This window comes from Rana temporaria, chromosome 6, assembly GCF_905171775.1.
Source record: "Rana temporaria chromosome 6, aRanTem1.1, whole genome shotgun sequence".
Taxonomy (NCBI): domain Eukaryota; kingdom Metazoa; phylum Chordata; class Amphibia; order Anura; family Ranidae; genus Rana; species Rana temporaria.
Window position 1 is genome coordinate 12957089 of NC_053494.1, and position 105561 is coordinate 13062649.

At 45.0% G+C, this 105561-nt stretch overlaps 1 protein-coding gene across 1 annotated transcript; it reads left to right on the top strand.

The window, feature by feature from the left end:
• Positions 1-29333: 29333 nt before the first annotated feature.
• On the top strand, positions 29334-105223 carry LOC120944351. Its single transcript, XM_040358402.1, has 15 exons — positions 29334-29651; positions 32004-32303; positions 34347-34631; positions 40333-40440; positions 42284-42601; positions 66019-66363; positions 74678-74986; positions 76519-76863; positions 79467-79763; positions 81741-82094; positions 90462-90809; positions 94429-94725; positions 100787-101128; positions 102666-102735; positions 104909-105223. The coding sequence occupies exons 1-15, from the start codon at positions 29363-29365 to the stop codon at positions 104943-104945; spliced, it is 4044 nt and encodes a 1347-aa protein (XP_040214336.1). The 5' UTR covers positions 29334-29362; the 3' UTR covers positions 104946-105223.
• Positions 105224-105561: the final 338 nt, after the last annotated feature.

Below are 105561 nucleotides of genomic sequence, written 5' to 3' on the forward strand. Positions count from 1 at the left end.
GACAAAAAGATTTTTTCAATTTTAAAGAAGACAAAATGTATTCTGCACAATTTGATATAATGCTAATGTTGATCAATACATGATATAATACACTGAATTAGATTGTACAACAAGTTCTCCCAACATGTTTCACCAAAGCAAAGGCTTCTTCAGTATTAGTATACATTCTTTATAGTATTAAAGTCTATAAAGAAAGACAAAAAATTAGGTATAATACAAAAATCTATTTTAACATTACAGAGCACAATAAAAATAGGCAAAACTACAAGTTTGGAAATGTCAGAGTGCCAGAAGTCCAAACAATGTCCTGCTATCGAGATAGGCTCTGTTAACAAAAACCTGGTGTATAATACAGCCGTACCTACCCCAATATCCACAGAGTTCAGGTCAGCAAGGATGTCCAGGGGCGGCAAACCAAGACACAAACCCTAACGTGGCTTCAGGGGACTATTGGGTCAAAACTGCAAAAGAACCAATGAGAGGCTGTTATCAAAGGGATAAACAGCTCCATGGCTAATTTTTTTTTACCTAAATGGGGCTAACATAGCCTCCATACATACCATATTAAGCAAAAATTAAACATAAAAATGGGGGGGTTGACTAAACTGCCAGTGCCCAAAAAAGGATCAAAAGCAGATATGATCAAACTGGAGAAGAAACAAGAAAAAGAAACAGAAATTAACATATATTTTTAGAGATCCAAATGCCACAATATAATAAAGCCTAACGCAACAAAAATTGCATTAGGTTGGCTTACCTATGTACAATCCATGTGTATTAAGGGTTAACAGGGCTGGGTATTTAGCACAGACAGAGCCCCGACATAGTATCCAGGTATGCAGCAATGGATCGGATGAAAAACAGCCTAGTAGTCAAAGGATTAGGAAGACATGAATCAGATACAGTCTATTGATTAAAAGATGGCACAGAAGTTGAGCCAAAAGAAAAATGTATTACCTTGGATCATCAAAGACAGAAAATTCAGCGCCCCCACGACAAGCCAGCACACAATGGCTGGCAATGTCTGTTTAAATAACCCCCCAGCCGATCAGCGTCTAACGTCGCTGACCGGGAGCGGACATACAGATAGCCAGTGCGCCTGCGCGGCTCTAAGGCTAGGGCTACCCATGATGCTATGCGAGTGTTCGCCAGGGTGAAAAAATGACGCGGCCAAAGGTGGACGGAACTAAACCACGCCAGCCAGGGGAAGCAAAACAGAGAGGGCAGATGAAATGAAGCAATGGAGACGGGGCGTGGCTAAAGGCGGGCAGCGATGTCAAGGAGACAAACAGCCCTTGAGTGTCCATGCAGCCACCGGCTGTGACCAGAGCATCGCACAGGGGGCATCAGAGCAGACCAAACACCTGGGACAGAGGCGGACAGAGTGCAGAACACACCGAGAAATGCACAGGATCGGACCAAAGAGCACAAGTGTAAAAATAGGCATGGACCTATAGCATTCCGACACCAAACCGATCAGCTTGCCCTGCAATGAATAATTGAATAATAGTATATAACACAAGTTGAGCAATAACACTGATACATATTAAGAGACATAAGAAAGAATAATTTGTTGTAAACAATAATCAACAAATTAAAGAAATTTACTCTAATTAGAGGAAACTTCATTATCAAAGGTCCCATGTTATAGCAGCAGTTTATGGCCCTAAATATAATCTGAGTGGATCCCCAGAGCGTAAAGTGAAGCCCGGAGTGGAAAGGAACATAGAGGAAATAACGTAGGGCTGGGCATGACCATGTGTGTGGGAGACCTAGGAAGGGTTAATAATGTGGTTGATCAAGGGGTGGTGACAAAAAGGAAAGTTTGCTTTAAGGGGGTGGGGCGGTATAAAAGGGGGAGGCGGGGACTTCCCTGTCACAGTCAGTAAGATAACAGAAGAAGGAGGCAGTTTATCCCCCCACCCTCCCTGTGTTTTGTCTTTGCGATTTTCTTTCTTTGTTTCAGGATCATGGATTCGGGTCGTCATAGCAGTGGTAATGGCGATGTCCTTGGTCTTTGATGGTGGAAGATAACAGATATGATGGAAGTGGTGGGGGGGTCCATCGCTGATATGGGCCCCTCTGAGGTATTCCAGTGGAACGGTGTCTGCTGGAATACGGTTATTGGCTGCACTGAGGGAAAGGGGGAGGGAGTCCCCGAGCTGTTTACGGCTGGAGGCCTGGTATGGAAAAAGGTCCTGCAGTGTAGTGGCGGTAATGTTAAGTGTTGGGGGTACCGTCAAAGACCAACAGGCTGTGTGTGTGGGTGTGTTTAAAATGTTGCCGTTAAGAAATGTTATTTGAAATTATTTAAATAATTAATTAATTAGTTAATTATTTTGGTTAATAAAAAGGCTGCTATGGCCAGTTTTTACTCCAAACTCAGGTGTCGTCTCTTTACTGGGGGTTTTTAATCATGGGCTTGTGAGTATGTATAAAAGGTGTAAAGGGGTTGAGAGGGGGTTTATCCAGACTACATGGGTCAATGGATCTAAAGTAATGGTGGACGGGGAAAACTAGTGAGGGAGGCCTATAGTGTGGGGGGGACAGAAATGAATACAGTTCTGGATACCATATCTAAACAACAAGAATAGAGTATGGCAGGAAGGATACATCGTTCGGAGGAAGGTTCATATGAATACTATTTTTACAAGTAGAAAACAAAAAAGCACGTTACATAGTCTACAAAAAAGACTTAAAGCTAATATACTCATTGAGCCCAGGATATTTGGTGGCATCCAAACTATATATCCACCTAGTTTCAAGTTGTGGAAGGGTCACATCGCTTCCTCCACCACGAACATGTAGGGGTACATGCTCGAGAGCGGAAAACCGTACTACATTTGAATCGTAATTGTGTTGACATCCAATATGTCGATTCAGGGCAGTATTTCTTAAATAGGGGCAATATATGATCTCTAATTCTCTTGAAAAAACGCTTAGTCTTGCCGACATAAAAACACTTGCACTGACATAGCGCCAAGTAGACAACACAGACAGTATTAGGCCTCGTACACACGACCGAACATGTCCGCTGAAACTGGTCCGCCGACCAGTGTCAGCGGACAGATCCGATTGTGTGTACAGGCTAGCGGACAGATTTCCAGCGGACAAATGTTTCTTAGCATGCTATGAAACATGTCCGCTGGGAAGCTGTCCGGTGGACATGTCCGCTGGTTAGTACGTCTAACCAGCGGACAGAAATCCCGCGCATGCGTCGAAGTGATTCGACGCATGCGTGGAAGCATTGAACTCACGCGATAGGGACTGTCGGTGTCGTCTACGTCACCGCGTTCTCTGTCTGCGCGGATTTCTGTTTGATGGTGTGTACAGCCATCAGACCGAAATCTCCCAGCGGACATGTCCGATGAAAACGGTCCGGCGGACTGTTTTCATCAGACTGTCCGCTCGTCTGTACGGGGCCTAACATGTCACTCGATGTTTAATAGTGTGAACAAAGCCATTTGGAAGAAGTACATCTCTCGAATTGGAGAGAAAAGAACAGATGTCGCATCTTCCACAAGGGAAGGTGCCCATCTGTATCGAAACAGGTTGTGTTCTTGGACAAAAATGATTAGATACCAGTCGGTCCTTCATCGATGGGGCACGTCGATATGTTATTTCAGGGTGCGGTTTAATACATTTTTTGATGGTATTATCTCCCAACAAGATAGGCCAACATTTTTTCAGAATGTTTCTCATTTTGTGTTGTTTGGAAAATTGTGCGATTACGCGAACAGATTCATTGGGCTTGGGTAGTCTAGTTCAGTGATGGCGAACCTTGGCACCCATGGGCGTCCGCTCATAGGGTTAAGGGGGGGCGAGTGACCCCCCCTGGAATCGACAAGGGTCTGCCATGCTTGCATCTGTAGCTGCATCTGACTCTCCCTGTGTTTGTGTGAGTCGGCTCCACAGTGTCACAGAGCTTACAGAGCTCTTTACTGACACCTCTGGCCGTTTCCTGTATGTGCGCCCTCGTGTTTGCTTTGCTGCCTGTAATGTATTTTCAAATGGACATGTGGAAACAGGACTTGGGAGAAGGAAGACCACCGTGACCTTACAAGTGGGGGCTGTGAGTACAAGTGAAGGGAGGAGGCTGTTTGTGTACAGGGGGGGACTGACATATATACAGATGAGGGGGGGCAGCTGAGTGCATACAGGTATGATCAGTGAAGGGGGGGGGGGTGCCAGATATAGGAAAGATCATATCATATGCCCTGTATACAGCTATATACACCCATCTTTCTTCCTGTATTCCTCCATCATCACTAAATGCAGATATACATCTGTCCTGTATATAGAGTTGTATATACCCACCTTCCTTTATATACCAATACCATCCACCCCTTCTATATACATATACTGTACACCCTCTGTACTGTACATTTGATCAGCACAGTGAGGCTGCATATCATGGGCACATGCCTGCGCTTTATAGGATAATGACTAAGCCCCTCCCCTCCCCTTCATGACATTGTCAAAGAAGCGGAGCATAGGTGATCACAAAATGATGCCCCCCCCCCTGGAAAAATTTCAGCAGACGCCCATGTTGGCACCCCAGATGTTTTGGAACTACATTTCCCATGATGCTCATGCACTCTGCAGTGTAGTTGAGCATCATGGGAAATGTAGTTCCAAAACATCTGGAGTGCCAAGGTTCTCCATCACTGGTCTAGTTAAATGGATAAGATCTTTCCTATTAAGCTTAACAACCTTTTAAGCAAAGATCGACTATAACCCCTTACGATATGCTTATATATAAACTGTGATTTTAGAAAAAAGCTTACCTTTAATTCAAGTCTTCCATTCAGGCATCATCGGCTGTTGCTGTCCCAGGCAGAGTGCATTTGGATTCACTCCGCCTATGACAGGAGCCGGCGCTATACAGGAAGCATTGACTTATGCAGCTCTGCTCTGCAGCCGCTTGCTTCCTCTACCACTGGATTCGTTCACAAAACTGATGCTCTGGGATGGGGGGTCAGCGATCAGCAATCTGGGATGGAATCCGCCATCCCAGAGCAGTAGGCCGCGGGCCACATCAGAGGGCTCCGCGGGCCACATGTGGCCCCCGGGCCACTGGTTGGGCACCCCTGTTCTAGTCCATCACTGTGGCGGCGTCATCGATCATGTGTTCCCTTTTATAGGGGGACACAATCGATGACATCACACCTACAGCCACACCCCCCTACAGTTGTAAACACACTTGAGGTCACACATAACCCCATCAGCGCCCCCGTTGTGGATAACTCCCAAACTGCAATTGTCATTTTCACAATAAACAATGCATTTTTTGCTGTGAAAATGACAATGGTCCCAAAAATGTGTCAAAATTGTCCGAAGTGTCCGCCATAATGTCGCAGTCACTAAATAAATCGCTGATCGCCGCCATTAGTAGTAAAAAAAAAAAAATTATAAAAATGCAATAAAACTATCCCCTATTTTGTAAACACTATAAATTTAGCGCAAACCAACCGATAAACGCTTATTGTGATTTTTTTTACCAAAAATAGGTAGAAGAATACGCATCGGCCTAAACTGAGGAAAAAAAATAATTTTTTATATATTTTTGGGGGATATTTATTATAGCAAAAAGTAAAAAAATATTGCATTTTTTTCAAAATTGTCGCTCTATTTTTGTTTATAGCGCAAAAAATAAAAACCGCAGAGGTGATCAAATACCACCAAAAGAAAGCTCTATTTGTGGGGAAAAAAGGACGTCAATTTTGTTTGGGAGCCACGTCGCACGACCGCGCAATTGTCAGTTAAAGCGACGCAGTGCCGAATCGCAAAAAGGGGCAAGGTCCTTTAGCTGCATTTTGGTCCGGGTCTTAAGTGGGTAAAAGAATACACTGTAGCTGAACATTTCCTATTGCTTTTAAATGAGGATTTCCTTTAAATACATATAAACTTCACTGTCATTTCAACAGATTTTTTTTTCATTGACGGGGAAATTATGCTGCAGGAATGCTAAACAGAAAGTGAAAGGAATTTATATGGCTGGATGTACTCAAGGAACGTTATACCCCCCACACAAAGTCCAGATTTCTTTAAGCAAATGTTCCGTCCTCAAGCTTCCCTTAAACTAGCAGGGACACGGGGGTCACATCTTTACCAAAGACAGAAAGAAGCAACATAATGAATGGGAGAATTGTTTGGCTTTTCTATCTTCTGTGCTCCTCAGGTCAGTTACTTTCAGGTCCTTTTTATTTTTTAATGCAAAATCAGCAGGAAAACAGCTGGCAGAGCTTTCTTGCCGAGTAAACCGTGCGTATGTAAGAGGCTTTCAGGTTTCACATCTGTAAATCTGCCCAGAATCTCGATGAGATCCTGCTCTCTATTTTCTCGTCGAGATTTTTGTCCGCCTGTATCCCGACGAAAAACCCGAGGTGCCTGTATACTTTGAAGCGTCTGGCTGTCAGGAAATTTTTGGTTCATATCGGTTTTGTTGGGACTTTCAATATTCCAATCATCCATTGCCTATATAGTGATTGAGACTAACCCTTTTTTACTTTTTTGTTTTTGATTCAGTTGACACAGAGTGTACATTGTTATATTCTATTTAGTGTCACTATTTATGGTTTATGCACCATTGTGTTTGCACAGATAATAGTTGGGGTTGAGCGCCTGTTTTTTTGTATGCCTGTCGCCGTGGAAACCCGCGCATGCTCAAAATGACTTTGACGCATGCGCGGTAGCTTCCACGGCATAGGTAGGGTGAAGCAAGACGGCAGCGACGGTATCAAATGTGACAAGCGCATGCTCGTCGTACGCGATGACGTCACCTCGTTCTTGCCATTCAAAAGAACGGCGGTTCTTTTGAAAGGAGTGTGTGTACACTCGGGCGGCAAGAGATTCTTGCCAACAATGTTTTTTTCCTGACGAGATTCTGGCCCATGTGTACGAGGCTTCAAAGAGGTTGTAAAGGTTGTTTTTTTATTTTCTAAATTGGTTCCTTTAACCCAGGGGTGGCAAACTCAAATTCATCGGGGGCCGCATTAGCAGTATGGTTGCCCTCAAAGGGCCGGTTGTATCTGTAAGACTACGTGTCCACTATTATCATAAATAATTGTCACTGCATTTGTTTAATACTGGTTTTATGGAGCGCAGGATTCAGGAGTTTGCTGCGTACGAAATGCAGGATACAGGAGTATGCTATGGACCGTGTGCAATATCTGACCTCTGCACACTCTCCTTCCATCCACCCTGGGATGGGATGGGGTGGGGTAGGATGAGATGGGATGGAGTGGGATGAGATGGGATGGGGTGGGGGCCGTAGGACGGGATAGGGTGGTGTAGGATGGCATGGGGTGGGGGTGGAGTGGGATGAGATGGGGTAGGATGGGATGGGGGTAGGATGAGATGGGATGGGGTATGGTGGGGTGGGATAGGATGGGATGGGCTACCTGACATACATGGACCTACCTGACATACACTGACCTCACCTACCTGACATACATGGACCTACCTGACATACATGGACCTACCTGACATACACTGACCTCACCTACCTGACATACATGGACCTACCTGACATACATGGACCTACCTAACATACACTGACTTCACCTACCTGACATACACTGGCCTCACCTACCTGACATACATGGACCTACCTGACATACACAATGACTTCACCTACCTGACATACATGTAACATGGACCTACCTGACATCATGTGTCACAGCATCCATCCAGCCAGCCAGAAAGGAGGGGAGGAGAGGAGAGGAGAGCCGCCTGCCCACGCACTAGTGTTGTCATATTCTGCTCCCTAGTGCATGGTGTCGAGGAGGCTTGTAATTGCCACCTTCTGGAGTCTGCGGCGCCTATGATGGAGGCCACACGTCCCGCGGTCCTGTGATTGGATCTCCAGGACGTCCATCATAGGAGCCGGGTGTACCAAGATGGCCGACCGCTCCGGAGCTAGGCCGAAGCCGCGGCCTTTCCTGAAGCCGAGGCAGCGGTGCGCTCCACGGATCGGTCACGATCCGTTGCATCACTAGTGGCAACAGACGGCCCGTTGCGCGGGCCACATGGCAAGGTCTCGTGGGCCGGATTCGGCCCGCGGCCTTGTGTTTGCCACCCCTGCTTTAACCACCTAAGACCCGGACCAAAATGCAGCTAAAGGACCTGGCCCCTTTTTGCGATTCGGCACTGCGTCGCTTTAACTGACAATTGCGCGGTCGTGCGACGTGGCTCCCAAACAAAATTGGCATCCTTTTTTTCCCACAAATAGAGCTTTCTTTTGGTGGTATTTGATCACTTCTGCGGTTTTTATTTTTTGCGCTATAAACAAAAATAGAGCGACAATTTTGAAAAAAAATCTATATTTTTTACTTTTTGCTATAATAAATATCCCCCAAAAATCTATAAAAAAATAAAAAATTCAGTTTAGGCCGATACGTATTCTTCTACCTATTTTTGGTAAAGAAAATCGCAATAAGCGTTTATCAGTTGGTTTGCGCAAAATTTATAGCGTTTACAAAAAAGGGGATAGTTTTTTTGCATTTTTATAAAAAACATGTTTTTTACTACTAATGGCGGCTATCAGCGATTTTTTTCATGACTGCGACATTATGGCGGACACTTCGGACAATTTTGACACATTTTTGGGACCATTGTCATTTTCACAGCAAAAAATGCATTTAAATTGCATTGCTTATTGTGGAAATGACAGTTGCAGTTTGGGAGATAACCGCAGGGGGCGCTGTTGGGGTTATGTGTTTCCTGAAGTGTGTTTACAACTGTAGGGGGGTGTGGCTGTAGGTGTGACGTCATCGATTGTGTCTCCCTATAAAAGGGATGACATGATCGATGCTGCCGCCACAGTGAAGAACGGGGAAGCCGTGCCATCTTGCTTTACCCTACCTATGCCGTGGAAGCTACCGCGCATGCGTCAAAGTCATTTCGAGCATGTGCGGGTTTCCACGGAGCTTCGGACCGGGTCGCGGGAGCACGCAGCGGGCGCGCGCCAGCGACCCACGGCTGGGTACTAGTACAGGACGTACCTGTACGTACATGTGCCCAGCCGTGCCATTCCTCACTTCCTGTTCCTCCTCCGTAAGCTAGCCCCATCACAGCGTCTCCCCGCAGGGATGTAGTCCCAAGGGAGGGGGCAATAACGCTGACTAACCCCCAGCCAGAATGGCTCGGGTGATGGGGGCAAGCTTACTGAGGAGAAACAGGAAGTTAGAAATTCAGACAGGAAATGGAAGGGAAAGGTAAGTGAACCAACAATGCACGAGCGTAAAGGAACCTATTTAGAAAATAAAAAACAAACCTTTACAACCCCTTTAACCCCTGAAAGGGCTGCTGATTTGTGCCCCCCGGTTCTTTCCCCACTAGTGTAGCGGCAGCCAGGCAAAAGGCAACATTTACTCCTCTGGATTCTCTCTAAATTGGCCCTAGTATGTGTATATATGTGAGTTAGGAGTCTTAGATTGTAAGTTCCTTGAGGGCAGGGATTGATGTTAATGTACAATATATATGTACATTGTTGGCTCTATATAAGTAGCTGTAATAAATAAATCATCTGACATTAGGCTCTATTTACAATACTAGGATAAGGATCTTTATTTTTATGTTACTTTACATTTTTATATTTCATTGGAATCTGAAACTAACATATCTTATCTTATCTATGATAATCCTCAGGGTTAGGATGTCACCTGTGGACTGATGGCTGTTGACCTATTACCTGACTAATTAAAAACAAATCACAAGCCTGATGGCAAAGTGACAAGCCCACATGGCACTCCTATACACATTAACCCCCCCATGCCTGCTCTTTGAGCTTTAGCTACAATAAAGTGAATAGGGAGTGCTGTTCTGCAACTGACCAGCTGCAAAGATTATTTTTTTTTGGAGCTAAAGCACAGGCGCCACTATAAGTGCAGTATGTTAATATTTTTTTAATTCCACACATAGACACACAAAGGTAAGGCATGTAGCCAGGGGCGTCGTTAGGCCCGGGCTTAGGAGGCTGGAGCCCCGAATGGGTCCCCGTAAAGCCCCGAGTCACAGGCATTTACCTGTCCATTGTTTACCTGTCGAGTGTATAGCCACCGTTCTGATCCCGAGTGCCGCCGCGCCGAGTGTGGCCAAGACCGAATCCTGCCGAATGTGACCGAGTGCCGCCGCTCCGACTGTGGCCGAGTCCTGCCGAGTGTGATAGCAGGTCCCGCTTTTTGGAGCCAGCAAAGCCTATGATGGACGTCCCACTGATCCAATGCCGGGACCGCGGGACGTGTGACGTCCATCATAGGCGCTGAAAGCTCCAGAAGGCGGGAATTACAATACCGCCGCCACGCCACATCACTGAGATGATCCCCACTCGGAGCTCGGGAAGGCGGCTCTCTGATAGAGCGGGAGAGATCAGGCCAGCGGAGGAGCGATCGGGTGATAGCAAGGTAAAAAGGCAACTAGGTCCAACAGGCAGCAAAGTAAATGTAAATGCAAAGTCAGGTAGGTGTATGTATGTCAGGTAGGTGAGTGTATGTAGGTCAGGTAGGTGAGTGTATGTAGGTCAGGTAGGTGAGTGTATGTAGGTCAGGTAGGTGAGGTCAGTGTATGTCAGGTAGGTGTACGTAGGTCAGGTAGGTGTACGTAGGTCAGGTAGGTGTACGTAGGTCAGGTAGGTGTATGTAGGTTAGGTAGGTGTATGTATGTCAGTGTATGTATGTCAGGTAGGTGTATGTATGTCCGTGTATGTCAGGTAGGTGTATGTATGTCAGGTAGTCAGTGTAATAGTCAGTGTGTCAGGTAGGTGAGTTTAGTGTTCAAAATTGATGGGCAATGGGCAGCAACCAGCACGTGAGCTTACGCCCCACCACCCAGCCAAAAAACCTGTGCCATGTCCATCCCGGATCCAAAACCGCCCTGCAACTTCTGTCACTGAGCAACTCCCCGTTTTACTCACCTGAGCACGTTTTGTTCATTCAGCGGAAACGCGCACGCCCTCTCTGGACAGTGTCTCTGCTCTTGATTGGATAGCTTGATAGCAGCACAGCCATTGGCTCCCACTGCTGTCAATTAAATCCAATGACGTGGGCACTGGGGGGCAGGACCCAGACGTGCATAGCGCGAAATTACGTTACGTCGGGCTTTGTGGATCGCGACGGGACAATAAAGTTGCGTCGGGTAAAAAAAAAAATTAAAGGCGCCAAAAAATTTTTTTTAAATAAAAAAAAAATCGCGTCGCTAGCAAGAAAGGTCTGTTTTTACAAGGTGTAAACAGTTTACACCTTGTAAAAGCAGCCCTAAGTTTGCGTTTGCAAAATAAAACTTACGGAGAAAAAACGAAGCTGAAAAGCTTTGTGGATCTCCGTAAGTCCTAATTTGCATACCCGAGGCGGCATTTCGACGCGAAATGCCCCCAGCGGCGGATGCGGTACTGCATCCTAAGATCCGACAGTGTAATTCAATTACACATGTCGGATCTTCGTCCTAACTATGGGAAACTGATTCTGTGGATCAGTTCCATAGTTAGGACCAGGGATACGACGGAGTAACAGCAGGACTCTGGTTTAAAGGTGAACTCTGATGTAAGGGGTGCTCTGAGAACCCTGATTTACCCTAGTGTACTCAGAGGCCGGAGAGAAAAGGGGAGAGGGTCTAGACTTCAGTCACAGACAGGGATGGATGGTGAGCTCACTCACCCCTTGGCAGTCAGTACCTCCTCATCCAGACTGCTGGACTTCAAATTTCTGGCCCCCACTTTCCTTTTCTGAGGTTCAGCGTCGGGGATTGGAGTGTGGGCAGACACAGAGGGGTGGGGGGAGGAAGAGGAGCAGATCGAGCCCTCTCTCCTCTCCTGTCTGTGAGTGGGGGGGGGGGGGGTATTAGTGTTGGCTTTGGGCAGTGTGAAATAGAGTGTACCAGACACACTCGGCTTAGACAACTGCAGCCAGCAATCCTTCTGGGAAGCCATAGTCCGATCTGAATTATGTGTCCGGGTTTCAGGCAGTCTGAAAACCAGATGCATGATTCCAAACCCGAACTGTCTGGGTGAATCCCAGACAGGTGGCAGCCCTACATGTACACAGGGTCATTTATAGTTGTTTCCAGGCAGTTGAGTTTAGAAGCATTTTTTAGAGAACAAAAAAATGCGTTCAGGGCGGATGTTCAGAGGCATTTGAAAGGCAAATGCCTGTAACAGCTTGTAAACGCTGCCAAACGTAGGAAAAAACGCTAACGCAGCTAAACAGACGTTTTTAAGCGTCAGATTCTAGCTGTCGCTCAGGAGAGGTTAAAACAACGTCCTGTGTACATGAAGCCTAACGCGCCAGGTTTTATTACAAAACATTCATAGGACAGATAGCTCAAGCTGATATAGAATGTAAACATTCAAATTCGCTAAACAAGACTTTGGAACTTGAGAATGAGGGATAACTAGGGTTTGAAAAGACGCGTGGAGCGCTCAGTGGTGAAAATGCGCTGAATATTGAGGTGGCTTGAACGAGCATAGTTAACTGGAGTTTAAGCCTACACATAATAACCACTTAGCCTCTGGAAGATTTTACCCCCTTCATGACCAGGCCAATTTCTTTCCTATTCAGCACTGCACTATTTTAACTGACAATTGCTCGGTCATGCAACACTGTACACAAATGGAATTTACATTTTTTTTTTTCACACAAATTAGGTTTTCTTTTGGTGGTTTTTGATCGTGTTTTTTTAACCACTTAAGGACCGTGTCACGTCGATATACGTTGGCAGAATGGCACGGCTGGGCATACCATCATACGGGTACGTCACCTTTACGACGCGGCATTGTGGGCGCGCGTGCCACCGCGGGACTCGATGTCCTCTGGGAGTCCCGTGATCGTCTCACGGAGAGGAAGAATGGGGAAATGCTGATGTAAACAAGCATTTCCCTGTTCTGCCTAGTGACAGGAAACTGATCACAGCTCTCTGTGATCGGGAGTAGTAATTAGTGTCATGTCACACGTAGCCCATCCCCCCTACAGTTAGACAACATCCCTAGGACACACTTAACATCTTTCAGTGCCCCCTACTGGTAAACCCCTTAGCTGCCAGTGTCATTGTTACAGTAATCAGTGCATTTTTATAGCACTGATAGCTGCGACTTCAGAAAAGGTTCCTGGACTACTTCAATCCGACTTGTAGGCGACCTGTACCCATTGATTTCAATGGAAGTCGCCTCCAAGTCAGATCCCCTGGGGATTGGCCGAGGACCCATAAATATTCAAGGCAACTTTACCTAACCCCAACCCTCTAGTTCTAGAAGGTTCTCCAACCTTCCAGGCCAAGGGGAGGCACCGGATATCTGCCAGGATGAGTCACCCAGCCCTGAACGCTAATGAACCCTGACCCAATTAGGACTCACAAATTTACAATGGGAGTCAGTGTATGGTTTGCCTGCTCTAATTCTAGCACACATACCAGAGGGTGCTACACCAAGTATCTATTCATGCAAGGAACTAGATCTATTTCTCTGAGATGTAATTTGATGTTTTACGGGATTAAAGGGGTTGTAAATGTAGCACTGTGCTCCCATTGAGTAGGCGCTATGTGTTAAATTATAGTTGTCTGAGCAGTAGTTTGGCTCAGAAGGATTATGCTAAATTGTTGGTTCTGTTTCAGTTCAGAAGGGTTGCACAGTTTTCCCCTTGACGGTGGGTGTCACTGTTACCACAGGCCAAAGTTTGAAAGGCAGCCGGCTGGATGCATTGGGTATCACTTTCCCAGAAGTAGTTCGGAGGGCGTGGTCAGCCCGCTGTGCATTCTGGGAAAGGATATTTAAGGGACAGACACCGTTTTGATGGGGTCATCTTCCGATCCTGCCCTGATGACCCTCCTGGCCTCAGGGGTGTGTGAGCTGTTTTGTAGCCTCTGGGCCGGCTGGCCCCCTTACAACTGAGAGTAGGCCCGGAAGTTGCTAGGGCCTACTAGTCCAGGAATGGTCCTTCACTCTCTTGCCTACGCCAAGGAAGCTGAACCACTGGGATTCAATTGAAGGACTTATCCTGTCAGATTTACCTCACCGTGCTGCCGGGTTGTCTGAAAGATTCTTGGCACCGTGAGTTGTATACTTTATTGGGATTTTTGCAAACTTTGTGAGTGGTTACACGATCTTGTGGCAGAAGATCGTGGGACAGCCCGGCGACACTTTTCAAATCTGTGGCAGAGACTTTAGCGAGCTTCACACCAGCTGCTAGGTCGGTAAGAGTAGGCCTATCTGGTGGTTGCTAGAATCCAGTGTGGAACCAAATTAATCCTCTGGATATAAGTTTGTACCCTTGATCCGCAAAGCAAAGGTACCTGAGTCTCCCCATCCCTCTACCCCTCTGTTTGAGAGCTTTGTTCAATAAAAACCTTGAAAGAGACTTTGGGGCTGATTTACCAAGCCTTTACTCCATGACTCATGGAGTAAAAGCAGGAGTAGCAGCCGTTTGGCCATTTACTAAAGAAATACGCTGCTAGTGCAGTGTATTTCCCTAGTTACTAATGTGCTCCGTGCGCCCAGGAGAGGGTGCATTGTGCACCAGTACAGACCTGGCGCACGGCACATTAAACTGTAAATTGCAGGGGTTTGGGCGGGAGTTTATTAGGGGGGGAGGTGGGGGGATGCAGGGGAAGTGAAGTGACATGTGTTTTGAAGTGTTTGGCGGGCCGAATTGAAAGGGAAAGTGTTTTTTGAAAACAGATCCCCGTACGCTTGCACAGTGCGCCTGAACCTCGGGAGGTTCATTTGCATACTGGGCATGCGCAGAGAGAAAAGTCAGGGATTCCCGTGCGCCTTGTCAGTACGCCGTGAAAATCTTGGTAAATACCAAGCGGCGTACCCGTGAATGCGCTGCGTGACGCGGCGCACGGGAATCTCCGAGCTGTTTTCAGCCCTGAAGGGGAACTCCGCGCCAAATTTCAAACTTGAAATCGGCGCGGGTCCCCCTTCAGGGCTACATTAGGCTCTTAGGCTTGGTCCGGAACGTGAGGGGTTAAACCCGCGCCGATTCGGCGCGGGGGTCCCCCCCAGATCCAAACCAAGCCCTCATCCCAAGCATGCAGTCTGGCCCGGACAGGAATGGGGGTGGGGACGAGCGAGCGCCCCCCCCCCTCCTGAGCCGTACCAGACCGCATGCCCTCAACATGGGGGAGTGTGTGCTGTGGGGGAGGGGGGCACTGCCCCCCCACCCCACAGCACTCTTGCCCCCATGTCGATAGGGACAAGAGCCTCTTCCCGACAACCCTTGCCATTGGTTGTCGGGGTATGCGGGCGGGGCTAATCGGAATCTGCGAGCTCCCTTTAATAAGGGGGCCCCCAGATGCCGGCCCCCCACCCTATGTGAATGAGTATGGGGTACATCGTACCTCTACCCATTCACATGGGGAAAAGTGTAAAGTAAAATAAAAACACAACACAGAATAAAATATTTTATTAATCTGCTCCGGAGCCCCCCCTTTCTTCTTTAGCTCTCTTACAAGGGGGGGTTTCTTCTCTCCCGATCTTCCGCCGGGACCCTGGGCTTCGGTGATTTCTGCCGGGGGAGGGCGCCATCCCTCGGTCCTCTCCGGAGCCTTCCGCCGGATGCCCCCACCCCATTTAAGCTCTTTTTCATTAGGGAGGGGCATCCGGACTTCGGGGTCTTCTGCCGGGGGATGGCGCCTATCCCCCGGTCTTTCCGGTGCCTTCCGCCAGGGTTCCGGTCTTCCTGGTCTTCTGCCGGGGGTGCGCCAACTCCCCGGTCTTTTCTCTGCTCCCTCTTCTGCCTGGCTCCCCCGCGGATCCAGGGCTTTCTTCCATCTTCTTTCTTCTCCCTTCCTTCTTCTGCCTGTCTCCTCCGGGAGCACAGGGCTTGTCTCCGCTGTCTTCTTCCTTCTCTTCCATTGGATGTTGACACGACGAGGTTCCGCTCTGACATGCCGTGTCAGCGGCGGGCATGGACTTATGTAGGGTAATGCCACCATGTGACCTCAACCCATGTGACATCACATTCCCTGGGCATGATGGGAATGTGATGTCACATGGGTTGAGGTCACATGGTGGCATTGCCCTATATAAGTCCATGCCCACTGCTCAGACGGCATTCCAGCGCCGGACCTCGTCGTGTCAACATCGAATGGAAGAGAAGGGAGAAGACAGCGGAGACAAGCCCTGTGCTCCGCGGAGGAGACAGGCAGAATCGAAAGGCATCGCAGAAGCCCACGGGTGTCGCCCCCCGGCGGAAGACACCGTACAAGCCCGGGACCCTCCCCCAAAGGCAGGAGCCTCCCTGGTGAAGGGGGTCCCGGTGAATTACGTCGCTGAAGACGGGGGTGGGGTGCCAGTGCACCCCCCCCCCCCCCCCGCAGAAACCGTCGTGGAAGCCCGGGACCCTCCCCCAAAGGCAGGAGCCTCCCTGGTGAAGGGGGTCCCGGTGAATTACGTCGCTGAAGATGGGGGTGGGGTGCCAGTGCACCCCCCCCCCCCCCGCAGAAACCGTCGTGGAAGCCCGGGACCCTCCCCCAAAGGCAGGAGCCTCACTGGTGAAGGGGGTTCCGGCATAAGATGGCGAAGCCCGGGGCCTAATGGGGTGGTGGTGGGGGGCCCCGGCAGAAGACCCCCGGCTGACTAATAAATTAATTTTTAAATGTGTGGTGTATTATTTTTTTCCCCAGGTGAATGGGTAGGGGTACAATGTACCCCATACTCATTCACATAGGGTGGGGGGCCGGAATCTGGGGACCCCTTTATTAAAGGGGTCTCTCAGATTCTGATAAGCCCTCCGCCCGCATACCCCGACAACCAACGGCCAGGGTTGTCGGGAAGAGGCTCTTGTCCCTATCGACATGGGGACAAGAGTGCTTTGGGGTGGGGGGGCAGTGCCCCCCTCCCCCACAGCACACACTCCCCCATGTTGAGGGCATGTGGTCTGGTATGGCTCAGGAGGGAGGGGGGCGCTCGCTCGTCCCCACCCCCATTCCTGTCTGACCAGACTGCGTGCCTGGGATAAGGGCTTGGTTTGGATCTTGGGGGGGACCCCACGCTATTTTTTTTTGCGCGGGTTTAACCCCTTATGTTCCAGACCAAGCCTAAGAGCCTGGTATGCACCTGGAGGGAACCCACCTTATTTTTTTTTTGGGGGTCTGGAGTTCCCCTTCATGAACAGCGATCTGTCATTTACACATGTCAGTCCCACCCCCCCCCCTACAGTTAGAACACACCCAGGGAACATATTTAACCCCTCCCTCGCACCTAGTGTTAACCCCTTCCCTGCCAGTGGCATTTTTAGAGTAAGCAATGCATTTTTACAGCACTGATCGCTAGAAAAATGCCAATGGTTCCAAAAAAGTGTTCGATGTGTCCGCCATAATGTCGCAGTCCTGATAAAAATCGCTGATCGCCGCAATAACTAGTTAAAACAAAAAATATATATATTTTGTAGACGCTATAACTTTTGCCAAAACCAAACACTAAACGCTATTTGCGATTTTTTGGAACCAAAAAGATGTAGAATACGTATCGGCCTAAACTGAGGGTTTTTTTATTTTTTAGAATATATATTTTTGGGGATATTTATTATAGCAAAAAGTAAAAATAATTTTTACATATGTGGGCGGGACTTACGCAAGTCCCGCCCACATATATAAACATCGTTCAAACCACACATGTGAGGTATTGACGCGTGCGTTAGAGCGAGAGCAATACTTTTACCACTAGACCTTCTTTGTAACTATAAACTGATAACCTGGAAAAAAAAGAAAAAGGTCGCCTATGGGGATATTCACGGAATTCATTTTGGCCCCATTGCAGGAGTGTTTCCAATAGTAAAGCGTGACATGTAAGGTATCTATTTACTCAGTGTAACATCATCTTTCACATTATCCCCAAAAATTGGGCTCACTTTTGTGTTTTGTTAATTTTTAACCACTTGAGCCCGGACCATATTTCTGGTCAATGACCGGGCAAGTTTTTGAGATTCGGCACGGCGTCGCTTTAACTGACAATTGCGCAGTCGTGCGACGTGGCTCCCAAACAAAATTGGCAACCTTTTTTTTCCCACAAATAGATTATTAAATGTGCGTGTTTACTTCTGTCTTTAACACCTCCCCTTCAGGCTGGAAAGCATCAGATCAGGGGAAACAAAAAAAAAAAAAGCTCTCATTCCATTGCAGCTTGGTTCCTACATGTGTGATGAACTGAGTATGCTCAAACACTTAGAAAAAAATTTACTTTCTTTTTAAAAGGTGAAAAACACTCCTTGGATGCTCATAGAGCGTGGTTTGGGTTAATTGCAGGTGTGCCCAATTACAAGCTCACCCAAACTAGAGACTGCAATTTGTTCATGTGATTTCGATTGCTTCATTACTAGCACTGTTATAAAAAGCTTGGATCGATCAGTCCTCAGCTGCCCTCAGAAGGGGCAGGCTAGCAGAAATGCTGTTGCTAAACACAAATGTGGTTTGTTGCATGGGTTTTGTTTTATTTTGCCAATGGTTTTGGTTTATTTTTAAATGATGTTCACTTTGATGTATTTGTCTATGTGGCCTTATTTTATGAAAAATGTGTGAAGCTATGGTTATTTTGAATTTTGAAATGTATTTTTGTTTGTGTTTGTTTGTCTTTTTTTGCTTTCCTTGTTTTGTTGACCAATAAAAATTACTTTAAAATTGTTAAGTTTGTCTTTTGTTACTTTTTCATGCTACATATGTTGACAGCTGCAGCTGAAATCGGTTTGGGCCTAACAAATTAGGTGTGATTTTTGTCTAAGCTTCTTTCCTGGTGTGTAATCATGAAATGTTTGCCATGTTTATTCCCCATGACTTTAAAGACAAAAACTGGTAAGTATTTTCTTTTTTCTGCAGTGGTCCTCAGCCCTCAAGTACCCCCGACAGGACATGTTTTGTGGATTTCTCTTATCAAGAATTGCTGTCCAGACTGTATTTTAAAGCACATGTGCAAGATGAAGGAAAACCTGCAAACATGGCCTGTGTGGGGGGGGGGGGGGAGTTTGCTATTGGTGGACAGGCTTGACGTGCTGATTTACAGCACTGTGCTTAAATCTAGCGCAAGGCAATCCTATTCAAATTGTGGGTGTTTGAGGGAAGCCAAGTAAGTGTTAGAACCCCTGCTTTGTGTTTTTTTATTTTTGTGTTGAGCTTTGTGTCCCTTTTCTTAAAATTGGCTTCACTTCCTGTCACACAGCTGAACAGGAAGTGAGGTTAAAACCCTACCAGTGTAATTTCTTGGGGACACAGGTCAATCTAACTAGTGTCCCCATTAAGCAAATTGCACTCCAGCACTGCTGTGTACACCCCAAATCATGGGTCTTCAAACTACGGCCCTCCAGTTGTTCAGGAACTACAATTCCCATCATGCCTAGTCATGTCTGTGAATGTCAGTGCATTACAAGGCCTCATGGGATGTGTAGTTCTACAACAGCTGGAGGGCCGTAGTTTAAGGATCCCTGCCCCAAATGATTATTTAGTTTGGGGTTTAGTAAAGGCAAAGCCACTCTGCAGTACAAGCATAGTTGCTGAAAATCAGAGAGGATGCACTGATGGTTTTAACATCCAATCCTGTAGAAGCAAAGTTGTTTTGTTTTCTTTCTTCCTTGCTTTGCACCTGTAGTGCAAAGTGGATTTGCCTTTAATAAATGGACTCCAAAGTCCAAGATCCCTAATAATTTGGGGTGTACACAGCAAAATGCTAGAGTGCAATTTACATAATGGGAAACTATTTAGATTGATCTCTGTGTCCCCAATAAAAGATATTAGTAAGGTTTTACCCTCACTTCCGGTTTGGCTATGTGACAGGAAGTGAATGAATTTGAATTAGAAAGGGTGAAGACACCTCACAAATGTTCTCACTATCAGGGGTCCAGACATCCCCAAAAATGAGCAGATAATACTTATTTGCAAATTAATAATTTTTTTAGTTAACATTGGGTGGGGTGCTCTAACACACACATTCCTACATATTAGCAACGCTGTATCCTGGCCTATTGGCATGGTTATATTTTCTTAGGCCTCTCAATAAAACTCTATGAAATTTGTGCTTAAACTAGAACCAGGGGTGGACTGACAACTCATGGGGCCCCCGGGCAATAGAAGAGGATGGGGCCCCTCTGGCTTACAGATGGCCACCACGCCAGGAGGTAGTGCAGAGGCGGGCAGCTAAAATCTTGGGATATTCACATTAAAAGCATGTCATTTTCGGACATATCGGGGACAGATCTAAAAAAAAACACAGATTTTTACATACTGCCCCTGGTTTTACTGAGCCTGGCAACCCGGATGGGGCCCCCTAGTGGCATGGGGCCCTCGGGCAGTGCCCGAGTGACTCAATGGTCAGTCCGCCCCTGACTAGAACTATAATCAACACTTTTTATTTTCTTTAATTTTGGATAGAGTGAGGGAGGGTTATAGGCCCTGTCAGTTTATTTTGTATTATCTGTGTCCAATTGGGGAGATTTGCCTTCACTTCCTGCCCCATAGCCAAACAGGAAGTGAGAGAAAAACTATGCAAATTAACCACTTCCCGCCCAGCCTATGGCCGATTTACGTCCGGGAAGTGGTTACACAATCCTGACAGGACGTCCTGCAGGATTTCATGCCGCGTGCGCCTGTGGGGGCACGCAGCGCGGCGATCGGTGATGCGGGGTGTCAGTCTGACACCCTGCATCTCCGATCTCGGTAAAGAGTCTCTCACGGAGACGGAGACTCTTTACCACGTGATCAGCCGTGTCCAATCACGGCTGATCACGATGTAAACAGGAAGAGCCATCGATGGCTCTTCCTCACTCGCGTCTGACAGACGCGAGTATAGGAGAGCCGATCGGCGGCTCTCCTGACAGGGGGCGTTCGCGCTGATTGTTTATCAGCGCAGCCCCCCCTCGGATGACCACACTGGACCACCAGGGATGCCCACCCTGGACCACCAGGGTGGGCAAAAAAACAAAAAAAATATGGAAAAAAAACAACAAAAAGCATTAAAAAAAAAGAAAAAAGATGCCAATCAGTGCCCACAAATGGGCACTGACTGGCAACCTGGGAAAATCAGTGCCACCCCACAGTGTCCATCAGTGCCACCCCACAGTGCCCATCCATGCACAGTGCCCACCTATCAGTGCCCACCTGTGCCACCCATAAGTATCCATCAGTGCCACCCATAAGTGCCGCCCATGAGTGCCCATCTGTGCCGCCCATGAGTGCCCATCAGTGCCGCATACCAGCGCCGCCAATCAATGCCACCTCATCTGTGCCCGTCGGTACTACCTCATCGATGTCCATCAGTGCCATCTCATCGGTGCCCATCAGTGCCGCCATATCAGTGCCCGTAATTGAAAGAGAAAAACTTATTTACAAAAAAATTAACAGACAAAAAAAAAAACGTTTTTTTTTTTCAAAATTTGCTGTCTTTTTTTAGGTGATTGCGCAAAAAAAAAATCGCAGAGGTGATCAAATACCAACAAAAGAAAGCTCTATTTGTGGGGGAAAAAGGACGCCAATTTTGTTTGGGTACAGTGTTGTATGACCGCGCAATTGCCATTCAAAGTGCGACAGTGCTGAAAGCTGAAAATTGGCTTGGGCGGGAAGGTGCGTAAGTGCCTGGTATGGAAGTGGTTAAGGGAATCCAGTGCCCCCCCAGAACTAGTGTGTGGGTCCCCTGAAAATTACTGGGCGGGTCATACAAAAACAGGGTGTGACCTTGACAGGAATGGGTGGGTCATTTTTCTATTAGGAGGTGCAGATATGTAGTCAGGTCTAGGGCAGAACAAAACCTAAATATACTACTGCATATTAGGGCTTATTTAGACCGGATCCGATTTACAGCGTGTTTTTATATTGTGGGAGGAAACCCACGCAGGCACAGGGAGAACATGCAAACTCCATGCAGATGGTGTCACGGGCTGGATTCGAACCAGCGACCGCAAATACCGTTGGAAATCAAATACAAAATGACCGCCACTTTATTCCCTAGGGTGTCTGCTAAAAATTAGATATAATGTTTGGGGGTCCTGATTAATTTCCCAGGAACAAAATATAATTTTTACATGAAGGAGAGAAGTGCCAGAATAGGCGCGGTATGGAAGTGGTTAAAGTGAAATAATAAAAGTGAAATATTCCTTTAAATTTCAGACAGGGGGGGGAGGGGGGGTACACGCATGTTTCCCGTGCTTAGAACTGTCCCTGTACAAGATGTCATTTCTGAAGTGAAACAAAAAAAAGGAAGTTTAAAGTACTCATGGCTATAAAGAATACAGTCATTGCTCATTAAAAATAATAAAAAAAAAATAAAAAAAAATGGGGGTCCCTCCAAATTAAATTACCAGGCCCTTCAGGTCTGGAATGGATATTAAGGGGAACCCCGCCGTAAAAAAACCCCAAAAAAATGGCGTGGGGTCCCCCCAAATATCCATACCAGACCCTTCAGGTCTGGTGTGGATTTTAAGGGGAACTCCACCCCAAATTGAAAAAAAAATGGCGTGGAGTCCCCCTAAAAATCCACACCAGACCCTTATCCGAGCACGTTGACCTGGCCGGCCGCAGAAAAGAGGGGGGGACAGAGTGCGGCCCCCCCCCTCTCCTGAACCGCACCAGGCCACATGCCCTCAACATGGGGAGGATGTCCCCATGTTGATGGGGACAAGGGCCTCATCCCCACAACCCTTGCCCGGTGGTTGTGGGGGTCTGCGGGCGGGGGGCTTATCAGAATCTGGAAGACCCCTTTAACAAAGGGGACCCCCAGATCCTGGCCCCCCCCCTATGTGAAATGGTAATGGGGTACATTGTACCTCTACCATTTCACCCCAAAAAAAATGTCAAAAGTGTTAAAAATGACAGTAGCCGGTTTTTGACAAATCTTTTAATAAAATCTTCTTTTCTTCTTTCCTTCGGGTTTCTTCCGCTGCTTCTCGTCCACATCTTGCCCGACGTGTTCTTCTATCTTCTCCGTCCGTCCTTCAGCCTTCTGGTCCCGCATCTTGCCCGGTGTCTTCTCCTGTTTTCTTCTCGGTCCGCCAGCCTCCTCGTCCGCATCTTGTGTCTTCTCCGGACCCAGCGTTTGAATTTGATTTGGCTGCCGTGTTCCCGCTCCTGGGACCCGCCCCCCTCTGATGCCACAAGTAAACTCCTTAGAAGGTCATGTGCGTCAGAGGGGGGCGGGTCCCAGGAGCGGGAACACGGCGGGAACTTCAATTGGAAGCGGCGGCATCTTCTTCTCCGGGCGGCGCGATTGAAATTGAATTCCCCCGCTGTGTGACGCTCTGTGACCCCGCCCCCCTCTGACGCACATGACCTTCTAAGGAGTTTACTTGTGGCGTCAGAGGGGGGCGGGTCCCAGGAGCGGGAACACGGCGGCCAAATCAAATTCAAACGCTGGGTCCGGAGAAGACACAAGATGCGGACGAGGAGGCTGGCGGACCGAGAAGAAAACAGGAGAAGACACCGGGCAAGATGCGGGACCAGAAGGCTGAAGGACGGACGGAGAAGATAGAAGAACACGTCGGGCAAGATGTGGACGAGAAGACCCAAGAAAGAAGCAGCGGAAGAAACCCGAAGGAAAGAAGAAAAGAAGATTTTATTAAAAGATTTGTCAAAAACCGGCTACTGTCATTTTTAACATTTTTGACATTTTTTTTGGGGTGAAATGGTAGAGGTACAATGTACCCCATTACCATTTCACATAGGGGGGGGGGCCAGGATCTGGGGGTCCCCTTTGTTAAAGGGGTCTTCCAGATTCTGATAAGCCCCCCGCCCGCAGACCCCCACAACCACCGGGCAAGGGTTGTGGGGATGAGGCCCTTGTCCCCATCAACATGGGGACATCCTCCCCATGTTGAGGGCATGTGGCCTGGTGCGGTTCAGGAGAGGGGGGGACGCACTCTGTCCCCCACCTCTTTTCTGCGGCCGGCCAGGTCAACGTGCTCGGATAAGGGTCTGGTGTGGATTTTTAGGGGGACTCCACGCCAATTTTTTTTTCAATTTGGGGTGGAGTTCCCCTTAAAATCCACACCAGACCTGAAGGGCCTGGAATGGATATTTGCCGGGAACCGCACGTCTTTTTTTTTTTGGTTTTTACGGCGGGGTTCCCCTTAATATCCATTCCAGACCTGAAGGGCCTGGTAATTTAATTTGGGGGAACCCCTACACATTTTTTATTTTTGTTTTATGAATGAATCCCTTTAGAATTGTCAGAGCCGACAATTCATTATAGCCGCGTGTGAATTTTTAAATGACTTTTTTCCTTCTGAATGTCATGTTGTGCAGGGGGAGTTCTAAGTGCGGGAAAAATGCGCTATTTCATATGCTGACATTACACCCCCCCCCCTAGGTACGAAATTTAAAGGAATATTTCACTTTTATTGTTTCACTTTAAGAATTATTAATTTCACTGCTCCCGAAAAAACGGCCGTTTTAAAAAATAAAAAAATCATTGATACATGTTCCCTGGGACAGGACTGAGGTCCCCAAACACTTTTTAGGACAAAACTAGCAGATTAGCCTTTAAAATGAACACTTTTGATTTCTCCCATAGACTTCTATAGGGAGTTCGGCGCGGCTTTACATATTACTTTCAATGCGCCGGCTGCTACGCTGGTTCATGCGCCCAATTAAGCCTCCACCCGGAGTACTAATTAACGCATGAACCAGCGCAGCGCACAGAGCATAGTAAATCAGGCCCTATGTATTATTTCTGCACATAGAGAACAATAAGGGGAAGGCGGGCTCTGTATATATTACAGGACAATCGATCTGGTAATGTGAGACCGCAAGGCTGACCATCCATCTCCTGGCTTAGTTGGTATTTCTGCAGGGTGGGACAATGACATCATACATCAGCATCATGGCAACAGGAGGAGGAGGAGGAGGAGGACTGGGAGATATCAGATGTCTTCTCCAGTCATTTCACAGAAATCTTCCTGCATCTTCCTGGAATCACACCGCAACGCCCTTATCTGATCGATGTGTGATTCTATTAAAACAGCTGCATCAGCAAACAATCGAATAACCATAACTTCCTCTCTGATCCAATCAGATTTGATCAAACTGAGCCGATCGGCCAGGATGAAATATTCTTAGACGCCCATACACTCTATTAGATTTTCTGCAGATTTTTGTCCTCAGATTTACCAAAACCATATACAGTGGAACCTTGGATCACGAGCATAATCCGTTCCAGGAAAATGTTTGTAATCAAAAGCACTCGCGTATCAAAGCGAGTTTCCCCATAGAAGTCAATGGAAACACATAGCTAGATTCACGTAGGGTTACGCTGGCGTATCAGTAGATACGCCGTCGTAACTGTAAGCGTATTCTGGAAACCAGATACGCGTAAATTAGGCTAAGATACGAGCGGCGTAAGTCTCCTACGCCGTCGTATCTTAGGGTGCAATATTTACGCTGGCCGCTAGGTGGCGCTTCCGTTGAGTTCGGCGTAGAATATGCAAATGACTAGATACGCCGATTCACGAATGTACATGAGCCAGTCGCAGTAAAGATACGCCGTTTCCGTAAGAGGTACGCCGGCGTAAAGATAAAGCTGCCCCCTAGGTGGCCTAGCCAATGTTAAGTATGGCCGTCGTTCCCGCGTCGAAATTTTACGTTGTTTGCGTAAGTCATCCGTGAATCAAGCTGGACGTAATTTACGTTCACGTCGAAACCAATACGTCCTTGCGGCGTACTTTGGAGCAATGCACACTGGGATATGTACACGGATGGCGCATGCGCCGTTCGTAAAAAACGTCAATCACGTCGGGTCACCAATCATTTACATAAAACACGCCCCCATCATCCTCATTTGAATTAGGCGCGCTTACGCCGGCCCCATTTACGCTACGCCGCCGTAACTTAGGAGGCAAGTGCTTTGTGAATACAGCACTTGCCTCTCTGACTTACGGCGGCGTAGCGTAAAGAAGCAAGTTATGAAGCGAGCTTCAATGGAACAGAGTGCCGCCGTACGTGCTAAACATAACCGCGCTTTGCTAGAGCATTTTGAAAAAACAATGGTGTGTATGCTACGTCGTTTTTGAAAATGAAGTTTGAAAAACTTTGTTTTGTTTCATGAATTAAAACGTTGTTTTTATTTATTTTCTACTACTAATGGTAGCAATCAGCAACTTAAAGCAGGACAGTGACATTGCGGCGGACAAATTAGACACCAGTGACACTAATACGGTGATAAGTGCTAAAAATATGCACTGTCACTGTACTAATGACAATAGCTGGAAAGGGGTTAACCTCCGGGGCGATACAAGGGTTAAGTGTGTGCCTAACTGGTGTTTTACCACTTTGTGGGAGGTGCAATTACTACAGGATCAACGCCTTCCTTACCGACAGAGCAGCGATCTGCCTTATTTACATAGGCAGATCGCCGCTCTGCCTGTGTACAGAATGATCGGCGGGTTCCGGTGGACATCGGATTCACAGGGTCCCCTGATCAGCTCCCACTGTGTAGGAATCACAGCCGGAGCGAGCTGCCGGCTTCACACACTCACGCCCCAGACCAGAATTTTAGGATCACGTATACACTATATTGTCAAAAGTATTGGGACACCTGCCTTTACACACACGCAAACTTTAATTGCAATTGGGATTAGAACAAAGGTCAGGTTCTTATTACTCTCTGTTCCCATTTAGGGAGATTCACCCTCTATCACTGAAAATGAAAGTGAAAGAAATTTTGGGTTGTTCCCAGAATAGTAATAGATAAAAATGTTGCAATGGCGATATTAGTTCTGGTGACAGTCAGGGGTCCCCTCAATTGGGAGGGATTTCCTCACACTTCCTGTTTTGTCTATAGGACAGCAAGTGAAGGGAAATGTCAATAGGACACAAGATGGAAAAAAAAGACAGGGGTTATAGCCCTCTTTTTTTGCTGTTTTTACTAAAGTGGAGGTCCACACAGAAATGGAACTTCCGCTATTCGGAACACCCCCCCCCCCCCCACCAGTGTCAAATTTGGCACGTTTCAGGGGAGGGGGGTGCAGATTCCTGTATAATACAGGTATTTGCACCCACTTCCGGGGATAGACCCCAGAGGGAGTCACGCCCCCCCCCCGCTGTCTTCTGGCAAACACACAGGTCCCAGAAGACAGCGGGAACCAGTTAGGACGCGCAGCGCGACTCACGCATGCGCAGTAGGGAACTGGAAAGTGAAGCCACAACGCTTCACTTCCTGATTCCCTCACCAAGGATGGCGACGGGGGCAGCCGAGAGCCGAGCGATTGATCGGCTTCGGCTGCCGACATCACGGGCACCATGGACAGTTAAGTGTCCATTTTTTAAAAGTCAGCAGCTGCTGTATTTGTAGCTGTTGGCTTTTAATAATTTTTTTTAGGCGGACCTCCGCTTTAATGTCTGTTCCCCTGTTAGTGATATTCTCCCTCTCTATATGTCCTGTTTATTGCTATCACCAAGAGAGAAAGTGAAAGAAGATCCAAATTTCAAGTTGTCATCAGAATGGGAATAGAGGGGAAATCCTCCAACGGAAACAATAGTTCTGAAGACAATCAAGGGATTTTGTCATATCACCTCCTCATCTCTTTTCAAATACCTCTGAAAAGTGCTCCAACTGTGAATTGTTTTTCAGAAGCACGGCAGTCCATGCTGCGTGTATAAATGAGCTTTAAAGTGGTTGTATAGTTAAAATTTGGACTTTTACCTACAGGTAAGCCTGGCTTACCTCAGGTCCTAATTGGATAGATTGAAAGAAGCGCAGCCATTGGCTCCCGCTGCTGTCAATCAACTCCAATGACGTGGGGGGCGGGCCGAGTCCTGCTGTCTGTGTTTACCTACAGGTAAGCCTGGCTTACCTGTAGGTAAAAAAAAATATCTCTCAAACCTTTACGGTTAAGGAGATATTCCCCTCGCATTGAGTCGCTGACTGCAGCGGCGCATGCGCACGGAGGTTTCTCGGCAAAAGGCCCGGCAGATGTCGGACCTTGCCGGAAAGAAGTCTCCCACGTGCATGAGCGGGAGTGACAACATCGCGGCTCCAGCCACTCATAGCGCTGGAGCCGCGATACCCAGAAGGCACGTCGAGGCAAGATGTCATCTAGCTCGGCGTGGACCAAGTGAGTTACCGATGCCTCGTTCTAAGGTAAGTATTTCATAACGAGCTAGTATGCAGTGCATACTAGCTCATTATGTCTTTTGCCTTACAGGGGTTAAAAAAATAAAATTTCAGAGGCTATACAACCCCTTTAAAGGGGTTGTAAAGTCTAATTTTTCTTTTAACAAACTTATACTTACCTCTTCTGTGCAGTTGGTTTTGCACAGAGTGTTTCCGAACCTCCTCTACTGGGGTCCCCCAGCGGCGCCCCAGAGAAGCGCTCTCCCTGGGGGCACTCGTGCGGGCGCGCTCCCGTATCATGCTGCTGCTTCCATTGACACAGACAGCAGGACTCGTCCCTCCCCCCACGTCATTGGAGTCGATTGACAGCAGCGGGAGCCAATGGCTGCGCTTCTATCAATCTATCCAATCAGGACCTGAGACACCGGCTGGAGCTGCTGTGCTTGTCCCCGTCGCTGGAAAGACCAGTTTCAGGTAAGTATAATGGGGGCTCTCGGGGCTGCTGCATCACAGGAGGTTTTTCACCTTAATGCATAGAATGCATTAAGGTGAAAAACCTTGAGGGTTTACAACCCCTTCAAGTGTTTTTGCTGCTGGAACTTATTTAGATGTTAACCTCCCCGCGTTGCACTTTGATGTCCCCGGTCTGGTAAGGGCCCTAGATATTCTCCTGATGAAGCGGTTCAACCGCGAAACTAGTAGAGAAGCCCTCCGCGACCCATGTCCCATTGGGATACCTCCACCATGTGGGGACTCCTCTTATGGTGATCCACGTGGTCTGCCATTAAACATTTTTACTTAAGCATGAATGTCATTGTCTGTATTGATTTTTTATGAATAAAAATGTTTTTTTTTTTTTTTATATTAGTGTCTTATACTATATCTTCTTCATCTACCTGTCCAATTGCCCGCTTTTTCCCTTGCTTTTCGGAGCTTTTGATTTGGGGACAAATCTTCCGATCCCTCTCCTCTATTCATGTTCTGTCAGCGTGAGAAGAGGAATGCCGATAACTGGCACTTCCTAACCACACTTTGATCAGCTGTGATTAGACACAGCTGATCACATGGTAAAGAGCCTCAGTTATAGGCTCTTTACCGTGATCGAAGATGCGGTGTGTTGGAGCGTCACAACGCACTACTGATTTCTTGCGCTGTGTGCCCCTAGAGGAGCGCGCACGAGCGGTTTGTTCTGAAGGACGCCATATGACGTCCAGTCAGAGCGGGAAAGCCACCGCCCGGCTATCATTTTGCTATAGGCCGGGCGGAACGGGTTTAAGAAAATTGCTGCTTATATTATATATTTTATTATCCACAGGTTGGGCATTGAAGCTGTCTGCCCGGCAAGCCATGATGGGGAAAGATGTGAAGATTCCTTGCCTCATCACAGTCAAGAACCCTCCTATTGATCGCAAAGATCTCTCAATAATTTGGTACTTCCAGGGAAAGGAAATATTAAGGTTTCAGAATACAGCAGTGAAATCTACAGATTCTCGTATGTCCTATACAAGCCGGGCAGAGGATGGAATCGCTGATCTTTCTATATCGAACATCAATATAACAGACGAAGGGATCTATAGGTGCTCCATACTGTACAGGTCAGAGACGGAAGAGAAGGAGATCCGACTAGATGTACAAGGTACGCAGTCTTATATAGTCTACAAACTGTAACTTTTTTGGCCGATACATCCTAAAGTTTTATTAAACTAATATTGTCCAGCCCAAACGTTTCTATATTATGTATAGCAGAGGGTAAGGATAGAACTTCCATTACGGTTTTATTTTGGTTCTCTATTAGGAGGATCAAACTACGGTACTCTTCCTGTCTTAATGACAGAAGGACGATGTTCAATTTTGGCCTGGGCACCTGGGCTTCAATGACCTCTGGTCCGGAAAGGGTTATTTCTCATGTTCAACAGATAATACTGCTGTCTCACTTGTAAGTCAGGCACACCACTTTTCATATGTATAAACTGAAGAATCCACTTCCTGTCTTTAAAGCAGAACTAAAGGCAAAACTTTTTTCTCCATTAGGGAGATTTCCCTTTACTTCCTGTCCCATAGGCAAAACAGTATGTTAGAAGAAGTCCTTCCAAAGTGAGGGAATTTCTGAATTGTCACCAGGGTCACAAGCAATAGGCCGCGTACACACGATCGGTCCATCCGATGAGGACCGTTGTCATCGGTTAACCGATGAACCTGACTGATGGTCCGTCGCGCCTACACACCATTGGTTAAAAAAACGATCGTGTCAGAACGCGGTGACGTAAAACACAACAACGTGCTTAAAAAAATGAAGTTCAATGCTTCCAAGCATGCGTCGACTTGATTCTGAGCATGCGCGGGTTTTTAACCGATGCTTTTGCATACTAACGATCGGTTTTGACCTAGAGGTTAGGCGTCCATCAGTTCAATTTTAAAGCAAGTTCTCATTTTTTTGACCGAAGGTTAAAGAACCTATGGGGACTACACACGATCGGTTTGGACTGATGAAAAGGCCCTCGGGCTTTCACACTGGGACTGCAGATGAGGCATTTTTCAGGCGCTTTACAGGTGCTATTTTTTAGCACTAAAGCGCCTGAAAAACGCCTCCACTATGAAAGGGGTCTAAAGGAACCATGTCAGGACCAGCTCCAGGGTTTTCAGGGGACTCCACCCAAACAACGATCCTAATAAAACATAAAACACTAGATAGTATAAAACCTCTGCATTTAATATAAAGTATTGCACTTACACGTATATATAGTAAAAACAGAATCCAAACATGTAAAAATGCGTGATAGCAGGAACAAACAGCTCAGCCCGACCGGTTTCCTCAACAAAGGGACTTCTTCCGAGGCAGCTCTATACTTACCTTCCTGGTGGCCTATGTTTCGAGTACCACTCTACTGCGTTGCTGATGCCAAGACTGTATTGGGTGGGTGGAATATCTGTTACTCGGCAATACACCACCACTTCTCCCCACCTTTAGCTATGTAGGAGCCACCAAGAGAAATTAAAGCACATGAGTTGAGTTGAGTGGCATCTTGATATAGTGCGGTCATTTACCCTGACACGCTTGGCGGGATCTTCCAACCTAAGGTCCCTAACACACATTCATACACATACTAGGGACAATTTAGACATTATCTGATTAAAGTGGAGGTTCACCCCAAAAATGACATTTTTAACCTTAGATTGATGCTCATTTTGTCAAGGGGAATCGGGTAGTTTTTTTAAAATCGAAGCTGTACTTACCGTTTTAGAGAGCGATCTTCTCCGCCGCTTCCGGGTATGGGTCTTCGGGACTGGGCGTTCCTATTTGATTGACAGTCTTCCGACAGGCTTCCGACGGTCCCATACATCGCGTCACGATTTTCCGAAAGTAGCCGAACGTCGGTGCGCAGGCGCCGTATAGAGCCGCACCGACGTTCGGCTTCTTTCGGCTACTCGTGACACGATGTATGCGACCGTCGGAAGCCTGTCGGAAGACTGTTTATCAAATAGGCCCAGTCCCGAAGACCATACTCGGAAGCGGCGGAGAAGATCGCTCTCTAAAACGGTAAGTACTGCTTCGATTTTAAAAAAACTACCCGATTCCCCTTGACAAAATGAGCATCAATCTAAGGTGAAATTTGTTTTTTCGGGTGAACTCCCGCTTTAACCTACCAGCATGTCTTTGGAGTGTGGAAGGAAACCCTCGCAGGCACAGGGAAAACATGGAAACTCCAGGCAGATGGTGTTGTGGTCAGGATTCGAACCAGCGACCCTTTTTGCTGCTAGGTGAAAGTGCACCACATGATGGGTGAGTTGGTTTTACTCTCTCTCGGAAGTGTCAGGTACTTGTAGCAACCAGGGTGTCATTACTTTTGTTTAGACTCCATAGTAAAAGGTTGACCTTAACCTGCATATACACAGGTAATTCTGCATATATGAAGAAATAATACTGTCTATAGAAAGATTTTGGTAATTTTATTACAATTTATAGGATAACATGATATGTATTTTCCAGCTACTCCACAGATCAACATTACAGACAATGTCGTCGTAAAAAATAAAGAGAGTTCCCTACGTAGTGTCATCTCTGGATTCTATCCGGTGGACATCGACATTAAATGGCTCCGAGATGGAGAGATACTGGACAAGGTTATCGTGGAGAAACCTCAGAGAGACCCGGATGGGACGTACAGTGTGAGGAGCTCAGTAACAATAACACCCACTGAGGACGACGGAAAGCGGACCTTGTCCTGTAGAGTCCAACATGAGTCTCTTACTACACCTCTCCAGGAGGACTTCCAGCTGGTGTTTGGAGGTAATATACTCTAATATTTACAAAGTGCACATAAAAGGACAGGACTGAGCAAAGGTTTGAAAGCCCCTCTAGCACAACACTAACCACGTACCGCCCCCCCAAAGTACATCTACTGTGGATGGACGGCACAGCCAGGCTATGCGACATACCCATACATCACAGCCTTTCTTCTGGGTTTTGGATACGCTTGCGTGACCCCTGCTGTAGTTGGACACAGCGGCAGTTTGTCAGAAGATTTCAGCCAATGACTTTGGCTGAAAGCTGCTGATTGGCTGTAGCCAATCACAGCACAGAGTTCTGTGTTTACAAACACACAGAACATAGGCAGTTAGAAGGTTATCTGGCTGTTTCTTCTCCTTGAAATCAAATCTGACTACAGGGAGAAAAAGCACCCAGATCTGTGAGTAAAAGCAACAATCATTACACTTGTTAGGCACATAGTTTACCCCTTCATTTTCCCTTGATGTTAACCCCTTCCCAGACAGTGTCATTAGTACAGTGAGTGTGCAGTATTAGCACTGATCACTGCATTAGTGTCTTAGCACCGTCAGTGTCAGTTAGTGACCCTCCTAGCCAGTGTCTGTTAGTGCCAGATTGCCCACCATCCTATCATAGTCCAACTATAAATCGCTGATCACCACTATTATAAGTGTCTGCTCTATAGCTGTGCAAATATGCGCGGTCTAGTATATATATATATATATATACCGTAGTTTGTAGATACTATAACTATCACACAAACCAATTAATATACACTTATTAGGATTTTTATTTTTACCAGACATTTTTGCCCTAAATTTATGAAGAAGTTAGATGTTATTGGATATGTTTCATAACACAAAGTAGAACATAAATGTTTGGTCTTTTTTTGTTTATATCAGTGTTTCTCAACTCCAGTCCTCAAGGCCCCCTAACAGGTCATGTTTTTAGGCTCTCCATTATTTTGCACAGGTGATTTGATCAGTTACACTGCCATAGTAATTACCACAGCAGTTCCATCTGAGGGAAATGGTATCAACTATGGCTTGTTACCTGCTATACCAATAACCCCACACTTTCACCAAATGACCACACCACACCGAATTGGAGTAAATTGGCCATAGCAGACGTTTTATTAACCAAATATAAATATCCAATAATTAACATAATAACTTTTCAAAACATAACTTACAGTTTATTCAAGAAACTGGAGCACAAGGTCCCAAAGGCATAAAAAACAGAACTGTACCTGCTAGTCACTTCTAAGGCCTCCAGTCGCGAAACCACCGACTCGGAGACAACTTGCAGGTACCCATATACCAACTTGGAGCCGTACCTCAGACGGGTCTCTCCCTACCCCATACCTTTTTATGTGCCCATATGACCTATGATTACCATGCAACCCGCCAAGTGCCACAACCAGCCCCTGGGGACACTCAAGTCCCCCAAAACAAACACACAATGCCCACCAAAAATGTAGGGCAGGCAGATGGGAAGTTGTTACACCCTCTCCACCTTGCAACTGCAGACCACCCCTTCTCCGTCCACAGCTCACTTTCTCCCACAGCTCCACCCCATTCCCCATAACCCACTGTACATCCCTAAACTTCCCTGAACACTCCCCTCTTGCCATTAACTCCCTGTAACCTAAGCCCTGTTTACCCCTGTCATGCCAGCCCTCCGTTTATTGCCTTTGGGGAATGCTACGGGCCTCTTTCAGACAAGCAGTACCGCTTACTGCCCTCGGAAAAGGGATCGTTTTTCATGCCAGCCAGCCACAGTAGTGTCTGGCAGGTATCCAGGAGGTGCTACTGCCAACTCCGTTTTATTCAGTTTTTTCCTCTGCCTCCTTTGTCCACAATGTTTGTGGAATAATTGATTAAAACAAAAAGGAAAGTGATATTCTAGACTACAGTTTATGTTAGACTGCACTGGATTATTTTTTTAGCAGATAGCTGTACTAATGTTTTTGGCTTTTAATTTGGTAGATAGGCAATAGTATATAAAGTACACAAGAAGAAAGCATTGGAATGACATACATGTCCTTTTTTTTTTTTTTTGCAGATATCCCATCCGTTCACATTACTTCCCAAGCGTTTAAGTTGAATATTCAGCAGAACTTGGGGTGCAGAGTTTCTGGGTTTTACCCAGAATCCATCAAAGTGAACTGGTACTTGAATGGCACCCTGGTGGAGAAAGATAAGACTCAGAGGATCAGTAGCTCAGATGTGGAATCCGTCTACCCCTTCACCCCGACACAACAGAACTGGGACATGGAGCTGACATGTGTGGTGGAACATGGAACCCTCACCACCCCACATATGGTGAGACTGCTGGTACAAGCCACAGGTGAGAGACACCCAATTTAACAGAGGTATTTTAAAATAAACATTAAAATATTTAATTCACAAAGAAAGGCTTCTCTAGACCCCTGGGGCCCAACCTGTAGTCCTTTGGCACATTTCTGCAAACCTCAGGACCCCTGCAGGCACTGATCTGTGTCTCCCTATTGCCCTGTTATAACAGTGATTCCCACTAGTCTTATTCAGTATGTCTCCAGTCTAGGACTGTCTCCTGAAGCTTTTCCCCAGTCTCCAACAACTCCTATAGCACATTCACAGTCTCTGACAGTCTCCTGCAGCATTTCCACAGTCTCTGGCCATCTCTTGTATTAGGTCTGCCATCTCTAAACATGTTCTGTACTATGACCGCAATCTCTGACTATCTCTGATAGATGCCACTGACGGGCAGTAATAGGCACTGGTAGGTGACACTAATAGGCAGCAGTGATAGGTGACACTAATGATGAGGCACTGATGGGCACTGGTAGGCACTGCTTAGCAGCAGTCTTTTGGCTATAGCGCGGGTGGGAAGATGTTAATATGACATTCCGTGACCCATTAACTTGAATACCGGGTATTTTGGATGAGGAATTATAAACACCTCAAGCCCGGACATGCATATCCAGATTGTTATTTCTTTGCCCACAAGTCCATTATGTTAGAATGGCGTTCCCTTCTTTTTCCTGTACTGCCTTGCTTAACCACTTCCAATAAGACCGTACAGCCTCTTGAACTGATGGGGCCTGGGCCTAGTACAGGAGGGCTGGCTGTACTGCCTTATTAGTGGCCCTGGATGTAGCAGTGGTGATGTTGCTTTGTCTTTTATCCTGGTTTGACCTTTATTAAAACCTTTTTTGCTCTCAATCGCACATCTGTGCATAGAGGGAACTGAGTTTCAATGAGTATGTTCTATAAAGATTGATCCTTACCCATACCTCCCAACATTTTGAGATGGGACTAGCAAACGTACATAGGCATAGGACACACACCCCTGTCACAACCCCTTAAAGGAGAATTTACCAAAAAAAGGTTAATTAAATCCACAAGGGCTTTTTTTTAATCACTACTATTCCTTGATGTCGGCTTTTAAAATTTACAAATGCAGCAATTTAGAAATTGGATGAAAGATTTAGCATTGGGAAACACTTTTTTGAAAGATAAAAAGTGCATTTTTATATACAACTATAAAGATCAGACCAAAATGAGGGACAAATGAAGAGGAAAGAGGGACAGAGGGACATTGCTCCAAATCAGGGACAGTCCCTCGAAATCTGGGACAGTTGGGAGCTTTGCCTTACCTACTGGTTTATAGGTCTGTCGGTTCTGTTATTTTCACAGGTATATTTGCTTGTATTATGGATGCTGTAAAACGCAAAATAAAAAATATTTGAGATAAGAATAAAGAAAAAGCCAAAGAAAAACAGGTACTTGGAGGCAGCTTTTGTGTACTAACCATCGGTTTGGACCTATCGGTCAGCGGTCCATCGGTTCGATTTTAAAGCAAGTTCTCTAACTTTTGTCCGAAGGACAAAAGACTGATGGGGCGTACACACGGACGGTTTGGACCAATGAAACTAAACTTTGGTCTGTTTTCATCGGTTTGGACTGATGGTGTGTACGCGGCCTCATAGGCGTGTGCATATGGTGTGCCTGGGCACACCCTAATCACCCCATGTACATTAGCATTATACAGGAGCAGCACCAGGTGGGTGGTTGGGGGTGCCAGTGGCCAGTGTAAATGCCCCCATTATATTAAAGTCTAGGTTCAACCTTAGGAACATGTTACACCCGTATTTAGGGTGTACTGTAACATGCGCCCAATCAACCGTCTCCCACCACCAGAGCCCCCTTCTTGTGACAGCAGGTGGCATTCATGTGTGTTTGAACTTTGGGGTGCACACCCTAATGCAATAGGCTGCACACACCTATGGAAAGCCTACAAAACTCCTTTCATCCTCATCTGAAAAGGAGGGTGGTAGTAAACATTATCACTGGTGTGGAAGGAGCCCAGCCATGATGTCTTTGTCTTTTACCTATGTGATGTATTAAATGTCACGTAATTGCGTTCTGTTTTATCAAGTTACTCCTTCTGTTTTAACAAGCCCAAAGACAGATTGTACGTTAGCTTTCATGCTTTCAGAAGTTATAAGCTCAGGGGGGGGATTGAGGCGGTGGCCTGTAGTATCTATATATATATATATATATATATACAATGGAGCATTTACGGGAAGTCAGCTGTTCTCAGGAATCCATCTATTAAGTTTAACCCTCTCTGGTTCTGAGAAGCTCCTGAAACGTTTACACGTCTATTTACACTTTCAATAACTTTTTCTTCATAAAAGCCAACTTGTGTTTAAAAATGTTTGTTTTCATTTTGCATATGCATAACATACAGGGGTACAAAAATATACATTGTATGGCATCAGTTTCAGCGCTGTCATACCGTATGAGTACTCATAGGTCAGATCACCACTTACTAAAGCCTCGTACACACGCTTAGATTTTCGGACGACCGAACGTCCGTTTTTTTGTTGCATGCTAGTCTCATGTGGAAAGGGAAGAGAGGTTACTCACAATCCGAACATTTTCGTACAATGGAATACAACTTCAGAAGTGATGTCATGTTTTGAATAGTTGTGTCTGTATTCTTTAATTTCTGTAGTCTCGCGCTTACGATTTTTTTTTCGTACTAAAACCGTACTAATGAAACGAAAATCGGAGTTTGAGATTACATCGGAAAGTTATGCCGCATACAGACGGACGTTTTTTGTGATGAAAAAAATACGTAGTTTTTGAAAACGTCATTTAAAATTACCGTGTGTGGGGAAAACGTCGTTTTATGTATTCTGAAAAACAACAAAAAAAAAATTCGAACATGCTTGAATTTTTTGTGTCGTTTTTCAAAACGTTGTTTTTTGTGTCAATTAAAATGAGTGTGTGGGCAAAACGACGTTTAAAACAACGTTTTTAAACCCGTGCATGCTCAGAAGCTTCAACTTCAATGGAAAAGAGTGCTGAACGTAACCGCGCTTTGCTAGAGCATTTTGAAAAAACGATGGTGTGTAGGCAACGTCGTTTTTAAAAATGAAGTTTCAAAAACGTTGTTTTATTTCATGATTTAAAACGTTTATTTTTCATCACAAAAAACGACCGTCTGTACACGGCATTATAGTCTGTTATAGTCTGCAAAAAGCGAAATCGGCTGTCGAAAGCACCGTACTAATGATCCAAAAATCGTCAGACAGCTCGTCAAATTTTTCCATCCGACATTTGTATGGTGTGTACGGGCCTTTACAGTCATATTGAGATATGATAATTGTATGTCTGTAGAACACCCCTGACATCTTCAGACACACCCAGGCCAGCCGATCTCAGACTGATCATGGGGAAAGGATTTCCATTGACGATCGCTACTCTTTTCCTCAGTTACTGGTAGCTTTGGCAATCCACTTTCCCCTATACCTTAGTATATTTTTTACTTTGGCCCAACAATTCCTGAAAGGAGTATGGATGCTGCCGTTGCTGGCCTACTTTTCAAAACTTTAGCTGCCTAGCTGTCTCTGGGCTTGGTACATTCGGAGTCACTTGGATCAGGATAATGGCAAGGCACACTATATTACCAAAAGTATTGGGACGCCTGCCTTTACATGCATATGAACTTTAATGGCATCCCAGTCTAAAGCCTCGTACACACGGCCAGTTTTCTCTGCGAGAAAACTGCTGGCAGAGATTTTTGCAGAGAAAACCGGTCGTGTGTATGTTTTCTCTTAGAGAAAACTGCCATGAATCTTGACGAGAAAAATAGAGAACCTGCTCTCTATTTTCTTGTTGGGATTCTCGTTGGCCTGTTTCCCGACAAGAAAAGTGTGTGTATGCGGCTACAAGCTTACCTGTCCTCCTGTAAGCCCGCGCATGCTCGATGAGACTTTGACGCATGCGCGGTAGCTTACAAGGGTAGTGTAGGGTGAAGCAAAATGGCAGCGACGTCATCGAATGTGACGAGCGCATGCTCGTATTGCCGATGACGTCACAGCGTTCTTGCCATTCAAAAGAATGGCGGTTCTTTTGAATGGGCCGTGTGTACACTCGGCTTTGCAAGAAAAGCTTGCCGGGAATCTCGTCGGGGAAAACAACATTTTTTTCCCCGACGAGATTCCCTGCCGTGTGTACGCGGCTTTAGTCCGTGGGGTTCGATATTGAGTTGGCTCCACCCTTTGCAGCTATAACAGCTTCACCTCTTCCGGGAAGGCTGTCCAAAAGGTTTAGGAGGGGGTCTATGGGAATGTTTGACCATTATCTTCCTGAAGCGCATTTGTGAGGTCAGGTACTGATGTTGGACGAGAAGGCCTGGCTCACAGTCTCCGCTCTAATTTATGCCAAAGGTGTTTTTTTTTTTGGGTTGAGGTCAGGACTCTGTGTGTGGTTGAGAATGTCCGACTAGTGACGAAACGCGTCTGGTAGGCTACGTCAGTGACGTCACCACGCCAAGGAGGAGGGCTCCTTCATGCCGGCCGGCATTTACAGTTTTTACCATACACGCTGTTTTAAACTACTTAAAGCTTCAGGCGCCGCCGGGGGATCTTAAAGAGCCGACGTACAGCTACGACGGCTCGCGCAGGGGAGCCAGCCTGCCGCAGTATAACTGCGGCTGGTCCGGAAGCGGTTAGATTTAGAAGAAAAAATTTAAAATAGAACAGCTTCTTAGCATATCACAGGAAAAAATATCTAAATTCACTTCTACGTGGTATAACTATAACTGGATACAATTTAAATTCTCTTTGGCCTACAAAGCTTCTATTGAATAATCACAGAAAACAATACTCAACAATAGAATATAGACTAGACATTATAGGAAGAGAGAAAAGGGAAAACTCTGATGCAAACTGAACCCCTTAACCCAATCCCCTACTTAACCCCCCCCCCTTAATTTTTTATTGTATTATTATTGAAAGATAGTCATAAACTAACATTTTCATATGTAAAAACATTTTAAATCCCACATCTACAAGTTAGAATACAGAATCAATAAATAACCGAATAATACAGTATGTTTATCTCTGTAAAGGAATAATTGACTCTGAAGCCTCGTACACACGATAGGTTAACCAGAGGACAACGCTCTGAAGGACCGTTGTCATAGGTTAACCGATGAAGCTGACTGATGGTCCGTCACGCCTACACACCATAGGTTAAAAACCCGATCGTGTTAGAACGTGGTGACGTAAAACACAACGACGTGCTGAAAAAAACAAGGTTCAATGCTCCCAAGCATGCGTCAATTTGATTCTGAGCATGCGTGGATTTTTAACCGATGGTTGTGCCTACTAACGATCGGTTTTGACCTAATTTTAAATTTTAAATTTTAAAGCAAGTTCCTATTTTTTTAACCGAAGGTTAAATAACCTATGGGGTCCACACACGATCGGTTTTGACCGATGAAAACGCTATCCTATCGTGTGTACGAGGCCTTAATAATTACTAGAACCCATTTTGCAGAAAAATTATGTTTTTCTTTCTTACTGTACCTTAATGCATTCAAATGTTACAATGGAATGTTGTACGATTTTCGTATGTTCACTCAATAAAAATTTAAGAAACAAAAAAAATAATTTGCTTTACCTTCCATCATGGAGGATTTAATATCAGTGTAAATGTAATGAGTATAAAGTGTAAAAATAAATAGTATTGTACTTTCCTTTTGTTTTCAGATCTAGAGGCACGGTATAAATGCCATGTTGTATTCGCCAGTGTAGCGCTGATCTTAATTACTGGAGCTTTAATCATTGTTCTGTTATTCATCAAGCAAAGAAGAAAGCGTAAGTGACTTAAAATATTGTATTACATTGATGAAGTAAAGGTTTGTGTCCTGTCTGTTACACTAATAAGTATCGTATCTTATCACCAGGCAAGTGTAGCACCATCCTATAAGAATGTATCAGCATGTCTGTAACAAAACATTGAGACACACTATAACCCGCATGTGAATCGCACAGGAACCACATAGCATTCCTGTGCAATTCATTTTTTGGAACCGTACTGGTCTTTTTGTACCATGTGATCTGGTGTGGGCAAACTGCGTTTACAATCCTTTTTGAGTGTCGTTACCTTTGTATCAACACTCAAAGCGAATTGCAAATACACTGTGATTGCAATGCTGTGTGGGAAACCCGCAGGGATTGCGGTTTCCCGCACTGCATATGTGTGAACCTAGGCCTAATATCTTCTACAACTCCTTCTAGGATTATTATAGGGACCAATTACACTTGTGTGTTGCAGTAATGCATGCTAAAATGCACGCAATAAAGTATTTTGCCACAATGCATGACAACGTGCATGCTCTATGTGCAGTGCATTGCGCTGTCATTCTTAGTGCATGGACCAAAACGCACTGTACAGTAGAGTGCATCTCCAGTTACAGAGCTGCCCCAGGGGCATTGCTAGGTGGCAAAAAGACCAGGGGCCTGAAGGGGGGGGGGGGGCTGTGGCGCAGGTTTTTTTTTGGCTGGGCACTGGGGTTGCGTGACCTACCTGACATACATACACTGACCTACCTGACATATATACACTGACCTACCTGAAAAACACTGACCTATCTGACATACACTGACGTGTATACGTACACCTACCTGACATACACTGACCTACCTGACATATATACAATAACCTAATTGACATACACTGACCATTCGGTGGCACTAGGGATCAGAGCGATCCCCACTCAGCGGCAACGCTTGGGGATAACTATGCAACGTTTGTTGCCTGTGACCTGGGGCTTTTCAGGGGCCCATTAGGGGCTCCAGTGCCCTCCCGGCACCCCTGAGCAGCCCCATAAATATTGTACATTGTGGAACGTGTTTTGAAAAAAAAAGTCATGCAAATATTTTTATCCGTTGTGGTATATTGGCATCCAATTCATAATGAAATTGGCTTCCTTAACAAAATTTAACACGTGCTATGTGTGAATGTATCCTTTTAAAAAAAAAAGACACCGTTACCTTCTCGTGCAGGGCAAAGTGACAGTGTCTATGCAAAAGCCAACTTCTTTCCCAGCAGCCAATGATATGATTTTGCCGGTTATTTGACAGTGCTCAGGCCTAATGTTTGTCTGCTAGACCTTGGAACTGGCCCAGGGTAGGCCAGGTATTGTGGATGGCTGTGGAGGAGAAAGAAGGAGCCCAGGGGGATTACTGGTAAGGTAGGTATAAGGGGTTTGGAGTGGAGGCTTCATTCCTTTCCCCTCCGTCTTTGGCCTCAAGGGGTTTGGGGTAGGAGGCTTCATGCCTTTCCACTCCATCTTTGGCCTCAAGGGGTTTGGGGAGGAGGCTTCATGCCTTTCCACTCCGTCTTTGGTCTCAAGGGGTTTGGGGAGGAGGATTCATGGCTTTCCCCTCCATCTTTGGCCTCAAGGGGTTTGGGGAGGAGGCCATATGCACAGGTAAGATGATAGTTCTTAGAGATGGGGCAAGGCTTATCGATATATAGGACAAGCTAACTGTGAAACGCCACAGTGTAAGATTTTATGTGGCTGGAATGAGCGTTTTATTCGTTTTATTGGGGTATAATTAGCTTCCCCAGTGTCTACATACTATTTTCTGAGTCTGTGCTACTTCTGTGCCTCTGTAAAGATAATATTTAAATGTATATTTTTTGGTTTTACAGGCTTTCCAAAGGTGAGGAATATCACTCGCTCTTCGGGTGGTACTTTCAGCTTAGATGTGCATCATTTTTACCCCAAAAATATTACTGTATCGTGGGAGGTGATCCAGCTACCATCAAACACACAGCCTCATCCCATAGAATCTACCATTATAATAACTCAAAACCAAGATGGAACCTTCAATGCCACCAGCACTTGTGAAAGCCTCAGAGGGGTGGTCCATGAAAATGAGGTATATGTTGTGCGAGCCGTGGTGGATCACAGCAAACTGAAAGACGTAAAACGAAAAGAATGGAGAAGCGATGATAAAGATAACAAAGGTATGATCAAAATTTTGTTAAAGACAACATTGTCATAAATCTGACATGGTTGAAGCCCAAAATTCAAAATAGCAACCATCATTTCACTAAAATGACTGATTATTCAATCAGACACATAAACACAGCTCCAGTTCAAGGTTTTCTTAATTAAAAAAATGTGGTTACCTTTCTTAAAATGTTGTATCTTCTGATATAAAAGCTTGAACTGTGGAAAGATTAGAGATGGGGAAGATTAGTTCATTTTTTAGATATTCGGACGTTTACTTTAAAGAGGAATTCCAGGTAACGTGGGGGAGGGAGGATAGACCTCAGTCCTATGTTATCTCCATGCCATGACCTGGAGCCTAACAAACCAAGGAGAGAGTGAAAGGAAGCTGTTGGTGGAACCATTATTAAAATGAACCTATTGTGGCCATTAAAATGTCAATTCTACATATTTAGAGCACTCCCAATCAGATTAAATAAGATGTTGATAACTAAATTCCAGTCAGATGTTAACAAGTTTATATGGTCAGATTCCCACCCGCGGATATCCAAAGCAGTTTTATATGAATCCCAAAAAAGTGGCGGTATGGGACTCCCAGGCTTTAGGGCATACTATTTAGCTGCAAGATGGTCACGGATAGGTTTTGAGAATCCATGGGTCAGAGTCGAAAAAGTTTCAATACTACCTTATTCTACAACTGGATTATTATGGGGCAATAAATATATAACCATACCTTAGAAAAGCTTAACCAATTGGTTCTTTATTCATATTAATTATGGAAACTACACAGTAAGAAATTTACTCTGATTTCCCGTGACGTCATAACATTGCACCCGGCCTCCGACAATCTTAGAGACTCCGGCGACCTTTCGGTCCACCTGAAATCTCTATGATCAGCATCCGGGGCCGGCGTATCCTGTCACCGACTCACCGATCGCACAGGTGAGTCGGTAGAAGCACCGGAGGGCGGTGGGAGGGGGGGTGTCCCCTTTCGCCACCCGTAGGAATATTCAAGCTTCGGAACAGCCGCTATGATCATTCCTATGGTGTAGGGAATCGCTGGCTGAAAATGCTGATATTTGAATGATAAAATGAGGAAAAAAAGTTGCGCTAACTGTAAATATTGTAAACCAGTAGCAGCTAGCACCAACAAAAGACAATATTGTGTACAAAGAATAAAAAAGAAAAAGTGCAGCGCTGAGTATTCAGTGAAATGAATCAAAAAATATGGTAAATAATCAAAATTCAGTGAAAAATCAAAGAAATTTAAAAAGAAAAAAGAGGGGGACACACCCCCAAGTAATGTGACAGGTAAATAACCTGAAAGACAGCTAGAAAGTGAGATCTAGCTGGATAATGTGTAATATAAACACACCGTGATAGGTGAGAGGACACAAAAATAAATGATAATGAGAACCTCAAATGAAGTCCATATAATTTATACGTGTAACTCCAAAATGTAAATGTGATAGTCCAAGGTCAAAATGGCCTATACAGTCCAAAGAAATATATATATGCAATGTATTTCCTTTATTGGAGTTGGTCAAAAGTTCTTTGTGGAAAAGACCAGATGACTGTAGAGGAATGGAAGATGTTGTGATCTTCTCAGGTATGGAACTCAGATGTTCTTAATAAGCAGTTGGAACCTCGTCAGCAATCCACAATGGTATCCAAATAAACAAGTATAAAGATGGGTACTCTTACCGGAAAGTGTGGACATACACGTCAGCGACGGTATGTCAAACACGCATGTACGAGCTCCTAGGCAGCCGTGATGTCAATGGGGAAGCTGTTTGATGTGCCAGCCTTTAATCCGCCAGGACGGGTCCAATCCAATGAGAGGAGACAGCTCGTGCAGGTGTGGTTCTCAGATGAAAGAGTGTAGTATGCAGGCCAAACGTAGAAACCATGTAAGGGAAAACGTACTCACATAGTGCGGTTAATCCCAAAACAAGCCTTTATTAGGCATAGAAAATAAAAGCCAAAATAAACAAAAAACTGGATAAAAATATATAAAATAGATAAAAAAGTACAAGCCCAGTGAAAGACGAGTACAAGTGATCACAAGTAAAATATGGCGTAATGAGCAAGTAGCGTATGAGCTATGTACCCGACATGTTTCGAGCGGCAGAGCTCTTCAACTGGGGCATAACCCATACAAGTGCCCAACGCCATCTATTTATAACATAAGAATAAGCAATGATGACAGCGTGCCTGCAAACAGCTGAGGGAAGCCAGAGGAATTAACCAATCACAATCACTGACTTCAGGTGCCGCCCACTACTGTCAGCAAAGGACGTAGGATAAGCAATGATGACAGCGTGCCTGCAAACAGCTGAGAGAAGCCAGGGGAATTAGCCAATCACAATCACTGCCTTCAGGTGTCGCCCACTACTGTCAGCAAAGGACGTAGGATAAGCAATGATGACAGCATGCCTGCAAACAGCTGAGAGAAGCCAGGGGGATTAACCAATCACAATCACTGACTTCAGGTGCCGCCCACTACTGTCAGCAAAGGACGTAGTAAGTGAACAGCCACCTGTTAACTGTGGACCATCCGAGTGTCCATTGGTCCCCAGAGCGTGTCCAGGCGGGGCATAAGCAACGTCATAGCCGTCCTCAATGCTGCAGCCGGTGCGTCGATCTACGGCACCTACAACTGCTGCCAATCTGGGGGCGGGGGGCGGTCAGGCTCTTGACATGTGCGCAAGCGCAGCCACGGTGGACACGAAGGTCCCTACGGCAACCGCAGGGATGCTGACGTGTGATGTACGTGGCGCGCGTGCGTCCCACCCTGGAACGCAAAAGGGCCAATCACAGGGAAGAGTCAATGTATTATGAAACCAGGTCAGCGTCGTGATGTCATCACGCTGCGCCCTCACAATGCGTTCCAAGTATTCCAATGACTCGCACATACGAATCAGTGAGGAATATGGACACTGACCTGGAATACAAGGGGAGTGACATTTAGGAATACCCAATGGTGGTGTAGGCAGTGTATACAAGGCTGTGTGGCATCATTGCTATTGTAAACAAAAAATATACATTAATACATATACAATCAATAAACAAAGTACCTGAAAAATAATAATGAATATGCCTGTATATAAAAATAACAATGCTATATTTTGAATACATGTGAGAAATGGAGAAAATGGCCATAATGATATGCTTATAAGAATGCCTAACAAAAATCCCAAATTAAGGAAAGCACAATAAGAGAAGGACATAAACGTCATACAATCACTAGGATTTGTTAATAAAGGCGTTAATATCCCACTCTATATTGAGTCCATGAGGGAAAAAACAGCGAAGCTGGTATATCCAGAACATCTCAAGTTGGGACACGCCTCTGATCTTGGACTCACCCCTCCAATGGGGGGTAAATTTGCCAATGATCTGGAAACTTGTCCCCTCTGGATTTTTATGATGATGTTCCAGGTAGTGTTTGGGCACACTGTGATTAGTTTTACCCAATCTAATCCGAGCTATGTGTTCATTTACCCTGATTGAGAACGTACGTATGGTCCTGCCAACGTATTGTTTTTTGCACGGACAAGTAAGCAAATAGACAACATAACGGGTGTCACAGGTTACAAAATCCCTCACATGGTAAATACTGGATGTCACTGTAGATGTAAAACTGGTAATCTTTCTGTTGGTAAGCGCGTTTAAAAGACAGACATTGCATCTCCTGCATGCATGGAATCCCTTCATCTCAGGAAAGAAAGACGGTTTGGTAGGAGGGTCTGATACGTTAGGGGCAAGCTTATTCCTGAGTGCCATGGCCCCCCTAAATACAACTCCAGGTCTATCAGGGAGTACCGGACCCAAAAGGGAGTCGCTTTTCAAAACGTTCCAATGCTGATTGAGTATGCTTTTGATACGTTTATGCTGGACAGAATACTGAGTAGTAAATGCCCATTTAAATTTTGTATCAGGGGGACGTTTTGGCTTCTCTACAGTAAGGGAATCTCTATCGATCTTGCGAACACGCTCAATATCCTCATCCACTTTCCCCGGTGAGTACCCCTTCTCAACAAATTTGGCCTTGAGGGATTCCGCTTGTATGACAAAATCAGAGGCGTTTGTACAATTCCTTCTAATGCGGAGCAACTGGCTGAAAGGTATAGATTTCAGCCAAGAACTGTAATGACAGCTGTCCGTGGGAATGTACCCGTTTCTGTCTGTTGGCTTAAAAAATGTTCTAGTAACCAACTGATTATTGTCCACTGAAATCTCAAGGTCAAGAAAATGTATAAGGGTGTGGCTAAGATCATAAGTGAGGATAATGCCCATCTCGTTGTCATTTAGAGTGACCATAAAGTCATGGAGAGATTCTTCATCACCATGCCACAGGAGGAGGATGTCGTCTATGTACCTGGCCCACAGCAAGATCTCTGGACGATGGAGGGCATAGACGACATCCTCCTCCCAATGGGCCATGTAAAGGTTCGCCAGGCTGGGGGCAAACTTGGCCCCCATCGCGACACCCTTTGTTTGAAGAAAGAAACGTTGGTCGTACCAAAAATAATTGCCCTGTGTGGCAAATTTGAGCAAGTCCATGATGAATCTCTGTTGTGCAATGGGGAGTGTGCCGTCCCTGGAAAGGGACAGTTCTACAGATTTGAACCCCAATTTGTGTGGTATGCACGTATACAGAGATGTAACATCGGCAGTTACCAAAAGACATCCCTCAGGAAGATCCACTGCTTGTAATTTGCGTATCGTGTCTCCTGTGTCTTTTAAAAAAGACGGAACAGCCCGCACCAGGGGTTGTAGGAAGAAATCGATGTACCTCCCAATACGAGAGGTCACCGAGTCTATCCCGCTAACGATGGGTCTGCCCGGGGGATTGGTGACACTTTTATGGATCTTAGGGAGGAAGTACATGACTGGAATGCGAGGGACGGTAGGTATAAGGTAATCTTTTTCTTTTTTATCCAGAATTCCATCAGAAAAACCCCTATTGATCAAACCCAAAAGAGACTTCTTTAGCGTCTTTGTTGGATCAGACGTCAATGGGGCATAGGTGCTTGTGTCATCAAGGATGCGGCACATTTCTAAATGATAATCCGCCTTATCCATGATGACCAAACCACCTCCCTTATCGGCTGGCCGAATTATTAGGTCTTTTCTCTCACACAAAGATTTAAGACCCAATTTGATGTCGGGATGGTCATAGGTACGTTTTTTGGGTATGGCTTCAAGGTCTTTGAGTACCAAGTCTCGAAAGACCTTAATGGATGATGCTGTGGTAGTAGGAGGATTGAACAATGATGGATTGGACATCCCTGAATGGATTACATCTCCTAAGGAGGCATAAGAAGTTTTGGACTGATAGGGGTTAGACAAAAAATATCTCTGAATATTTAATTTTCGGGTAAACTTATGAATATCGACAAAAGTGTCGAATTTGTTCAATTGTTTCGATGGAACGAATTTTAAACCCTTGTCTAAGGTGGTAATCTCAGCCTTGGAAAATTCAACCTTGCTCAGATTGAAAATGCCACTACCTTTTACAGTCTGCCTCTTTTTCCTTGCCCTCCTCCCCCCTCGGGTGCCCCGTTTTGTTCTATGCCCCTTTTGGAACCCGTGCGAGCCCTGGGAAAATCCCCTTCATGGGGGGGCTCATGATGTGAGCGATTATAAGAATAAGGAGACCTATTGTAAGAATCCTGATCACCCTCCGTATAGGGATAGTAACCCCTAGTGTCCCTCAATGGAAGGAACCTATTGTGGGTATGTACCGGGGTATGATCTCCACGAGGTCGATCATAGTGACCACCTCCTCGACTGTCATAGAATTCATGAGGAGATCTATCTCTACCATGGGAGTAGTGGGGTGATCTATCCCTGGTGTGTGAATCCCGGGGGGATCTATCCCGACTATGGTAATAGGCAGTACTATGGTCATTGGAAACCTGGTGGTTACCCCTTCCTTTACCTCGTCCACCCCTCCCCCTGGGTTGCCCCTTGATGTGATTATTGGGGATGGGGAATTTACTTGGAGGGTCTGTTGTTTTCATTGAAGGAACTTGGGGGGTGGTCGCGGGAACCAAAATTCTCGAGACATTGGCCAAGGGAGCCGTGGTATCCATCTGTGTGGGAATTACCTCACCGGATGGTATAAGTGACTCTTTTTTTTGCCATTTATAAACCAGACCAGCTTGATAGTCATTAGTGTCTCGGATATATTTTTTTTGTTTTTTAAAACGTTGGTCTCTTTCTTCCTTTTCCAGTATACCCTGGAGATTAGAGGAAAGGGAGATGTATTCTGGAGATGTTTTATGTGGAAGAAGTTGTTCTCGAAGGGTTTTAATCTCTGAGTCAATGGCCTTTAATTTAGACTTTTTTCTCCCTGTAAGGAATTCGAGAAGATTTAAGCCTGCTTCGTTAAAGTAACGAGACCAAGCCTGTAAATCATCATCACCTTGTTGTGGGTGAATATCCCACCTTAATCCTCTCGGGACCAATTTTTCCTTCTGGTATTGTTCCAGAAAGGCTATGTCCCATTGTAGATGGATTTCTGTGGTCATGAGATTTTTCAATCTCATGAAAACACCACTGATTTCCACGCTGGTACCAGTGACCGTGAAAATACCTTCAGTGTTTAAAGAGCGAGAGGACCTATAATCAAATACATCCATAATTGATGATGTGTAGTAAATGATAAAGGACTGTTTAGTGAGCTGCAACAATGGTGTCACGTGGAAAAAGATAAAATGAGGAAAAAAAGTTGCGCTAACTGTAAATATTGTAAACCAGTAGCAGCTAGCACCAACAAAAGACAATATTGTGTACAAAGAATAAAAAAGAAAAAGTGCAGCGCTGAGTATTCAGTGAAATGAATCAAAAAATATGGTAAATAATCAAAATTCAGTGAAAAATCAAAGAAATTTAAAAAGAAAAAAGAGGGGGACACACCCCCAAGTAATGTGACAGGTAAATAACCTGAAAGACAGCTAGAAAGTGAGATCTAGCTGGATAATGTGTAATATAAACACACCGTGATAGGTGAGAGGACACAAAAATAAATGATAATGAGAACCTCAAATGAAGTCCATATAATTTATACGTGTAACTCCAAAATGTAAATGTGATAGTCCAAGGTCAAAATGGCCTATACAGTCCAAAGAAATATATATATGCAATGTATTTCCTTTATTGGAGTTGGTCAAAAGTTCTTTGTGGAAAAGACCAGATGACTGTAGAGGAATGGAAGATGTTGTGATCTTCTCAGGTATGGAACTCAGATGTTCTTAATAAGCAGTTGGAACCTCGTCAGCAATCCACAATGGTATCCAAATAAACAAGTATAAAGATGGGTACTCTTACCGGAAAGTGTGGACATACACGTCAGCGACGGTATGTCAAACACGCATGTACGAGCTCCTAGGCAGCCGTGATGTCAATGGGGAAGCTGTTTGATGTGCCAGCCTTTAATCCGCCAGGACGGGTCCAATCCAATGAGAGGAGACAGCTCGTGCAGGTGTGGTTCTCAGATGAAAGAGTGTAGTATGCAGGCCAAACGTAGAAACCATGTAAGGGAAAACGTACTCACATAGTGCGGTTAATCCCAAAACAAGCCTTTATTAGGCATAGAAAATAAAAGCCAAAATAAACAAAAAACTGGATAAAAATATATAAAATAGATAAAAAAGTACAAGCCCAGTGAAAGACGAGTACAAGTGATCACAAGTAAAATATGGCGTAATGAGCAAGTAGCGTATGAGCTATGTACCCGACATGTTTCGAGCGGCAGAGCTCTTCAACTGGGGCATAACCCATACAAGTGCCCAACGCCATCTATTTATAACATAAGAATAAGCAATGATGACAGCGTGCCTGCAAACAGCTGAGGGAAGCCAGAGGAATTAACCAATCACAATCACTGACTTCAGGTGCCGCCCACTACTGTCAGCAAAGGACGTAGGATAAGCAATGATGACAGCGTGCCTGCAAACAGCTGAGAGAAGCCAGGGGAATTAGCCAATCACAATCACTGCCTTCAGGTGTCGCCCACTACTGTCAGCAAAGGACGTAGGATAAGCAATGATGACAGCATGCCTGCAAACAGCTGAGAGAAGCCAGGGGGATTAACCAATCACAATCACTGACTTCAGGTGCCGCCCACTACTGTCAGCAAAGGACGTAGTAAGTGAACAGCCACCTGTTAACTGTGGACCATCCGAGTGTCCATTGGTCCCCAGAGCGTGTCCAGGCGGGGCATAAGCAACGTCATAGCCGTCCTCAATGCTGCAGCCGGTGCGTCGATCTACGGCACCTACAACTGCTGCCAATCTGGGGGCGGGGGGCGGTCAGGCTCTTGACATGTGCGCAAGCGCAGCCACGGTGGACACGAAGGTCCCTACGGCAACCGCAGGGATGCTGACGTGTGATGTACGTGGCGCGCGTGCGTCCCACCCTGGAACGCAAAAGGGCCAATCACAGGGAAGAGTCAATGTATTATGAAACCAGGTCAGCGTCGTGATGTCATCACGCTGCGCCCTCACAATGCGTTCCAAGTATTCCAATGACTCGCACATACGAATCAGTGAGGAATATGGACACTGACCTGGAATACAAGGGGAGTGACATTTAGGAATACCCAATGGTGGTGTAGGCAGTGTATACAAGGCTGTGTGGCATCATTGCTATTGTAAACAAAAAATATACATTAATACATATACAATCAATAAACAAAGTACCTGAAAAATAATAATGAATATGCCTGTATATAAAAATAACAATGCTATATTTTGAATACATGTGAGAAATGGAGAAAATGGCCATAATGATATGCTTATAAGAATGCCTAACAAAAATCCCAAATTAAGGAAAGCACAATAAGAGAAGGACATAAACGTCATACAATCACTAGGATTTGTTAATAAAGGCGTTAATATCCCACTCTATATTGAGTCCATGAGGGAAAAAACAGCGAAGCTGGTATATCCAGAACATCTCAAGTTGGGACACGCCTCTGATCTTGGACTCACCCCTCCAATGGGGGGTAAATTTGCCAATGATCTGGAAACTTGTCCCCTCTGGATTTTTATGATGATGTTCCAGGTAGTGTTTGGGCACACTGTGATTAGTTTTACCCAATCTAATCCGAGCTATGTGTTCATTTACCCTGATTGAGAACGTACGTATGGTCCTGCCAACGTATTGTTTTTTGCACGGACAAGTAAGCAAATAGACAACATAACGGGTGTCACAGGTTACAAAATCCCTCACATGGTAAATACTGGATGTCACTGTAGATGTAAAACTGGTAATCTTTCTGTTGGTAAGCGCGTTTAAAAGACAGACATTGCATCTCCTGCATGCATGGAATCCCTTCATCTCAGGAAAGAAAGACGGTTTGGTAGGAGGGTCTGATACGTTAGGGGCAAGCTTATTCCTGAGTGCCATGGCCCCCCTAAATACAACTCCAGGTCTATCAGGGAGTACCGGACCCAAAAGGGAGTCGCTTTTCAAAACGTTCCAATGCTGATTGAGTATGCTTTTGATACGTTTATGCTGGACAGAATACTGAGTAGTAAATGCCCATTTAAATTTTGTATCAGGGGGACGTTTTGGCTTCTCTACAGTAAGGGAATCTCTATCGATCTTGCGAACACGCTCAATATCCTCATCCACTTTCCCCGGTGAGTACCCCTTCTCAACAAATTTGGCCTTGAGGGATTCCGCTTGTATGACAAAATCAGAGGCGTTTGTACAATTCCTTCTAATGCGGAGCAACTGGCTGAAAGGTATAGATTTCAGCCAAGAACTGTAATGACAGCTGTCCGTGGGAATGTACCCGTTTCTGTCTGTTGGCTTAAAAAATGTTCTAGTAACCAACTGATTATTGTCCACTGAAATCTCAAGGTCAAGAAAATGTATAAGGGTGTGGCTAAGATCATAAGTGAGGATAATGCCCATCTCGTTGTCATTTAGAGTGACCATAAAGTCATGGAGAGATTCTTCATCACCATGCCACAGGAGGAGGATGTCGTCTATGTACCTGGCCCACAGCAAGATCTCTGGACGATGGAGGGCATAGACGACATCCTCCTCCCAATGGGCCATGTAAAGGTTCGCCAGGCTGGGGGCAAACTTGGCCCCCATCGCGACACCCTTTGTTTGAAGAAAGAAACGTTGGTCGTACCAAAAATAATTGCCCTGTGTGGCAAATTTGAGCAAGTCCATGATGAATCTCTGTTGTGCAATGGGGAGTGTGCCGTCCCTGGAAAGGGACAGTTCTACAGATTTGAACCCCAATTTGTGTGGTATGCACGTATACAGAGATGTAACATCGGCAGTTACCAAAAGACATCCCTCAGGAAGATCCACTGCTTGTAATTTGCGTATCGTGTCTCCTGTGTCTTTTAAAAAAGACGGAACAGCCCGCACCAGGGGTTGTAGGAAGAAATCGATGTACCTCCCAATGCGAGAGGTCACCGAGTCTATCCCGCTAACGATGGGTCTGCCCGGGGGATTGGTGACACTTTTATGGATCTTAGGGAGGAAGTACATGACTGGAATGCGAGGGACGTTAAAAAACAAAAAAAATATATCCGAGACACTAATGACTATCAAGCTGGTCTGGTTTATAAATGGCAAAAAAGAGTCACTTATACCATCCGGTGAGGTAATTCCCACACAGATGGATACCACGGCTCCCTTGGCCAATGTCTCGAGAATTTTGGTTCCCGCGACCACCCCCCAAGTTCCTTCAATGAAAACAACAGACCCTCCAAGTAAATTCCCCATCCCCAATAATCACATCAAGGGGCAACCCAGGGGGAGGGGTGGACGAGGTAAAGGAAGGGGTAACCACCAGGTTTCCAATGACCATAGTACTGCCTATTACCATAGTCGGGATAGATCCCCCCGGGATTCACACACCAGGGATAGATCACCCCACTACTCCCATGGTAGAGATAGATCTCCTCATGAATTCTATGACAGTCGAGGAGGTGGTCACTATGATCGACCTCGTGGAGATCATACCCCGGTACATACCCACAATAGGTTCCTTCCATTGAGGGACACTAGGGGTTACTATCCCTATACGGAGGGTGATCAGGATTCTTACAATAGGTCTCCTTATTCTTATAATCGCTCACATCATGAGCCCCCCCATGAAGGGGATTTTCCCAGGGCTCGCACGGGTTCCAAAAGGGGCATAGAACAAAACGGGGCACCCGAGGGGGGAGGAGGGCAAGGAAAAAGAGGCAGACTGTAAAAGGTAGTGGCATTTTCAATCTGAGCAAGGTTGAATTTTCCAAGGCTGAGATTACCACCTTAGACAAGGGTTTAAAATTCGTTCCATCGAAACAATTGAACAAATTCGACACTTTTGTCGATATTCATAAGTTTACCCGAAAATTAAATATTCAGAGATATTTTTTGTCTAACCCCTATCAGTCCAAAACTTCTTATGCCTCCTTAGGAGATGTAATCCATTCAGGGATGTCCAATCCATCATTGTTCAATCCTCCTACTACCACAGCATCATCCATTAAGGTCTTTCGAGACTTGGTACTCAAAGACCTTGAAGCCATACCCAAAAAACGTACCTATGACCATCCCGACATCAAATTGGGTCTTAAATCTTTGTGTGAGAGAAAAGACCTAATAATTCGGCCAGCCGATAAGGGAGGTGGTTTGGTCATCATGGATAAGGCGGATTATCATTTAGAAATGTGCCGCATCCTTGATGACACAAGCACCTATGCCCCATTGACGTCTGATCCAACAAAGACGCTAAAGAAGTCTCTTTTGGGTTTGATCAATAGGGGTTTTTCTGATGGAATTCTGGATAAAAAAGAAAAAGATTACCTTATACCTACCGTCCCTCGCATTCCAGTCATGTACTTCCTCCCTAAGATCCATAAAAGTGTCACCAATCCCCCGGGCAGACCCATCGTTAGCGGGATAGACTCGGTGACCTCTCGTATTGGGAGGTACATCGATTTCTTCCTACAACCCCTGGTGCGGGCTGTTCCGTCTTTTTTAAAAGACACAGGAGACACGATACGCAAATTACAAGCAGTGGATCTTCCTGAGGGATGTCTTTTGGTAACTGCCGATGTTACATCTCTGTATACGTGCATACCACACAAATTGGGGTTCAAATCTGTAGAACTGTCCCTTTCCAGGGACGGCACACTCCCCATTGCACAACAGAGATTCATCATGGACTTGCTCAAATTTGCCACACAGGGCAATTATTTTTGGTACGACCAACGTTTCTTTCTTCAAACAAAGGGTGTCGCGATGGGGGCCAAGTTTGCCCCCAGCCTGGCGAACCTTTACATGGCCCATTGGGAGGAGGATGTCGTCTATGCCCTCCATCGTCCAGAGATCTTGCTGTGGGCCAGGTACATAGACGACATCCTCCTCCTGTGGCATGGTGATGAAGAATCTCTCCATGACTTTATGGTCACTCTAAATGACAACGAGATGGGCATTATCCTCACTTATGATCTTAGCCACACCCTTATACATTTTCTTGACCTTGAGATTTCAGTGGACAATAATCAGTTGGTTACTAGAACATTTTTTAAGCCAACAGACAGAAACGGGTACATTCCCACGGACAGCTGTCATTACAGTTCTTGGCTGAAATCTATACCTTTCAGCCAGTTGCTCCGCATTAGAAGGAATTGTACAAACGCCTCTGATTTTGTCATACAAGCGGAATCCCTCAAGGCCAAATTTGTTGAGAAGGGGTACTCACCGGGGAAAGTGGATGAGGATATTGAGCGTGTTCGCAAGATCGATAGAGATTCCCTTACTGTAGAGAAGCCAAAACGTCCCCCTGATACAAAATTTTAATGGGCATTTACTACTCAGTATTCTGTCCAGCATAAACGTATCAAAAGCATACTCAATCAGCATTGGAACGTTTTGAAAAGCGACTCCCTTTTGGGTCCGGTACTCCCTGATAGACCTGGAGTTGTATTTAGGGGGGCCATGGCACTCAGGAATAAGCTTGCCCCTAACGTATCAGACCCTCCTACCAAACCGTCTTTCTTTCCTGAGATGAAGGGATTCCATGCATGCAGGAGATGCAATGTCTGTCTTTTAAACGCGCTTACCAACAGAAAGATTACCAGTTTTACATCTACAGTGACATCCAGTATTTACCATGTGAGGGATTTTGTAACCTGTGACACCCGTTATGTTGTCTATTTGCTTACTTGTCCGTGCAAAAAACAATACGTTGGCAGGACCATACGTACGTTCTCAATCAGGGTAAATGAACACATAGCTCGGATTAGATTGGGTAAAACTAATCACAGTGTGCCCAAACACTACCTGGAACATCATCATAAAAATCCAGAGGGGACAAGTTTCCAGATCATTGGCAAATTTACCCCCCATTGGAGGGGTGAGTCCAAGATCAGAGGCGTGTCCCAACTTGAGATGTTCTGGATATACCAGCTTCGCTGTTTTTTCCCTCATGGACTCAATATAGAGTGGGATATTAACGCCTTTATTAACAAATCCTAGTGATTGTATGACGTTTATGTCCTTCTCTTATTGTGCTTTCCTTAATTTGGGATTTTTGTTAGGCATTCTTATAAGCATATCATTATGGCCATTTTCTCCATTTCTCACATGTATTCAAAATATAGCATTGTTATTTTTATATACAGGCATATTCATTATTATTTTTCAGGTACTTTGTTTATTGATTGTATATGTATTAATGTATATTTTTTGTTTACAATAGCAATGATGCCACACAGCCTTGTATACACTGCCTACACCACCATTGGGTATTCCTAAATGTCACTCCCCTTGTATTCCAGGTCAGTGTCCATATTCCTCACTGATTCGTATGTGCGAGTCATTGGAATACTTGGAACGCATTGTGAGGGCGCAGCGTGATGACATCACGACGCTGACCTGGTTTCATAATACATTGACTCTTCCCTGTGATTGGCCCTTTTGCGTTCCAGGGTGGGACGCACGCGCGCCACGTACATCACACGTCAGCATCCCTGCGGTTGCCGTAGGGACCTTCGTGTCCACCGTGGCTGCGCTTGCGCACATGTCAAGAGCCTGACCGCCCCCCGCCCCCAGATTGGCAGCAGTTGTAGGTGCCGTAGATCGACGCACCGGCTGCAGCATTGAGGACGGCTATGACGTTGCTTATGCCCCGCCTGGACACGCTCTGGGGACCAATGGACACTCGGATGGTCCACAGTTAACAGGTGGCTGTTCACTTACTACGTCCTTTGCTGACAGTAGTGGGCGGCACCTGAAGTCAGTGATTGTGATTGGTTAATCCCCCTGGCTTCTCTCAGCTGTTTGCAGGCATGCTGTCATCATTGCTTATCCTACGTCCTTTGCTGACAGTAGTGGGCGACACCTGAAGGCAGTGATTGTGATTGGCTAATTCCCCTGGCTTCTCTCAGCTGTTTGCAGGCACGCTGTCATCATTGCTTATCCTACGTCCTTTGCTGACAGTAGTGGGCGGCACCTGAAGTCAGTGATTGTGATTGGTTAATTCCTCTGGCTTCCCTCAGCTGTTTGCAGGCACGCTGTCATCATTGCTTATTCTTATGTTATAAATAGATGGCGTTGGGCACTTGTATGGGTTATGCCCCAGTTGAAGAGCTCTGCCGCTCGAAACATGTCGGGTACATAGCTCATACGCTACTTGCTCATTACGCCATATTTTACTTGTGATCACTTGTACTCGTCTTTCACTGGGCTTGTACTTTTTTATCTATTTTATATATTTTTATCCAGTTTTTTGTTTATTTTGGCTTTTATTTTCTATGCCTAATAAAGGCTTGTTTTGGGATTAACCGCACTATGTGAGTACGTTTTCCCTTACATGGTTTCTACGTTTGGCCTGCATACTACACTCTTTCATCTGAGAACCACACCTGCACGAGCTGTCTCCTCTCATTGGATTGGACCCGTCCTGGCGGATTAAAGGCTGGCACATCAAACAGCTTCCCCATTGACATCACGGCTGCCTAGGAGCTCGTACATGCGTGTTTGACATACCGTCGCTGACGTGTATGTCCACACTTTCCGGTAAGAGTACCCATCTTTATACTTGTTTATTTGGATACCATTGTGGATTGCTGACGAGGTTCCAACTGCTTATTAAGAACATCTGAGTTCCATACCTGAGAAGATCACAACATCTTCCATTCCTCTACAGTCATCTGGTCTTTTCCACAAAGAACTTTTGACCAACTCCAATAAAGGAAATACATTGCATATATATATTTCTTTGGACTGTATAGGCCATTTTGACCTTGGACTATCACATTTACATTTTGGAGTTACACGTATAAATTATATGGACTTCATTTGAGGTTCTCATTATCATTTATTTTTGTGTCCTCTCACCTATCACGGTGTGTTTATATTACACATTATCCAGCTAGATCTCACTTTCTAGCTGTCTTTCAGGTTATTTACCTGTCACATTACTTGGGGGTGTGTCCCCCTCTTTTTTCTTTTTTAAATTTCTTTGATTTTTCACTGAATTTTGATTATTTACCATATTTTTTGATTCATTTCACTGAATACTCAGCGCTGCACTTTTTCTTTTTTATTCTTTGTACACAATATTGTCTTTTGTTGGTGCTAGCTGCTACTGGTTTACAATATTTACAGTTAGCGCAACTTTTTTTCCTCATTTTATCTTTTTCCACGTGACACCATTGTTGCAGCTCACTAAACAGTCCTTTATCATTTACTACACATCATCAATTATGGATGTATTTGATTATAGGTCCTCTCGCTCTTTAAACACTGAAGGTATTTTCACGGTCACTGGTACCAGCGTGGAAATCAGTGGTGTTTTCATGAGATTGAAAAATCTCATGACCACAGAAATCCATCTACAATGGGACATAGCCTTTCTGGAACAATACCAGAAGGAAAAATTGGTCCCGAGAGGATTAAGGTGGGATATTCACCCACAACAAGGTGATGATGATTTACAGGCTTGGTCTCGTTACTTTAACGAAGCAGGCTTAAATCTTCTCGAATTCCTTACAGGGAGAAAAAAGTCTAAATTAAAGGCCATTGACTCAGAGATTAAAACCCTTCGAGAACAACTTCTTCCACATAAAACATCTCCAGAATACATCTCCCTTTCCTCTAATCTCCAGGGTATACTGGAAAAGGAAGAAAGAGACCAACGTTTTAAAAAACAAAAAAAATATATCCGAGACACTAATGACTATCAAGCTGGTCTGGTTTATAAATGGCAAAAAAAAGAGTCACTTATACCATCCGGTGAGGTAATTCCCACACAGATGGATACCACGGCTCCCTTGGCCAATGTCTCGAGAATTTTGGTTCCCGCGACCACCCCCCAAGTTCCTTCAATGAAAACAACAGACCCTCCAAGTAAATTCCCCATCCCCAATAATCACATCAAGGGGCAACCCAGGGGGAGGGGTGGACGAGGTAAAGGAAGGGGTAACCACCAGGTTTCCAATGACCATAGTACTGCCTATTACCATAGTCGGGATAGATCCCCCCGGGATTCACACACCAGGGATAGATCACCCCACTACTCCCATGGTAGAGATAGATCTCCTCATGAATTCTATGACAGTCGAGGAGGTGGTCACTATGATCGACCTCGTGGAGATCATACCCCGGTACATACCCACAATAGGTTCCTTCCATTGAGGGACACTAGGGGTTACTATCCCTATACGGAGGGTGATCAGGATTCTTACAATAGGTCTCCTTATTCTTATAATCGCTCACATCATGAGCCCCCCCATGAAGGGGATTTTCCCAGGGCTCGCACGGGTTCCAAAAGGGGCATAGAACAAAACGGGGCACCCGAGGGGGGAGGAGGGCAAGGAAAAAGAGGCAGACTGTAAAAGGTAGTGGCATTTTCAATCTGAGCAAGGTTGAATTTTCCAAGGCTGAGATTACCACCTTAGACAAGGGTTTAAAATTCGTTCCATCGAAACAATTGAACAAATTCGACACTTTTGTCGATATTCATAAGTTTACCCGAAAATTAAATATTCAGAGATATTTTTTGTCTAACCCCTATCAGTCCAAAACTTCTTATGCCTCCTTAGGAGATGTAATCCATTCAGGGATGTCCAATCCATCATTGTTCAATCCTCCTACTACCACAGCATCATCCATTAAGGTCTTTCGAGACTTGGTACTCAAAGACCTTGAAGCCATACCCAAAAAACGTACCTATGACCATCCCGACATCAAATTGGGTCTTAAATCTTTGTGTGAGAGAAAAGACCTAATAATTCGGCCAGCCGATAAGGGAGGTGGTTTGGTCATCATGGATAAGGCGGATTATCATTTAGAAATGTGCCGCATCCTTGATGACACAAGCACCTATGCCCCATTGACGTCTGATCCAACAAAGACGCTAAAGAAGTCTCTTTTGGGTTTGATCAATAGGGGTTTTTCTGATGGAATTCTGGATAAAAAAGAAAAAGATTACCTTATACCTACCGTCCCTCGCATTCCAGTCATGTACTTCCTCCCTAAGATCCATAAAAGTGTCACCAATCCCCCGGGCAGACCCATCGTTAGCGGGATAGACTCGGTGACCTCTCGTATTGGGAGGTACATCGATTTCTTCCTACAACCCCTGGTGCGGGCTGTTCCGTCTTTTTTAAAAGACACAGGAGACACGATACGCAAATTACAAGCAGTGGATCTTCCTGAGGGATGTCTTTTGGTAACTGCCGATGTTACATCTCTGTATACGTGCATACCACACAAATTGGGGTTCAAATCTGTAGAACTGTCCCTTTCCAGGGACGGCACACTCCCCATTGCACAACAGAGATTCATCATGGACTTGCTCAAATTTGCCACACAGGGCAATTATTTTTGGTACGACCAACGTTTCTTTCTTCAAACAAAGGGTGTCGCGATGGGGGCCAAGTTTGCCCCCAGCCTGGCGAACCTTTACATGGCCCATTGGGAGGAGGATGTCGTCTATGCCCTCCATCGTCCAGAGATCTTGCTGTGGGCCAGGTACATAGACGACATCCTCCTCCTGTGGCATGGTGATGAAGAATCTCTCCATGACTTTATGGTCACTCTAAATGACAACGAGATGGGCATTATCCTCACTTATGATCTTAGCCACACCCTTATACATTTTCTTGACCTTGAGATTTCAGTGGACAATAATCAGTTGGTTACTAGAACATTTTTTAAGCCAACAGACAGAAACGGGTACATTCCCACGGACAGCTGTCATTACAGTTCTTGGCTGAAATCTATACCTTTCAGCCAGTTGCTCCGCATTAGAAGGAATTGTACAAACGCCTCTGATTTTGTCATACAAGCGGAATCCCTCAAGGCCAAATTTGTTGAGAAGGGGTACTCACCGGGGAAAGTGGATGAGGATATTGAGCGTGTTCGCAAGATCGATAGAGATTCCCTTACTGTAGAGAAGCCAAAACGTCCCCCTGATACAAAATTTAAATGGGCATTTACTACTCAGTATTCTGTCCAGCATAAACGTATCAAAAGCATACTCAATCAGCATTGGAACGTTTTGAAAAGCGACTCCCTTTTGGGTCCGGTACTCCCTGATAGACCTGGAGTTGTATTTAGGGGGGCCATGGCACTCAGGAATAAGCTTGCCCCTAACGTATCAGACCCTCCTACCAAACCGTCTTTCTTTCCTGAGATGAAGGGATTCCATGCATGCAGGAGATGCAATGTCTGTCTTTTAAACGCGCTTACCAACAGAAAGATTACCAGTTTTACATCTACAGTGACATCCAGTATTTACCATGTGAGGGATTTTGTAACCTGTGACACCCGTTATGTTGTCTATTTGCTTACTTGTCCGTGCAAAAAACAATACGTTGGCAGGACCATACGTACGTTCTCAATCAGGGTAAATGAACACATAGCTCGGATTAGATTGGGTAAAACTAATCACAGTGTGCCCAAACACTACCTGGAACATCATCATAAAAATCCAGAGGGGACAAGTTTCCAGATCATTGGCAAATTTACCCCCCATTGGAGGGGTGAGTCCAAGATCAGAGGCGTGTCCCAACTTGAGATGTTCTGGATATACCAGCTTCGCTGTTTTTTCCCTCATGGACTCAATATAGAGTGGGATATTAACGCCTTTATTAACAAATCCTAGTGATTGTATGACGTTTATGTCCTTCTCTTATTGTGCTTTCCTTAATTTGGGATTTTTGTTAGGCATTCTTATAAGCATATCATTATGGCCATTTTCTCCATTTCTCACATGTATTCAAAATATAGCATTGTTATTTTTATATACAGGCATATTCATTATTATTTTTCAGGTACTTTGTTTATTGATTGTATATGTATTAATGTATATTTTTTGTTTACAATAGCAATGATGCCACACAGCCTTGTATACACTGCCTACACCACCATTGGGTATTCCTAAATGTCACTCCCCTTGTATTCCAGGTCAGTGTCCATATTCCTCACTGATTCGTATGTGCGAGTCATTGGAATACTTGGAACGCATTGTGAGGGCGCAGCGTGATGACATCACGACGCTGACCTGGTTTCATAATACATTGACTCTTCCCTGTGATTGGCCCTTTTGCGTTCCAGGGTGGGACGCACGCGCGCCACGTACATCACACGTCAGCATCCCTGCGGTTGCCGTAGGGACCTTCGTGTCCACCGTGGCTGCGCTTGCGCACATGTCAAGAGCCTGACCGCCCCCCGCCCCCAGATTGGCAGCAGTTGTAGGTGCCGTAGATCGACGCACCGGCTGCAGCATTGAGGACGGCTATGACGTTGCTTATGCCCCGCCTGGACACGCTCTGGGGACCAATGGACACTCGGATGGTCCACAGTTAACAGGTGGCTGTTCACTTACTACGTCCTTTGCTGACAGTAGTGGGCGGCACCTGAAGTCAGTGATTGTGATTGGTTAATCCCCCTGGCTTCTCTCAGCTGTTTGCAGGCATGCTGTCATCATTGCTTATCCTACGTCCTTTGCTGACAGTAGTGGGCGACACCTGAAGGCAGTGATTGTGATTGGCTAATTCCCCTGGCTTCTCTCAGCTGTTTGCAGGCACGCTGTCATCATTGCTTATCCTACGTCCTTTGCTGACAGTAGTGGGCGGCACCTGAAGTCAGTGATTGTGATTGGTTAATTCCTCTGGCTTCCCTCAGCTGTTTGCAGGCACGCTGTCATCATTGCTTATTCTTATGTTATAAATAGATGGCGTTGGGCACTTGTATGGGTTATGCCCCAGTTGAAGAGCTCTGCCGCTCGAAACATGTCGGGTACATAGCTCATACGCTACTTGCTCATTACGCCATATTTTACTTGTGATCACTTGTACTCGTCTTTCACTGGGCTTGTACTTTTTTATCTATTTTATATATTTTTATCCAGTTTTTTGTTTATTTTGGCTTTTATTTTCTATGCCTAATAAAGGCTTGTTTTGGGATTAACCGCACTATGTGAGTACGTTTTCCCTTACATGGTTTCTACGTTTGGCCTGCATACTACACTCTTTCATCTGAGAACCACACCTGCACGAGCTGTCTCCTCTCATTGGATTGGACCCGTCCTGGCGGATTAAAGGCTGGCACATCAAACAGCTTCCCCATTGACATCACGGCTGCCTAGGAGCTCGTACATGCGTGTTTGACATACCGTCGCTGACGTGTATGTCCACACTTTCCGGTAAGAGTACCCATCTTTATACTTGTTTATTTGGATACCATTGTGGATTGCTGACGAGGTTCCAACTGCTTATTAAGAACATCTGAGTTCCATACCTGAGAAGATCACAACATCTTCCATTCCTCTACAGTCATCTGGTCTTTTCCACAAAGAACTTTTGACCAACTCCAATAAAGGAAATACATTGCATATATATATTTCTTTGGACTGTATAGGCCATTTTGACCTTGGACTATCACATTTACATTTTGGAGTTACACGTATAAATTATATGGACTTCATTTGAGGTTCTCATTATCATTTATTTTTGTGTCCTCTCACCTATCACGGTGTGTTTATATTACACATTATCCAGCTAGATCTCACTTTCTAGCTGTCTTTCAGGTTATTTACCTGTCACATTACTTGGGGGTGTGTCCCCCTCTTTTTTCTTTTTTAAATTTCTTTGATTTTTCACTGAATTTTGATTATTTACCATATTTTTTGATTCATTTCACTGAATACTCAGCGCTGCACTTTTTCTTTTTGATATTTGAATGATGCCTGTAGCTGTACCCATCATTCAGATATAGCCCCACAAAGCCCAGGACGTCATATGACGTCCTCTGGACCTCAAGTATATAATAACACCCCAATATGGAACTTAGAAGATTCCTCCCAAATTAGAGACTTTTACAACACTTATTTCCCAATATCAGATATTGAATCACCCACATTTTATGAAAACCTATGTTTTAGATCTCCAAGAGGTGCAGGTTTAATCTCTGAGATATACTCAAACCTGATTAATATAGATAATCAAGATAAACTACCTTATACACTTAAATGAGAGAAAGAATGTGATATCTCACTTCCCTCTGAAAAATGGTCAGACTGCAACAATAACCTTCTCAAATGCACTAGATCAATTACAATTACAGAAACTGCAATAAAAGTTTTCACAAAATGGTATTATACACCGGCTAAACTCCACTCTATTTTCCCTTTAGTTCCTCCAACCTGCTTCAGAAGTTACATAGTTACATAGTTACATAGTTAGTCAGGTTGAAAAAAGACACAAGTCCATCCAGTTGCACTTCTATCGGTTAATTTTCCCCATTTTTTGGGGGGGGGGGGCCTGTGGAAAGGTATCTCAGATATGGAAGCAAAAATTTTCATCCAAAATTTCTGATAATAATATTAGACTTAGGCCTCATACACACGATCGGTTAACCAGAGGATAACGGTCCAAACCGATCGTGTGTAGGCCCCATAGGTTATTTAACCTTCGGTTAAAAAAAAGCCAACTTGCTTTAAATTTAACCGATGGATTCCTAACCGATGGGAAAAAACTATCGTTAGGCACAAGCATCGGTTAAAAATCCACGCATGCTCAGAATCAAGTCGACGCATGCTTGGAAGCATTGAACTTAATTTTTTTCAGCACGTGTTGTGTTTTACGTCACCGCGTTCTGACACGATCGGTTATTTAACCAATGGTGTGTAGGCGCGACGGACCATCAGTCAGCTTCATCGGTTAACCTATGACAACGGTCCTTCAGACCGTTCTTATCGGATGGACTGATCGTGTGTACAGGGCTTTACCCTTCCCAATTGACTAGTACTCACCCCAATACCAGGATTAACCACCCATCATTTAAGACTAGTTCACACAATCTGTGTCTCCATTCTTTGGCTTGTCGCTTACCATTGGAAATCTATATCGTTACCTATAACCCAACTGATTGATAGAATTAATAATATTTACCTCATTGAAAAAATCTTTCATGCCTCTTCATACATGCATAAATCAAAAGCAATACTCTGTTTTTCCATTGTATTTTTATCTTAAAGCGGAGCTCCACCGTAAAAAAAAGAATTAAAAGCCAGCAGCTACAAATACTGCAGCTGCTGACTTTTAATAAATGGACACTTTACCTGTCCTGGAGTCCAGTGACGGCGGTAGCAGAAGACGAGCAATCGCTCGTCTCTCGGCTGGCCCCCACCACCATCATCGGTGAGGGAACCAGGAAGGGAAGCATTGCGGCTTCACTGCCCGGTTCCCTACTGCGCATGTGCGAGTCGATCTGCGCCGTCCTCACTGTTCCCTGCGGTGTTCTGGGAGCTGTGTTTCCCAGAACACAACGAGGAATTGGAGACGGGAACTGGCGCACTACCCTGCAGAGTCTATGCCGGAAGTGGGTGCAAATAGACAGGTATCTGCACCCCCCTCCCCCTGAAAGGTGCCAATTGTGGCACCGGAGGGGGGGGGGGGGTATCCGACATCGCGGCCGCCAGGCACTCGCATCGGCATCTCAGTGATGCGGCGGGTGCGCCAGTGGCCAGGAGGAGTGGAGGCCGTAAAAAGACGGCCTCCCAGAGATTAAGAGCCACCCTGCGGCCGTACAAAGTCGTACGGCCGTCGGAAAGTGGTTAAATCTTAATACTAATGATCCCCATACACTGTATTTCTCTTGTTATATGATATAATAACTTGTATCATTATTATGTACCTAATAAAAAGTTTGTAAACAAAAATGAACCTATTGATTTGGCCTGCATGAGTACATTTCCTATGCACATTTGCTCTGATAGTTTCCCATGTTTATATATCTCAAACACTTGCATATGTATCTGTTACTTATCCTTCTGCAATTTGTTTTTATTTTGTATTTTTGGAACTTGATAGAAAGCTTCTGATTAAAAAAATAAAAAAAAGTTATTGCATAGGAAAAAATAATTTTATGATATTATCTCTTTTAGATTTTCTTGCCCTGCCAGAAGTTGAGATGATACAAATACCAACATTGTATGTCAATAAACAAACACAACTGCAATGCACGATATCACACTTTTACCCTGATGTCCTGACAGTGGATTGGTTAATGAAAGAAAAGGGAAAGAGTGGATTTCCTCTAAATAACAGTGAGCGATACAACATTCCTGACAGCCGATCTAAGCTCCAACCAGATAAAACCTTCACCCATACAGCACTTCTGAAGTTCACCCCATTACTAGAGGATGTGGGATCAGAGGTCACCTGCAGAGTGAGCCATCCCAGTCTAAAGGAACCAATAGAGAGGACAACTGGAACATTACAGGTGCTGGGTGAGTACAAAAGCTCCTCTTTGGTAAATGGTAGCTTCATTTTATGACAAAAGTCGAATTGTGACCCAGCTTCCACCCTTCTTTATCGAATTTGGAAATACAAGGTGTAATGTTTGGGGGACCAGCTTGATCGCAGGACACAGGCTTTTTAAATCAAAACTAAGGTTTATTAAACTTAAATGGCTTAGCAGCAGCAAAAACAAAAGAAATAACAGTCTCACCGACTTGTACAGCTCAGAACTGCTATCGCAGTTAAATAGTCCTTGCAGGTAAGTCCTTCAGTAGCAGGCTTTCAGGCAACACACTGCCAAGTCCTTTCACAGCTTTTCATAGCTTCCACAGCTTTCCTTGTCCACCATTCACCATGCATAGACTCTCCTACACTCCTTCACTCTCACCTGCACTTCCTGTCTGCTTTAAACTCCTTCCTTGGACAGGTGCATTAACCCTTTCCGTTCCCTTAAAGGCACCACAGTCCAAACAGAGGGGAAATATAACGTCCTTCCAGGACCCAGCCATGGCGTCCTGTACATATCCCCCCCTGTGCCCCAACGCCAAGGAGGTGGAGGCAACAGTGGAGCTAAAACAATGGACTCGGGAGAGGGCATCTGCATTTTGATGCAGTCTCCCGGGCCTATGCTCCACTATAAACTTAAACTCTTGGAGCGCCAGGAACCACCTGGTAATCCTGGCATTAGTCCCTTTACCTTGCCTCAGCCACGTTAAAGGGGCATGATCAGAAACTAACCTAAATTTCCTCCCCAAGAGGTAATATCTGAGGGACTCCAGAGCCCACTTAATGGCCAGACACTCTCTTTCAATAATAGCGTAGTTTTTCTCCGCTGGTGTCAACTTCCTACTGAGGAAGACTACTGGGTGCTCCTCACCATGAACAACCTGTGATAATACAGCTCCCAATCCTACATCGGAAGCATCAGTTTGGACAATGAACTCTTCAGAAAAATTGGGCGCTATCAAGACAGGGTGTTGGCACAGTGCTGACTTGAGCTCCAAAAAAGCCTTCTCAGCGTCTGCATTCCACTCCACCATGACCGATTTCCGGCCCTTAGTCAGATCGGTCAATGGAGCCGCCAATGTGGCAAAGTTGGGTACGAACCTCCTGTAGTATCCCACCATGCCCAGGAATGCACGTACCTGCTTTTTTGTGAGGGGGCGGGGCCAACTCTTTATAGCCTCTACCTTGCTGACCTGAGGTTTCACCACCCCTCTACCCACAATATAGCCCAGGTATTTCACCTCCTCCATTCCCAAAGCACATTTTTCAGGGTTTATTGTAAACCCCTCTTTCCAGAGAGAGTCCAGTACTGCCTGGACTTTGGGCAAGTGTGACTCCCAGTCTCTGCTAAAAATGACTATGTCGTCCAAGTACACTGAGGCATACTCCCGATGAGGTCGTAAAATCCTATCCATTGCTCGCTGGAACGTGGCTGGAGCCGTTTGCAGTCCAAAAGGCATTCTTTTGTACTGAAAACTCCCCTCTGGAGTAGAAAAAGCAGTTTTCTTTTTAGCAGCCTTAGTTAATGGGATTTGCCAATACCCCTTGGTAAGGTCTAATGTTGTGATATACCTAGCTGGACCTAGTCTCTCAATAAGTTCATCTACCCGGGGCATGGGGTAGGCATCAAACCGTGAAACTTCATTAAGCTTCCGGAAATCATTGCAGAATCGCAGAGTCCCGTTGGGCTTTGGTACCAACACAATCGGGCTCGACCACTCACTCTGCGATTCCTCAATGATCTCCAGGTCCAGCATCTTCTTTACTTCCTCTGAAACGGCCTTCCTTTGAGCCTCTGGGATGCGGTAGGGCCTGACAAAAACTTTGACTCCAGGTTCCGTGATAATATCATGCTCTATGATACTAGTTAGCCCCGGCAAGTCTGAAAACTTCTCTTTATTTCTCTGCAAGAACTCCTTTGCCTGCTGACTTTGGTATTTAGATAGGGTATTTGCTACTTGGACACTCTCCACCCCAACCTGTGGCTCAAGCCTTGCACTAGCCAGGGAGGTCACCGGTTCCCTGTCTGTCCAGGGCTTTAACAAGTTGACATGATATATCTGATACGGTTTCCTCTTGCCTGGCTGGTGGACTCTATAATTGACCTCTCCCACTTTTTCCACAACTTCAAAGGGCCCTTGCCACCTGGCTAAGAACTTACTTTCCACAGTGGGAATTAGCACCGCTACTCGATCCCCCACTTGGAAGTGCCTTATTTTAGCAGCCCTGTTATAGACCCGTCGTTGAGCCTCCTGGGCTTTTTGCAAATGCTCTTTGACTAGCGGCATCACGGTTTGGATCCTTTCCTGCATTTGGGAGACATATTCCAGGACACTCTTATGCTGAACAGGTTCACTTTCCCACTCCTCTTTAACCACGTCAAGAAGTCCGCGAGGTCTCCGCCCATATACCAACTCAAAGGGCGAAAAACCCGTGGAGGCCTGGGGCACTTCCCGGATAGCAAACAGGAGAGCTGGTAACAGGCAGTCCCAATCTTTCCCATCCCTTTGTACCACTTTCTTGAGCATAGATTTAAGGGTCTTATTAAAGCGTTCCACCAACCCGTCCGTTTGGGGATGGTAGACCGATGTGCGTAGCTGTTTAATCCGGAACAGCTTACACACATCGGCCATAACCCTTGACATAAACGGGGTACCCTGGTCTGTGAGTATTTCCTTGGGGAAACCAGTCCGTGTAAACATCTGGAATAATTCCCGGGCAATGGCCTTTGAGGAGGTATTCCGCAGGGGTAGCGCCTCAGGATATCGGGTGGCATAGTCAAGAATCACCAATATGTAGGAGTGACCTCGAGCTGACTTTACCAAGGGACCCACTATATCCATGGCTATCCTCTCGAATGGGACCTCAATTATGGGCAGTGGGACCAAAGGGCTCCGAAAATGAGTCACCGGAGCGGTCAACTGACAGGTCGGACAAGAGGTACAGTATCTCTTTACCTCTGCTTTCAGACCTGGCCAGTAAAACCGGTCGGTGATCCGTGCCTCCGTTTTTTCAACTCCCAGGTGTCCCCCTAACACATCGTTATGGGCCAGGTCCAGAACCTTTCGTCTATATTGTTGGGGTACCAACAATTGCTCTACCACATTTTCTCTCTCCTTGGTAACCCGATACAGCAATTCATTATATATTGCAAAGTGTGGCCACCTCTCCTTCGCACCTGGCTCTTGGGGAACCCCATTTACTACTACAACTTGTTCCCGTGCATGGGCCAAAGTGGGGTCCTGCATCTGAGCAGTCCCAAATGCCCCCTGGGGAACACCCAAATCCGGCAGCGCAGGGGTAGAGGCCACTTCCTCATCCTCTTCCCCCAGCATTGCCCGAAGTGGGGAAGGCTCCTCCCCCTTAGGGTTTTGATAGGTCTGTGGACCACATATCTTGACATTCTCAATAGTATCAACACTACTTTCATCACCATTAACCCAATCATTAGCATTTTCCTCATCTGGGTCCACATTAACATTTGGCAGTTCAGGGTTATCCCTCTCAGCAGCAGGAACAGGGGGGCTAGTTTCTCCCCAGTCTCTGAACTGTTCTCCTTGTTCCCACAGTTTTGTAAACAATGGACAGTCTCGTCCTATTATAACATCATGCACCAAGTTCTTTACCACCCCCACCTCTTGAGTAACAGTGCCACATGCTGAGGCGATAGACAACGTGATGAGCGGGTACTCTCTAGTGTCCCCGTGAATGCATACCACCCGTAAAGTTTTTCTTACCGGACCGATCTTCCCAATCACTCTAGGATGAACCAGGGTTACCATGCTTCCAGAGTCCAACAAAGCCCGGGCAGGGAGGTGGTTCACTTGGACTTCACACTCAAACTTTTCCTCATCCAGGTCGAGGTGTGTGGTGCACACTTTATGGGCACAAAAAGACCCCCTCCGAAGAACCCCGCATTCCATGGGCTCCTCTTGCAGTGGGCAGTGTGTCCGGGTATGACCCCAGGAATGACATCGCCAACATTGTACATCCCCTCTTCTCCGAACAGGAACAGAACGCTGAGGAGGTACCGGGAGTGACTCTTGGCCTTCCGGGGTGTTTGTCCCAGGGCTCCTTGGAACATCCTTTCGAAGGGCAGCAGTTGGTCGAACAGGCCGTGGCAGACTGGGCCCTATGCGCTTGGTAGGTCCGAGCAGGTCCTCCACCACTGTATATCGTTCCACCATCTCAACAAGGAGGTTTGCTGTTTTGGGGTCTCCATGGCTGACCCACCGTTGAAGGTCATCTGGCAGGGACCTCAGGTATCGGTCCAGCACGACCAGCTCCACGATTTGGGGGCCAGACAACTCCTCAGGCTGCAGCCATTTTTTTACTAGTTGCACTAGGTCGTGCATTTGAGACCGGGGTGGCCGATCTGGATGATATTTCCATTGGTGTACACGTTGGGCCCGAACGGCCGTAGTCACCCCCAGACGAGCCAGAATTTCTGCCTTTAACTTTTGATAGTCTTTAGCATCATCTGGTGGCAGGTCAAAGTAGGCTTTTTGAGGATCTCCAGTGAGAAAAGGAGCAATGAGGCCGGCCCACTGGTCCTGAGACCATCCTTCTCTCTCCGCTGTCCTCTCAAATGTAGCAAGAAATGCCTCTACATCATCGCTCAGGGATAATTTCTGTAGAAAATGGCTTGCCCTCACAGTCACCTGGTTGCCAGGGGCAACAGCCGCTTGTTCCCGAACCTGAGACAGCTGCTGCACTGCTTCCTTTAAAGCCGTCACCTGAGCCTGCATAACCCCTTGCTGCGTCGCTTGCTGGGCCGCCAACAGGCGAGTATTTTCTTGCTGCAGAGCCAGCGCCTCTTTGTGGTAAGTTTGTTGTGCCTCCAGCTGGGCTGCTAAGCGCTGATTAGCTTCCTCATTGCGAGTCTGCGCTTGTATGTTAGCCAAGGTCAGCTGTTTAATTAGCTCCTCCATTGCTTCAACTTTCAATGTTTGTGCAGCTTTAACCCAGGACATAAATTCAATGTACTGTCTCTTTAAATGTCAGTTCAATATAAAGTCCAATGCAAAAAGAAAAAAAAAAAAGTTTTTTTTTTTCTCTTCTTATGCCTGTTATTCTGTCCTGCCCGCATTCGAGCACCAGTGTAATGTTTGGGGGACCAGCTTGATCGCAGGACACAGGCTTTTTAAATCAAAACTAAGGTTTATTAAACTTAAATGGCTTAGCAGCAGCAAAAACAAAAGAAATAACAGTCTCACCGACTTGTACAGCTCAGAACTGCTATCGCAGTTAAATAGTCCTTGCAGGTAAGTCCTTCAGTAGCAGGCTTTCAGGCAACACACTGCCAAGTCCTTTCACAGCTTTTCATAGCTTCCACAGCTTTCCTTGTCCACCATTCACCATGCATAGACTCTCCTACACTCCTTCACTCTCACCTGCACTTCCTGTCTGCTTTAAACTCCTTCCTTGGACAGGTGCATTAACCCTTTCCGTTCCCTTAAAGGCACCACAGTCCAAACAGAGGGGAAATATAACGTCCTTCCAGGACCCAGCCATGGCGTCCTGTACAAAGGACAGACCTTAGATGCGGATTAATCAATTTTCTCATTGCCTGAACATTGCAGTGTTCCTACTCAGACACTCTGCCATCCTCTAGAACAGGGGTCTCCAAACTTTCTAAACAAAGGCCCGCATTACTGTCGTTCAGACCTTAGGTGGGCCGGACTGTGGCAGTAGAAAATGTTCCAGCGTTACTGTAAGGAATAGTGCCCCATGTTTAGTATTAGGGGAGGAATAGCGTCCCATCATTGGTATTAGTGGGAGTAATAGTGCCCTATCATTGGTGTCAGTGGAAGGAATCGTTCCCCATTGTTGGTGTCAGTTGGAGTAATAGTACTCCATTGTTGGTGTCACTGGAAGACATAGTGCCCCATTGTTGGTGTTATTAGAAGGACTGGTGCCTCAAGGATGGGATAAAGGCAGGCAAAGGGCCACATCTGGCCCCCGGGCTTCAGTTTGGAGACCACTGCTATAGAATAATCCCTCATGACCCAAGAATAATGTCCAGCTCTGTGCAAAATGGCCATTATTCTCCATAGTTAGGATAAGTACATACATAGTGATTTATGGGGGTGCAGCAATGCCAAGAATCAAAAACCCCGCTCCAGGGCATGCCAAGTAGTGAGAAGTCAAATTTGCTAGCTTCCGATGTCTGTAAATGGGGGGTGTAGCTGCGTCTTTTGTCCAAGTGTTGATACGATTACATTGTATTAAAGACCATCTTCAAGCTATCCCTTGGCCCCTATGGTCCCTTCTGTCCCTAAGTATGTATTCTTCACTTTTATTTTTTATACAGTATCTTACAAAAGTGAGTACACCCCTCACATTTTTGAAAATATTTTCTTGTTTCTTTTCATGTGACAACACTGAAGAAGTGACACTTTGCTACAATGTAAAGTAGTGAATGTACAGCTTGTAATACAGTGTACATTTGCTGTCCCCTCATAATAACTCAACACACTGCCATTAATGTCTAAACTGCTGGCAACAAAAGTGAGTACACCCCTAAGTGAAAATGTCCAAATTGGGCCCAAAGTGTCAATATTTTGTGTGGCCACCATTATTTTCCAGCACTGCTCTAACCCTCTTGGGCATGGAGGTCACCAGAGCTTCACAGGTTGCCACTGGAGTCCTCTTCCCCTCATGTAAGCCGTGCCTCCCTTGCTTGTACATTTGGTGCTCCTTATGTTCTTCATGGTTTTATGTGAATAAAGGCATTTGGATCTCAGTTTGGTGTGCAGCCATCCAGACTTTCCTTTCACCATGCTTGACTGTGGACAAGACACACTTGTCTTTGTCCTCCTCACCTGGTTGCCACCACACACGCTTGTCACCATCTGACACCAAATACGTTTATCTTGGTCTCCTCAGACCACAGGATATGGTTCCAGTAATCCATGTCCTTAGTCTGCTTGTCTTCAGCAAACTGTTTGCAGGCTTTCTTGTGCATCATCTTTAGAAGAGGCTTCCTTCTGGGAGAACAGATGCGTATCTGCCTGTTTGTTTTCGCTTTTTTTGTACTTACCAGAGCTCATATATTTTTAATATTTGTACATGTGTCATTTGCTATCCCCCTTTTTTTCACCAATAAAATCAGTATATTTTATATAATATTGAATCATCATTTGCTGCTAAAAAAACACATAGGGAATTGTTTCTCTCCTTTCTGGGAGGACAGCCATGTAGGGCAATTTGATGCAGTGTGTGGTGTATGGTCTGAGCACTGACAGGCTGACCCCCCCCCCCCAACCCCTTCAACCTCTGCAGCAATGCTGGCAGCACTCATACGTCTATTTCCTAAAGACAACCTCTGGATATGCGCTGAGCACGTGCACTCAACTTCTTTGGTCGACAATGGCGTGGACTGTTCTGAGTGGAACCTGTCCTGTCAAACTGCTGTATGGTCTTGGCCACCGTGCTGCATCTCAGTTTCAGGGTCTTGGCAATCCTCTTATAGCCTAGGCCATCATTTTGTAGAGCAACAATTCTTTTTTTCAGATCGTCAGAGAGTTCTTTGCCATGAGGTACCATGTTGAACTTCCAGTGACCAGTATGAGAAAGTGAGAGCGATAACACCAAATTTAACACACCTGCTCCCCCATTTACATATGAGACCTTGTAACACTAACAAGTCACATGACACCGGGGAGGGAAAATGGCTTATTGAACCCAATTTGGACATTTTCACTTAGGGGTGTACTCACATTTGTTGACAATGGTTAATACATGAATGGCTTTGTGTTGAGTTATTTTGAGGGGACAACAAATTTGCACTGTTATACAAGCTGTACACTCACTACTTTACAATGTAGCAAAGTGTAATTTCTTCAGTGTTGTCACATGAAAAGATATAATAAAATATTTACAACAATGTGAGGGGTGTACTCGCTTTTGTGAGATACTGTACTTAACATTCCTGATGTCTTCAGACTGGTCACTAATGCACAAGGTCCTTTTCCTATTTGGGCCTTCACTGGGTGCTGGGTGGTCCTCAATGATGCGTTATATCACTGTGGGTCCAGGATACCGTGGCCACGCCCCTCACGGGCAGTTCCATGACATCCTGCATTTACAGTGTGTCCTAAAAAATGTAACCACACACTGAACCAGCACTGGGAAAGCTACTTGTGTGAGGGTTGAAGTGTCCTGAGCTGAGGAAGCTGCTGGGCGAGTGGCAAAAAGTCTTCAGCCTTACAGAGGAATAGTCTGGTTGAATGTGACCAACTACCACTAACCTTTCACAGGGGAATTATTGATATATTTCATATGTTTCTTTTGCAGCTACGCCTGAACTCCAGCAGCCAATACAACTCTCAGTCACAAACTCCGGGGATGTGGTGGGTTCTTTAACCCTTCTAAACTTTTACCCCCAAGATATAATGGTTAATTGGACCTGCAATCCCGACCAATACAAAGAGAGCCTGCCAAAGAAGAAGGTCATTGGCAATCAAAATGGCACATTTAGACTTGACAGTCAATATACAATTCCAGGAAAACTCCTAGAGAACACACAATTTATCATGAAAGTCACATGGAAACATGAAAGCATGAAAAATCCAGAATACAGAGAGATCTCCATACAAGATCCAGGTGAGTTAAAGCATAAAACTACCAGGCACACCGTAGGGCAATCAAGACAAGGTGAAAGGACCTCTTGTTGCTCCACCATGAAATGGTGTTTTGTTCCTTTGTTTGAGCTGTCAGAGATACCCGATGCTTCCAGAAAAATATTAGAAGAATAGAATAATAATACATATATATATATATATATATATATTTTTTCTGCTCTATTCTAATATTTTTCTATTCGAATTTGAGTTCATTCTATATGAATTTCGAATTTCAGAAAATGGAAGATAGATAGAAGATAGAAGCAGCCAGGTCATATTCTATTGTATTTGATTACATTCTATTAAATTCCATTCTGTTCTTTACTATTCTTTGATTTTCATTCTATTGTTTTATTATTTTATATTCTATTTTATTGTATTCTTTTTTAGAAATCGATTTATATTTTTTAGATTTTGATTCAAATTTGCTTTCAATTTTCAATCCCATTTTTTTTTTTTTTATCTAATTCAATTCGAATAGAATTTGTTTTCGAATCCGGTCGAAATATTTTCGAATCCGACCGGATTTCTCGAAATTCGGTCGAAAACGAAAGAATTCCGAAAACGAATTTAACACATGTAACGAATCTAACTTAACAAAATTAATTAAATAACGAATTAAAACGAAACGAAACAAAACAAATTTTTCCCTTTTGCACATGCCTATTTGTTTCTGGTTTTTGGTTCCATAGACTTCAATGGATCAAAAATGTGTATTGAAAAACGCAAAATGCACCTGGAATATGCAAGCTGCAACCTGCATAGGTGGGAACCAGACCTTACACATCCATATGTAGGCTGGACCTACTGCTATCTGGAAAGTAGAGCATTGCGCACTATGATTACTTGTAGATTTGTATAGATCTCACCATAGACTTTGATACAGCGTTAGTCCTATAGGACTGTGGACTGAGCCCATCAGGGCTTATTTTTTATCAGCTGCTTTATTCCTTGAGAAGTTGCTTTCATCTATACTACAATTTTCAATTACAACGTATATCTCATTGAGGCCACACCCATCATGGTCTTGGTGCAGGGCACCCTTTTTCCATGTTAGGCTGTTGTTTTTTTTTTTTGTTGTTTTTTTTTAGGGGAGTTGGGTTATATGGGTAATGTGTAGGAATGAGACTAGGTATTAAGGGGAGGGAATTCTTGAGGATGTGGGATGGCACTGGATCTATTGTTACATTTTTTACACGGAAATTAATAAAATATTTTGTATTAGCCTTTAGTAGATATCAGATCCATATTTTATATTTTTGGTTTTCAGGTACTGACAATCCAGCCAACCCTACCCCAGATCCTTCTCCATCCCTGACTCCCCCAGCTGTACTCCACCTAGTGAATATTTTTAATGTATGTTTTTTTTTTTTACCCCAAGTACATTACATTTCTCCACATTAAACCTCATTTGCCGTACACAGGGGTGTAGTTGTGGGTCAGAACTTTACACTATTCACAAACTTGCAACTGTGTTGCTGAAATGTATGATTTTGTGTTAATACATTTTAGATTTTCCATGGCGTCCGAGAATTGAAGATATGAGCCCTCTCATTCTGCAAGTCGGTCAGGAGACCAAAGTGACGTGTCAAATCTCCGGTTATTTCCCGGGAAATCTAAGAGTGACTTGGCTGGAAAAGAGAGGGAAAACTTTCCCTAACCCAATAAATAAATCGGACAAGTACCGTATACCTGATATAGAACATAAGAGGATGGCTGATAACACCTATCAGTGCTCCCCTTCCCTGTCCTTCACACCGACATCAGACAAGGAGGATCTGGAGTTTATCTGCAGAGTGGAACATCCCAGCCTGGAACACCCAATATTACAAAGCACAGGACCACCTATGATAAATGGTGAGTTTTATAAAAAAAAAAAAAAAAATGTATCCTTCAAAATAGCCTTTTTATCAGCAATAATAAAGCTAAACGCTGTGAAGAAGACACAAAAGACACACAGGAACACAGCTCTCTACTAGTTCACTACTATATCATTACATTGATTTTTTTTTTTTTAAATACCAGAATCTTACTATATCAGCCTCTTGCAGTCCCATGTACAGCAGGGCTCAGACAGGGAGAGGTAAAAGAAACTCAAAAAGCTGCTTTTGTGATTGGCTGACTTTTGCACTAAGATCCTAATAATATAAAAGCTCCGTTGGATTTTTTTTCTCAGCACAGTTGCACTTCCTGCACAGAACTCGTCACATTGGAGAGTTACAGCCCAAGAGGAGGGTACACCCCCCTTCTGAAATGTCAGCCAGCCCCCCACTATCACCTAAATCCCCTCACCTCCTGAAATGTCAGCCAGCTCACACACCTCACTATCATCTGACCCCCTCTTTCTAAAATGACCGCCATCCCCACCATTACCCAACACCCATGCAATGGCAGCAAGCCCCCACCCCTTTCCTATGCCTAAACTATCACCCACACCCCCTCCTATAATGTCGGCCATCACCACACACACTATTACCCCAAACCTCCATGCATTTTTAGACAGACCCCCAACTGTCTTACAGCGCCCACTCCTTTTAGATTACCACCATCCCTGCAGCCTTAGCATTCATTGCACCCCCCCCCCCATCTCTCACCATCCACCATCCCAGAGCCCCCACTTCTCAAACCAACAACAGAGCTTGCAACCGCCTCATCCCACCATGCTGCACCTGCCATCTCTCAGCACTCACAGCTCCTGCAGCTATATATTTTTCACCACCGTGCCTTTAACCACTTAACCCCCGGACCATATTGCTGGTCAAAGACCAAAGCACTTTTTGCGATTGGGCACTGCGTCGCTTTAACTGACAATTGCGTGGTCGTGCGACGTGGCTCCCAAATTGGCTGCTGGGAGAGATGACGTATAGCTACGTGCTCTCGCCCAGCCCGGCGGCTGGTCGGCAAGCAGTTAATCTCCCTTCTCTCAATACCCAGCTTCGCTTGTAAGCCCCCTTTTCTTACTAGCCACCACCTCTACACCACCTTCTCTCAGCACCCACCACATCTGCTGCTTCCATTCTATTAGCATCCAATGTGCCTTCAACCCCAATTTATCTCACTACCCACTACATCTGCACTCTTCCTTCTCTCAATACCCCTTTCCCCTCACCACCCTCCATGCATGCACCCACCCATTTTCTCTCACTACCCTCCATGCATTCACCCCATTTTCTCTCACCACCCTCCAAGCCTGCACCCCTTTCCCCTCACCATCCTCCAAGCCTGCACCCTTTTTCTCTCACCACCCTCCAAGCCTGCACCCCTTTCCCTTTACCACCCTCCAAGCCTGCACCCCTTTTCTCTCACCAACCTCCAAGCCTGCACCCCCTTTCTCTCACTACCCTCCAAGCCTGCACCACTGTTCTCTCACCACCATCCATGCATTCGCCCCTTTTCTCTCACCATCCTCCAAGCCTGCACCCCTTTCCCTTTACCACCCTCCAAGCCTGCACCCCTTTTCTCTCACCAACCTCCAAGCCTGCAACCCCTTTCTCTCACTACCCTCCAGGCCTGCACCACTGTTCTCTCACCACCATCCATGCATTCGCCCCTTTTCTCTCACCACCCTCCAAGCCTGCACCCCTTTTCTCTCACCACCATCCATGCACCCCTTTTCTCTCACCACCATCCATGCACCCCCTTTCTCTAACCAATATCCAAGCCTGCACCCATTTTCTCTCACCACAGTCCATGCATGCACCCCTTTTCTCTCACCACCCTCTAAGCCCGCACCCCTTTCCCCTCATCAACTTCCAAACCCGAATCCCTTTTCTCTTACCACCCTCCAAGCCTGCACCCCCTTTCTCTCACCACCATGCATACATGCACCCCTTTTCTCTCACCACCATCCATCACACCTGCACTTCATGTTCCACCATGGCTCCTGTACTTCTCACCACTGCACTTGTGCAGCCTACCCCCACTCGCACTACCAAAGTGATGCAGACACTGCAGCTTCCTTCAATCGAAGATTAAAGTGGTATGTATTCCTTGCAGTAAGGTAAACATGAGCCCTCTCTCAATCCAGCACTGTGCCCCCTTGCAGCAGCGCTGGTCTCTATTCTTCTATTCCTCCTCGCCATTGACTCCTGCTGCTGTCAATCAAATCCTGTGAGGAGGGAGCAGGAGTGGGGCTGAGCCGTGCTGTGTGTGTCTATGGATGAATATTTTTTTATTATTATTACGTTATTATTTGTTATAATTATTTATAGTTATTTATTATATTATAATTAATTATTTTGTGTTTCAAACTTTATCACACCCGGGATGTCTACTAGACTCTTGTTTGGACAGATTTAAGTGAGTTATTTCTAAGAATTACAGGCCTACAATGTAAAACGCCAAATTTCCATGCAAAATAATTTAAGGGTTTACAACTGCTTCAAGAATGCACAAGGTGATTATATTGACAGAACGTCGTAGGCCAATTTCTATCTTTGATTTCACTCTTTTCCTTTCAGTTCCCCCCCAGGAGCTGAACGATGTGAAATTCACTCTCCTCGGATCAGACCAAGTTCTCTGTTCTCTGAGTTTAATGAAGTTTTACCCCCAAAACATTAACATAACATGGAGCTATACAGAACGCTATACTAGACCTTTAACATCAATCAAGAAAATCATTCAGACTGACAATGAGAAAACATTTGATGCCATAAGTGAGTGTACCGTTCCCTGGAAGTATTTCATGTCCTCGGTGCGGGTGACCTGGACACATGACTCACTGAAAGAGGCCGGATACCGAGATCTGAGTATCACAGGTACTGCAGTTTATACAAATATAATAAGTGGACTATACAGTATAAAAAGTAGCGCTAAACCGTAATTGAATGATATTTAATTTGCCAAAGCACTGTGTATCTTAAACAATTGCCATATTTTTCCTTCCTCCTTTTTTTGCTTCTGGATGCTGCTGATTCCTTCCAGCCTCTTTCAGCCACTTCCTGTCTACATCACTCACCCCAGTGTCAGCTGCAGATCATTGTTCTGAATTTGCTTTGTGGTGGTGACAATGCATTTTTCATTATTAACCACTTCAGCCCCAGTTTTACCCCCTTCCTGACCTGGCCATTTTTTGCGATACGGCACTTGCGTTACTTTAACTGGCAATTGTGCGGTCGTGCAACGCTGTACCCAAATAAAAATTGACGTCCTTTTTTCCCCACAAATAGAGCTTTCTTTTGCTGGTATTTGATCTCCTCTGCGGTTTTTATTTTTTGCGCTATAAACAAAAAAAAAGAGCGACAATTTTGAAAAAAAAATAACAATATTTTTTACTTTTTTTCTATAATACATATCCAATAAAATAACATATGTTTTTCATCAATTTAGGCCAATATGTATACTGCTACATATTTTTGTTAACAAAAAAAATCACAATAAGAGTATTTATAGCGTCTAAAAAATAGGGGAAAGATTTAGGAACTTTTTAATTTTTTTATTGTTTTTACTAGTAATGGCAGGGATCAGTGATTTAATGGGACTGCGACATTGCGGCAGACAAATCTCACCCTGACCAGTGACACCAATACAGTGATCAGTGCTATAAAAATGCACTAAACACTGTATAAATGACACTGGCAGGGAAGGGGTTAACACTAGGGGGTGGTTAAATTTGTTCCCTAGGTAGGTGCTTTCTAAATGTCAGGGGAAGGGGACTGACTGGGAGTAGAGAGAGATCGCTGTTCCTGATCACTAGGAACAACTAGGACCCCCCACCTACCCTCCCACCCTGCCCTCACTTACCCTCCTACCACCCCCACCCTTACTTACCCTCCTACACCCCCCACCCTACCCTCACTTACCCTTATACCCCCCACCCTGCCCTCACTTACCTTCCTACCACCCCCACCCTTACTTACCCTCCTACACCCCCCACCCTACCCTCACTTACCCTCATACCCCCCACCCTACCCTCACTTACCCTCCTACCCTGCACTCACCTACACCCTCCCTTCCCACCCTACCCTCACTTACCCTCCTACCCCCCCTGCCGTCACTTACCTTCCTACCACCCCCACCCTACCCTCACTTACCCTCCTACCCTGCACTCACCTACACCCTCCCTTCCCACCCTACCCTCACTTACCCTCCTACCCCCCCCCCTGCCCTCACTTACCTTCCTACCACCCCCACCTTACCCTCCTAGCCCCCCCCCATCCTGCTCTCACTTACCCTCCTACTCTGCACTCACCTACACCCCCCTCGCACCCTTCCCTCACCCCAGGCTCCCCCCAACTCCCCCCACCTCCCAAACCACCCCTCTACATTCTCTTCTCAGGCGATATGTATCGTAATTGGTATTGGTGAGTACATAAAAAAAATTATTGGTACTTGCACTCAGTGTTAAAAAAAATGGCATTGGTGCATCCCTAGTTTTGGTAAATCCAAAGGAAAAATTGTACAAAAAATTGTATAATGTATGGCCAGCCTAAGGATATCATGAGCTGCAGCTCAATGTGATGGCCAATATCCTACTATAAAACCTATACAAATAGGGACAACGTAGGGACTTTTTTACAGTCTCCATTTGCATGTATATACACATGTCACTAGTCACACACATCACCTGTCACATGGTAGTGCTCAGGCCTGCTCATATCAGTTGCATCTCTATAGCACCTATGGTTTTCCATTACATTTGGCTGCAGCCTTATATCAACTGCAAACCATTCAGCTAGAGTTATAAAGCCAATCAAGTGGGTTTCAGTGTTTAATCAATGTGGTTTGATTTACAGATCTTCCCTGGTGCCCTGTGATAGAAGAAATAGACAAATTGCCAATACTTGAGAAAACTGAGGCCAACCTGCAGTATAAAATCTCTCAGTATATCTCACCAAGTGAGCTCACTGTCACTTGGCAGAAGAAAGAGAAGAATGGAAAACTGACCTCTCTGCCAATCTATAGATCAAAATATAGACCAGATACTTCCAGGCCTCAGTTACAACCAGATAACACATACAGCTGTACAACAAGTTTACTGATCACCCCATCACTTCTAGATGACCAGGAGTCAGAGTTCATCTGCCGAGTGGACCACCCCAGCCTGCAGAAACCCATAGAAAGAAGTACAGGACCATTACTAGTCTGCGGTGAGTTTCTTTTTGGCATAAGATGCAATGGGGGAAGCCATGGTCAACTGTGAGGCCTTGTACACACGACCGAGTTTCTCGGCAAAAACCAGCAAGAAACTTGCTGTTTTTTTTTTTTTTTTTGCCGAGGAAACCGGTCGTGTGTACACTTTTCGACGAGGAAACTGTTGAGGATCTCGTCGAGCCAAAAAGAGAGCATGTCTTATTTTTTCTCGACGGGAGAAATTTGGCTCGCCGAGATCCTCGACAGCCTAACAAGGAACTCGACGAGGAAAACGATGTGTTTCGCTTGTCGAGTTTCTCGGTCGTGTGTACGAGGCTTCAGAGTACCATCTTTATCCCTCATGGTTTTTTTTGTTTTATTTTTTAAATTTTTATGTAATTATATCTTTCAAGGTGGTCAACTAAATAAGTTAAAATTAAACATTAATAATAAAAATAACAAAAAATACAACACCAAATATATTTATTCACACTCTCCCAGTAACACATGTTGTTATTGAATCATCATGCACATGGGGGCTGATTTACTAAATGTGTAGAGCATGTTAACTTTCAAGGTACATTATCACTTCACAAATTATTTATTTTATATATTATTTATAGTTATTTATTATATTATAATTTATGATTTTGTGTTTCAAACTTTACCATACCCGGTACGTCTGCTAGACTCTTGTTCGGACAGATTTAAGTGAGTTTTTCCTAAGAATTACAGGCCTACAATATAAAACGCCAAATTTCCAATGTACCACACTGAGACGTAAAAATCCGACATAATCATCCCACCAGGGTGGCTACCAAACAAATGGTTCATATTATTTAACAAATACTGTATGTTTTTGTCCAGCTTTTCCCAGAAATCCAGGATCCTATACAGTGGTCTCTTGTTGTCTACTCCCAATATGTTTAGCTCCATACATGAAACCGCAAATTGCTCATAATATGTAACAAACTTGTTTTTTTTCTAGCTTGTCCAATATATCGGAATCCTATACAGTGGTCCCTAACAAATAGAAGAGAAGCTGTCTTGATTCTTCATCTGCAAAGATTTTATCCACAATCCATAGAAATTTATTGGACCTGCAGTTGCAGACAATTATTAAAATCAAAGAATGAATCAGAGGAGAACAATTTCAACTCGTTTGATGTGACAAGTAAATGCAGCGTTCCTCAGGAGCATCTGATACATTTAGATCCTACAATCAGGGTGACCTGGAAGCATGTTACTATGACTGATCCCGAGTCCAGGGAAGTGTGTGTAAGAGATACAGGTAATTACTGATATGTGATGACATTAATCTCACTTCTTATGCAATGCCAGATTCTGTCACAAGGGTAGAAGTATCCTGAAAAGCCAACAAGGAGACCTCATCACATGGTTATGGAGTACAAACTTTTGAAGAGGATAAAACCAGCCTGGAGAAAATAGAGTCTATAGATGGGAAACTTCATCAAAGTCCAAATATTTTTTTTTTTTCCCGCCCCTATCCCACCCAAAAGCCTCTTTATGTCACTTACTGTAAAAATCGTATTTTGAACACCTTGGGCCAGATCCTCAGCCAGCGGTGCAAATTTAGTTTGTCCTAACTTATGTCATTTAAGTTACGTTGCCCTAAGTTGGTGTCGTAAGTGCCGTATCCACAGCGCATTTGCGTCTAAATGTGCGCCAGCGTAACTTAAATTCAGAGGCGTAAGGCGGGGTTTTTGCAAGTGGGAAGGAAGTGGGCGTGCTTCATTGTAATGAGCCGTGACCCCATGCAAATGAGGCGCCGGCCGTACTGCGCATGCGCGCACGAATCGGGACCTCACTGGGCATGTGCAGAACTGGTCTCGGCGCAATCAGTGAGATAGGTAAAAGGCCAAGTGTACTTAGTTTGAGGATCGCCCTGTGTCTAAAAAGCACCACACACACACACTTCCCTTGCAAAAGTATATCCCATTGTTCCCCTTCCATGAGCAATTTGCTTCTGCTCTGTTTGTTTGTGTGTTGGTAAGTTGTGTTTGTGAGAAAAGTGTTTGAGGAGTTGGAGAGTCTAGTTGTTGTTTGTTTTTGAGAAGTGTATTTATTTAATTTGTTTGTTATTGTTTTTGCTGATTGTTTTTTGGTGTTTGTTTTTTGGTGTTTGTTTTTTGGTGTTTGTTTTTTGTTTGTTTGTTGGTGCGTGTTTGTTTTTGAATTACTATTAGCTGTGTCCTTGTGTGTTTAGATTTTGGTTATTTTTTTGTGGTATATATTTTTGTCAGGTTTTTGGGTGTGTATTGTAGATTGTTTGTCGGGTGTGTTTGTTGTTGCTGGGTGGTGTATGTGATGCCCCCCAAACGCAGGAAGCTTAATTTCACCCTGGGAGAGAAGCAAATTCTTGCTCGGGGCATTGTGAAATATGGGCGATTTCTGCATGGCCCTGAGAGCCAGAACACCACCCCGGCCAGGAGGAGGCAGCTTCTTAAAAAAATCACCGACCAGATCAATGCGGCGGGGGGGGGGGGAGACTAGGACCCCCGCTGGCATACAGAAAAAAATAAATGATCTGAGAAGCGTCGTCCGGAATAAGATGGCAAGGATCGACGCCCATACCAGGGGCACTGGAGGAGGGGGACCCTGCCCAGTCAGACTGACAGAGGAGGAATGGGCAGTGGCCCAGTGTTTCCACCCACAGCAGGTGGTGGGCCTGCCTGGCTATACGTCAGATGTTCCTAGGAGGACAGGTAGGTTTTTTTGTTTATTCTCTGTTGATTAGCATGTGTGGGTGGGGGAAGGGAAGATGTGCCAAGTGTGTGGTTCCTCAAACATGTGATTGTTTTGTGTCCTCCACAGATGGCCAGGAGGTTACACGCCAGGAGGTTACACGCCAGGAGGTTGGAGGCCAGGAGGTTGCAGGCCCATCGGGCCAGGCTGCAGCACCACCCCCAAGACAGGCTGATGATGAGTCCCAAGAAGGGCAGGATTCCCCAGGGGAGGGGATTGGCCAAACCTCCACTCATGAGGAGGTTGAGGGGGAGGAGGTTGAGGGGGAGGAGGATGAGTGGGAGGAGGATGATGAGGGGGAGGAGGAGGAAAATATGCAGATTGGCCGGGAAGTCCTCCTGGCCACTGATATGATGACCTTTGAGTCTTCCCCTGAGACTACCCCTGAGGCTGGCACCAGTCAGGCCACCATCAGGGGTAGCCCCTCCCACTTCTCCCCCAACAGGCCTCCAGTCACCAGGGTCACTCTCTCCCCTCCTCCAGGCCCGCAAGACTCAGCGGCAGCCAGGGGGACAACCCAGGAGACCGTGGCTGTGGGCGAGCGTCTGTCGGCCAGTGTGGTGAAGGACAATGCCCGGCAGACCCGCATTCTTGGAAAAATACTGGAAAAACTTACGCAGATGGAGCACAGCCAGGGTGAAATGATGGAGGCACTCGGTGATGTGGCCACCAACTCAACGGCGGTCATTACATGTTTGAATGACATACAGACCGCCACAACGCGCGTGGCCCATGAGCTGAGTGCCCTGACCCAGGCTGTGCAGGACAATACAAGGTCTGGCCAGGCCAATGCGGCTGCCCTCACTGCCTGTCTCACTCGCATTGCAGGGGCCATGGAGGGCAGGCCAGCAGGGGCGGCTCCTCCTTCCCCAGCTCAACCCCCCCAGGAGGCTCCTCCTTCCCCAGCTCAACCCCCCCAGGAGGCTCCTCCTTCCCCAGCTCAACCCCCCCAGGAGGCTCCTCCTTCCCCAGCTCAACCCCCCCCCCAATGGACATCCTCCGCGACGGCGTGGCCGTGGCCATGCCCCTGCCCAGCCAAGGCGTAGCAATCGCCGCCGCTAATAAATTTGCTGGGATACTTTTGTTTTTTTGTTTATGCATTTTTTATTTTTTTTAATTTGGTCTTCTGTACTTATGATTAGATTTATGTGTGTGAATGATGTGTGAATGTGGGGGGGTGGCATTCCTAAGAAATTAAGGGTGTCACCCTCAGTTTTGGTGGAGAAGGGATCCCCAGGACCAGGGAGAAGTGCAATCCCAGGTTCCTGAATGGTGTATGAATGCACAGTGACATAATTGGAGCCGTGGCGTGGCGTTACTGCTCCCAAGTCCCAAAGGGGGGGGGGGACTTGGATCTAATCCAATTCGATGTGCATGTGATGTGTCTGTGCAAGGAACCACAGTGGTGTGCATTCATGCATTATCATTGTGACTTTATTGATGTGCATTTACAGGGAAAAGATACATTCTTATTGTGACATTAATCATGTACATTTACTGGGAAAAAATGCCTTCTGCAAGGCGTCTCCTAGCTGCTGTGCCCTCAGCAGACCGGGTAGAGTTGGTTGGGATAGTATTGCCTGGGTCAGGGGTCAGGTCATCACATAAGTCAATATGCAGTCCCCTTCTGAGGGCAAAGTTGTGGAGTATACAACATGCCCCAATTATTTGGCACACAAAGTCAGGGGAATACAGCAGGGTACCCCCAGACTTATCCAGGCATCTGAAGCGGGACTTCAGAAGCCCAAAGGTCCGTTCAACCACTCCCCGGGTTCGTATGTGCGCCTGGTTGTAGCGTTGCTCTCCTGGGGTTTGGGGGTTCCTGAATGGGGTCATTAGATGAGGTCCCAAGGCATATCCTGAGTCACCTGTAAGGGAAAAGACAGGAGGATATTAGTCATGCATGTGCCCCTTGTGATGTGAGCATCATGGGGGGGACATACCTGACACACATGTCACTCACCAATCAGCCAGCTGTCTCCATACATGTTCTGGTCAAAATCTCTTGAGATCTGGGTCTGCCGGTAAATATAACTATCATGGCAGGATCCCGGAAATTTAGCACAGACGTGCCAGATGAGGCCATGGGCATCTACGATGACTTGCACATTGATGGAATGCCAGCCTTTACGATTCCGGAACATGTGCTCAGTATCATGGGGTGGTTGTAGTGCCACATGGGTACAATCAATGGCCCCGATGGTGCGTGGAAATCTGGCAATGTGATAAAAGTCGGTCATGGTCTTTAAACGCTGATCCTCCTGGGTGGGTTTTTGAAACTGATTTCCCATGCGCCGCAGGATTGCAGGGACCACTTGGTGCACACACCTGCTGATGGAGGATTGTGCCATCCCAGCCACGCCTCCACTTGTGCGTTGGAATGAGCCAGTGGCCAGAAAATGCAAAGTGGCCAGTACTTTGGTGAGTGGCTGCAGTGCATGGGAGCGTTGGGTTGGGCTGGTAAGATCATCCTGAAGTATTGTTGTTAATTCCAGGATGGCCTCACGGGTAAATCTGTAGTTGCGGTAAACTTCAGAAGCAGGCATGCCAAACAAATCTTGCCGTGGGCGGTAGACCCTCTCCTGTGCCCTCCTCCTCCTCCTCTGTGCCCTCCTCCTTCTTTGTGCCTCTATATCGACTAATGCAGCTAGTATCATTGCTGGTCCTGGCATTTTGGCAGAGAGATTTCAGTCCTGAACGTGTGTGTGCTGAGCTCTTCCTGAATGGTGTTGCTTCAGCAGACATTCAGACGGCATGTGTAAAATTAGGGCTGCTTTTATAAAGTGTAAATTCCCACCAAAAAACTAACAGGTGCGCACAGGGCGTAATCTACGGCGCACACACTTAATTCTGTGGATCGCCCTATCTCCCTCATTTGCATCTTTGCCTATCAAATAAAGCGGCGTGCCTAGCGTAATTTGCGCACGAGAATGCGCCGGTGTAATTTTTTTAGGTAGGACGGAAAAGCCGGAATTTCAGGCGCTTCTCGTTTTGAGGATCGGGCGCAAAGATACACGCCGTGTAAAATTAGAAAAATCGAGTTAAGTCGGCGTATCTCTTTTGTGGATCTGGCCCCTTGTTCCTGTAGTACTTTAGCCAGTCCACTGTTGTCACCAGGTCTTCCTTGGCATCAGTGGGCGATTCTTACTCATGGATAGCATGATGGTCATGTCCACAACAACCTGACCTCACGGGAAGTGGGTCAAATGATGGTGGGCGTCATTCAACCTGACAGATTAGTGTCGGAGAAGTCTTAAGCCTTGTACACACGGCCCGGGATTCTCGCCAGGAAAAAAACGTTGTTTTTTTTCTGACGAGATTCCTGGCAAGATTTTCTTGCCGGCCGAGTGTACAGACGTACGATTCAAAAGAACCACCGTTCTTTTGAATTGCATGAACGCGGTGACGTCATCAACGATGACGAGCATGCGCTCGTCACATTCAATGCCGTCGCCGCCATCTTGCTTCACCCTAAATATGCCTTGGAAGCTACCGCGCATGTGTCAAAGTCACTCGGCAAGAAAGCTCTGCCAGCAGTTTTCTTGTCGAGAAAACCGTGCGTGTGTACGAGGCTGTACTGTGGGATGGAAAGCTAAAGAGGAATTGAGTATTGCAGTCAGTGCTGCTTTTTTATTGTTATTCATACTGAGCTGCAGATATTATTATTCAAAAGGAAGAAAGGAAGTTAAGCATAGTAAAGAAAGTATAATTCTTGGAGCATAAAAATTGGTTTAGGTTACAATTAGGCTAAAATGGAAATACCTAATTTTACACACAACCATATTTACTAGCTAAATGTTTCATAGATCACAAAGGGGTGTATTTAGAAAAATGGTATAGTTGTGTATCCACCAAGCGACAAACAGTGAGCCCAGTAACAGCACACTCTGGTGTAGAGTGGAGCCTAGTGTGGGTTGCCTGACAATTTACATGCAGCTTCAATGGATGAACTGCTATGCATTTTTTTTTTCTAAATACACCTCATAGTTTCTTCCTCCTTGGGGTATTGTAGGCATTATGAAGGCCTAGAATCTGTTATATTCAACCTATATTTTTTTTTAAACACTTCTAAAGGTCAGAACATTAACATATAATGACATCCCCCGATGTCTGCTGTAATATAAAAAATTAAGTTATATAATCGTGTCCTGGCCATTCCCATTTTGCTTGCGGGCATGTGAAGCCCACAAGTATTATCTTCCGGGATACGGTGCAGCTGAATGACCAGCATGCACCGCCCGTTCTCGCGCATGCGCCATAATGGCGCTGTAAAGTATACAGGTTGCAAAAAAAACGGGCGGCGGCGGAAGTGCCCGCCACGTTGTTATGGCAACCTAGCCCTCGGCGCTGCCCACTGACTCAAAGGGAAATTATGTCAGGTGCCGCAGTGAGGAAGGGGAAGATTGGAAGGGACCACATAGCAACAGGCATTAAAAGGTAAGTCAAAAAAAAAATCTCCAAATGTTTTTTTTTATATTTGCTGTACAACAGTGACAACTTTTTTTATGGGTGCAACTCCGCTTTAAGTAGATCCCATGCCACTCATAAATAAAATGATGTACTCTTATATCTTACATTGTGTGATAGCATGCTAATAGCCTAGTGAGCAAACAATAAGAAAATCAGTAGTATGTTCTTGAAATGTGCTGTATTTTATAATAAGGGTCAATTCACTATGGCCCCTTTCACACTGGGGCGTTTTTCATGCACATTAGCGCTAAAAATAGTGCATTCATATGCAATGCATACTAGCCCATTATGCTTTTACTTTGCAGGGGAAAAAGAGGAAGTAAAACCAATAATAGTTTACTCCCTCTTTAAGAGCTTTCTATGTGCTATTTACTGGCACATTTTTTTTTTTTTTTTTGTAAATACTGCATAATAGTTTTTTTGTTTGTTTGTGAAGTGAACTTACTTTACCACATGCGATAATTTATGCAAATAAGTAATATGATACCCTTATTGCATTCGGTAAAGCTTTGTGAATTGACCTCTTTGGCTCCATGCACACAGAAGCTAAAAAAAAGCTATAAAATAACGCCAGTAGCTTTGCAGGGAGCCTTTTTAAAAAAAAATTGCGTTTTTGCAATAGCGTTTATTAGCGATTTTCAGTGTAGCTTTTTTTTTTTCAATGGATAAAAAAACGCAAAAAAAAACGTTTTTGAGCGTTTCGCGTTTTTTTTTCACCGAAAAACGGCACTTTGAACGCAAATTTCGGGTGTTCAGAAAAAAGCCTATAAACTCCAAAGCTCATTAACAAAAAAACGCCCATGTAAACCCACATAGGCTAACATAGAGTTCAGTTTACGGGCTTTTTAAAAAAAACGTCAAAACGCCAATAAGCTGCAGTTTATCAGCTTCTGTGTGCATGGAGCCTTAGACATTTTCGGTTTGTATTGCTCTTTATGAACCTACCGTATATGGTGTCAGACCTGTATTGATTTACAGTAGTGACTGCACAGTTTTAAAACCCATCCAGGGGGTCACATTCAGATTAAGTCCATCAATTCATTTTCACCATTATTACATTTTTTTTTTTGAAGAGTGAGTTTGAATTTGGGTATTTGTGGTTACGTTGGATAATTCTCTGATATTTCTGCATCTGTTATTATTTTTAGATTTTCCGTGGCGTCCTGAAGTTACAGAGCTCTCCAATCCAGTTCTGTTACTTGGTCGGTCGGTGACGGTGGAGTGTGAGATCTCTAATTTCTTCCCCAATAACCTGACTGTGATGTGGTATGTGAAGGAGAGAGGAAGTCAGGAATATGTCCTGGTGTTTCTGAGCAAACTCTACACCACAATGACCTCCCAGCTACAATCCTCAGATTCTGGGTACTCCTGTACCGCCTCTATAGAGTTTATCCCATCTCTCTCCTCTCACCATGGGGTCATGTTCATGTGTAAGGTGAAACATCCCAGCCTGGAACATCCTATAGAGAGGATCACCAAACCACTATTCATACCATGTAAGTCAGTGTTTTTTTTAGTCAGTCAGCACTTCACTTGGTAAACGCAATGATACACATTTGGTGGTTTGGCCTGAAGTCGACCGCAACTTGGTCCAGAACGTTTGGCCTCCTTCAAACCTTGATTCATATAGAAGTCTCAGGCCTCGTACACACGACCGAGGAACTCGACGGGCGAAACACATCGTTTTGCTCGTCGAGTTCCTTGTGAGGCTGTCGAGAAACTCGACAAGCCAATTTTCTCCATTCCCGTCAAGGAAATAGAGAACATGCTCTCTTTTTGGCTCGTCGAGTTTCTCGACAGTTTCCTCAACGAAAATGTACACGCGACCGGTTCCTCTGCAAAAAAATATCTCCCAGCAAGTTTCTTGCTGGTTTTTGCCAAGAAACCCGGTCATGTGTACGAGGCCTCAAAAGACACAAGGCTGGCCCTCCTCCACTATATGATTTCAGGCTTTCTCTCCTGCTGACAGAAACTAGCTACATATCTGTTTCTGACTGCTAAACAGACAAGAGCCATAGTCTATTTCCCCCACCAGGCATTCTCAGGCCTCGTACACACGACCAAGTTTCTCGGCAAAAACTCTCTTGCTGGGAGATATTTTTTTGCCGAGGAAACTGGTCGTGTGTACATTTTCGTCGAGCCAAAAAGAGAGCATGTTCTCTATTTCCTTGACGGGAATGGAGAAAATTGGCTTGTCGAGTTTCTCGACGGCTTCACAAGGAACTCGACGAGGAAAACGATGTGTTTCGCCCGTCGAGTTCCTCGGTCGTGTGTACGAGGCTTCACTCTCGTTCAGTGCAGCATGTGTGAAAACAAATTATATTGCATGGAAATGTTTTCTTTTATGTAGCACTACCCCCGAAGGAGCTGCTGGTTTAGATTTGGGCCTGCCGTTACCTTACTGTTCACCATTCTTGTCCTAGGGGTCCTTCTTGAAGAATTACAAATGTCCGCACCAACACTTTGTTTCTTTTTCTTCAAGGATTTTATTAACTACGCCCAGCAGTTCTATGGTGGCAGGTCGGCTCCCCTGCGCGAGAGCCCGTAGCTCTACGTCGGCTCTCGAATCGGCCACTAGGGGCGTGTGTGTACCACCCGCTCACTCCTGACTCCCACGCGCGTGCCTGGCGGGCACCCACGATTGCTCGTTACAGAGCAGGGACCGTAGCTGTGTGTGTAAACACACAGCTCCCGGTCCTGTCAGGGGAGAAAAGCCTGACCGTCTGTTCATTCAATGTATGAACAGCGATCAATAATTTCCCCTAGTGAGTCCACCCCCCCTACAGTTTGAACACACCCAGGGAACATACTTAACCCCTTCCCCGCCCCCTAGTGTTAACCCCTTCCCTGCCAGTGGCATTTTTATAGCACTGATCGCTATAAAAATGCCAATGATCCCAAAAATGTGTCAAAAGTGTCCGAAGTGTCCGCCATAATGTCGCAGTACCGAAAAAAATCGTTGATCGCCGCCATTACTGGTAAAAAAATTTTTTTTATAAAAATGCCATGAAACACCCCCTATTTTGTAAACGCTATAACTTTTGCGCAAACCAATCAATAAACGTTAATTGCGATTTTTTTTTTTTTTTACGAAAAATATGTAGAAGAATACGTATCGGCCTAAACTGAAGAAAAAAAATGTTTTTATATATATTTTTGGGGGATATTTATTATAGCACAAAGTAAAAAATATTCATTTTTTTTCTAAATTGTCGCTCTATTTTAGAGGTGATCAAATACCACCAAAAGAAAGCTCTATTTGTGGGAAAAAAAGGACGCCAATTTTGTTTGGGAGCCACTTCGCACAACCGCGCAATTGTCAGTTAAAGCGGCGCAGTGCCGAATCGCAAAAAGTGCTCTGGTCTTTGACCAGCAATATGGTCTGGGGGTTAAGTGGTTAAAAAAGTTCCATTAGAGGGGTGAAGAGGTAGGGAAAGATTCAGGTACCTTGCTTTGCGGATATGATCTTGGATTCAGAGGACAAACTGTTCCCACACTGGAACCAGCGACCGTCGGATAGGCCTCTCTCACTGACCTAGCAGCAGGTGCGAAGCTCGTTAAAAAAGTTTCTGCCACAGACTTGATGAGTGCCGTTGAGTCATTACACAGTCCTCTGCCACAGGGCCATGCAACCACACATGCACTTTGCAAACTTCAGTTTCATTATGTCCATATATTCATTCACATACAGTAGCTTGTCCCTGTTTGCAAAAGGGGCAAGACAACTTATTTGTTCTGGGTTTACAGCGTCCAGTCCATTACCCTTACTTCAGTGTTGCATTACAAATATGTAAGGGTTAATGTGATGAAAACACATCTCTTCTAGCATGGTGGTCTCTACTTTGAATGTTCTGCCTGTTTGTGGCCATGTCAGATCTAATTACTGTACCTGCACCAGTGCTAGACTGAGAGACCCAGAGATTGAGGCCATGCATTAATCTGTAAGGCCTCGTACACACGACCGAGGAACTCGACGGGCAAAACACATAGTTTTTCTCGTCGAGTTCCTTGTTAGGCTGTCGAGGAACTCGACAAGCCAATTTTCTCCATTCCCGTCAAGGAAATAGAGAACATGCTCTCTTTTTGGCTCGACGAGTTCCTCGACAGTTTACTCGTCGAAAAATGTACACACGACCGGTTTCCTCTGCAACTATGACACTATATGATAAATGCATATCGTATGCTGGTAAAAAACACAAGCTGCTTTACCTTGTGTCATCACATTAGCCCTTATATATTTGTAATGCAACAAAGTAGTAATTTATAATGCCTTTAAAGCCATCACTAGTTGTTGCACAATTCACATCAGATTGTACTTTTTATACTACTACCTATTTATAGGCTATGGGGTAACGTATCTCCGATACGTTACACCGCTGTAACTTTGGGCGCAAGTTCTGTATTCAGAAAGAACTTGCGCCCTTAGTTACGGCGGCGTAACGTATGTGTGGCAGCGTAAGCTCGCCTAATTCAAATGGGGACGTTGGGGGCGTGTTTTATTTACATTTTACTTGACCCCGCGTTTTTCATGTTTTTTTTGAATGGCGCATGCGCCGTCTGTAAAATATCCCAGTGTGCATTGCTCCAAATTACGCCGCAAGGACGTATTTGATTCGACGTGAACGTAAATGACGTACAGCCGTATTCGCAAACGACGTAAAAATTTCAAAACTCAGCGTGGGAATGACGTCCATACTTAACATTAGCTACGCCTCATATAGCAGGGGTAACTATACGCAAAAAAAGCCTAACGCAAACGACGTAAAAAAATGCGCCGGCCGGACATACGTTTCTGAATCGGTGTATCTAGCTCATTTGCATATTCCTTGCGTAAATCTATGGAAGCGCCACCTAGCGGCCAGCGTAAATATGCAGCCTAAGATACGACGGTGTAAAACACTTACGCCGGTCGGATCTTAGGGAAATCTATGCGTAACTAATTCTATGAATCAGGCGCATAGATACGACCGGCCGGACTCAAAGATACAACGGCGTATCTGGAGATACGCCGTCGTATCTTCTATCTGAATCTACCCCCTATGTTTGTAGATTCCATTTCATGTTATAGTTACATTTCATTTCCAAGTACCTGATTCTGTTTTTGTGGATTTTCAGCGGCCCCGGTGGTAACAGATTCAGTGAAATTAAATCCGTGTGAACCAGAGGAGGTGCTCTGCTCTGTGCGCCTGGAGAAGTTCTTTCCCAAAAACATCAACCTTACATGGACATTTGGAGAAAACAAATACCGTCTATACACACCTAAGAAAACTCTTCTAGTAGACGATGAAGAGGAAACATTCGGTGTTATCAGTGAGTGCAAAATTCCCTGGAAGAGGCTACAATTTCCTGTACGGGTCACCTGGGAACACGAGTCTATGGCAGAACCTCAATCTAAAGAGCTACCTGGACCAGGTAATGACCACAGAACACAAGGTAAAAATGTGCCATTAGTAGCACAAGGGATTATTTATCTATTACAGGAACTTATATAGCACCATCAATTTATGTAGCGTTTTACATATAAACAGTATCTCACAAAAGTGAGTACACCCCTCACATTTTTGTAAATATTTTATTATATCTTTTCATGTGATAACACTGTAGACATGTGGAGGAGGGAAAATGGCTAATTGGGCCCAATTTGGACATTTTCACTTAGGGGTGTACTCACTTTTGTTTCCAGCGGTTTAGACATTAATGGTTAATGATTTTGAGGGGACAGTAAATTTACACTGTTATACAAGCTGTACACTCACTACTTTACATTTTAGCAAAGTGTCATTTCTTCAGTGTTGTCACATGAAAAGGTTAATAAAATATTTACAAAAATGTGAGGGGTGTACTCACTTTTGTGAAATAATGTATATTGTACAAGAAAAAGATAAGAATGGTGCGCTTATTCAGTAATGTGCCATAGAGTAATATACCCAAAGCCCAATGGTATGAGTCAGTTCATATAAAGGTAAAAAATCTCATAGGGATAACTTGATTGAAGAAAAAACAGATACAACATCAATCCAAACATCGACTGTTAAAATTTATGAATTTGTTGCTCACCTCCAACAATGACCCAAAGGTCAAACAAAGCTCAGATAGTCAGATAAGGAATCCTGCTGATGGATCTGTAAAGGCATCCAGGTCCCAGGCGAAGACGAAGAACTACGTCTAAAACTTGACATCAAAACATCTTGGGTAATTCCACATATAGAGGAAACAGCTCGCGCCAAGGAATGACACTTCTTGTATAAATGGCGCTCAAAAGAAAACAAAGTACAGCAATAGTGCAGTTTTCGGCACTCTCTGGTGCCTCCCTCCTCTGGCCGCATTCATTATTGCATCCCATTGAAGTCAATGCAGAACAAATTATTTTCAGTTCCATTGACTTTAATGGGAAAACTTGCTTTGATATGCAAGTACTTTGGATTACGAGCATTCTCCTGGAACGGATTTTGCTCGTAATCTGAGGTTCAACTGTATGTGAAAATATACCGTACCTGGAATTCATTTTTAAAGTAACCTGGTTGATAACATTATTACATTCTAATTGCTTTACAGATTTTCCTTGGTGCCCCCAAATTGAAGCACTATATACACCTTACCTGATCCTCAACACTGAATGCAAAATACAGTGTAGAATCTCTGGATATTTCCCTAAGGATCTAACCGTCAATTGGTTTAAAGAAGAGGAAGAGACGAGGCAGCCTGTTACTAATGGCATAAACGACACGATTCTTCAACCTCAGAGACAGCCAGATAACACATACAGCTGTACAGCCAGTCTACACTTCACCCCAACACAAATAGACCACAGCTTAGTCTTCATCTGCAAAGTAGGACATCCCAGTCTGAAGGAACCAAAAGAAGAAAGAATTGGACCACTACAAATAGTGGGTGAGTCAACTGAATTAGCAAATAATGTATATCCTGGCTGCACATTAGCATTTATCTGATGAAGAACTTACAGTGATACTAAATTAAAAAAAAAATTCTTTTGCTTTAAAATAAACAATATGTTATACATACCTGCTCTGTGCAATTATATTGCACAGAGCATTCGTTCTTCTTATGCATTCCCCTTAAGCACACAGCTCGGCACACTCCTGAGCCGGGCTGTGTGCATCTATACACACACACAGCGTGGCTTGGCCTTGCCCCTGCTTCTTCCTCATGGGAGTTTGACTGACAGAAACAGGAGCCTATGACTCCCACTGCTGTCTATGTCTCCTGTGAGACCAGGAAGATTGAGGAGCAGTGCTGCAGAAGGGACAGCGCTGAAATGGTGAGGGGGTGGGGAGTATGACAGGTATAGTGGCGCATTTCTTACCTTATTGCATAGAATACATTAAAGTAAAAAAATGTTTCGACTTTTAGAACCACTTTAACCACTTCAACCCCAGACAGATTTGCCCCATTCCTGATCAGGCCATTTTTTGCGATGCGGCACTGAGTCGCTTTAACTGACAATTGCGTGGTCGTGCGACATTGTACCCACACAAAATTAGCGTCCTTTTTTTCCCACAAATAGAGCTTTCTTTTGGGGGTATTTGATCACCTCTGCAGTTTTTATTTTTTGTGCTATAAACAAAAAAGAGTGACAATTTTGAAAAAAAACACAACACAATATTTTGTACTTTTGCTATAATAAATATCCCACATTTAAAAAAAGAATAATAATTGTTTTCCTCTGTTTAGGCCGATATGTATTCTTCTACATATTTTTCGTAAAAAAAATCGCAATAAGCGTTTATTGATTAGTTTGCGCAAAAGTTATAGCGTCAACGAAATAGGGGATAGATTTATGGCATTTTTATTATAATTTTTTATTTTTTACTAGTAATGGCGGTGATCTGCGATTTTTATCGTGACTGCAACATTGCGGTGGACAGATCGGACACTTTTGAAACTTTTTTTGGGACCATTGACATTTATACAGCGATCAGTGCTAAAAAAATAGCCACTGATTACTGTATAAATGTCACTGACAGGGAAAGTGTTAACACTAGGGGCGATCAAGGTGTTAACTGTGTTCCCTAGATGTGTTCTAACTGTGGGGGGATGGAACTGACTAGGGGAGGAGACCGATCAGTGTTCCTACTTAATAGGAGCACACGATCTGCCTCCTCCCCCCTGAGAGAACCGGGATTTGTGTGTTTACACACACAGATCCCGGTTCTCGCACTGTCACAAGCGATGCCCGATGGTTATCGCCTGCGAAAGTGTTTTAGGGAGCCAACGTACAGCTATGACAGCTCACTCATGGGAGCCAGCCTGCCGCAGTACAACTGCGACGGCTGGTCGGGAAGGGGTTAAGAAAGAAATGATGAAATGATGTCTAGTTGGGCATAACTTATTTGGCTTACTTGACTTAAACAGCAGCAAGGACAATAAGTATGTCTTGAACATTCTTGACAGTAAAGGTAAAAATCTATCATGCAGTTAAATATAACGAACATCATTCTATTACAATCCTGAGATTTTTTGATTGAATGAATTTGTCTATATTTGATTATATTATCTAATGGCAGTATGGAGATTAAACATGATAATTATGTATTCATTAATATAAGAACCAGTAGCACTTAATATTGAGAATTTATAAAAGTAATAACAAGAGCCCTGGCCTCTATTTATTCATCGAGGGCTGCAGAACTTGAAGCTGAACTTCCAGGAAAGTCAAAATCCTGCCTTGCAGTGAAGACGCCATGCTCACTACAAGGATTAAGTACTTGTTTCAGTCTGGAGACCTGAAAAAAACACTTTTACTTACCCAGTCCCACAGGCTCCTCTTTGGTGCATTGGCTTCAGCTGCTGAACAAGATCATTTTGAATATTCACACATAGATCGAAATTCAACCAATTCAGCAAACTCAGCAGCAATGGCGACTCGTCCATTAGGGGCGTACGGGTGCAAACTCCCCCTGACCATGGATCCGGCCCTCTAATCTACATGCAGGGCGCCAAACCATGGATTCCAATGGGGGTGTTTTTTTTAAGCACCTGATCACAGCCAGAGGCTCTAATACGCTTCAAAAAAGGCTGGGCGCAAAGCATTGCGCTCCAAGCCCACCCAGTTGTGTGACAATAGCGAATGAATATTCACTATTCTCACACTGATCCTTCTCCTGGCCAATCAGGAAGTGGGTCTGAGACCTGTCACCCGATTGGCTGAAAGGACAGGCGATCCTATTGGACACCTTGGAGGATGAGGGAGTAGAAGCATGGCAGAAGCTGCCGTGATCCAAAAGAAGAAGGATGAAAGCCGCCGCACGTTGCTCATATGACACACTGCCCACCCGCTACCTAGATGGGGTAAGTTCGGGGCTCTGATGTCTGACCGTCCTCTCGCCGGTGGGGGATGCCGCTGATCAACCCGGGGGGTGGTTGTTTGCTGCCTCACCAAAAAACACTTGGCAGCATTTCAATCCATCAATGGCCAGCTTAAAGTAGATGTAAGATGAAATGTTTTATTTATTTTTTTGCTGGCACAATTTAGAGTATAGGATTTCCTATCATCTGTGCCCAGTCTTGCCACACAGAGTTAATCCAGCTCTGAGCAATCCTCTTTTATTGTTCAGTGAGATAAATCTTGACAAACAGAGAAAAACTTTGTCAAATCCGCCCCCTTCCTTTGAGTGACAGATTATTTACATATCTCATGCACTAGCCTGAGACAGGCATTGTTTTTTAATTCCCACCCACACTCCTTTTCTGAAGTCATGTGGTTACTTTTCTGGATTTTGACTGGATGTTAGTGATCATAGCAGAATTTCGTGTAAGAAATACACAGGAAAAAATGCATGTTGATAAGGGGAGTGTAAAGGTGGGCGGGGAGTCTACTGACATCACGACTCCTCCCACCAAGCTCCAGACAACAGACCCACCCACAGAATCTGCAGTTTTTCAGTTCTTATAACAGACAGAGGGGAGACATTTGACAGGTAAGGATACATGCAGGAGGCTTATCCTTATAGATCAGCACTATGGCAGTAGTTTAGAAAGGATACACCCGCTTTAATTCTCTCCTCAACAAGCCATTTCCATCCACAGAACTGCTATTAACTGGATTTGGAGTTAACTTGGAGTTATTCCAAGCAAATGCTTGAGACTGTTGTGGCAGAAAATTGTAGATCAGTAGTTAGAAATATACTCAAACTAGCCCATCTGGCACCAACGATTACACCATGGTCAAAACCACTGAGAAATAATTTTTCCCCCCATTTTGGTGTTTGATGTGAAGATTACATGAAGCTGCTGACCATTGGGCTGGTGCCAATATTTGGCTAATTAGATAACTGCATGAATATGTAGGTGTATAGATGTTCCTAATATACATTTCTTGCTAAGTGTATCACCCAAGAGTATAAGACCCCTTTCAGACGTACAGATCCCGTGAGGATCCGTACCTTTCTCATTCGCTTGCTCAGGGGGGATCGCTCCGTTGATCCCCGCTGAGCCGGTAGATGACAGGGCGGTCCCCACACACTGTGCAGGGACCGCCCTATCAGATCTCCGCTCTCCCCTATGGGGGGATCGGATGAACACGGACCGTCTGTCTGCAGAATTGGAACAAAGCGGACACCATTGAGATCGGGTGTCAGTGGATGTTCATCTGCTGATACCCGCTATCCAATAGGGATACATGTATGTCCGTATTTCATCTGTAAACGGATGGATGAAAAAACTGACATACGGTCCACTGGTGTGAAAGGGCCCTGAGGCCTCGTACACACGACCGAGGAACTTGTCGAAAAAGACACATTGTTTTCCTCGACGAGTTCCTTGTTAGGCTTGTCGAGAAACTCGACAGGCTTTCTTTGCGTACACACGGTCAAGACCAAATCTCCTCGTTCTCAAACGCGGTGACGTAAAACACGTATGACGGCACTATAAAGGGGAAGTTTTATTCCACTGGCACCACCCTTCTGAGCATGTGCGGGTTTCTAAGCATACACACGATCGTGTTTCTCGTTGAAAACCAGCCCGACGAGGAACGCGACGAGGAAATTGAGACTCCCGTCGAGGAAAAAGAGAACTTGTTCTCTTTTTTCCTCGTCAAGTTCCTCGACAGTTTTCTCGATGAAAAGCATACACACGACCGTTTTCCTCGGCAAAAAAGCTCTGCCACCAAGTTTCTTGTTGGATTCTGTCGAGGAAAACGGTTGTGTGTACGAGGCCTTACTGTTATTGTGAAATTTTACATTTTACTGGAAAAAAATCCCTATATTCTCATAAATTATATTGAGCTTGCTGTTTTATCGCCAGTATGCACAAAATAACAGCCCTCAAATAACACTGGCAAATTCAACATTGGTATAATACTACCAGTGAGGGGGGCAAACACCACAACTTACATAGCAGGCGGTAAGCTGTGTTATGGACCTTTGTGAATCAAGTCTGCTATAAGAAAAATAATCCAATAATAATATGATATAGTATCTAATGCTTACATTGATCATTTCTGGTTATTCTGCAGAACTTCTCGGACGCCCACATATTGATTCCCTAGAAACATCAATGCTCAATGATAAATACAAAATAGAATGCAGAATCTCTGGATATTCCCCAAACAGATTGACAGTCACCTGGATTAAGAAGAGTAGGGGAAGAAATGAAAGTGTTACCAACGATCAGAAATACAACATCCCAGACATTGTACACCAGAAACAGCTAAATAACACCTTCAGCTGTACAGCCAGCCTGTCGTATGAACCGAGGCATGGGGGGTCAGAGTTCATATGTAAAGTGGAGCATCCCAGCCTGGATCAGCCCATTGAGGAACATACAGGACCACTAAAGCTACAGCAACCTGATACAAGTGAGTAGATGCACAGGCGTATAGCGCGCACCCCTAAAGTGGACCCGACATTCCTGTAAAAAAAAGATTTTAGTACTTACAGTTTTGGTGTCTTGCGCGGCGTCCATCGGCGGCCTCGTCGGGTCCGGCGTCCGTCTGCGGCTTCGGGTGTCCTCTTCGTCGGGTCCGGCGTCCTTCTGCGGCGTCCTACCCGCTCGATCCTCGCTTTCCCGGACGTGAGCGCGGGAGGAGCCGAGCCTGCCCGACTATACACGAATGTACTGCGCTCGGTATATGCCGGCGCAGTATTCAAACTCGGCGCGGAAAAGCGGGTATCAGCGTATATCGCGCACCCATGATTTTGCCCTGATTTTCAGGGAAAAAAAGTGCGCGGTATACGCGGATAAATACGGTACATCATACAATGATTGATTCATTTTTTCATGTTATAAAAAATAAACATAATTAATTGTATAGCTTATACTTACCCATCTGGAGAGATAAAGTTGATCTAATGTCTGTTTTCCCATCCCCTAGTTGCTGCTCACTATTAATACATGAAAATAGAAGTGCTAAAATATCTACAACCAGGATCGCTGTTAAGGCCTGCTTCACACCTTGGCATTTTTTAGTGCGTTTTCAGTTTTGCAGAAACACACTTCAGTCCATTTATCATGGTTTTCTATGGATGTAGTTCGCGTCTGTGCATTTTATGGAAAGGGTCAGGGACTTTTTTCAGTTTTTTGGTTCAATAGACTTCAACGGATCAAAAATGTGTATTGAAAAGCGCAAAATGCACTTGGAAAATGCAAATGGCAACCTGCATAGGTAAGAATCAGAATCAAACCTCAGGCTCCATTCACACGAATGCGTTTTTTGATGCATTTTGCATTTTGAAGAAATGCAGGCAAATTTTATAACATGGGTTCCTATGGAACGTGTTCACATCAATGCTTTTTTTGTGCCTCTGCGTTTTCGGAAAGGGTCGGGGACTTTTTTTTTCCGCAAAAAGCAGCGTTTTGCATGTGATAGAATTCAATGGACCTGCATCCAAAACGCGATTTGCGTTTTTTTTAACCTGTTTATAGCTGGTTGTTAAAGGAAATGTAAAAAAAATAAAAATTGACGGCGGAAAAAAAAATGAATAAAAAAAACACAAATCGCGGGAAAAACGCGTGTCGAAAAACGCAGCAAGCACTGCAAAAACGCTTTTGCAGTGTTTTCCGTGTTTTTGGACACACGTTTTTACAGCGTTTTTACCATGATTTGCGTTTCTTTATACTATATATAGCTTGGTTGCTAAGGAGGCGGAGGGGACCACCCATGCTGATTTTTTATTTTTTTAAATGGTGTGGGGTCCCCACCAAAATCCATACCAAACCCTTATCTGAGCATGCAGGCCAACAGGACAGGAAAGGGAGAGATAAATAAATCCATATTTACAATCCCAATCCCCACACATTGATCTTCCAATCCCAGCAGAGCTTATGGCTTCTACATCTTTGTGGCATTACACGGGTTGTTTCCTCAGTTCTACACTGTGTTCCTTCCTTTGCAGGTCTCCAAAAACAAAATCAAACAGAAACAGAAGAAATGGGACAGAACAAAGATATGACAACAGGCACAAAGTGAGGAAAACTATATTTTACATCTATTTTTGGTATGGGTTTTTTTCCAGAGCTATTGGAAGCCATGAGGTCATACCAACACTACAAAGATCTAAATCTATAGCATGGATTTATCAATCTGTCTGCATCCCACCAAATCTGACCATCCAAGACACCAAGCGGTCTATTGAAATAGAGCAAATAGGGCAGAAACAAAAGTTCTTTAGTTAGACAATTCTCCTCAGAGTTTGTCTCACTTCAACATTCTGATAAAACGTTGTGTATTAGTACTGATTGGCCCCTGGAAGCTTGTCCCGAAAAACTATATGTTAATGCAAAAATAAAATAAAAAATATCATAGACAGTATGACTTACTATGTAACTATGTAACACCCTACCTCCAACTGACAGCCATATTGTGCACACCCTACCTCCAACTGATAGCTATACTGCGCACACCCTACCTCCAACTGACAGCCATACTGTGCACACCCTACCTCCAACTAACAGCCATACTGCGCACACCCTACCTCCAACTAACAGCCATACAGCGCACACCCTACCTCCAACTAACATCCATACTGCGCACACCCTACCTCCAACTGACAGCCATACTGCGCACACCCTACCTCCAACTGACAGCCATACTGCGCACACCCTACCTCCAACTGACAGCCATACTGCGCACACCCTACCTCCAACTGACAGCCATACTGCGTACACCCTACCTCTAACTGACAGCCATACTGCGCACACCCTACCTCCAACTGACAGCCATACTGTGCACACCCTACCTCCAACTGACAGCCATACTGCGCACACCCTACCTCCAACTGACAGCCATACTGTGCACACCCTACCTCCAACTGACAGCCATACTGCGCACACCCTACCTCCAACTGACAGCCATACTGCGCACACCCTACCTCCAACTCACAGCCATACTGCGCACACCCTACCTCCAACTAACAGCCATACTGTGCACACCGTACCTCCAACTAACAGCCATACTGTGCACACCAACTGATAGCCATACCCTACCTCCAACTAACAGCCATATTGTGCACACCCTACCTCCAACTGACAGCCATACTGCGCATACCCTACCTCCAACTGACAGCCATACTGCGCACACCCTACCTCCAACTGACAGCCATACTGCGCACACCCTACCTCCAACTGACAGCCATACTGCGCACACCCTACCTCCAACTGACAGCCATGCTGTGCACACCCTACCGCCAACTGATAGCTATACTGCACACACCCTACCTCCAACTGACAGCCATACTGCGCACACCCTACCTCCAACTGACAGCCACACTGCGCACACCCTACCTCCAACTGACAGCCATACTGCGTACACCCTACCTCTAACTGACAGCCATACTGCGCACACCCTACCTCCAACTGACAGCCATACTGTGCACACCCTACCTCCAACTGACAGCCATACTGCGCACACCCTACCTCCAACTGACAGCCATACTGCGCACACCCTACCTCCAACTCACAGCCATACTGCGCACACCCTACCTCCAACTAACAGCCATACTGTGCACACCGTACCTCCAACTAACAGCCATACTGTGCACACCAACTGATAGCCATACCCTACCTCCAACTAACAGCCATATTGTGCACATCCTACCACCAACTGACAGCCATACTGTACACTTCCTCAGACTAACAACTACACCCAACTGATAGCCATACCCTAATTCCAACTAACAGCATACACACTACCTCCAACTGACAGCTATACTGCGCACACCCTACCTCCAACTGACAACCCTACTATACACTTCCTCAGACTCACAACTACACTAACAAATAAAGGAGGGAGACACAAATTTACTGTATTGGTCACACAAGAAAACCTACTGTATTTATAAGGACAGAGCAAATCTGTGGATTAGGAAGTAGACAAAGTACGGTGTAATTTAAGCCCCATACACACTATTAGATGTTCTGCAGATTTTTGTCTTCAGATTTACCAAAACCATATAATATGAGCTCAAACCTTAGACCCTTGCACTACATGGTTTTGGTAAATCTAAAGACAAAAATCTGACGAAAAACGAATAGTGTGTGTGGGGTCTTACATTCATCTCTACAATGACATCTTGTGGTATTATGCAGGTTGTTTAGCATTTAGTTTCCTAATTTTTGTGATGTGTTCCTCCCTTCACAGATCTTCAAAGGGAACAATTGGAAGACATGGCTACTGAATCTGACTGAGGGGAACAATATTGTTTTCTACCAGTTCTTTGCAGGGCAAATGGAAGCTATGAGGTGATAACCCAAGACTACGAGTATCTAGATATGAAGTATGAATTTATCAAGCTGTCTGCATCCCACCAAATCTGACCATCTGTATGGACACCAAGAATGATCTCAATTTGCCTGGACCTGCACTGTGACGCCTGACATGTTTAGTTACGAAGTTACTATTTTAGCAGTATTAAAGATTGATTAATCTTCAGGAAGTAATTTAAGTAATTGTAAACGCTCCGCTCCTCAAACAGCCAAATGTGACATAAGAGCGTTGTTCCAATGTTCCAAATATCAAAAATGTCAAATTGGATACTTTTTACTGGGGTCCTATAATGGTCACATGGTTGTAACTCCTCCTTGGTATCTAAAGCTTTGTAGCAGGGGGTGTGTGAAACTTGTGAAATCGCCCGTTACATCACTGCTGGGAGGGAAGAGGGGAGGAGCTATATGGGAATGTTTAATAGACAGTTCCAACGCATGCGCACTGAAGGAACCTTCCCACCTCTTTGGCATACAGAATGAAGGGGCGTTTCCAGGTACCGCCAATGCTTGGGGGGTCAGCTGTTTGAA

Coding starts and splice junctions, on each gene's coding strand:
- LOC120944351 (XM_040358402.1), top strand. CDS start 29,363: ATGATGGGGAAAGATGTGAAGATTCCTTGCCTCATCACAGTCAAGAAC. Junction 74,987..76,518: donor GATCTCCATACAAGATCCAG/GTGAGTTAAAGC, acceptor AATACATTTTAG/ATTTTCCATGGCGTCCGAGA. Junction 101,129..102,665: donor GCTACAGCAACCTGATACAA/GTGAGTAGATGC, acceptor CTTCCTTTGCAG/GTCTCCAAAAACAAAATCAA.